This window comes from Camellia sinensis, chromosome 2, assembly GCF_055761805.1.
Source record: "Camellia sinensis isolate YWXY chromosome 2, ASM5576180v1, whole genome shotgun sequence".
Lineage (NCBI taxonomy): Eukaryota > Viridiplantae > Streptophyta > Magnoliopsida > Ericales > Theaceae > Camellia > Camellia sinensis.
In genome coordinates, this window is record NC_138962.1 from 68,183,757 (window position 1) to 68,327,935 (window position 144,179).

General features: G+C 33.2%; 4 protein-coding genes, 3 long non-coding RNA genes, 1 other non-coding gene and 2 pseudogenes across 11 annotated transcripts; 5 read left to right on the top strand and 5 right to left on the bottom strand.

Annotated features, from left to right (window-relative positions):
• The first annotated feature begins 1,992 nt into the window (after window positions 1-1,992).
• Window positions 1,993-5,849, top strand: LOC114307537 (uncharacterized). Its single transcript, XM_028252929.2, has 2 exons — window positions 1,993-2,577; window positions 3,666-5,849. Exons 1-2 carry the CDS (start codon window positions 2,527-2,529, stop codon window positions 5,517-5,519), a joined length of 1,905 nt encoding a protein of 634 aa, XP_028108730.2. The 5' UTR covers window positions 1,993-2,526; the 3' UTR covers window positions 5,520-5,849.
• A 748-nt stretch (window positions 5,850-6,597) lies between these two features.
• Window positions 6,598-12,422, bottom strand: LOC114307536 (transcription factor PIF3). Of its 2 annotated transcripts, XM_028252928.2 has the most exons (10): window positions 12,138-12,422; window positions 11,030-11,298; window positions 10,743-10,864; window positions 9,682-10,658; window positions 9,495-9,599; window positions 9,306-9,371; window positions 8,739-8,804; window positions 8,109-8,633; window positions 7,035-7,152; window positions 6,598-6,923 (listed from the first exon to the last, which is right to left on the bottom strand). In XM_028252928.2, exons 2-10 carry the CDS (start codon window positions 11,119-11,121, stop codon window positions 6,913-6,915), a joined length of 2,082 nt encoding a protein of 693 aa, XP_028108729.2. In that variant the 5' UTR covers window positions 11,122-11,298; window positions 12,138-12,422; the 3' UTR covers window positions 6,598-6,912. The 2 variants fall into 2 exon arrangements, with proteins under 2 accessions (XP_028108729.2, XP_028108728.2); XM_028252927.2 differs by having other exon boundaries at window positions 9,682-10,864.
• A 23,615-nt stretch (window positions 12,423-36,037) lies between these two features.
• Window positions 36,038-39,501, bottom strand: LOC114307538 (uncharacterized). Its single transcript, XR_003645150.2, has 2 exons — window positions 39,358-39,501; window positions 36,038-37,427 (listed from the first exon to the last, which is right to left on the bottom strand). It is a non-coding gene; the product is annotated as an uncharacterized LOC114307538 (long non-coding RNA).
• A 2,115-nt stretch (window positions 39,502-41,616) lies between these two features.
• Window positions 41,617-43,955, bottom strand: LOC114307539 (putative pentatricopeptide repeat-containing protein At5g52630). The gene has a single exon (XM_028252931.2). It carries the CDS (start codon window positions 43,866-43,868, stop codon window positions 41,697-41,699), a length of 2,172 nt encoding a protein of 723 aa, XP_028108732.1. The 5' UTR covers window positions 43,869-43,955; the 3' UTR covers window positions 41,617-41,696.
• A 4,976-nt stretch (window positions 43,956-48,931) lies between these two features.
• Window positions 48,932-49,801, top strand: LOC145814094 (protein FAR1-RELATED SEQUENCE 5-like). Its single transcript, XM_082910621.1, has 2 exons — window positions 48,932-49,090; window positions 49,466-49,801. Exons 1-2 carry the CDS (start codon window positions 48,932-48,934, stop codon window positions 49,799-49,801), a joined length of 495 nt encoding a protein of 164 aa, XP_082766747.1.
• A 2,694-nt stretch (window positions 49,802-52,495) lies between these two features.
• On the bottom strand, window positions 52,496-54,520 carry LOC114307540 (uncharacterized). Of its 2 annotated transcripts, XR_014361050.1 has the most exons (4): window positions 54,359-54,520; window positions 54,155-54,240; window positions 53,012-53,166; window positions 52,496-52,929 (listed from the first exon to the last, which is right to left on the bottom strand). It is a non-coding gene; the product is annotated as an uncharacterized LOC114307540 (long non-coding RNA). The 2 variants fall into 2 exon arrangements; XR_014361051.1 differs by lacking the exon at window positions 54,155-54,240 and having other exon boundaries at window positions 54,359-54,502.
• Window positions 54,521-77,092: 22,572 nt separating this feature from the next.
• Window positions 77,093-78,755, top strand: LOC145820098 (uncharacterized). The gene is made up of 2 exons (XR_014361052.1): window positions 77,093-77,436; window positions 78,545-78,755. It is a non-coding gene; the product is annotated as an uncharacterized LOC145820098 (long non-coding RNA).
• An 8,705-nt stretch (window positions 78,756-87,460) lies between these two features.
• On the bottom strand, window positions 87,461-94,450 carry LOC114307506 (uncharacterized). Of its 2 annotated transcripts, none has more exons than XR_014361053.1 (5): window positions 94,312-94,450; window positions 91,450-91,478; window positions 90,499-90,548; window positions 89,871-89,989; window positions 87,461-87,481 (listed from the first exon to the last, which is right to left on the bottom strand). It is a non-coding gene; the product is annotated as an uncharacterized LOC114307506 (transcript). The 2 variants fall into 2 exon arrangements; XR_014361054.1 differs by lacking the exon at window positions 87,461-87,481 and adding an exon at window positions 89,510-89,689.
• Window positions 94,451-99,274: 4,824 nt separating this feature from the next.
• On the top strand, window positions 99,275-99,976 carry LOC114307543 (agamous-like MADS-box protein AGL80 pseudogene; annotated as a pseudogene).
• A 10,642-nt stretch (window positions 99,977-110,618) lies between these two features.
• LOC114307518 (agamous-like MADS-box protein AGL80 pseudogene) lies at window positions 110,619-111,320 on the top strand (annotated as a pseudogene).
• The last annotated feature ends 32,859 nt before the right edge of the window (window positions 111,321-144,179 follow it).

Sequence of the window (144,179 nt, forward strand, 5' to 3'; positions counted from 1 at the left end):
CATCTTCACATGGCTTGGAGTGTGTCATACCACATCAAGTTGCAAATATATGTCAAAACCAATCAAACTCTTAGTTATTTATCAATGAGGACTGTGAGGATGATAAAGTTGTTATGCTATCCTCCACTTGAATTGAAAGAGCCAAGTGGAAATTTTTTTGACAAATTGCAAATCAGTGAAAGAATGAAAAAGTAACTGTAATTTTATAAAAATCTTTTTGTTTAAGTTTTTCATGATTTTGTTCCACATGTTATTTGCGAAATTGTCCAAATAACACTTGAATGGGCACCTGCACAAAAAAAGGTATTTTTAAAATAGCAATTATTTTGCCAAAGTCCCATTTTTTTGCAATTCTGCGCCAAAAAAAGAAAAATTCAAGGACAACACAATATGTATGCACATTCAAAAATTTTCTTATACTATATTGTATATGCCTACCCTTTAATGTTCATAATATGTTCACACTTTTAACACCACCCTACTAAATTATTCCTGCAGCTTAAAAAAAAAAAAAATCTACCTTTATTATACTAGCCATATTAGTTTGGGAAAAATATCATTCAATGGTTACTTCAAGAAAATTATTACAGATTTATGATAAAAGTTTGAAATAATGTAAAATTTACGATTGATTTGTAATTATTTTTTAAAATTTACACCAAATTGAAATTTTCTATTATGTCAGGCAAAATACAAAGAAAAAGAAGTGGGAGTTATTTTCTTGAAGCTAACATATTATTGCTTTCATTGTGGCAGAGTGACAATTACTTGTAGGCGGATATGAGTCACCTGAGCCATAAATTGACAGCTCCATATGTGTAGCATATAGATGGATATGAAATCCCAAGAATGTGATATATATACCTACATAAAATTTATGTAGATATATATATATATATACACATGTAATTTTTAGTTGTGAATTTATCATTCTGAAAGTAAAAAAACTCATCAACGTATTATTTTATTACAAAAATCCATATGCTTCTTGTGAGTGGATTAAGATTGAATTTGTTGGGTCATATTTGTTTATTGAATTAAATTGAATGAAATCATAAGTACGGTGAGATTGATTGGGGAGATTGATATTAGGTTGTAGATGTAAATGAATTTTGTATATTTGTGTACTTGTGTGATAATATTAATTGGTTAGGATTAAATTTATGAAATTACATAAATGTTCTCGTTGTATGAAATATGACTTTGTTATTTTTATAAAATGGGATAATGAAGTCAACCCAAAACTGCCAAGGGATTGTTAATCCTCACTTCAAAGGAATTTCATAATCTCATATAATTTTTAGTTTATAATAATTTTTTTAAACTAAACATATATATTTGTGAGATTCTCGGATTAACAATCTAATCCTTCCACTTCCAACTTTTAAACAAACTAGGTTTGACAATCTTGTGAGTCCTACATCATCTCCAATTGGTTTCTAGATCTCTTACAATTAATGGATTAAACCATTTAGCTTATCGGAGAAAAGTTGAACACTATAAAAAATTTAACCATCACATCATTGTAAAAAAATTATTTTAAAAAAATCAAATAACAACATTTAAAAAAAATATATATTTGGCTAATATCTACATATTCAAACTGATTATGCAGTCCTTTTGAATTGACTCAAAACTACTGGTCCCTCAGACTAAAGTTGCTTTGTGGGGAAGTTTGTGATCGCCATATATTGCCATAAAAGTTAAACTAGTTGAGGTTAGCCTATTTAGTTTTTTAATTTTTTTTTAATGTTTAACTTTTTTTTTTAAAACACAAAAATTTGTTTGACAAATTGTTTCTAAATACTATTTTTGAATATATATACATATAAAATAAAATCCTTTTAGGAAACACCAAAAAATTATTTTCAAATTATCAAAAATTACTTGTACACAAAAAATAAAAACTAAGGATTTTTTCAAATTTTCATTTTTTTATTTAAGAAAAAAAAAAGGGCCCTAATATACTCGCATGAAATCACTAATGATTGTATTGTGGCATTAATGCAGCTTAATTACAGCTAAGAATGAATAAATGAGGACATAATGTTGATTTTGTGACAGAGGATCTCTATCTTAACAATGTGCTATCCAAAACCAGACAAGTTAGACAACTGTAGCCAAACATAAAATTATGCCGTTAAAATTCCATGGTCCCCCTCTAAAGCTTGTCACTTTTTGAATGACAAATGTTCATCATTAAATTTTATTTCTATTTTTTTTGGTTTTTTTGGTTTTTTTTTTTTTTTTTCATTGTTTTTTCTTTTATTGCTTTAGCTAGAAAGCATTCCCACTCACTCCTTTGACAGATCATCCATCATGTGAGCATTGGTCACCACTGTTTTTGCCTTTTTTTGTGTGTTGTGGTTCTGCTTTTCTCTCATTTTCCTTTTGAACTTTTCTTGGTTCCTAACCGTATCATTCTTTCCCTTTCTTCACCTTTCTCATCTTCTCTTTATTTGGTTTTGAACCTGTAAATCACTCTCACAAAACTCTCTCTATCTCTCTTCTCTCTTGAATTCAGTCATGGAAAGTGAGACTACTGTTGTTTCAGATCATTCTTCTGCTCCAGCCGAGGTAATCTTTTGTGTTTTCTCTGTTTTTATTTCAGTTCTAGATTTGTTTTTAAATTTAGTGATGAAAACTATCTGGGATTTATTTTTGTGTTAATAAGTGATTAAACTTTGTGAGTATATTTCACTTTAAATGGATTAAAGCTATGATTATGGATCAACTGAGAATGACCCACTTTGATATGCTTTGTTTTTCTCATTAATCAATCTTAGTACATGATACTTTGGTCATGATTGTGAATTTTTGGGACCAAGGCCCACATAGAAAACCTCCCAATCTAGATTTGTTTATGTTTTTTGATTGGCTTAGATTTGTTAATTGTTTATGCTGCTGGCAAATCAGCTTGTTGAACATCTCTACCATGAAGATATTCAAAAGCAGCTAATTTTGGTACCAATATGAATAATAAAGCAGTTTCTTGTATAAAAATTGAAAAATCTTCAAGATTTTCTAGGCTGTTCTCATTACAATTCATGATTTGTCTTCTCCTGGAAAATACTGCCCTTGGAAAAATCAGACCTGGATTATAGGATGGTAGAGGAAAGGTTCTCTCTCTCTCTCTCTCTCCTACATATATATGTCTACTTTATATTTTTATTCCTTTCTATATTTCTGTTTTTGAAATATCATAGTCATATGTTAGATCAATATGAAAATCTTGTATCTATGATAGTTGAATGTTTTCTATAATTGTTAAATTCTCAGAGTCCTCTCACAAATATGATTTCAGTATTATAATGATTTCAGTACTTTTTAAATTCTACCAAAGAAACCATTGTTGTGTGATCAATCAGTTCCATTTTTTTTCAGAAAAGAGCAAGTAAATTAGATACCACTATATTATATATGTTCATCACTAATCAATCACTATTAGATGGAAAAGCAATACCATTTTGTGATCGTGGTTTAGTACTGCCTAGTTGCTTGTATTTGGTTCACTTTTAAATTTGATTTCTCCTTTTTCTTTTCATGAATCTTTGTTTTGTTCCTGGCTTTAACTTTGATCTAGATGGCGACTTTTACAAAATACAGATACTTTCCTTCTTCTTTACTCCTTAGTTTGATACCAATCAATTTTGCTATCAATGCAGCAAATCGAGAAGGTGAATGAAGAGGTTAAAAAAATCGAACAGGAGGGTTTGCCTCCATCCAAGGGAAGTGAAGAGGAAGAAAAGCCGAAATCTGAGGAATTGCCAAGTCAGCCTGCCCCTTTGTCTGAATCGGAAGAAAAAATTGAAGATAAGCAGATTGAGCCTCCTCTAGCTGAAGAGGTAAAGAAAATTGATGGAACTCCCGTTTTGGATGTTTCAGTTGAAGATAAAGCAGACACCTTTATTGTTTCCGAATCAATAGCAGCCGAAAAACAGCCACAAGAGGAACCAGAAGTTGAGAAACAACTGGAAGAGGCACCAAAGATGGAAGATGTCACTAAGCCATCAGTTGTCGATGACAGCACTAAAAGCCAACCACAGGAGGAACCGGTAAGGGAATCTGTTGAAAAGGAAGCGCAAGAGCCCCAGCCAGTGGAGGTTGTTGAGAAGGAACTCGAGGTGGAGCCAAAAATAGGTGATAACCCCAAACCATCAGTTGAAGTAATTGAGGAAACAGCAAAAGTGGAGGTTTTACCTGTCAAGGAATCAGAAACAGTAGTTGTGAAAAATACAGATATTTCCGAAGTGGAGGCTAAGAAGGAAGAAATTCCAGCAACAGTAGTAGCGAAAGATATTGATATTTCAGAAGCGGAACCTAAGAAGGAAGAAATTCAGGAACCAGTGCCGGATGTGGATGATAAGCCACAAGAACAATCCGAAGTTTCTGAACAAGTTGAGAAAGAATGTGCAGAGGTTGAGACTAAAGAAAGTGTCATAGAAAAAGAGGAAGAGACTTCACAAGAGCAACCGCCAAAAGAGGTGGTTGAGAAGCAAGCCGAGGAGGAGCCAAAAATAGCTGATACCCCTGAACCGCCAGTTGAAGTTGTTGAGAAAACAGAAGAAGCAGAGGTTCTACCTGTCAAGGAATCAGAAACAGTAGTCGCGAAAGATATTGAAATTTCAGAACTGGAGCCTAAGAAGGAAGAAATTCGGGAATCAATGCCAGAAGTAGAGGATAAACCACAAGAACAGTCTGAAGCTGTTGAACAAGTTGAGAAAGAATGTGCAGAGGTTGAACCCAAGGAGAGTGTGAAGGTTGAAATAGTGAAAGAGGAAGAGACTTTGGCTGATAAGATTGAGCAAATCACTAAAGAGGAACCTATTGTGACAGAAAGTTCAGATCAAATTACATCAACCAATGTGGAAGCTCAAGTTGATACAAATGTTGTAGAAAAAGAAATAGTAGGTGAGAAAGAGAAAGAACTGAATGGAACCGAGGTGGTTGAAGGTGTATCAAAACAGGAAGTTGTGGAACCAGGAAAGGTTGAATTAGAGAGTGAAGGAAAGAATGTTGAAACTGAAGAGAACAAAGAGAAAGAAGGCATGACTGAGGAATTAGACAAGCCTAAAGTAGACAAAGTTGAGAATGTCGTTACTTCAAGAGACATTGAACTTGTTGCTGAAAATGGAAAAGAAAGCATAAAAGATGAGACTGTCGCTTCAGTTGAAACACAGAAAAATGGAGAGGTGGAGGGAGAGGAAGTCACACCTACTACTGTCAAAGAACCAGTTGAAGAGCCCAAGAAACCAGAGTCAGAAGTGAAAGGAGAGGAAAATGTACAAACCAGTGAAACCAACCTGGAGAAAGTAAAAGAAACTAGTGAGATAGCAAAACCTGATGTTCCAGATCCTCCCAAAGAAGAGGTTTCGACAAAGCCTACTTCGAAACAATCAAATAACCTTATAGCAAAGGTGAAGCAATCGCTAGTGAAGGCAAAGAAAGCCATCATCGGAAAATCACCCAACTCAAAAACAGTCTCTTCTGAAACCAAAGGTGACGTTAAAGACAAATAATTGGGCGAAAATGCAAGGATTTCCTAAAGCCCGGTATCTTTAATTGTTTTGTGTATAGTGAATTTGTTTGGTTGTGCAATGTTTGTCGATTTCTGTTGGTCATTTGGCTTGTTTGTGTGACTAGCTAGTGTGTTTATAGACATTATACAGAGTGGTTTATTGGTTTATTCAACATTGTGAAGTTTTAGGCAGAGAATTTTTTTTTTTGGTATTTTTTTTTCCTTCTTTCTGTCCATTCTTTTCAAGGCCTGTATGTAATAGTCTGTGTGCTGGTTTTCAGTTGTTTGAGAATTGGAGATGATATATAGAATTCTGTTACAGTTGTGATTATTGCTTTCATTATAGTTATATAACTATTTTGAATTTTATATTTAATTTGACGGGAGAATTTTTTGTTTTCCATTGAACTGCTAGTTTATAACATACCTTGAGCCTTAGATGGGATCTCTTCACCAACTTTATACATGCAGTTTTTTTTCTGTGTTTTACTAATGTCCAAACAGGTCCTCCCTCAACTCAACACCTCATACCTCATCTCAGTCACTTGGTATCAAAGCAAAGTGGAATGTAATGACATGGTTTGAGTTCAATAACCTTCATGGAGTGCAGTAAATGGTTTTTGCTTGATTGCTGCATTGACATAAGTTGCATATAATTCTGGAAAACCTTTGACCAAAACGTGGAGTCACAGCCGATCATTCAAAGGAAAGTGTAAGAGATTATAACGTATATTGTAATGCAATTATAGCCATATATAGATCCATGGACATAGAGGGCCGGTTTTGCTAATCTTGAGCAAATGAAGAAAGCAATTATAACCACATGAAACTTTATGACTTCAATGCATTCATGAAATTGAATAAGATGTTATCTGCATAAATAGCTTTATTTATTTTGCGCGAGTATGAAATGTCCAAAGAGTCATCTGATTAGCTCAAAATGAAGAGATTTATGGCTCTAATGCAATTGTGACATCAAGAACATATGGCAGATGGAAATCCACATATTGAGTTAATCCAGAATCTCCAAATAAACTAATTTAAAGATTTTTTAACTCAACTTTTAGATACAAAACATGTATTGTAAGATAGCTACTGTTTCATTAATTCAAAGAATGGTTCCAGAATACTGTTCTAAATACATATACTACGAAAATCAATTCTTCTGATTGCACCAAATGCACGGGAGAGACGTATATTAATGTACACAACAGAGAGATTTCGAGTCTCTTGAACATACCAAAACCTGTGCAACTTGTAGCATTACAGTCCAACTAGAACTCAGATGGTGGTTACAAACTACACCCGTACAAACATGAAATGAACATAAAGTTCAAATCCAATAGACTCAAAAATGATTCTGCCTTCTCTGATGACGAGTTTAGCACTGGATGTCAGTCACCACCTGCATAAAAAAGTGCAAATTCAGGTTTTCATTTTACAAATCACTTCCTTGAATTTATCACATCAATGGAAGATTAACTAAAAGGAATTGCCAATCATCTCCACTTAGAACCTGGTACAATGTCATTTTCCTTGGTCAAGTTAACATCTTCACTGCTGCCGACATCTTGAGGTTGATCATTTTTAAGCACTACAGAACACTGTTCAAAACCCTCGTTTTTTGCCTGACACTGGCATTGAAAACCACACAAGTTTAATGAACACCAGCCAAAGAGAACAAAATGTTTAAAATGACAATGATTGGAATTTTGCACAGTTAGGAGATTCTAAGTAGGTTTTGATTTGCAATATTCTAATACAAAAGGTTGAAATGACTGGTTCATCTTCGACTGATTACATGTTATCAGTAGTGAGAGAATTGTCAATTAATACACAAATTTAAGAGTTCCTCTTTTTCAGGCACCCAAAAACCTTAAAGAAAACCAAACACGAAATGCTACAAGGAAGTTGAGGGATGAATAAAGATAGCTCATCAAAATTCTAGTTTTTCTTCACATGACCCGAAAGAATTTCACAACCATCAAGAGAATTATGTCCTATGAACATCATCGTCATAGTTTTTCATCAGTACAATATGCCCCTATAAAATGTAATGTATATGTGCATCTCTCAATTCCCTTGCAACAAGGACCAAGTAATAGGAGTTTGAAAATTAAACTCTAAATATAATGCTGGATATTGTGCCCAACCACTTCCTTGACAATTCTCACCTAACAGACTTAGTCCCTGCATACTCAAGAGATGATGAACAATGACACGCTAAGTCTCTTTAGACACAAAGAAAGAAAAATATAGCAACAACCCTTTGCCTTAGTTTACTAATACCTTTCCAACTTCCTCATACCCAAAACAATAATAATAAACATAAATAAAAAAAATCTGGAAAAAGAAAAATAAAGAAAGACATAAAGAGGAGACAAATGACAGTATTGGTTAGATTTGATTATACCCATATGGTATATCTCAATTCATCCCTGTTGTCGAATTTTCAAAAGTGCTAAATGTGCAATTGGATATATAGTGTGCTTTAATCCTCATGCGACACATAACTCACTATACATATAGTTCAAAATTCACTTAATGAGACTTCTTGGTGAAAATATAACCACGTGAAGAAAGCACAAACCTGACCAGATGTCTGGTTCATTGGGCAACTGGCATCTGTATTGTTAGTGTGCTCTCTCAAGTCTTTTGAGTTTGAGGATGGAGCTGAATTTGGAACTTCCACAGGAGCAGCCACCCCAGAGGCATTCAGTTCCACAGCTGAATTTATAGGAGGCCCTCCTGAGAAAGGAACCAAGGGTGCACGTGGTGCTGACATGGCAAGTCCTTGACCCAGATGCCCAAAAGCCTGAAGGTTAGGCCCCACCATCCCATGGAAACTAGCTGGCCCCGAAATGGGCGGTGGACGCGGAGCCGGGAAATGACCTTGCATGTGGGGCATCTGAATCATAGGGCACATAGTAGATCCACCATTCATGTCCATCATACCCATCCCAAAACCCATGCCCATGCCCATACCCATTCCCATTCCCATTCCCATTCCAACACTCATGGGTGAGAAATGTGCCATATGAGCTGGATGTACATGTTGCATTCCAGGTGGTAACATCATCGGTGGCATATATAACCCAGCTCCCATAGACATAATCTGTAGATATATAAGAAACGGCAAGGACATAATTATAGTTGATTATACAAATTCTCAAAAGAAATAACATACCAAATAAATTAGTTAAAAGATGAGAAATTTCACCTGTACTTGGAGTTGAAGTGTCTTCAAATACTCTATTGCTTCATCAAGCATTGAAGCTTTGTCCACCTTATTATAATGCCAAAATGTGAAAGTTAGTCATTAAGAAAAAGTAATAATTATAAAAGACAATATAACCGTAATGTTTTTAGGGGGCATTGCATGGTACAGTGGTAAAAAATCAGACCACCAAAAATGAGAATATGGGTTTGATTCTGATGCTGACACTTTGTGTAAAATATACTTATATGTTTAAATTTGTACCCAGTCCAAGCTTGCAAAACCTTCAATTAACAGGGAACGCCACCGAAAAGACCTTTTAAATCAGTAGTACTTCCTAAATTCACGACCATATACTTCTAGTAATATAAATCCAATTTCAGCAATCAGATCCACATTTTAGGAACCAAAGTACAGAATGGAAGTGGAGGTAGAATGTCATGCAAATTAAATCTTCTATCCATGAGGTCAGAAGTTATTATTTTAAAACTCTGGTTTAAGTGCATCAATTATACAATTGCATAGCTTACCAAGCAAAGATAGCATGGATTTTAAGAAAATATTGTTTACCTTGTTGCAGTTGGGTATGAGTTCTTGTAATGCACGCATCTTTTCATTAATCCTATCTCTTCGTCTCTGTTTGTAAAAAACAAAAATTAAGTACTAACAAAGGTTTAAAAATACGTTACCAACAAATGAAAATAAAAATAAACTCTAACATCAATATTATTATGAGTCTTTTGGGGTGGATTTGCTCACCCTTTCAGATAAATTGTGCACTTCTGCAGCTCGGCTTCTTTTGGACCCTGCACCTCCTCGAGCAGGAGCTGCTTTTCTTATACCTACTGATTCTTCTTCAACATCCTGCACATAAGTTTATCCTTGTGAAATGAAATGAATGAAAAGATCTGAAAATGGAAGAGTAGAACCCAATATTTCAACTTACTTCACTTCTGCCTTCAGAGTCGTCAGTCTCATGGCATTTTCTCTTCAAATTATGCGTTGGATTCGGATCATTAGAAGCTCTCTCTGCACTATTGCCAGAACATACAGATGAAGAAGCAACTACGGGCTCTACAGTCTTTGCAGTTGAACCAAGAATTTGTTTTGGTGACTTGTCATTCTTAACAACATCTTCTCGACAAACAGCTTCAGATTGTCCAGTGGTATGTGAATCCTCAAGTGCAGCTGCCACTGATTTTGAATCTACCTTAGGTGGCACCAAATTACGTTGATTAAGGGAACCCATTTCATTTCTTAATCCACTACTCAAATCGAGAAGAGCGGAATCAGCAAGATTGCCAGTACTTGGAGCTGTACCCTTATTCTTACCCGCCATCACTTCTGTGCCCGATGTACCCGGAGTGGCCATAGCACCAACATTTTGAAGATTAGCTCGAACAAGAGCTGCGGGCCTGGAAAAATGAGAGAAGTTCATAATGCTAGCGTTAGTGTTTGGCAGTCCCGAATCTTGCTTCTGAGTCTTTATGTTAGGAAGTCCTGAAGCTTGAGCCTGAATCGAATCCCCACAAACACCGTGCTTGGTATTGCTGGCATTATTGCTAATTATACTCGAAACTCCTGATGTAAGAGATGGATCCAATGTTTGACTTTCATGGAATGACCATGGATTGAACTGGCCACTCCTCGATCTCAAAGACTCGCCAACTTCTAAAGAAGAAACCTTTGGTGCATTTGCTTGCTCTAAACTTAAATGTGAACCCCTAATTGTCTGGTTACCACTGTTTCTCTTATCCATCGATGCAAAACTATTCTGGGAAGAGAGCTCATTAACAGTTACACCAGATAATTCGGGCAATAATTCAGAGCAGTAATCGTGTTGTAGAGAATCATCAATGGGATAGCTCAACCAAGGCACCATGTCATCGTCTTGTTCCAATCCCATTTCCCCTAACTGAACCTCTGTTGCAAAATCATCCAAAACAGAATCCATTACCCCAAATCGTCCCATCTTTAAATTGTTAGCGTTGTTCCCTAGATCTTTACCTCGATGTTTTGGAGTCTGAGATTGAAAATTGTTAGTAGAGTTTCTCCTAGCTCTACTAGATTGTCCTTGCATCATGATCTGTCCGTTTTCCCATACTAGCTCCACAAGCTCATTATCGGGTCTGTATTTTCAAACCCACCAAACAACTCTCAAAAACACAGTAACACAGTAACACAACAACAAATCAAGAAAGAACAAGAATAAAAAGCAGTGATGGGTCTCAAATTAGAGAAACGATAACAGTATAGACCTAAACTACACTAAAATTAAATGAAATAAAACTTACCCATGAGATCGATCAGTTGAAAGAGCCATTGTCTTCGGTTGAGCAGATTCAAGGCTCCCTCTCGCCATTCTATAGAACTCCGATAAAGGCATGATGAGGAGCCGACAAAACTACTACTGAGAAAAAGCCCCTAATTTCAGCACTTGGTTGGAGTAAAAGATGTCAACAAGAGTGTTCTGGTGAATTGTAGGTTCTTATTCAAGACTTGTATCATTTGATGATGCCATGTGAACCATTATTAGTGGAATTCATTGCCAGAAAACACAAAACTGCCAAAGCAGTGTAACATCGTCAGCAAAAGCCCAAACCAACTTTAAAGAAACATCTAGCGCTAAATTTCATGACATCAAAGAGAAACATCAGGTCCCAACCAATTTGCTGTGTAAGGACAACTTCACCCAAAGATATGTATACTCATACTGACATACATGTAAAGCATAAATACAAAAATTGTGGAATTCATTTCCAAATTAACCAAAAACAGCCAAAGCACAAACCAACTTTAAAGAAACATCTAGCACAAAATTTCATGACATGAAAGAGTGACTTGAAGCCCCAAATCAACTACTGTGCAAGACAACTTCACCCAAAGATATATATACACACATACAGACATACATAAACAGCATATATGCATAATTTATACAGGGGAAAAAAAAATATATTTTACCTATGTCCTAATCAGAAGCAATATAAAATTAGCGCAAGTGATAAATAAAAAAAAATATATAGTTTACAGTCAAAACCAATTCTTTAATACTAAAGGAAATGATCAATTTGAGTTTAAAATGAATATTTTTTATTGCAAATTCAATCATTAGAATAAGAACTCAGTTAAACCTACATGAGATTTTCCTAAATCAGCCAATAATCTCGAAGAACCCCCAAATTTTTTTATCAATTAATTTGTTTGTCAGCTTCTCAATCATCCCAATTCAAAGGAAATTGATTAAAAAAAAAAAACCACCTCTTCAAAACTAAATTAAAACTCTAACCCAAGAACCTCCAAGATCAGCTCGCACTAACACCCACACACACAAAAAAAAAAAAACCATCAAAATCATCACAAAAGATTCAGTTTTTTCTGTGAAAATCAGAGTCCTCCAACCTTTACGTTTCTGGGCAATGATAATTCCTCGAACCCACCAACATAACGCTAATCCATATGTATTCACATAGCTTTATCAAAGCTATGATCTTCACCAACCAGTTGTCTTTGAGCTTGAAGAAAAAGAACTAAAGTTCTCCAACTTTAATACAGAGAGAGAGAGAGGATCTAGGCAGTCGTAGAAGGCGGCGAAAAGCTAGCGATTTGCAGGGGTGACCCAGAGAAGAAGGCACATACGATGCCAGACTCTGTGAATGTGAAGTATATGGGTCTTAAACCATGGTTAAAATGGGACTTAACCAGAGTTTATTTTTGAAGTACTGTGTGCTCTCTTTGTACCATGTCTGGTTTGGGAACAAATTATTTTAGTAATTTTTGATTTTTTTGATTAAAATATAAAATTTAAAAAAAATAGTATATTTTGGGTGATTTTTTAATTTTTTACGAAAAAATATACAAAAAATAAAGAAAAAAATAAATCTTTGATATTTTGATATAAATTATAGACTTTTTGACTTTTTTAATAACTTTTTAATTAAAATATTAATTTGCCAAACGAGATCTTAATAATGATATCTACGTTTTAACTTTTATGTAGATTATTTATGAATTTGATTATTACAAATAATATAATTTAATATTAATTAAAAAAATTAAATTATAATCAAATATTATGTTAGATATAATCAAATAACTTTTTAGATTAAAATTAAAATAATATTATAATGTGAAGTAACTAACAAAATAATAAACCATAACAAAAGCATAAAATTCATGGCCCATAAATCATAATCAAGCATGCATATATATGCCATAAAATCTCCCCTTGCTTATGCAGAACAAACATGTTTATCATATGCATTCATATTAGGGGTGAGCAGCGGATATATCGATCTGTCAAAATCGACTGAACCGAGCCGATCCGCCGTATTTTGGACGAATGCGTGATGACAAGCGGATGGTTACGGATTAATTTTCTTCAATTTGCCAATTTGGCAGACGGATGGCGGATTTGAGGTTCCTTTGGTCGCAACCGAACCGCCAAACCGCGAGTACCCTTAGTAATTTATAAGATTTTGTGTTTTCAATTTGTTTAAATATTTTGTTTGTGTTTCAATTGAAAAAGAGTTTAAATATTCTGTTGAAAAAAAAAATTCAACTTGAATATATTTTTTGAATTGAAAAAAATAAACGTATTATTTATCTATATTTTTTTATTTTTAAATCTAACTCTAAAAGTAATAAATAGAAAATATGATATATGCTGGTTGGTTTTTGTTTTCAAAAACATATATAAATGTAACAATACAGAGACATATAATCTCTACTACTGCTCTGTTCATGGTTTTGGTGGCTTGAATTATTTTTATATTTTAAAAATGTAATACTTTATGTGGATAAGGCATGTTGTAATTGTAATATGTGGACGAAGCATGCAGTGATGGTGAAATTCTAAAATTTCAAACTTTCTTTATTTAGATGAGGCATGCAGTAATTGTAATACTTTTTTAAGTCATTGACTGTAATACTTTTTTTTTTTTAAGGAAGTACACAAGTTGAACTATGTTGAAATTTATAAAACAAACCGCCAAACCGATTCGCATCCATCCGCCAAACCACCAATCCGCTCAATCCACATCTGCCGGATTGGCGGACGGATGCGAATTGATTTTTTCCAATTTACCAATCTAACAGACGAATGACGGATTAAAAATTCCGTGACCACAACCGATCCGTGTCCACTCCTCATTCATATATGTGGTTGCTCTTCTTCACTTGCATCTCCATCACACAAACCTGTACTTTTGACAAAATAACATAGAAACCAAAATGAATATTAAATAAATAAATAAATAAAATAATAAAACTTTATAAGATTTCAAAAAAAATTCATCAACTCATTTGTGTTTTTTTTTGCTCTTCTCGTTCTATGTTTAATTTCTATATATTGTTACACAACTTAATGAAACAAGTCTAGTTGAGTAATAAATTATTCTTGACAAATTGCTGGTAATTTTTTTAGTTTGCATTTTGTGTTGATTTAGTTTTAATTCTAATTATATAATTTTTATTCTAGTATATTGTGTTGAATTTGTCCAATTCATAAAGTTTATAAAAATTGTACTCAAATTTAGAGCAAATAAGTTATTCACTCACCTTAAAATGATTCAATGGTTGATATCTAATTTGAAATTATCAGATTTTATTCTTGATTTTGTCTAATTTTAAAACGGCCTCGTTTGAAAATATATTATATTAACAATTTTTTAATTTTTTATGAAAAGATATGTAAAAAAAAAAAATGATGTGACAATTTTTTTTTAACTTTTTAACTAAAATATTTAGCCTCCAAACGAGAGTTGATTATGTGGCAATTTGAGAAGTTGGTAAAAGGACAATTTTTTGACTTTTTAGTTTTTTTATACAAAAAAAGTCAATTTTTTTAGCCAAAAAAAACAACCAAAAATTCAAAAAATTAATTTTTTATCAACTTCCCAAAACACTAATATATAAAATACTCGAGTTGATTTTAATCTAATTTGTGCCTTTGATTATTGGGTGTGTATAGTGCACGCGCTTGGTAAGAGAGTGAACATTTTAAAAATATTGTACTAATTTATAGTTGTTAGAAAAGGTATTACGTCAATATCCTATTCTATTCTACATAAGTATTGAAAAATGTATAAATATATATTCTGATGTGCCAAAAAATATAAACATATATATATATATATATGAATGAATTGAACACACAATTTAAATATATTATCCAGTTAGATTTGACCATAGCATATTTAGTATTTATGGGTTTATTGATTTGATCATCACATATTTAATATTTAATATTTGGTTTATTGTATTTTTATGTTGTAAAAAGCTAAATTATATAATATATTGTGATTAAGTCACTATATTAAATACGTGAAAGGATTGGTAGCCACTTTCTTTGTTTTGTACCATTATGCAAAGGAGTTTGAAAATTGGGGGCGCACAGGATTAATGAAGTCTTTGACTTCAACCCAAAGGGTGGCATTATGGTTAAGGCTTGAGGTTGAAGTCACAATGTCACATGTTCAATTCTTTTTTTTCTTGGGTCAATCTTCTGAGCGAAACATAGTTGGTTAGGAAGTTAAATTTCAAGTTGTCTAATCAGTACTTGGCGTAGATTCAATACTCCCCCGCTGTGCGAGTCCTGACTTAAGCGAAATTTGTCTTGGGAGGTCGGGGTAAGTTTCCAAAACGGCTAAGAGGACACCCTGGTGATCTCTGTAATATGAGGTATAAAATTAGTATGTTTAGAATGACCTTTTGTTTTTTTATGAAAAGATGTATAAAAAATAAAGAGAAAATAAAATTTTTGACTTTTTAGTTAATTGTTAATTATTTAATTTTTTTAGTAACTTTTTGACTTTTAGGTTAAAAAGTCATACTGTCAAATGAGGCCTAAGTCATTATTTGGTATAAACTAAATAAGTACATTTACTAAGGCTCCGTTTGGGAAGATAGGTTGTTGACTTTTTTGGCTATTTTAGTCATAAAAGACAAAATAATCCAACCCATAATTATTACACTCTTCTCTCATAAAAAAAATCAAAAAAGTCAAAAAGTCCTTCCCAAACCAAGCTTTTTAGCCCAGGCTAAAATAGCTAAAAAAGTCAAAAAATTAAAAAGCCAACTCACTTCCCAAACCAACTCTTAGATAAGTACACTTATTTAGGTCACATCATCTTTCTCTTTTTTTTTTCATCTTTTTGTAAAAAGTCAAATAATATACTTATTTAGATAATCTCAAACAAATGTTCCTTTCGATTAGCTTTATTGATTTTTTTTTTTTTTTTACTTTTGTAAGAGAAAAAATAAAATAATTATAATTTAAATATAATAATTTATCTTATTAAATTTTTAAAATATTTTGTCTGTTAATAACTGGAGTAAATTTTGTAAGAGAATTTCTAAGTGGATTGTTTGAATTTGTCCCATGATTATCTTTTGATATTGCTAGATTTTGCTTCTAATGATTGCATATCTTTTGTTCTTTATTTTCTATATGTATATAATTAAAGATACAATCATAAAAAAATTAAAACAAAGAAAATCTTGATTAAAGGTGAATAAACGGTCATAACTACCCATTAAGAAAGCAACACATAACTTTATTTAATTAGGATTGCACTTTTATGAACATCTTAATTTTATACTTAATAAAGTGGAGACACCCAAATCACTGTCTTTATCTTAACATCTTCAGCGGTACTACATATATCAATTAATGAATACACTAGTGTATCAATTAGTGTTATGATATCATTAATGACCCTATTTATTATACAAATTATAAATACTTAAAATTTCTAAAATTATGTCACATCATTTGTTAGCACACTAATATGTACATTAATTAGTATATATAACATTATTCTAATATCTTAGTAAGATGGATGTAGGATACACTAAATTCGTATTAAACATGTTGCCGTAAATAATTAAAAATAAAAATTTTGTTAACCAGAGATACTTGTTAGAAAATTTAAAATATTTATACATGTAACAAAAAATATATAATTATTTTAAATTTTATTAATCAATACTTTAAGATACTTATTAATCAAACCCTTAGATATATTAAAACACAATAGGTCAATTCAATTAGAGCATATTGGAATTATATTTGGGCCAATGAGGGACACTTAAGGGAATGAAAGCCTGTCTGCTTGTTTATATATATATATATATATATATATATATATGTACGAGTACGAAATAATTCTTTTCGTATGATCCTGTTGATCAAGTTTGCACTCCTCTAAACAACGTTGCTTTGCCACCTGAAAACACAAATGTGAGCTAATCGGCAAGTGTATGCCAGAAACCCCTCTGATGCCTAAGTCAGCAACTAGACAATAGATAATAAGCTCTGTATATTCTAGAGTAAGAATTGGGATACCTGTCCACAGGTCTGGTCATGAGCTTTTATAGATTTTACTTTGGCACTATCCTAGTAGGATTCCAACTCTCCCTACGAGAGTCCTCCTAGGAATCACACACCCTACTCACTACCAACCAAGTGAGATGGTTTTGCACAATCCTAGTAGGACTCTACTCTTTTTAGCAGAGTCCTCCTAGAAGTCATACTCCTACTCACTACTAACCAAGTGAGATGGTTTGCACAATCCCAGTAAGACTCTAACTCTCCTTAGCAAAGTCCTACTAGAAGTCTCATCACTACAAGCTAAGTGAGATGGCTGAACCCTTTACCTCAGTTATACATTTCTGACCGAATTGCCTTATCTCGGTCCCTTGTATTCGGACCGTGTGATCGAAAGCCAATCTATCGAATGCCACCCTGCCGAGCTATACACAACTTGGCCCTCGCCATTGATGTTACCTCATTTACCTCGGCTGACATTGCGGTCAACCAGGTTATTTCGGCTCGGTGATACTTTAAGCACCACTGTCAGTCTTGACTCTGAGATGACGTCCTGCAAAGCTATCCTTTAGCTCGGTTCTCCCCCCCAGTGATACCTCAGTTTTGTCTGTTTAGACCAAGCTAACTACAGCAGTCTCCGACCGAACTAATAAAGACGAGGTCCAACTTGCGAAGCCTAAACACCTCGGCCCATAGTTCGGCCCAAATTCGTAATATGAGATGTCTTCTTGGCCTAAGACCGAGCTACACCAGCCCTTATCTCGGCCCATTGCGCGGCCCAACTTCCAAAGAAGACTTTCCTAGCTCAGTCCAATTTGCTTACAAATTACCCTCTCAATATATATACCAGCCACAAAGGCCGTATATCACAATATATTTAAATCTTGTATTTTAATAATTTTTAGAAATAAGAATATTATTTTATAAAATTAAATAAAATAAATCATTAGATATATGATAGAATTATGTAAATTGTATTTAAATAATAGCAATTAGAAAAAAATATAATAAGTGCTATCGTTTTAACATAATTATATTATTTTCCTTTTCAGTAAGACTAATGTGGAGACATAAAGATAAACAAAATAAAATATAGATTTTAGTATAAAAGAGATAAGATAATTCCCTATCTAAAAAAAAAAACTGAACTAATAAAAAAGCAGAAGAGAATACATATATATACAAATGACCAATTTTATTAATAAATAAATTATACTCGCATAACAAATGATCAATTTTATTAATAAATAAATCCTTAAGTCAATTAATAATTTTAAATGATATGAAAAATATCTTTCAGTTAACTATTTTGTTAATAAATAAAGTATTAAGTTAATTAACAGTTTTTAATGATATGAGAAATATTTCTCAATAAACAATTTTGATAATTTATTATTGGTTAAGAGAGTAGTTATTGATTTTTTTCTTCTGATTATTAGGTTAAATTAAAATTTATAACAAACAATAGTTGTAATTTGTATTATTATAGGACTCATTCATATTTTAAACAAACATTATGGATGTATTTGTAATTTGTTAAAAAAATAAAAGATTTATGTTTTACAATTGACCACAATGTTTGCATATTTATGAGAAAACTTTCATTCAAATTGTTATACCATTAGTAAATTATACAAAATAAAAGGGCAAAGTAGGAAATTTCCAAACAAGCTAAGGGCAAAAATAGGAGAGCCTTTATTTCCACACATCACTTTTCCTCTTTCCACGCACTTAATGATATTTTTTTATTACATTTTTGTTCTAAAATAAAATTACCAAAATATCCCTTTCTTCTTCAACCAAAACTCTAACCCTAACCCTAACTATCCCCATCTTTGGCCGCCACCCCCTCTGGTCGTCCCCTTCCTCAACACAGTCTCTCCCTCCGTCGCCTTCCCTCCCCCAGCCTCCTTTTTTCTCAAATTGAAACCCCTCCTTCACCCCACCATCTATAACTTTCTCTTTGTCTCTACAGATTGAGGATCGCAAATGGGCGAAAGTTGCTGCAGCGGTGGTGTTGCGTCGCGAAGTGGGGGGTTACAAGGGTGGTGTTGTGTCACCACCACCCCATCCGCGTGAGAAGACGATCGACACTACCCCTTTCTCTTGAGAAGACGATTAACGCCACCCCCTTCCGTCGTTCATTAAACTAGGGTTGAAAATACACACATCAATTCAACCATCAACATCCGAACAAAACATATTGGTTCAACCTTCAACATCCGAACATAACATATTGGTTCGACTTTCAACATTCGAACATGTTGGTTCAACACTGTACTTCCGAATCAATGTGTTTGGTTCAAAACTATACTTTCGAACCTTACATATTAGTTCGATATTGTACTTTTGAATGAACCAATAGAGGTCTTCTATAGAGGTTGAAAGCAGGTTAGTTCTCTCTATGTAGGAGACTGCAATGGAACTCCCTGGCTCTCAATCGTGACTACAATGAAGGTTGGAACCGATTGGCTTTTCCTAACAAGGCGTAGCTGTGTGGATGCTGATCCTATGCGGATTGAGAGTGTTGGAAAGTTGTGTGTGTATGCTTTAGATATCTGGGTATAATTAGAATTAAAGTGTGTGTAATGAGTAAATTTTTTTTTTTTAGGTGTGTGAACTAAAAAGGATGTGCATAGAGAGAAATAGGGGGTGTGGAAATAGAAGCTTCCCAAAACAACTTTGCTACAGACCCCCAGTGAGGTGGCAGCCCCCCATTCGTCCAAATCACAAAAAAAAAAAAAAAACAGTTTTTTTTTTTTACCAATGGGAAACCTCCATTCATGACCCCCATTGGGGGTCTGAGGCATTTTTCCTTCCCAAAAATAGGCAACCCAAAACAAATATTCCCAAACAAAGCAACCAAAATGTCTAACATAATTTACAAAATACCACAACTCAAATTATTTCACCAATCAACTAAAGGGTAAAATAGTAATTTCAAAACAAGCTAAGGGCAAAATTGGAAAAAAATGATAAGCCATGGGCAAAAAGAGGGTGACTCTATTTACACACCTCAATTACTCTTAGTTTACACCATTATTCATAATTTTTTTATTACAATTTTATCCTTCAATTAAATATCCAAATTGGCCCTCATCTCTATTCCATCTCCTTCATCTACAAACCCTAACCTAACTTATTGACAACCACTGCAAGCTGCTGCCACCACCGTCGCCACCGCAGCCCCTTGCCTCCGATCGCCATCGCCATCAACCCTCGCCACTACAACTACCACCAACCTCTCTCCCTAGGCCTGTTGCGCCTTCCCCAGCTCCATCGTCCACCCTTCCGCCGTTGTACGTCCTTATCTCGCTATTGTAAACAACCCCGCTCCCCATTTTTTCATTATGAACAACTCTATCACCTACCTCTACTATCACAATCTATCTCCCTTACCTCTCCATCGCAACTCAACCCTCTTTCATCTTGGTTCCTCCACCGCAGGGAGAGAGAGAGAGAGAAAGAGAGCCCTAGGGTTTCCAGATCTAGACAATGAAAAAAAAGATGAAGATAGAAGATGGGCCAGATAGGGGTAACAGAGGGGGATGGGTGGAGGTCAACAACTGATGGTTGGCGATAGGTAAGGGTTTGGATTTGGGTTAGGGTTAGGGTTAATTGGAGAAGAAGAGGGTAATTTGGTATTATTTAAAAAATAGTGGTGTGTATTGAGATAAAATTAAAAATTTTAATTTGTCTATGGTGTGAATTGAGCAAGTGGTGTGTATTGAAAGGATTTGTGGTGTGTAAATAGAGGCACCCGCAAAAAGAGCTTCTTATATATGTAAATATCGGCAGTGCTAGGGGTCTCGAATTGTCGAGGCCCGAATGTCTCGACAATTTCTCTCTCTTATTTATTTATTTATTTATTTGTTAGGTTGTGGTTTTTTTTTAAAAAAAAAATATTTGTTGGGTTGTGTTGATTTGATTGTGTTTTTTTTTTTTTTGGAAAGGTGGACATCATCCCGTATCAACTCAGCCTAGGTTGGATTCACTACAAAAAATTAAGATTTTAGAAACAAAAAAATTAAGATTTTAGAGACAAAAATTTAGGGACAAAATTATTTTTTAGGGACCAAATAATTTTGTTGCGAAAAGTGTCGTTATTATATTTTTAGTAACAAAAATTGGACATTAGTGATGAATTATTATCTTTTTGGGACCAAATTTTTTGTCTAAAAAAACAAATCATTTTGAGAGCAAATTATTTTGTTCCTAAAAGTCTATTTATTAGTGACATTTTCAAAATTTGGTCGCTAAATGCCTTGTTTTTGACATTTCGAGACAATCTTTTAGCGACTATCCTCATGACAATTGAAATTGGTTCCTAAATGTCTTTTACTACAAAATTTTCACTTTTAAATAAAAGTGGTCGCGGTTCGGTTTTAGACGGTTTGCAGATCGGTTTGGACCATCCCGTATGTATATGGTTTGGAAAAAAATTTATCCCGCAACCGTCCGCAATGTGGGTTGCGATTTGTGCGAATAAGGTTCACGGATGTGCGGGCAGTTGCAGACGGTTTGTGGATTGGACTTTTTTCTTTAAATATTTATTTTGGAGCCTCTTTTTTTTTTCTTCGCATTTTGTAAATATTTATTTCGGGCCATTTTCCCCTCATTTTCTAAAATGCTTCAACATTAATAATTAATGAATTAAAACTTATAAAATTAAAAACACAACAAAATCAATTCCTAATACAAACAAATTATTCAAAATCCTAAACTTTTAAATCAAATCATAAACTAACACAATCACATCTTTCAAAATCCTAAACTTGATCATCAATTTCATTCACTATCTACTACCCAACAATACAATTAAAGTAAAATTATTAAAAACCCTAAGCTTATCTAAAAGTAATTCTTCATGAATTTTTACATTCATCCAAAATGCAATAATAAAATAACAACGGTCTAGGTTAAAAAAAAAAAATTTAAAAATCTAAGTGCGAGCGGGTTCTGTCACGCCCCAAAATTTGGACAATTAAATATTAAATCAGGACTAAACCCCAATTAATATTCCATCATCCAAATCCTAGGAGTGAAACAAAAAAACTAAACGACAACCAAACCGTCCACCATAATTTCATAACTAACTAATACCTCAAACATTAAAGCAACAATACATAGTCAAAATAACTTAAATAATGTACGGTTACAAACCATGCCAAATTATCCCAATACTAAAGTCATAAAAAAATAATAAATACATAAACTAATATCAACCCTAAGCTCAAGAAAACAAAATAAATCCAAGAGACATGTCCAACAACTATAGTTATTTCACGTCACCACCGCAGCCCCAACTAATCTTGCAAAGGAAGCTCGGTTGCGCTTAAACAGAACGCACCTGAGTTCCAAGAGACAAAACGAGTTAGTGTACAGGTATACTGGTATGAGTACAAGATTTAACACCCACGTGCCCACCAGACACAAACAAAAATATATTTAATTCTTGTTACGGGACAAGACAAGTAGTTCCAACCGCATCGAGATGAATGGGTAGTTTCCCGAGATACGGTGGCATTTAGTTTCTTACCTGTACACAACGAAATATAAATTGAGTATAAAATAAACAAAATAGAAATAAAAATATTGTGGGTCAGCCTTGCATAAAAAAATTACTAAGACCCACCATCCTGCAAAAAATAAAGTTAGTATAATTTAATCACAAGTAACTTGCTGAAGAAGTATAAAAATGAACCGTTTTATACTTAAATAATTCGAATTGACCAAAACTTAAAGAACAAAAATTGTACATAATCAAATTTTTAAAAGACAACGTGAACGAATTTAATAGAAATTGAACAGGTTGAGAGAAAAACTTGATAGAAGAACCTAGACAGAATTTAACCAAAAAATCTGAAGCTGAAAACGAAAAGAAACTACCCTAAGATGATTTTTTTCGGAAAAGTTCAAAACACTAAAAATGTTCAGAATAATGTTTTACTTCAGTTTACGTGAAACCAATAAAAATAAGCTCATTCCGTGGGTCAAAACAACCTCTAAAATCTACATTGCTAAAATGAATCAAAACTACAATAACCAAGATCATCCGATTATTAGTTCTAATCAATCTTTTTAATAAAAAGTTAAAATAAAAAAATTGTCTAGAATCACGTATACATGTCTCTGCTCAAATTTCATAATTTATCGAGATCGTTTACTATTTTTCAAGATGTATAAATCAATATAATTCACACTATAACAATAAACTCATAATTAAATTCTTTGTACCTTAACTTCACCACTTCGGCCCTTCACTTCCGGCCTACACATATATTTCATGTGCCTCCCGTATACCTAACACTGCTTCGAAACCAAAACTTGCATGGGGATATCGTCCCGAGTTTTACCTACACTCCCCGGATGGTTAGCATATACATACGCGCGTAAATCAAAGTACTCGTCTACTCATAAGAACGAGGCAACAATATACATATATAAAACATCTCACTCATGAGGACAAACATAACAATGCCAAGCCTAAGGCATTCAAATAAATCTCATAATCCTCACTTTTTTTTATACACTTTTTTTTATCAACACTCAAATAAAACAACAATCCTTTGAGTCATGGTGGAGTATAATGAATTTATCTATGGGTTCCTAATTAATTTTAAGGGAAAACTGGTCTAAGGTCCCTCTCCCAATTTTAGTAATGGAAGAGATCCACAATATTATATTATGATGTCTAAGGTCTCTCAACTTCTACACCAATATATCACAGAGAAAATCCATTCAATCCAACATTCCATGACTTTTTCTAAGTCCACAATGAGTCTACCATACCATTAAATTTTCATACCTGAGTCGGCAAAGAACAATAACAACAACAAAATTAACAATGTCTGAAGTGGATCACTTACAGTCAAAGAAGGTCGCCGATCAGTACCTCAAGTGCGAAGTCCTCGACAAAGGACCCTATGGAGTTGTCTATAAAGCTATTGACACCAAGGTATGTCTAGGGTTTCTTTGATCTACGAACGATTGTTTTTTTGCTATTTTGAGGGTGTTTGGTTTCTCAGAAAATGGAGGAAAAAGCAAAAATTGGGTCTTCTTTCTATTTCATTTTTTCCTCTTGCTTTTGATTTTGTATTGCTTGGTGGAGTATTACTGAAACATGATTTTTTTATTGAAATTTTACTGAAAGCATTACTGAAATTAACAATTTTTTTGGAAAAGTTTGTCTGGGAATTTCTCTGGGTTGTAGAGTCTAGAGAAATTCTTTGGGTTGAGAGAATTTCTCTGAAAATATTTGTCTGGGAATTTTCTCTGGGTTGTGGAGTCCAGAAAAATTCTCTGGGTGAGATGATTCAAAGGAATTTGCATTGGAATTGTTCGATGCTCTGAGCAGACGACGAAGGTTGAATGTTGACAAGATCAACAGATGGAGAGACATGGCTGCTCTTCAAATTCTCAACTGTGGCAGACAGTTTCAGCTACAAGGAATAATATATAAATATATATATGAAATTAGGGGTTTTGGAGAAGTTTTGAATAGGCTTGAGCAGTACTGGGAGTGAGTGAATGAAGTATCGTTTGGATTACGCCCAAGTCCACTGCTCGTTTTAGAAAGGATTGAGACTCTCCACTTGGTGGAATCATCCCCACTGTTGGTTTTTATAAAGGCTGGTTCAAAAATATATTCATATAAAAAATACTCCATATAACTGGATTTTAAATTTATATTTATTATTTAGGAAAAATTGGTCTAATTCTTTCCTGGTCCAGAGAAATTCTCTGGATTTCTCTAATTTAAACTCAGTTTGTTTAATTTTCTCTGCTTTTAATTGAGTAAAATTGGTGAAGTCATATGTATGTATTTATACTATTTGTTTGTTTGTTTTGTTTGTTTGGTACACTTAGTGAAATTTACTGACACAACTCAGTGAAATTTCAATAAAACAAACTCAGAGAAATTTGTTCTATAGAGAGAAATTCTAGAGAGAAATTTCTCTAGATGAGAATTTCTGTGGAGAAAAATTTCTCTGGAGCAATTTTCTCTGTGACGTGAATTTTCTCTAGACTAATTTTTTTTAGACCAATTTTCTCTGGACCAACTTGAGGGACCTTAGACATTATGAAAATATTAGATGTCCTTTATGCTGTAAAATCTTAATATGAGGGACCTTAAAAAAAAACCCTAATTTTAATTTCAAATAACTATGAGTGTGATTATAACCATAAAATAAATCCATATAAAAACCCTAAACCTGGCATATACAATTAATTAAAATAATTAAAATCAATCAATCAATCAACTAAATATCCTAAACCTTACATAGACAACTAAACAATATAATTAAAATTAATTAATCATCTAAAAATCCTAAATCTTACATATACAACTAATCAAAATAATTAAAATCGATCAATCATCTACATGCAAATATGAAATCAATTTAACATCAAATAAATAAAAATAAATAAATAAAAACAACGAATTAAATATAAATCAAGAGAAGTGAGTTTTGTACTTACAATATTTTTTTAAAGATCAAATAATCACTTAGAGAATTAATAGAACTACCAAAATAAACCATAATCATTTTTCTCCCTTTTTCTCCATCTTCCGCCGTCTCTCTCTTACACGCACCCAGCCAAGAGCACTTTCTTTTTTTTCTTTGATTACTCTCTCTCTCTTTTGCTCTCTCTTTCAGTGGCTCTAGGGATGCAAGAATAACCGGAAGGACCGACCGAACCAACCGAACTGAACGGTTTTCGGTCGGTGTTTTCAGTTTTCAATCGTTCGGTTCGGTTCGGTTCGGTTTATGTTTTTCTGTACATTCGGTTCGGTTTACGATTTTTGGTTTTTTGAACCGAACTGCACCGAACCGAACCGACTTATATAATATTAATAGGCCCAAAATGTGAGGCCCCAAACCTATGTAGGAATTACATGGCCTGAGCCCAAATTTTATGCAAAATGGATAGAAATATAGGCCCAAAATGTGAGGCCCAACTAGGGAAAAAAAAAAGGCCAAAAAATCGAAAAACTGAAAAAACCGCACCGCAGCGTAATAAACTGAACCACGCCGGTTTATGTTATTTTTCTGGACAGTTCGGTTCACAAATATGAAAAACTGAAATGATCGGTTCGGTGCAAAACTAGTAAAAAAACCGACCGAACCGAACCGATTTCACCCCTAAGTGGCTCTCTCTTTGCTGCCGCACCCCCACAAACCCTCTCTTTCTTTCTTTGTTTTGATTGATTACCTAATCCTATCCTAACCTAATTCATATATTATATAATACAAATACAATATATATAAATATACTATATATGATCAACACATATATATACATATATATAAAACACTTTATATATATATATATAAAATATATATAAATATTCAAATTAATTATATATAATTAAATATCACATTAAATTAATTAAATACCATATTAAATTTTCATGTAATTACACAATTAATGAAGTCCCAAAATAAAATAAAGGTATAATAAATAAATTATGACTTACGAAAAAATCCGAGTCACTACAGGTTCTTGCGGGGTGCTAGTTAAACCCGCAATCCGTCCGGAACTTACAATCATGTCATATTCCAAATCGCATCTGCCTGCCTTGTGTTTGTGAAACAACCCATTTGTATGTGGATCGGTTCGGGTTAAGCGATTCGGATAACACTATACCGAGCCCTACTTTTAGAGACCAAAACATTTGGTTTCTAAAACTCTTATATGTTGTAGTGACTGATTGGGTGATAAAATTGACTGATCAGTTAGGCTGCTGGTTAAAATTTGTTAATTCCATATAATTTTGTACGAGTCCCTGCTAATTGAAATAAAAATATAGCAAGACTCGCACAAAATTATATGGAATTAACAAATTTTAACCAGCAATTTAACTAATCAGTTAATTTTATCATCCAACCAGACCAACACAACACATTCACCTTATCAAACCACACAGGCTGAGTAGGTGCGAGAGATCTAATTTTTTGGCACATCTTTACACATAACTACCCTTCCCCCTCAAAAAAAAAAACTACCAAACCAACACAACCCAACAAATAGAAACAAAAAAAAAATAAAAAACACACAAAAAAATAAAAAATAAATAAAAAAGAAGAAGAAGAGGAATTCGAGGCATTTAAGCCTCAACCATTCGAGGCGCCTAGATGAAAATGTTTGAGATTTCTAAAGAAAAGTTATAATTTAACTCAAAATAACATGATATATTGTGTTAATTTTTAATTTCTTATAAACTCAGTGGGTGTTTGGAGTTTATATATATATAGCTTTTTTAGGGTTATTTTGAGCTATTTTTCAGCTTTTAACATATTTTAAATCATATTATTTTTTTACTTTTTTATATATTTTTTCAAAAATTATAAATAGATAAAAAAAAATTAATTTTTAACAATCTTTTCAAATGTGCTTGGAAAGTTGTTAAACAAATTAATTATTTGTAAGTAAAATAGTTAATATGATATTTGACTTTTATAATTGATGACAAATAATTTAATAATTTTTTGACTCCTGCTTTTTTTTTTTTTTTTGGCTAGTCCTCAAACACCCCCCTCAATAATATAAAACTTACTTGTTACATGAGCATTTAAATTGCCTTTTTTAATAACTTTTTTATTTTTTTAACCTTTTTTTTTGAAAAATTCCTAAAAAATTTATTCTTTTATAAGTAAAAAAAAAGTAGATATGACATTTGATTTTTTAGATAAGAATAAATGACTTGATGACTTTTTAACTTTTCTAAATATTACCAAACACTCCCTAAATAAATTTGGAGATTGAAGTTAAAACTCTGACATTTTTCTAGTTAGATTTAAAATTGGTTTTGCTTTTTTTTTTTTTAATTTTTTTTTTTTGTGTGTTTGGTTAAACTGGGATAATAAATTAAAAGAGCTTGAGAGTACACAAATGTAGGGTATAAACCCCATTAGCATCATCATACAATTGGTTTACAATAGATAAAGGAACGTGATAAAAAAAATGTAAATTCATTATTATAGTGTATCTCATATTAGTTATAATTGTTAGCTTCACGGCAGATGTTATTAATGGTGTGTTTGGTTGGAAGATTTGGGGAGGGATTTAGAAAGGGAAAGGAAAAAAGTGTGTGAAACTATGTGAAATTTAGGCATGTTTTATTCATATTTCACCTATCTTTTCCATTTCCTTTTCCAAATCCCTCCTCAAATCCATCAACCAAACACAACATAATTGCTTGAATTCCCAACCTCCTCATGAGAGATCTGCAATAAAAGATGAGACTACTAAGATGGCGGTGCATAGTAAAATCTTATCTTTCATGAGTAATTTTTGTATATATCATTTGTAAATCAATTTCGACCCCAATATTTGCGAAATTTCTTTCCCAAGCTATTTTCAATCCATATCTTAGAGCCTACAACTCTGCTTCAAGACATGAAGTAGAGCCAATAAATCTTTAATATCCAGGATTTGTTTCATTCTTTGCTTTAGATTTGCAATAGCAACAAAGCGAATCTTACAATAGGTGTAGTTTGCCAATTGTCTTTTAGTTTTTCTTTTTTTAATTTAAAATAGTTAGGTGCCGTTTGGTAGCACTTACGTTTTCAGTTTTCTGTTTATATTTACAAAAATTTTAAAAACTCAAATAAAAACTTGTTTGGTAAAATTTTTAATTTATAAATCAGTGGTCTCAGTTTATAAATTTAGCCAAAAAATGAAAACACAAAAAATGTGTTTCCATTTTGAGTTTTCAGTTTTTTTTTTTTTTACCACCCAACACTAGTCACCACCTGCCACCATTTTCCACCATCGTTTTCCGCCACCACCACCCAGCACCCATTCCCCCACCACCACCACCACCTGCCACCACCACTCACCACCCACCTGCCACCACCACCCACCCTTCGTCACCCATCTGCCATCCACCCGCCACCACCCACCACCTGCCACTACCATCCACCGCCCGCCACCTACTTGCCACCACCACTCACCACCCACCTACTACCACCATCCACCACTAGCCACCCACCACCACCACCCACCTGCCACCCACCCGCCACCACTACCCACCACCCACCACCCACTCGCTACTACTTACCACCCGCCATCGTTACCCACCCACCCACCCACCACCATCACCCACTCGCTACCACCCGCCACTGTCACCTACCCACCCACCAACCACCACCACCACCACCACCCTCACCTGCCATCCGCCACCCACCTGCCACCACCACCCGCCGCCGCCACCACCACCACCACCACCCACTCGCTACCACCCACTCACCCACCACCACCCAACACCACCAGCTACCCACCACCCACCGTCACCACTTTCCACCACCGTCTTCTGCCGCCACTTTCCATTTCTCACTCTTTTTTATATTTTAAATTTTTTTTAAATATTTTGTCAATTACCAAACGCGTTTGTAGTTTATATTTTTCAAAAAATAAACAAAAATCAGTTTATAAAATTTTTGTAAATATAAATTGAAAACATAAACGTTACCAAACATACCCTTAATGTATCTGGTAATTGATAAAAAAATATACTTTTGAATGAGAAAGTTACTTTTTCATTTTTTTTAGTTACTTTTTCAATGTTTTCAGAATATGAACACTTAATATTTCATAAGGTTTTGATTGGTAGAAAGGGATAGGAACTTACGATTTATGTTGGGGATTCAGAAATAACATGGGGTTAAGGAGTGTTTTGGATACATCGTAAAAAGTCAATTTTTTTACTTTTTAACTTTTTTACTCCAAAAAAATACATAAAAGCTAGCTTTTTTAGCACAAAAAATTCAAAAAGTCACAAAAAAGTAAAAAAAGTCAAGTTTTTACCAATTCTCAAAACACTACTAAGGCCTCGTTTGGGAACAGACTAATTTAGTAACTTTTGACTATTTGACTAAAATATGAGCTAAAAAAAACTAGTATGTTTGGAATGACTTTTTGACTTTTTACGAAAAGATGTACAAAAGTAGAGAGAAAAGAGAATCTTTGACTTTTTAGTGTGGGTTGTTAGCTTTTTAACTAATTTAATAATTTTTTGACTTTTTAACTAAAAAGGAGGATTCCCAAATGAGGCCTAAGTATAGTGATTGGCTTAGAATATGACAATGTAATATTTCGAGATTATTAAATAATTCCTCATTCTAAAGCATCAATTCTATCTTCTAACGCGTTGAATTCTTTATTCTCAATCACTCTTTTTCCTTATCTTAATGACGTTGTCATATTTTTAGCTAATTATTAATTATCATGCTTTTTACTATTTTTTAATTACTTAATATAAAATTATAAATTTTATTTTTTCAATCAATTATAATGCACTTGATACATCAAGTGATATTGTTCAAGGAGTACCAAATAACATCTCCACAATATGAGACCAAAATTGCCGGTAGATTTCACTCAAATAGTGGACTCTCCACTGACTCAATAAAGAGAAATGGGTGCATTCCACGTGGACCCTTCCATGACCCAGCAAGGGATTTGCTTGTTTGTGGTTGTGGAGGGTGTTATCCAAATCCCACCTCTCTCTCTCTCTCTCTCTCTCTCTCTCTCTCTCTCTCTCCTTTTCTTTTTCTTTGTTTTGTGCATGCACCATTTGACAAATGACAAGTCACATGAGTACTCATGAGAGAGGACAAGTTTGACAATGGTTTCATTTCATGTGTGTAATTTACCCAACTGCCCACGAGTTTGGAAATTTTTTTGGGAAAAGCATGGCAGTTCGAATTGAAGGCGACTCAAATAATCTGAATGGGTGTTGACCGATCGTCTGTCCAGATGATCAGTCGGATGTCTATCCGGACGATCGGGTGGAAGATTGTCTATCATGGTTGTCACTTTTGTCGATCGCAGCTGTCAACCTTCTCGACGGACGACCGCCCGCTCGAATGTTCATCCGAACATCTGCACGGACGACCGACAAGGTGAATTTCGAGCCATTCAAGCCAATTTCATATTCGAGCTACCAAGCATTGCTCAATTTTTTTTTTAGGAGACTTATTGGTCAAAATAGTAATACTATATAAACTTAAAAATTTTATTCAAATTTAGAAACATCAAAACGTAAGTCGGAATCATTCTGCAAGTAAATTTTTTGACACATACTTTTAATCTCCATTACACATTTTAATTTTTGTCACAAATCTTAAAATATAAATTTAAAAAAAAGCTAGTTTAGTAACTTTTTAATCTTTAAAAAAAAAATATGTAAAAATATATAAAGATGAGTGAACTTTTTAGAACATTTCTATCAAATTAGTTATTTTCTTTTTTTAGTTAAAATAGTGAGTAAATCATTTCACCTCTATGAAACTAGCTATCAAGTTAGTCATTTTAGTTTTACTAGTTTTGGCTCAATAAATGTAACTAGGTTTCACCTAATCAAAATATTAAAAAATATATTACTTTTCATATTTTAAAATTAACTGTGTTGAGTTTATAAAATATAATTTTAAATTAAAATTAATAAAATAATATTCAAATAATATTAAAAGAGAATAAAGAATTTGTTAAACAACATAATTTAAAAAGGTGTACAGCTAAACTAACTTTTAAGTCAAAACATAATAAAATTTTAAGAGAATTTTATTATATACACTTTCATATCATATGTACTTTTAGTTACGTTATTTTTTTAATTATGACATTATTTTGAGATATTTAGTTATGATTTTTTTGTATTTTGTTATGATTTCTTTTTTTTAGTTAAGACTCAAAAAGTACAAAATTATATATATTTTTTTATAATTATAAAGTGGATATGATACATACCCTTTGAAATGAGTGTGTCATAATTTGTTTAAGAATTTTAATAAATTTGATGAAAATGTTCTTATATTGATTTTTTAAGTTTTTAATTTTTTTTTTTTTTTTTTGGGGTCAATTGTCGCCTTAATCTTTGCTAAAAATGACTGATGACGATGAATAATTAGAGGTGTGGAGTTTACTTGCAAGCGTGCGCTTCACGTGACACTGTGTTTCTTTCTGTGTCTTCTTGTTCATTGTCAATTGGGCATCTAAAAATGTTTAAGATCTTTTTTCTATGATTGCACCGACAACAATGATATAATATTATATTAAAAATATTAAAGATCTTAAAAATTTTACGAAAATTTTTATTAAATATATCACATAGATATGGGATCCATATAGACCCACATTGTGTGGGTTCCATGAATATATGACATTTGATAGAATTTTTAAAATCTCTAATATTATTCTTATTATATTTGTCAATTTTTTATTTGTTATATATTTAATGAAATAGCTCCACGCTCTTATCATATCAATTTAGGTAGATTTATGAATTTAAAGTGTGAATATATAACATTAACTCTATAAATATATATATATATATATATATATATGTATGTATAATTTTTATTTATTATTAGAGTAAATTGTAAATATATTTCTTGAGAATTTATTTAATGTACAGATTACTCTCTGTGGTTTGAAAAATTACAAATATTTCCTTATGAAAAAAATTTATTTGACAGAATTAACTAAAAAAATAAAATTCATAATTTATTTCTTATACAATAATAAAATTACCTAAATTATTAATTGAAACCTATTTTTAACATTATTAAAAACTGTTAATTAATTTAATGATTTATTAATAAAAGAGATGATTTATTGTGACATTAGAAATCTCAAGGAGTATAATGTAATTTTTAAAATTACAGGGACGATTTGTATTTTAATCAAATTTTAAGGATGTATTTGTAATTTATCTTTATTTTTATTATTATTATTTTGACTATATGAGGGTCTGAGCCCACTTGGGTGGGTGTGTTGCATGACAAGGACTCTATTCCAAACATGTCATGTAATTTGATGGCCTATTATTAGTGAGTAGTAGTGTACCCTACATTTCAATTTTCAACCTTATTGGCAAAATATTTTCAAATGAAAAGCATTTTTTACGGAAAACATTTGATGGCCTATTATTAGTGAGTAGTAGTGTACCCTACAAACACCCATTCAATTGTTATTAAAATGTTGTGGCATTGACAATTTTTATAATTTGGTATTAATAAAGTTGTGTTTGAATTATAAATTTATGTTATGTTTATTTAGGTGGAAAATATTTTCAAATGAAAAATATTTCTTACGGAAAACTTTTGTCAAAATATATTTTCTATGTATTGTGGTGGTAGTGGTGGTGAAATGAAGGTGGAGTAGAGGTAAAGGCATGGTGGTGGGGCTTCGGAGGCGATGATAATGATGGTAGTGGTGCCAATGGTGGTGGAGGTAAATGATGGGAATAGTGTAGTGATATTAATAAGATTTTAGTCCAGAAACTGTTTTTCGCCGTTTAAAAGTAAAAATATTTTTTGTCTATAAAGGCTTGTTTTCTGTTATTATGAAAAATATTTTATGTTGACTTTCATTTTTTATTGTACCAAACACTAGAAGATAAAACTTTAGGTAAGCATTTATAAAGGAAAAAGAAATAGAGAAAAAATTTACCCTATATTTTTTTCATATTGTCCTTACATTTTTTATTTTTCTTTTTAAATATTTACTCAAATTTATAATTTAAAATTTAAATATATCGTAAATTGATATCTAGCTTGATAACTAGCATTTGTCAGTATAATTAATAGGTAGTTTGAGTGTATATTTCATAACTACCATTTCTCTTTAGTTTGGTAATATTGTTGGAACTTTGTGGTCAAACCCTAAACCTATTTCGGTAATTTGCATTATTCATCTGGTAACATTTGTTAAGAAAATTATTTATGTAAAAATTTTAATTGCTTGGACATTAATATCCATATATCACTCATATTTATCTTACAAAATGGATGATAAATATTATTTTAATAATAGACTGTCTATTTTTAAATAAGAATTGTGATATGATCATGTGTCTAATAATATTTGATGAACTTCATTTATTGTATAAATGATATTCTCAACAAATCTTACAATATGAACTCTTACAATATGAACTGTTAAATTATTGAATTAGATATAGAGTGGGAACTCGAGGAAATCCAAGAGCAACTGTCTAGTAAATAAACGAATTAAAAGAAACCCAGCTCTTTTAAAGATGATAGAGAAAGACCGAGGTATATTCTCTGAAAAATTATTTGATAATGAAGTACGACAAATTAAAAAATTATACAAATTATTTATACATAATAATATGATAAATTTGTGGCATTTTTTAAATTACGATTCATAGTTACTCTTGTGATTGAGTATATATTAGAATTTCCTTCACAACAAATGTTAAAGTCAAACCTTTATTAATGTCATTTGAGTTGTGAAACTTGGCTTAGAAAATATTGTTTTCTTGATAAAATTGACCCTACATATACATATAAATTTTGTTGCGTGGATTCACTAATAGAGTTGTTAATCGAACCAAGATACTCAAATTCAAGATTGATTCGTTATGTAATCAAGTCAAATTTAAATATCTTTTGAAGCTTATTATGTTTTCAAATGAAACTTGAACAATCTACTATTCGGTTCAATAAACTTGTATGCATTATAAAAAATTAAACTACTCACGTTTGACTCGTATTCGGCTCTTTAAAAATTCATTTGAGATTGACTTATTATATAAACATACTATACTTGAACAAATTTTAAAACTTGTTAAGTTTTTTAAATTAAAGTTGAACAACTTACAACTCTGCTCGACTCGGCTCATTTTTCAACCCCGTGAAAAAAATTAACGAAATTCATTTTATGATAACATCATTTTCCCGTAGGAAATATTAACCCAAGGTTTTTTTCTTGTTTTTTTTAGGGTACTAGTTGTCCTTGGATGTGCAAATTCTAAGTTAGCGTATCATAAATTTCTTAAACAACTGTAATCTTTCCGAAAAATTATTTAATGTCTCCCACGGTGCCACGTGGCCACCTCACAAGTAATGGTGTAAGCGGTACAATTCGACTAGGGTTGAGACAAAAAATTTAACATCCAACCTCACCATTCAATTTTATAAATTGAGACACCAAAACCAATTGCATAATATGATTTGATTTTGTCCATTTTTCGATTTAACGTTAATGATGAATTATAAGATATTTCAAAATCAAAACAGGTTGTACAATATGAAAACACAACTAAAATCAGAAGTTCAGTTAGGTGCAAAAGTTAGTTCGGTTTTGTTAATTTTTCTTATAACTCTAGTCACGTTGTCATCCAATCACCAATACATTATATTTTCACCAATCCCAATTCTCGAGAGGCACCACCCGGCCATTCCCATGAAACATGGAATGACTTCTAGCTTTTGCTTAACGCTGTGTTTGGTTAGGGGATTTGGGAAGGGAAATGGAAAGGGAAATGGAAATGAAAGGAAAAGGAGAAGGAATTAATAGAATTCCAAATCCCAACTATGTTTGGTTGTGTTGGTTATAAAATAGAATTGATGTCCTAAAAGGTCTCCTATTTCTTTATTTATTTCCCACCCCCTTTCTTTTCCCATATATTTTTTATTATAACCAAACATAAATAGGATTACATTTCTCATTCCTTTTCCAAATCCCACCCCAAAAACCCCAACCAAACATAGCATAACAGACTCTGCAGTACCACAGAGACCATTCATCTTAGTGACTCCATTATTATTATTATTATTATTATTATTATTATTTTTTTTTTTTAACAATGTTAGTTTTTGTTGGTAAAGTTAGATTATAACTAAAGGAGTTATCGCTGTTCCATTAATTTGAACACTGATCTTCCCCTCATCACACTCTTAGGTTAGGTGTGACTACAAGACTAGTGGCCAAATCCAAAGTCCTGGCGACTCCATTTTTTGGCATAAAAATCATTGTAAGCACTGATCGTCCCCTCACCACACTCTTAGGTGTGACTACAAGACTACTGGGCCAAATCCAAAGTCCTGGTGACTCCATTTTTTGGCATAAAAATCATTGTAAACAATCTGAAAATAAAAGTTATGGAACACACATTATTATCTGAAAACAGCACACAAAGAAACAATTGAATACATACACAAACCATGGTTTTCATACCAAATTTGTATTAATAAATAACACGGCATACAATCGATCTGAAGATTCCATACGACAGATATTAGACTGAGAGGTTATTCAAAAGCCTGGTACGAAGATATGGGGAGGAACAGAGGATATATTAAATAATTGCAGGTGAGCCCCCATTGTTGATGGAGGTGGGACTATATTCACATAATTTAATCCCCTTCTTGGCTGCAGAGCCAAATGTAAATGGACAAAACCATGAATGAGTGCTCTCTCAGTGCAATATATCTGCACAACCATTGTCTCTGCTTCCCTGCAATCTGCACATGATCACTACAAACCATCTAACCTGGACAAACATTTATATATATATATATATATGAATATATCAATCTTAAATTGATGGGTAAGAAGTGCAGGAGCACAGGGCCAGGGCTCTGTAGACCCACAACCAACCTGTATCTAACGCTTTTGCTCATCTTTAGGTGCTATCCGGTACCTTAATATACATATATGTACCTTTCATTACAGTACATCATATTGGATACTATCAGATACTTTATCATGTGAAATTAGAATAGGATAAATTTGAATTATTGTGTCGACCCAAATGTCGGTAACCTTTGTCTAAGTTCTGTAAATAAAAAAATAATCATTTGGGCAAACAAAACAATCTAAGTGAAGTGAAATCAATCAAAAGTGAAGAAATTTCATGGTCATACATAGTGGAAGCCACCACCTGATTTTAGTGAATTAGCACTCACCAACTTTCTAAAGTTCAGGATTTTAAGATTTACAGTTTTTCTACTTGCACAAAATAAAACCCACAAAAAGGTGGGCTTACCTCAGGTAAGAAGGTCGTGTGCGATACTCTGATCAAATTATGTGTTTCTAGACTTGTTCTTGATTCATTCAAAATGACAGAGATCATATGGAGACAAATATAGAAACACTAAGAAGCACATGAAAAGTAAAACATCACCTGGACATCATTTCAGCAGTAAAACTGGTCATTTTGGGAAAAGTAAGACAAAAAAGAACTGCGACTATTGAGGTTTCAATAATTCAATTTCAGGTTGTTCTTGGCAGGTATATCATACCTACTCTGTATGACAGAAAATTAAAGCCAAAATTATTATTTCCCTTAGGTTAAATCCATTATTTTCAGGCTGGAAAATGCTTTCCAATATATATTTTAAAAGCAAATCTGTTCAACAGATTAAGAGGCACGTGCACGTGTACAAGTGCATGCAAGTGTGTGTACAGTTGAATGTCATAAAAGTAGGTAGTCGGTGACCTTCGTTCACGGGCAATTTGTCTTCAAAACTCTCAGCAACCTATCTTCGGCATCTGTTTTTTGAAACGGGCAGTGTTTCCCCTGGGGGTGACACATCAGCTCCCTGGCATCCAAAACAATCATTACTAAAAACCACAAACAATTAACGATTCAGAATGTTCAATATGGCTATAAGAACTAAGTTTAATAATGAACACAATCAGAATCCTACAGACATCTTCTAATGAGAATCCTACAGACATCTTCTAATAAGAATCCTACAGACATTCTAATTTTTAAATTTAAAAAATAAAAATGTGTGATAGGAAAAAATATATATCATCATGAGGACTCTGCTCATTGAGTCAATGGGAAATGCATTCTAGGTCTTAGAATGTGGGAACCTTCTGTGCTCACACTATCTTTCTTAAAAGCATAACACACTTTCTAATCATTCCACATCCTTATAAAAGCTTAAATCTTTATTGGTCTCTACTCTTTGGATAGTGGAAAATAATAATTACCCCTATCTAAAAGTGCCATTCCATTTAAATCTACTAGGAACCAGAAAAGACTCTGAAAAAATGAATGGCTGATGTAGAATCAGGGTCAATCATAATTTTCTCGCCTTCCCGATAGAGATACCAAGACTTCAACAATCGATTAACAGATTTAAAGCAGAGACCATGACAAACATATGAGCATGTAGCACCATTGATAATAGAGTGAATTCTTTAACTTTCAATTTAACATCTGGGACTAGGAAAAATTCAGATGATATTAAAAAGTTCAGTATACATCTGCATATATTGTATTAGGATAAGTTTAAGCTGATAATTTTGATTTATCCTTTGTAACATGCATGTATTTCTCTCTATTTTGTAGTCCTTGATGTTATGTTATTCATATTCCAACATCAAGCAATCACAAATTAGGCCAACAACAAAGTCTTGTAAAGAAGTGACCGAATAGTAACTTTTATTACCATCCAATGGCTTGAAATTCTGATAGATTCACATCGTAAAAATTAAATTTAACAAAAATAATAAATTCAACAAGTTTATGGGACTAGTAAATTTGTTTCAATAGTAGTATATTAAAAATAGGATTGAAACCAAAATTTAAAAAGGAAAATACTTAACCCTCAATATTGAGACAAAAACATCTCACCCTCAATTCTACAACAAAAATCAACATCCCAAACATTCAGAAAGGCTCAGGGCTTAGAAAATTACAAATGATTTACTCCAGCTGCCAAATATAATACAATACGGGCCAGGTATGGGCCCATTACTCTATCATGAACTCGCTGGGCCAATGACTCTTCAACAGTAAAACTAACCTTCTTTTTTTTTTCTTAAACAAACTATAGAAATAAATAATCAAAGAGATAAAGGAAACAGAAATAAGTTCAACTAGTGATAATAATGCAGACCCCACCCATGTCAAGCCAAAAGCACCCATGTGCTTGAGGTTTGAAAAGAACTACTCATATGTCACTTAAGACCAAGTGTTTCAGACCTTCAAAGTAATTAATAATTAACACATGTAACAATATATAATAATGAAGCAAATATCTTCACAATTTGACATAAAGCAGTTCAATTTGGAAATTTTTCTTAATCGTTTGAGTCCTGTCTGTCAGTTTCCATTCACACAACTTGAGTAGACCAATCAGAAAGAAAATGATAAAAGCAACAAGCACCATCAATTTACCACTGTGGGTGGGAAAGACAACCCAAAACAAACAATATTGGGCCCTTGATTACTTTGTAGTTATCACAAAGAATCATAGAAGATATTTTGTAACTTCTTATGTTATTGTCCTAATTTCATTGAAACACTGATTCAAAATATCCAGAGTTTTACAATAATAGGTCTTATTTAATGATTGCTACCAAATTCGAATTTGCAGGAACTTATAATTAATTATATTACTAATAGCATCAGATATATACAGAATTCTGTTCTCAATTTTTTAATAAACATGTATACTAAAATTAATTCTTAGCGGAGAGAACCAACGGAAACATATCAAAAGAAAGATTGGGTACCTGAAGACGCAAAGCAAGCAGATGATGTAATCATTTCAGTGCTGAAGGCTTTTCATGGGATTCAATTCTTATTGAAGAATTTGCTGCATAAGCCTTTACTGAACTGCCCCAGCAAAGAGATTACCATACAACACCATGATTGTTAGAAAAAGTTCACATGTTATGTTGGCTTTAATACAAAAAAACATAAAAAATGACGCAACAAAAGTTCTTTTTTTGGTAACTTAAGTAAAATTAATTTTTATTACCAAAAATATAGATTGCAATAAAGCTCAAAACACTTACCCAAAGGTAAACCTCAAAACAACTCAGTATACAGAGAAAATTTTATGAACCAACACATGATAAACTTCTCTAAAGAGAAAGCTCACCTAGTAAAGAAAAGAGATGATACAAGTACAACATAAAACTCAAAACTGCGCAACACTAAGGCACAACCCATTTAGGAACAACTTAAGAGGCTAAAACAAATTTTTTTTTTAAAAAATACTAGAGTCTTGTTTCTCTCTTCAAGGGAACACTAAAAATTTGTTTTTTCCCCTGAAAAAACTATGGTCAACAAGCCCATAGCCTTGTCAGAACATTCATCCATAGCAGCATGAGCTACATATAAGAAGAGTATCGTCAACTAGGCAACACCCTGTTTCTACACCCAATTGAGTCAAAATCTATGGACACCTCCATGCAAAAGCTGAACACTATAGCTAGGGTTGTAAAACAAACTAAGCTACTTGAGCACGACTCATGTTCAACTCGTTAAAAAGTTGTTCAAGATTGGCTTGTTATGTAAACAAGTCAAACTTGAAACACAATTTAAAGCTCGTTAGTTTTTCAAGTCTAGCTTGAACAAACTATTACTCGGCTTGATAAACTTATATGCATTATAAATAATAAAAAAACCAAACTACTCAAGCTCAATTTGTTATTGGTTCAATCAAAGCTTGCTTGAGATCAACTCGAAAGGAAAACAAGCAAACTTTAAACATATTTTGAAGCTCATTAAGATAAACAAGCCAAGCTTAGACAGCCTACTACTACTCGGCTCAACTCAACTCATTTACAGCCCTAACTATAGCCATAGTAAGACAAGCTTTCACTTGTAGAGTCGTAGTCCAAACCCGTCTCCAGCCACACAACTGAAAAGGACCCACTCATTACTAGCCACGCCCACTGTAGCCGAAACTCACACCGCCAAGACCAAGACTCCACCAATTGGGCGATAGAATCTACTACTTCAAAAGAATAAGGTCCAGATCACATCTTAGCAAAACCCTAGCCATTATGTGGAGACTAATCTCCAATCACCCTCAGCAAAACTCCTTCGCAATTGAAGATCAACACCCCAACTAACACTGTGTTTGGGAATCTAGGAGAGAAAAGAAAAGATTACTTAAGTAATAAGAGAAAAGAAAAGAAAAGAAATGATTGTGATTTCTCTCATTTTTGTTTGGATAAGGAAGAAATAAAAGAAAAGAAATGATTATGATTTCTCTCATTCTTGTTTGGTTAGATTTCATTAAGAGAAAAGAAAAGAAATTATTTTATGTTATATTACCAAAATAACCTTTTTATATTTTCAATCATTTTGTTTCTTTTATTTTTATAGGGACAAAATTGGTATTATAAAAATAGTGGTTTCTGGTCTCTCCCAATCTCTCCACTTTTGGGAAGATTCAAAATGAGGCTTATAAGAGAAATGAGTTTCTCTCCATTTCTCTTAATTTCTTTCCATTTCTCTCCACTTAGATTATCCAAACAAATAAGAGAAATGCATATCTCTCCATTTCTTTTCTTTTCTCTCCAAATCACTCAATCCAAACAAAGCGTAAAATTCATTTGAAGCTTAGCCACCCAACTAAAAGGAGAACCTTCCTTCAGTTGAACCAGTAAATTACACAATCTACACTTCCACTGAAGCCCTTCAAATAAGTTCCCAACAAAAGATAGGGATTCCTTAGAAGAAGATTACAATAGTCTCTCTCAAAGTCATAATGAAGACATGGATAATGAGAAAAGCTTGCATGGTTGTTTATAATGCGTATTTTGTTTCTGGCTGATCAAAACTTCATATACTTTAAGTGCCCACTAAGAGAGAGAAAAAGAGACTTGAATTGCTTAGTGATTATAATTTATAAATGTTAGAATGCACATGGGTATAATCAATCCGACAAAAGCCAAAGGTGAGTTAAATTATAGAACTTTAGGGTTTGATAAAATATGTAACAGAAGAAATATTTGATCATATCAGTAGTAGGTGAATGACGACAAACTGAGATGGTTTTCCATTTATAATCATGTTAAACAGTAAAAAAGAAGAAGAAAAATTATGTAAATCTCAGTCACCAGTAATCTCTGCAAGAACACAAACCATCAGCAAATCGATGAAACCTATTGATATCCCTCACAACAATCTCTCTCTCAAAAATCTCTGAAGCAAGCTTCATCACGGTATGACAATCACCACAAGTCCTAAGGTTCTTTTTAATCCTAATAGGAGCTCCAATAGGAATGGTCAGAAGTCCAAATGCAAGGGCTAGTTTCTCACTATGATACCACAAGCTCTGCTCTTTATACTCTTCTGCATTGTTAACTGCATATTGGGTCTCAGCCACATAACCTTTCTTCTTCAACAACTCCTCCAACTTGCCCAGAATCTCATAAATCTCACTGGTCCTAGAATGTGATCTGTCATGTACTGTAAAAACAAAAGTCTTGTTCTTGACATCAATCCAGCTGCACCCAGGCTCTTTTCTTACCCCATTGACCCCCATTAATCTCCTAATTTCATTAGCTTCTGCTAACCTTCCACTGCGTGAATACATGTTAGAAAGCAACACATAGTTTCCGGGGTTATAGGGTTCAATTTCAAAAAGCCTCTCTGCAACTTCTCTACCCATTTCAAGATCCCCATGGTTCCTACAAGCCCCAAGCAAAGCTCCCCAAACTGAAGCGTCCGGTTTAATTGGCATTGAATCTGCAAACTTCTTAGCTTCATGCAATCGACCAGCACGACCAAGCAAGTCAACTATGCAAGCGTAGTGTTCTAGCCCCGGGCTCATATTATGTATTTCAGTCATGGAATTGAAGTAAGCAAATCCTTCTTTAATACGCCCAGTGTGACCGCATGCTGATAAAACAGAAACAAAGGTTATGTAATCAGGCTTAATCCCATCTTGCAGCATTTCCTCAAACAATTCTATCACTCGGTTTGCATGCCCATGTTGTTGGTAGGCTGAAATCATGGCTGTCCATGAAACCACATTTTGATCATCCCTCTCTTCAAATACTCGATGAGCATCAACCAAACTCCCACATTTTGCATACATTGTGATCAATGGGCTTGTGACACACGCATTCATTCCAAATCCAGTTTTTATTATCTGATCATGGATCAAAGTGCCCTGATCCAATGCCGCAAGATTAGCAGCAGCATGAAGAACAGTGGAGAAGGATACGTCATCCGGTGAAACCCCTTCCCTTCTCATGACCCAAAAATAACTGCAAGCTTCTTCGGAGTTGTCATTTTGGACACACCCCATTACCATAACATTCCATGTAACAACATCTCTATTGCCAATGGACTGGAACAACTTAACAGAATCTTTAAAAATCCCACATTTACAATACATGTCCATAAGTGAATTTTTCACATAAGCTAAATTAATCAGGCCATGCTTAACTACAACCCCATGAACTTGCTTTCCATTGTCAGCAATACCCATGTTAGCACAAGCACTCAACACACTAGAAAAGGTAACTTGGTCTGGACTTAATGCCTCTCTAATAATTTTCTTAAAAAGCCCAACCGCTTTATCGTACAACTTATTTTGCAAGAACCCAACTACCATAGAATTCCAGGAAACAAGATTTCTCTTAGGCATTTCATCAAACACATTTTCTGCAGAGCTCATGTTACAACATTTAGCATACATATCAACCAATGCACTAGCAACAAACATATCAAATTCAAACCCATGTTTACAAATCAAAGAATGCATTTGCTCACCATGAGCTACAATCACAGTGTCGGCACAAGCCGGTAGGATAGCAGAGAAGGTGAATTGGTTTGGGTAGACACCAGTTCTCCTCATTTGGTTAAAGAATTTCAAGGCTTGAATGGGTTTGTTGTAATGAGACAACTGGGAAATGAGAGAGGTCCAAGTGACAACATTCTTGGACTCATCATGAGTAGTTGAGAACAATGTGAGACTGTGATTAATACGCCCAGATTTGGAGTACAAGTTGATGAGGCTGTTGAAGAGGAAAGGGAGGGATGTGTAGTTGTTGGTAATGATTTGGGTGTGAATTTGGGTGGCATGTTTGATGTTCTTGGTTTGGATGGCAATGTTGAGGAGGGAATTGAGATGGGTAGGAGAGATATATGTTGGTGATGAAGATAATGATGAGGTTTGGGTGCACAAGCTGTGAACTAGTTTGAGTGAAGATGGATTTGGATAGATGAGTATTGTGTGAAGTTTGTGTGTGTATTTTGGAGAGGAGAGGGTTCTCATAATAATTCAAGTTGAAATTGGGTAAAGTTTCATCACATGCTGTCAAGTATTTTTTTTTTTGGGGGTATGGATTTTATGTAGGGCTTTCGAGTTGGGTTACAATTTAGCTTTGGGTTGTTTTATAGGTAGATCCATGTCGTGCCTCTACCTTTTTATTTTTCCTTATTTTTTGTTTTTGTTTTTAGAGCTTGATTTTTTTTTGTTATTGGTTGAAATAGTAAGTTTTACTATTTTTATGTTAGGTTTTTTTTTTTTTTTTTTAAGAGAAGGGAATTATCACAATGTGAATGATGTTGAGAAATATTCCAAGACCATTAGGTCTCGTTTGAATATATGTTATTTTAACAATTTTTTGATTTTTTTAGTTAAAATAAGAGATAACAAATTAGTATATTTTGGATTTTTTTTATTTTTTATTCTTTAGAAAAAAAAAGGTGTAAAAAAAAAGGAGAGAGAATCTAACCCTTTTTTTAATATAATTTTTTAATTTTTTTAATGATTTTTTAATTTTAAAGTTAAAATTCAAACTTTCCAAACCTGCCGTAAATATCCTCTCCATTTTCAGAGAGGGCAAATTGGTGGAGTTCGGATCCCCTCCTTGATCCCTCTCCTTTATTTCCTACTAACAATGGCTTGTAGATCCAACACTTATAAAAAAAAATTTTTTAAACAAATTCAATTTTTGTATTCTCGCCCAAACGTATATACAAGTTATACAGCTATCATTCTCACTTACCCCCTTCGAGCTCAGCCCCTTTCTTCTCTATTGATCCTCTCTTTCATCGGCAATGTCACGATCCAAACCTGCGCCCTATGGGTTTAGCGTCGTAATCGGCCAGTAATCCTTGGATTACCAAAGGCCTCTCAACAGAGTAACATATAATTAGGGGCTGCGGAAGCAAATAACAATTATACAACATCCATTGAGCTGTGCAAACTCATATGAGACAGAAAATTTTTGAACTTTATATACATACATTTACACATCATCATATACATATAGAGACTAGACAAAAAGGGACTTGGCCCTAAATACAAAATAAACAGAAACAAGAAATCAAAACTTGAACTCTATGCACATAGTCATAACCACTTGACATTTCGGAACCTCTACGGGAGGCTTATAGGTTGGTTGACAAAACAAAGTCCAGGCAGAAGCTCTAGGCCTGGTCACGCGCCAGATCACCTACATACATAAATAATACAGTAAGCTGGAGCCCAGTGAATAATAACAAAGGAAAGATTTTAATGAATGATGCCCGGAACAGATTTCAAATCTCATAGCAAATCAGAATCATAATCAGGTAGCAGAAACAGAGTCATGGTCTTATTCATATTCAAATCATGTGTGGTACATCCATTAGCATAAACATATCTCTTTGGTCAAGCATATCAAGTTCCATATTGGAACCTCCGGTACCGGGTAACATATCTCATATATCGGCTACGGTATTGTTTCTCCCGGGCGAGGGCCTGGGCCACAGTATTATCCCCGGGCTAGGGCCTCATGACCATAAGCCACAGTATTATGTCCCCTGGGCGAGGGCCTCTGCTTAGGATACCACAATTACGTTTCAAAGAAAATTTGGACAATCATTCATTCATACAAAACATAGCATTTTAGAAAATTGAGCATTTCATATCATCAGAAAATAATTAAAGTCAAACATAATTTTACAGAGTTATTACGCACAGTGGGTTAAGTCGATATAAGGCCTTCGATGCCCACCTATATAAATCACATAACAAAAGCATAATAGAAGACCCATTCAATATTCATTTCATTTCAATTCAACTCTCTTTATGTGTTTCTAGTTTATTCCATGACTACGTGAGTCTAATTGGTGTTTAAGAATACTTAGAATGTCAAGAGGATGCAAATATGCATTTAAAAGAGTTAGTCAAAAATTGCTGAAAATAGGGTCTCCGTTCCAGCGTCACTTTGGTCGCTCGAGCGGACTGTAAAATTTTGCAAAACTTCTGGGAGCTCAATTATCACTTTTGAGCGAGACTTTCCTCGCTCGAGCGGACAGTGTGAATTCTTGAATTTCCAGAATTGTGTTTGAAGTTCAAATTTGATATTCAAAGTCTTAAAACTTGTATTTTTGGTATAAAATTATGGAGAATCATTGTATAATTTAGTAAACACTCCCAATTAGAAATCATTTATTCAAAATCATGCTCCAATTGTCTAAATTTAGATTTAATTCATTTTTTTTTATATCAAACCCACAAATTTTAAAATATGAATTAAACTTCCCAAACTCTTGAAAATTCCATGATGTATGTAAAAATAGAACCCAATTTCATTATTAATAACAAAAAAACCAAACTTAACTAATGAATTACAAAATCAATTTCTTAGAATATCAACCTAACTCAATCTTTAACCAAAAACTTAATTTATAATCATAGATGTTCTAAAATGTGTTTAAATTGAAAAAAACTTTTAAATAAAATTACATGCATGGATTAAAGATCAAATCACACAAATTCCTAATTTTCAAAGTTTTTCCTTTTTCTCTTCAAAATATGAGATTGAATTAGTTCAAATTCTTCAAAATCCATGATTCATGTACAATTAGAGTATTAAAACTTGCAAAATTTGTTCATGCATGTAGAAATGGAACTCAAACTCATGCAAGAGTACAAAAATCAAACTCAACATAATTAATTTCTAAATTAATTTCCATAATTATGAATCTAATTTAATTTTATCATCTTCTTGCTAATTTTCTTCTAATTGTATGAAATTGAAGCACCAAAACCCTTGGAAAATAATGATGCATGTAAAATTAGAACTCAAATTCATCAAAGGTGACTAAAATCATACTCAAAAGATGAGTTTCTAAATCAATTCCTTAATTCTTGAACTTAACTTAATTTTCTTCATTCTTTTTCTTGATTCCCCCATATTATATGTATTTAAACTCAATTACCTCATAAATTTAGGTGTTGAAGAGATTGTCTATAAACATTGGGTTAGAATTTCTTACCTATTAGTCTTCAAGATCTTCCTTTATCTTTAATTCTTAGCTTTCCATCAAATTCCTTCCAGCAAAAAAAAATTAAATAGGCTTCATCTCTCTCTCTCTCTCTCTCTCTCGGAATTTTTTTTCCAGCCGAACAGATTGATGAATAGCTTTAAGACTCTAACTCTTCTTGATTTCATTTATCCCATTCTTTTTTTTTTTTTTATTATTATTATATTAAAAAAATGGTGGGACACTTGTCCACCTTAAATTAATCCATGTGGTGATGTATGTTAGGATTAGTTTAGCACATTAATTGTACTTAATTAATCATAACTAATTACAATTCTCACATAATTTAATTAGTTTAATTTGATTTCCATTAAGGCCCAATTAATTATATTTAATCTTTACCATTCTGAATATGATTTTTAATCAAACTCTCAAAAGGCTCCAAATATTAAATTAATTTTATTATCATTATCAATTTTGATTTCTCAAATCATTTAGGCCTTCAATTTCTGGTCAGACTCAAATTTCCATCAATAAATTACATATTCAAATTGGACATCTCATACTTAAATTTAATTTATAATAATCACAATTCCCAAGCTTCATAACTTGATCAGCTCTAATTCGAACCCAATTAATAAAACCTCAATTTCACTAAACTGAATCGAATATTTAATTAAACTCCCAAATAAGTCCGTAATTAAAATTAAATTGATTCAACTACTTAATTTCACATCCTTAAGCCATTTGGACCCTTAATTTCTAATTCCAAAAATAAATCTTTAATAGAATCATATACGAACTAGTCTCCATAGTTTTCATAAATTTCGGATTAAATTGGAATAATTGATAATTCAAATTCAAATCTCCTCAATTAATTAAGTGCTAATTACTATACGTGGTAGGGTCGTCACAGGCAACCACCATCACCGGTGACCTACCCTCATCGGCGACCTACTCCCGACGACGGCAAGAAGCTGCCTTTCCTTGGCTCTCCTTACATAGGCAAGCTCTCTCTCTCTCTCTCTCTCTCTCTCTCTCTCTCTCTCTCTCTGTTTCAAGAATGAGTTTTTGATTATGCAATGCTTCATGATCTGAATCTGGTTCAACCTGTTTTTGATTTTGTATTTGATTGCATAAACACAAAAATTAGGGCTTTGATTTGGGTTTTATTGACTTGGTTTAGGTTCAACCTGGTTTTTTTTTTGTTGAAATTGGTGTATGTATGGAAATATGGAAGGGAAAAAACCTATGAGATTGGAATATCTGATTCAAGTAATTTTGATTCTGTTTTTTGTGGTATTTCTGGGGAGTCTTTGTTTGCCAAACTTTGTTCCAATCTCTGTTTCAGGTGTTAGTGTTCTGGGAAGTCTTTCTTGTATACCTCACTATCTCTCTGCTTGATATGTCTTATGTTGTGCATGTGATCTGTCATTTTATTAGTTCTGATTCCTTTCATAGTGTGACTCTCTTGAACATTGTTCATTATCTTTGTAGTCATTGAATTGTGCATTGCTTTTGTCTTCTTCTCTGCTTTATCTTTGTTATTTTAATGCTTGTTAGGCTATTGATGTTCCTGACTACCATTATATTGGCTTTTAATTTTGCTCCAAGACTCTCATTTCTTGGAAGAGCAAGAAGCAAGATTTTATTGCTTGATTATGTCCACAAGTAGCAGAGATTTTCTGCCTTTCACTACTTAGCATTGGATTTGTTATATCTATACTTGCACCTCTTCTTGCAATAAGTAGAGTGGCATCCAGATTGCCAATAACCTGGTATTTGAGAAGCTAGCCATGCTCATAACTCTGATTTTTTCACTTTGTTTGTATATCAGTAATCATTCCTAGATTATAAGTGGATTGATTTTGCTTTTCTTTAAAAATTTGATTTTATTTTCAAACAACCATATAACCTATATGACTTATCTATAGCTAAGATTTGATTTATATGGCTTTTCAGTTTCATTTTGATATGGATATGGAAGTTGAGAATGATTGTGCTTGGAAGCCAAAACAGGGAATGACATTTGATTTAGAATAAGGTGCGTATGATTTTTATAATGCATATAGAGGAAGAATGGGGTTTAGCATAAGTTGGGATTATTCTAGGAAGAACAAGTTCACTAACCAACTTATTTGTAGACTTTTGGTTTGCAACAAGGAGGGATTTCGGAAGGTTGACAAGCAAGATCCATTGTCAAAAAACCCTAGAGCTGAAACTAGGACTGGTTGTAAGGTTCAACTTTATGTTAAATTAGATGAGTGTACTGGGAAAAATTTGTTGTGACTGATTTCAAAGAAAAACACGACAATGATCTTTTATCACCGAAAGTGTGCCCACATGTTGCCGTCATAAAGAAAGATATCGGCTACCCAAGCAATTGAGTTAGAATTGGCAGCACAATTTGGTCTTCGTTTAGACAAGTCTTTTGAACGCATAGGTAAGGAAGCTGGTGGGAGGCAAGGTCTTGAGTTTACGAAATTATATCAAAAAAATTATTTGAGAACCAAAAGACAATAAAGTTTCGCATATGGGGAAGTAGGCAATGTGTTGCAATACTTCAAAGAAAAATCTTTGCAGAATTTTTTTTTTTTTTTTAATGTTTTCCAGTTAGATAATGAGGAGCAAATTACGAATATGTTTTGGGCCGATGCACAAATGATCATGGATTATGCCCAATTTGGTGATGTTGTTACATTTGATACGACTTACAAGTTAAACAAAGAATATAGACTATTTGCATCTTTTGTGGGATTCAACTATCATAGGGAAACAGTTATATTTGGTGCAGCTCTGTTGTATGATGAGACTGCCAAATCGTTTGTATGGTTGTTTCAAACTTTTCTAGAGGCTATGTTAAGAAAGGCACCAAAAACTTTGTTCACCGATCAAGATGTTGCAATGGCTAAAGCCATACCCATTGTTATGCCTGACACAAGTCACTGATTGTGTACTTGGCATTTGATGCAAAATGCATTAAAACCTGTTAATTGTCTCTTCCAAGATAAGGGCTTAAATGGTGTACTAAATAAATTTATGTTTAACTTTGAAGATGAAAATCAATGGAAGTTAGAGTGGGCTGAAATGCTTGATAAATATGATACGCATAATAACCATTGGTTGAAAGTGACTTTTGCGGTGAAACAAATGGGGCTGGCCATATGTTAGATCAATATGGGCTGTGGAAATGAGTACCACACAACTTAGTGAATCTTTTAATACTTTTTTGAAGGATTACATTCATTCTGATTTTAATTTAAACGAATTCTTCATGCATTTTGAAAGGGTACTTTATGAGAAGTGATACAAGGAGTTAGAAGCAGGATATGCTTTGTGCCAAAGGTTGCCAAAGGTAAAAGCGACTATAAGAATGTTAATTCAAATGGGTAATGTGTACACAAAAAAGATTTTTGAGGAATTCCAAAATGAGTACTTTCAATCCATTGAATCGAACATAGAAGAAATTGAATATGGCGAGGCTAGTACCATTTTCACAATTGTTGATGTTGGTATGAAACATGCAAGAAAATTGAAGATGGAAAGGGATGACTCTTTGGGTTGTAGTTGTACAAAGTACGAAAAGGAATGAATTTTGTGTTCTCACTCTTTGAAAGTTATGAGAGACATATTGAATATGAAAGAGGTTCCTTCATAATACATTGTAAAGAGGTGGACCAAACAAGTAAGAGTTGAAACTATGAAGGACATTACGGGGAATGACATTCAAGTTGATGTAAAATTCCAACAAGTCTCGTGGTATAAGACATTGATGACCGCTTTTAGAGCAATAGCATGTAGAGCTGCTGAAACTGAAGAAACTTATGATTTTGCAATTGCACAAGTCACTACATTAGGTGCAAATGTTGAATGCAAGTTAAGTGCTCATTTTGTTGTTGAAAATGAAGTACATAATGAGGATGAAACCCAAAGCTTTGTAGTGGATTGCGAAGATGACAATCATGTTGTGCAACCAAGAGGCTTGAAGCAAAAAGTGGCTACTAGTAAGGGCAAAAGGAGAGTAAAAAGTGGATTCAAAGTGGCGTTGGTAGCGAACTCGAAAAAAAAAATCCCGTGCTAATACCTTGGCTTCTTCACAATCTATTGCAGGTCCAATAGTTAGACCTTTATCATTATCTGTTAGAGAAGATGTCTATATTTATCAACATGTTCCTCTTCTTCATCCTCTTAATCCATCTGTTGCAATTGGTGGTAATTCAATTCCTTCTTCATTGATGTATCTCACATATCATGTGAGTGTTAGTTTAAGCTTTTATTACTTTGTTGTGGGTATAATATGACACCCTATGACTTATTGTCAACCCTAATATAATGTCGTCCTTGTTGTAGGCAAACAATTTGCAAAATATGTATCTAGTGCCAAATTGTGTGCCAAATTCAATACCTCAGCGCTATTATGCTCAACCAACATTCCAGTCAGTAGGTGAAGGTTCATCTGGATATGACATTGGGTTTCGATATTCTGAAGAATCAAATAGTCCAATGTGTAGTCAGGTTATTTCATTAACTTTGGCAATTGATTTTACGTTTTTTGTACATTGTTTGGCCCTTTGCTGCTGTGTTTTGTTAATGTTATTTACTTTATTTTTTTTTTTTGTTGTCTTAGGCTATCAACATGCACAAATAGGTGGAACGCACTGCAAATTTTGGCAATAGCAGCTCATACATTTCATTGTTTCTTCCTTGAAGTTGTTGAAAATGTTACTGAAATGTTGCTCAAACTGCTGTCCCTGTGTTGCTGATTTTGCTGATTTTGTTGCTGAAAATGCTACTTAATTTTGTTGATTTTTTTCTCCTACAAATGCTGCTAAAACTGCTGATTTTTCTGAAACTGCTGTTGAAACTACTGAATTTTGCTGTTGATTTTGCTAATTTTGTTGCTAATACTGTTGATTTTGTTGTTGAAATTGTTAGTGTGTGTGTGTGTGTGTGTGCTGAAATTTAGTGTGTGTGTGTGTGTGTGTGTGTGTGTGTTGAAATTTTGTTGGTTTTATTGATAATATTAGGAGAAAGTTGCTGAAATTGTTATGGCTTGTATTTACACTGGAAATATTCCACATGTTGTTAATTTTGTTATGTTGTTCATGTTGTTAACTGCACTGGAAATGTGTGTTGTTATGGCTGAAATGAGATCAAATAGTTTCTGCCCAAATGCACAGATCAAATACAATTTTTTACTGGTGCTATTTTGGACTCTATGCTATGGTACATGCTATTTTGGACTCTTTAAAAAAAAATTTCTGCCCAGATGCATTCCAGGCTGTTTTGGAGAGTTAAGGTGGTTGAAAGTTTGTTGGTTTGGCATTTGAAAATGAAAACAAATGGAGAAAGCAATAACATTATTGCTGAAATTCAGTTTGTTATGTGGCTTAACAGTTTCTCATTTTGCTGATTTTTTATTTTTATGGTTGTAATGGAAAGTTCATCCATTTCCTTTTTATTCAGTTTCAGTGTATCCTATCAATTAGTAGTTACTTACAATCAATCTCCTTCTAGAGATCTAACACCGTTAAATACTATCTCTACACCCAAACCAAACCATGGTAACACTGATGCAAACAAGACCAAATGCTATAATTTACAAGCTCTATAATCAGCAAATCCATAACTATATTCATCAAATTTCCATTTATAAAAACCATCTAAAATCATTGCATCTATTCATTAAAGCCAAAATGCTACAAATGCCGACAATACATCCGTTAAGTTTTATAAAATCCATAATAACTTTAGTCAAATTTTCCGAAGCCAACCAAACAATAAGTTACATCATAAAGTACAAAATCATAAAAATTACAATGACATACACCATCTCCTTCAAATGATTTTCAATCCTTTCAAGCCTTCGACCATAGTCATCATTTTCATTTTCGATCATTTCAAGTCTTCGACGATATTCATCATTTTCATTTTCTATCTCATGAAGGCTCGCCCTTAGATCGTTAAAGTCTTCTATTGTTATAGCATCACAAGCTCTAGTGATGGAACGGATTGTGGACGTAACGTCTTCATTATCTTCATCCACGAACTTGAAGTAATTACAATGGCCACTGTTACTCTACAATGCATAACAATCAATTAGTCGAATAAGACAAATTAATTTGTAACTACTAAAGGATTAATTTTTACAATACATACATATTTTGATGGGCATACAAAGAACAAATGCCCTTGATTTCCATGATCATTGGTTCTTACAATACATATGGCAGCTGTTCTTCCACAATTGCACAGCCTCGGTTTTAATCTTATGTTGCTATTGTTAGTAGTAGAAGAAGAAGCCATTTTTTAATCTGCATACACACAAACAATCTCACAACTAAGGTTCACAACCCCATTTTTTGAAAATTGATAAAGACATGTATAGCATATCACAAACATCCTCATATTATAGCATATGATTCTTTAATTTAAGTGCAAGTTTAAGAATCCTAACATTCCAGTTTAAGAAAAAATGAATAAAAAATAAAATCTAAAGGGGAAAAGAATGAGAGAAGAAGAATAACAAGAGCTCAATGTTATTGTTACCTAAATTTGTTTTGGTTGCTATGTCAAAACACTTAGCACCAACTCTCATGTTTCTTTGTCCAAGTTACATTAAAAACCAATAAGGATTTTTAATCCAAAGGGGCTAGAAAAGGTGAGGTTTTGCTTAAAAAACAAAATCAAAATAAAAGAACAAAATACAGCAAAAACAGAATGGAAAAAAAAATAAATAAAAATGGTAATGGCACACAAACCAAAACTTTTATACAACATTTTCAGACAAAATGATGTCGCTCCTTGTGATCATTTAATTTCCAGTTAAAACACCCACCATTGCCTTTGTAGTTTTCTAATGCAAATCTTTTAAATATATATATATATAGTTGGTTCAATCAATATAGTTGGTTTAATCTAGTGTGCAATTGGTTCAATCTAGTATGCAATGGACAAATCAAACCCACTTCATAAAATTTCAAAGCTATTTCTTACAGATATTTCAGAGCTATTTCATAAAATTTCATAAGCCCTTTAATTTCAGAGCTATTCCCTCAAAGACCTTCAAAAATCAGATGAAACAAATCAAACCCACTTCATAAAATTTCTCACAAATAACGTCAAAGCCTTTTTCAACCACCTCCTTGCACAACCCAACAAACAAAAGATCTCCCAAATAGTCCTTTTTCGCTTGCAGAGACAAAATAAAAATAAAAATAAAAATGCTCAAAAACCCACCAAAAATCAGACAAAATAGCAGAGACCCAATTGAAAAAATCAAGCAAAGATCACATTACATACTTGGCAAAAAGCTAAAAGATTCGAATCACATGCTTGGCCTTCACAAAACAACTTGAAGAAACTTTGTTCAAAGCAAACAGTACAAGCTGTATCAGATAATCTCAGTTCAAAAGCAACCCCAGAAATGTCTGCTACCTTAAAGATTACTGAAATCTGAACAAAGGACTGGAATAGGAAGACTAGTTGAAGGAGAAAGAAGATTACCAGATTACCAAAATCTGAGAGAAAGAAGTGATTTTAACAAAGGACTGGAAGAGGAAGAGGAAGAGGAAGAGGAAGAGGAAGACTAGTTGAAGAAGATTACCGAAATCTGAGAACTTCTCGCCGTCGTCGGGAGTGGGTTGTCGGTGGGAATGGGTTTTGTAACAATCCGAAAATGTAAGTTGTCTCTTAAATTTTATACTAGTATTATAGTTGTATGTGATAATATATTATTAAATAAATAATAATAAATACAGAATCTAATTTGACATTGAATTATCAAATATATGATTAATTAGAGATTATTATTTGGGGCCAAATTAACAGAAATATAGAATTATAATACTAGTTGGGCCAAATTAAAGTTAAAGATAGTAAATAAATAAATATAAAATTAAGAGTAAATAAATAATAATAATAATAATAATAATAATAATAATAATGGGTGTGGTAGTAAAATAAATAATTAATTTTCTGTTGGTATACGATAGAGTGTAATTTAATTAGAGATTAATTTATTTATATATTTATATTAGAAAACTGGGTCAAAGTGTAATTATCTTAAATATTTATTAAAGATAAGTATAAATTCATATAATTTATGATCAAATTTGTGGGAGGATTCGCGCCTGGCCACGTGTTGGCCTGATAACGTTCTTACCTCCCTATAAATAGGGAGGAGGTGATCAACCGTGGGAAAGACAAGGAAAAAAAGAGAGGAATGAGAAGGGAAAGAAATGAAGAAAAGGAAGAAAAAAAATAATGGAAGCCGAGAGGGTCTTTGATAGTGGAAAGAAAGAGTGAGACATTAAAGTTAAGGTGAGTTATATTATACCTTGAGTCACCATAATATATTTTACGTATGTTTTGACTTACCATAAATTATTACATACAAGTTTATGTTTTATAAATTATATTAATATTCCAATTGCGTAGATTATTTTCTGAACTCTATTTGTTTAAAATGAAACCAATGGATATGTTTGTTTAACTTTTAATGATTATTTAACAATGACCTTATAAACAATTATGTTTTGTAAGTAACCCGCGCAGAGTCCCACGCCTTGGGGGATTTAAATAACCATCGGCTTCTGTTTGGTCACTTTGTGGCACTCTAGTGTCATGGATCTATTGACCTCTGTTCTGTGCGGAGATAAGTGCTACACTATTGTGGGAGCCAGCTCTATAATCCGTACGAGCCACTTATTGAATCCGTATCTTTGTTCTGACTGTCACTCCTGTGACTTCTGCTCTGTTCTGTTTGGTACCGTGGTTATAGTTATTTATTTACATAATCTCAGTTTTGCTACTTAAATGATTATTTGTTCAGACTAAGTTATTTTAACTATTTTAGTTATATAACTATCCATGGTTATTTTGTATTTCTTATACTCTTGGCATAATATTTCTCACTTTGCCATTTGCTTATAGCTGTTTATCAATTTTCTGGAAACAATGCAATTCAAAAATAGCTTTTGGAAAGTCTTAGACGCGGGGCTGCGGAATAGATACACACAACACTTTTTATATGTAAATATCGGTCTTTTTGGTCAACAAATTTTGTAATAAAAATAGAAACTCCAATGATTATTTTGGTACCCTCACTTAAATATTATTTCCGCTCGCGTTTATTAATTTGTTCAAGAATTGGCCGAAGGTAACTTCAGTTACTGGCCATCACGATACTTAACCCTTGGGTACGGGGAACGGGTCGTGACAGGTTTAGTGGAGGAGAAGCGGGCTGAGTGAGAGTGAATGTATACTCTGTATAAGCTGTAATGTTTTGGGCAGCACCGGTGAAGGTGGGTCGCCGGTGCGGGTGGGTTCAGTAGAGAAGAAGCGGGCTGAGTGAGAGTGAGTGTATACTATGTATAAGCTGTAATGCTTTGGACAGGAAAATGAAAGTTCCAATTTTGATTTATTTATTTTTATAGCCGTTGGATCTGCTACGTTAAATCTCAGCCGTTGCACGGAAGAAATAAAGAAAGGAGTTAAGGAGAGGATCTGAACTCAAATTAGTGTGGCATTTGGGGTTCATTATATACCCTATGCAGATTATAATCTTATTATTAAAAGGAATATGGTTGCAAATAAATCAAGTAAAGTCAAATTTTTGAGTGTTTAAATTTGATTTTTTAAGAATTAGTTGAGATCGAGATCAAGTTGAACTAAATTCAAGCTTTAAAAAATGAGCTTAAGTTCTACTTCAATGAACTCAATTACATAAATTAATTGAATTTAAACTCCAACGTGAAAGGAAAAATTAAATTAAAATTAGTTTGTGTATTAAGAGTAATAAAGAAAATTATGAGTAAAATATATATATATAAAATACTTATAAAATAATAAGAGAAATTTTATTTGGAATGTGTATCACATGCCTTAATTACGATTTATAATTTATTGTGGTGTTAGTTATGACTTGATTATAATCCAAAAGGTCCTTGTTATTCCTTATGTGGTGTTTGGTTATATGACCTTTTTTTTTATTTTATTTTTTATAGTTATAATTCTAAAAGGATTCAGTTATGACATTTGTAATAATCCACCCCACAAATATCATACCTTGTATATGTTATACATGGCATGACCCTAACAATAAATTTCATCATACAAATATATAAATTTACACACATAAATAGAAAATAAAATAAAATAATAAAAAATTATTTGATAAATTAAATATTAACTTATATATATATATATATATATTCTCAAGACTTATTGAGTTGAACTTGAATCTACTCATGCTCGGCTCGATTACTAAATAAGTCTAAAAATTGAGATCAAGTTCAAGTTCAAACTCATTCATTTAATAAATTAACCAATCTCAAATAACTCTTAAATAAACTCAACTTGAGTTATTTATGATCAATTCAATTTATTTGTAGATAATGGAATAAGATCTGGTCTTAATCCTTGACTCGTGGTATGAAACTAAGCTATTGGCTGTGCTGATTGTTTGGTCCGTGAAGTAGTTTGCCCATGCCTACCTTGCTTTGGACTTCATGGATTGAGCTTTCCCAGATGGATCTCTAGTTAGCTTGGCTTAATTAGGCCTCTCTTTTACCCAAAATAAATATATAAAAAATAAAATAATTTCTCGACGGTTCATTGAATTTTTTTTTCCCCACAAGATAGAATTAATGTATTAGTAATTAAATTATAACGCAGACTAACGTTTTTTTATAAAGTCAAATCTAAAATCTTACTTACCTTAACACCCTCTCCATGACTATTTAGACAACTGCCCAAGTCGACAATCCATTGATTTGAGATGCCAAACTTAATGTATATTAGGTAATATTAAACTTTTTTAAAGTCATGATTCAACTAAATGTGACATGATTTTACTATTATTTAGTCAAATCCCACACTCCTTCGCAAACCAAACGTGGTCTAAAAGTCTAGACTGCAAAATAGAAATAAATGCACCAATTGACAAATTGGGTGCAAAATTTGTCAAAATTTTCACAATTAAAGTATAGTTTGATTACTAATATAGTTTTTTTTTTTTTTTTTTTTTTTGACATTGTTAGTGAGAGGGTAATTTGTAGCCAAATTAGGCCGAGTTAGGTGGAAGTGAATTTGAGGCTTGGGTCCCGGAATAGGCCGAATTATGTCTGGGAAGGGCTTAGTGAGGGCCGAGCAATGGATTGAACCGATCAAAGAAGTTTGACTAAACTACCAGAAGATCCATATTCTTGAACCTAGCAACCTCCTAATGGCGGTCAACGCTTTGACAAAGCTATAAGGAAGACGATCAAACGGACTGAGTAGAGGTTTGACCGAGCTAGGAGATGAGCCGCGCTATATTAGCATGGTGGCAGGGCGAGCAAGCTGTGCACGACGCGCTGCATGTTGCAGGGCTCGACCAGTGGCGGATAGAGCAAAAGTCGTCTGGCCCCTCTGAACGTCTTCTTAGTCTATTTGCTGACCTAGACATTAGAGGGGTTTCTGGCACACACCCACCGGCTAGTTCTCGTTTGTGTTTTCAGGTGATACGACGACGTTCGGAGGAGTACAAGTTTGATCAATAAGATTATACGAGTAAAATTTATTTCATACTCGTATAGTTAGGATTAATAAAACTATGGGATTAAAGTCGAGATTATATATTATTTATAATCATGGTAGAATATAGGGGTGGGTGTTCATCGGGTCAGGCTGACACTACTTGATAAGGAATTTTGTATCTGTCCAAACCTAGACCGACTCTAACTTCGGGTCTCTACATTTGCCGAAACCCGTCCCAAAAAATAATTATAAATTCTAAGTCTACCCATGGGGTATTATGTTAATTTTTTTTAAAAATATTTCATAATTAAATTCAATCACACATTATATTTCTTAAATAAATATACTAACAACATTATAAATTGAAGAATTTTATTTGTAAATTGAAAGATTTCTTAAATAAATTTAATCAAATATCACCATAAATGTGAGTTTTAATCAAATTAACAAAAATAAAGTTTAGATGAGACAAAAAATATATATTTTAATATATTATAATTAATTAATTTAATACATGACCACAGGCTGGGTCATACTGGGCCAAAAATATAAATCTCAAGCCCAATTCATTAACGTATCGAGTAGACTGGACTGGCCAACGGGTCGATGCCACCTCTAATAGAATGTAGCATAGAAAATAAATAAAACAAACAAAACAAAATACCGGTGTGTATGGCCTGGGAACGTGCCCAGCCCATCCTTTGGGCCCTTAAGTAAGCCCATATAAACATTCCAGTCCCCTTAGGTTGTGTCTGCCCATTTAGAACCCATATTACTTGAACTCCTTATAGGAAATGAGTAATATTACACAAATAAAAAATATATACGTAATGATGTAATTTATTAGAAATCTTTCACTTTAAAATAAAATATTAATAAAGATGAATTTATTTATAATAACGATATTGACACATTATTCTTGTTAAGTTTTATATATAAATTTTATGTAAAAATATAATTTTCCATGATGAGACACTTGAAATATGTATCCAAATCATACTTAGTAATTTGATTTTACCATAAAACCTTCCTATTATCCATGAAAATGCACTATGACATTTTGTGACTACTATTTAATCCTTAAAAAAAAAAAGAAAATTAAAAAATGTATTAAAATTTTTGAATAAAAATTGAGTAAAGTGTTGCAACCCAATTTGACAACTTTGCTCTCTCTCTCTTGCTCCGCTAATGATAGCATGGGGCACATGATTTTTTGTCTTTAAATTATATACATTCTTTTTTTCTAAAATGTTAGTTCATTATTTTATTTTTTATTGTCTCAAAATATTAATTCATTTTCAAAAATAAATGACTAAATGCCCATTTTGAGAATTAGATTAAAAGTCAATTTTTTTACTTTTTTTTTAAAAAATGTGTAAAAAAGTAAAAGGTAATGTGATCCAAAAAAACCAAAAAGTCAGCTTTTAGCTTTTAACCCAATTGCCAAAATTTTGGTCCTTCATTTAAATTCATTAACATTATTTGAAATGTAATAATTGTACTACCATGGTAATTTTAAAATTTTAATATTTTTAAAGTGTAATAATTATACTACCAAAAAAAATTATATTTTCCAAAATGGATTAATATTTTGAGATGGAAGGAGAATATATATGAAGAGTTGGGGTTCCTATTGTGCCATAAGACACAACAAACTACTGTGGGCCCGATTGAGGGTATGTCCCAAGTCTTTTTCGATAATCCGAACCGTTTATATTGTAAGGTTCGTCGTCTAAATCATCTATGCAAAAAATCAAATCACTTGGACATATGTGATTCCGTAATAAGAGTGCATTTATTTTTTAAAAGATAAACGATTAATATGATTTTAATAATTTTTTAAAAATAATTAGGATCTGATCATAGAGTTACCGATATCATATTAACTTAATTTTTTTGCATAAATGATATATTTAACAAATCTTACAATCTGAATAATTTGAATTATCAAAATAAATTCAGAAAAAACCCGTAAAGATCCTCACCGCAGTGCTGTTGTGCCGTAAGGCACAACAACAACAACCATCATTCCATATATATTAGGATGTGTGCCCACACAATAAGTGTGAGCCAAGGTTCTCTCCTTGCAGTTTCGTACTTGTGCTTGTCCTTGCAGGTTTTTGGGTTTACTTTTAGGCCCAATTTTAATAATCCGAACCGTTCATATTTTATGATTTATTCAGTATATTATACCTGTAAAAAATCAAGTTGATCGGATATCAGAAAGCATATGTTCGGAAAACTGTTTATTAAATTCTTTAAAAAATAGTTTTTAGTTCAATTTTTCGAACACATACTTTCTGATATCCGATCAACTTGATTTTTTACAGGTATGATATACTGAATAAATCATAAAATATGAACGGTTCGGATTATCAAAATTGGGCCTAAAAGTAGACCCGAAGGCCTGCAAGGACGGGCACAAGTACAAGAACTGCAAGGAGAGGATCCTCATTTTAAAATATAAATTTTAATTTTGATTTAAAATGAGTTATGTATTATTAAAATGGTAAAGGTATTTTTTAGATTCAACCTTATGGATTCAAGTCCATAAGGTTATATTTAAAATATAAATTTTTAATATCAAATTAAATTTGCAAATCTGATAATTTGGATTAACACACTATAATATTACCATCTTAGATATGTACTGAAATTTGTATCCTTTAAAAAAAAAAAATTCCTCCCATCTGCGTACCAGTGGAGCTATGAACAATGGCCACATGGTACCAAGTGATTTGTAGGCTGCAATGTCGGTTGATGCACAATGGGACAAGGACACGTGGAGCGACCCCATTTCATAGCACATTCCAACACGGTTGCCACCTTGATTGACGCAACACTTTTCAATGCAAGACACGTGCTTAGCGTTCCATTAGTTACCTTATAATCATTTAACGGTCAAATTTTAATTTGATAACGTTATAATAATCGGATCTTAACACAACAATTTGAATACTACAATCATCCTAGTTCGGCTTATTTTGGTCCCACTTTAACGTATTTTCTTTTAATTACCAACTTAAAATTACTAACGTAATGTGTGTAGAATATTTCATTGATTTGATGAACCAACTAGATGGGCAAGCTCATGAAAAGAGTCGTGAGCCACCAACTTTCTCTGATTTTATGGGTGGACAAATTTTTTATTTAAATAAATATATTTTTTAATTTTTTATTAAAAAAAATAAAAAAGTTATATGATTTAAAAAAAAACGTGAATAGATGGTTATTTTAGTCTATTTCAAGTAAGAACCAAATCAATTTTAATTTAGGTTGTGTTTAGTTAGATGATTGAAAAATACTAAGAATCTCAAAAAAATTATCAATAAAATTATCAAATGTCTTACATTAGTGTGAGACTCACACTTATAGAATCCACACCCATACGAGACATTTAGTAATTTTGTTAGTAAATCTATTGATATCTCTAGCATCACTCTAGAAGATTTTGATGAGAGAAATGAAATGGAAAAAAATGCAATCCTACATTTTATTTTGTTTCGTTATAATGAAAAACATATAGGAAAAGAAAGGGAAAGGTAAATATAATTATATTTTTTTGAATTTTGAGTTCACTTAAACTCTTTTCTTTCTCTATTTTCAACTCAAATAAATATAGTTTGAAATTTGAATTCTATTAATTATTTTCTCATTTTATTTCTATTTTACTTTTCCCTTTTATTTCCCTCATCAAATTTTCTAAATCAAACAAAACTTTAATAAATTGGTATGATTCGATTCTGGAAGGATGGTCCCTTGATTCGATTCTTATTAAATTCCATAGGTTATGGGCTTCCTTCCACCATGTTATATGCCTCCAATATGATAAGAAATTCAATAAAGTATTCGCAACCAAAGTATCATTTGGATGTGTCAGTAGACTAAATTTATTGAGCAAAATCTTCCATACAGCTAATAAAAATTGCTTAACCAATTTGCCATCCACTGCATACATATATAATACATGGATTTGGAGGGGTTGCCATGCGAGGTGTGTACCATAATTATTATTATGCTGTTAAATGAGCTTATTTTGGAGCTCATTTTGGGGGCCATTTAAATTTTTCGAATTATTTACATTTTAGAATATATTAAATAGAACATATATGTAAAAAATCAAATTAATTGAATATCGTTTATTCTTTCATCCACTTACATTTATATTTATTTTAATATTTTAAATCACAATTATTATTTATTTATTTTATTAAAAGAAAAATGTTTGGGACCCCCTTTTGGGGAGACCCCCACCACCCTCAAAGTGATGTGGACCAATGATGTGTTTGTATTATTTATTTATGGACGAATTACACTAACAGTCCCTATAGTTTGGGGTTTGTATCAGTTTGATCATTGACTTTTCAATTGTGACATATTTGATCCTAAATTTTGAATCTTTTTCCAAATAAAGACAATTGAAGATACCATTACTTAATTTTAAGGGCAAAATCGTCAATCTAACAAAATATAAACTAATTTGATAAAAATAAATGTCAAAAAAATATTTTTAAATTTTTAAAAATTATTTCCACCCATCAAAAATAAAATCATGTAAAATTGATAATTTTTTTACACATTTATTTATTTATTTATTTTACAAAATTAATTTTTATTATGTGTTTAAATGATGACCATATAATGGTTGATTGTTAGGATTATAATGTGTAATTGATATATTTAATATATTACATGTTTTTAGTTTTGAAATTTTGATTTAATAGATTGGTTTAATAATGATATTAAAGTTGTCGCCATATTTAACTTTTGAACAAATAGAAATTAATTTAATTAAAATAAAAATTACCCATTACATGATCATCATCCAAACACATAGTAAAAATTAATTTGATATAAATAAATAAATAAATATATAAATGTCTAAAAAATTTCTCAATTTTACATAATTTTATCTTTAGTAGGTAGAAATAATTTTTAAATATTCAAAAATATTTTTTTGGCATTTATTTTTATCAAATTAGTTTATATTTTATCAAATTGACGATTTTGTCGTTGAAATTAAGTAATAATATATTTAATTGTCCTTATTTGGAACAAGATTTAAAATTTTAGGTCAAATATGTCACAATTGAAAAGTCAATGACCAATGTGACACAAGCCCCAAACTATAAGGACCGTTAGTGTAATTTGCCCTTTATTTATTTATTTTTTCTTTCTTACTTAGACCAATCACAAGTGAGTGGGGATTGTGGGAGTCTAAATCATTACTGTTATTAAAACAAAAGAAGTTATAAATTTTTATAACAAAAGAAGTTACAAATTTTTATATGAATTTGATTGGAGAAGTTATTTGAGCCAATAAAATAATGCGTAGATTTTATATAATAACGGAAAATGCTTGAGACTTAGTATTTTTAAGGAGCGTTTGATAATATGATTCAATATTTAAAATTGAATTAATTAAGTGATGATTAATTAAGTTCATGTAATAACTATAATTGATATCACTTAAAAATTTAAGTGTCTTTTAAAATGTAGGCTAAAACTTAATTTTTTTTAAATAATATAAAATTTACTTAATTTTGATTCAATTTATAAATGGAATTTTTATTGATAAATTTCATTTAAAAGTGTTCTAACCCAAAAAGTTTATGAAGAAATTTTTAACCCATTTAGTCCCATATATTTATTTCATAAAGTCTTTTTTCTTGATTTACACAATTTTATTAGACTCTTATGCCCTTATATTTAACATTGATATTTAATATTGGGGGAGGAGAGAGAAGGGAAAGGACCAAAGCATAGGAAATTTAACATACAAATTAAATAGTATTGATATTATTATTTTATATTATTATATAATGTGAATATATTTTTAATTGGTGATGCTACATGCACCAATTAGTGTACCAGCTAGTGTACCAACACTAGTTATGACATTATGATTGATCACACTCATTACATAAATTACAAATATCAAAAATCTTTTAAATTATACCACATCATCAATTGATACACTAATTGGTGCATATAACATTATTCATTTTTAATTGACAACACATCAAAAATAATGTGAACATTCTCTCTCATTTGATGTGAATATATTTTTGATTAACAACACATTAAAAATAATGGGAACATTCTCTCTCATCTGATATAAATGTTCACAACACCTTTCCGAAAAATTCTTTGTCATCTAACGTAGTGATGTGATCGTTCATAATATGTGAACCTTCTTATTTTTAATTGACAACACATTCTTATTCATAACATGTAATGATTCTCTCATCTAATGTAGTGATGTGAACGTTCACATTCGTATGTTTTAGTATGAATATTCACATCATGTAATTGACAACACAATGACAAAAATTCATTTCAAATTAATGTGAATATAATGATGTGAATATTCATTTCAATTACATAATGTGAATATTCACATCATTTAATTGACAATATAATGACAAAAATTCATTTCAAATTAATATGAATATAATGACAGTCAGCATCCTGATGCATGGGAACTACCAAAACATAATGACAATCAACATTAAATATCAACATTAATAGGGGGCATGAGAGATTGAGAGTATTTTGGTCTTCTTACCTCAAATAAGATCTAATGGAATAGTAAAAAAAAATATAAGTTGGATGAAATAAAACTCTTAGAAAGAGGATTTATCAAAAAAACTCCATTTTATAAATATTAAGTATAAATATAGATATATACAATTATAAGCTCACTACCACCGCTACTACTACCATTATCACCACAACTATCATGTCACCGTTACCACTACCACCATGCCATTGCCACCGCCACCACCATCGCTATCACCATCGCTACCACTACCACCACTACCACTATAATCACCACCATCATGTCACTACCACTACTACCACCATCACCACCACTACCACCACCACCGCCGCCACCATTATCATGTTGTCGCCACTACCACTACTACCATCACATTCATCACTATTGTCATTATTGCCATGAATATCACTATCATTTTACTATGACTATCATCGTTGCCACCACTACTACGCTACTGCTATCACCACTATTATTACTACCACCACCACCACTATGTCACGCCGCCACCATCATCACAATATAAAAATTAAAATATATAACGTGAAAATAATAAATTTCAATTTTTATCTTACATAAATCAAACAACTTATTTTTAATTCAGTACTTAAATTTTTATCAAACAGTTTTTCAAGTTAAAAAATTTAACATTTAGTTTTCAATACTTAACTTTCAATTTTCTGTTTTCAATTTTATCAAACACCACCTAATTCACTTTTTTTTTTTATATATTTTTTTGTAAAAAGTTAAATAATTCTTTCTATAACCTTGTTTGATTCCATTTTTTTAACTCAAATTTTCTAGAAATTGAGTATTTTATTTTTCATGTTTTAGTGAATTTTTTTAATATTTTAAGCAAATTGTTTACTTTTTTGATGCACCTAACCTAAATGTACCTAAAAAGTAAAATATTTATAAAAAAAATCAATATATATACAATAATACGAAAATGTACTCAATTTTTATATTATTTTTATATTTTTGGTATTTCTTCGTTTGGGAAGATAGGTTGTGGGCTTTTTTGGTTATTTTAGCCATAAAAGACAAAATAGGTTATTTTAGCCACAACAAACAAAACATCACATCCAACCCATAATCATTACACTCTTCTCTTACAAAAAAAGTCAAAAAAGTCAAAAAGCCCTTCCTAAACCAAACTTTTTAGCCCAGGCTAAAATAGCCCAAAAAGCCAACCCACTTTCCAAACCAACCCCTTAATATTTTTGGTATTTAATAAATTTTCGTATTATACTTTTTAAGTGTATTTATATTAGGTGTATTTAAAAACTAAAAAGTTTGTTTCAAATATTAACAAAATTCAATAAAAAGTAAAAAACTTAATTTTTTAAAAAGTGGATTCAAAGTTGTGAAACTAAACAAGATAATTGATTTTTTTCAGTTTATATTTTAACTATATATTTTAATCTAATAAGTCACTAGAAAAGTAATTTCTCAAATTTGCTCTTATTTCCACTCCATTTTCACATCATTATAAATAAATTTGGAAGATTAAAATTATGAATTTATAAAAAAAAATTATAATAATAATAGATAAATGTTAACAAATGCCCTTTAGATATTGTTTAATGTTAAAAAGTGTGTAAAAAAATATCTTGAAAATATGTGAAAATATTAAAAAACTTATTGATTTCAATAAAAATATATTGAATTTAATAAAAAAAAATGTATTACATTTTTTTATTTTTTTTTATGTTTTACTTATATCCTGGAAGTACTTGTTAGCCAAACCAATAATAATATAGATAAGCAAATCTATGTGTATGCACCCATTAGCATAAATTGGAAAATATTTGTGACTCCTAAATTATTTATATAATTTTACTTATAATGATGTGTTAGAATAAGTGTAAATTTTTAATTTGTTACATATCTAATTATTGAATGCTTATTTTTTTATAAATAAGATAATGTTAAATAAATGACCAAATCTCTCACATGCTATGAGTCCACACTTTTATAATCTCCACACTCATATAAAACATTTAATTATTAAGGCCAAGTTTGGGAAGTCCCAAATAATCCATCTTTTTATCTTTTTTCCATCACATCACCTCTCTACTTTTCTGCACATCTTTTCATAAAAAGACAAAAAGTACACTTATTTAGATCATCCCAAACAACCCCTAATTTAATAAAAAATTTAAAACTTATAATATTTTCCTTATAAATAAATTTATGAATCAATTGTATGGGTCACAAAACATTACTCGTATAAATTGTGGGATTGGATTGGACACATGATTCAAATGTACAGATCGGATGTGTATCTGGCACACATGGGAGGTCGGTCCCATAGATGCGAACTTTCGTTTTCCTTGATTGATTTCTAGTTTTACAGACTTTAAAGATACGATTGCATCACGTGCATAACGCGAGAGATTATCTGGTGATTGAGCAATACACGTGCTATTTCATGATTTTGGAATAATACATTTTTATTATTTATCACTTTACATTTGTTAATTATTTATAAAAAAAAAATTAAGATTTTTTTTTTAAAATTTTACTGTTTTAATTAATAAATATCAAAGTTCAAACACCACATGAATTTTTCAAAACTATCAAATAATTTCCGTACAATAAATTATTACTTAATGTTATTGTTTCAAATAATTTATCCCTTTACACTTATTAAGAGTTCATTTGCAAAGTGGATTGACTTTTTAATTTTTTTGCTATTTTAACTTAGGGTTAAAAAATCTCGTTTGAGATAGGCTTCTTGGTTTTTTTGACTTTTATAAGAAAAAAAAAATTAATTATGAGTTATATGTGATGTTTTGTCTTATTGAATTAAAAAATATATTTTATCTTTTTGTGACTAAAATAGTTTCAAACCCAATCCAACCATTCTTTCCAAACGAGTGCTAAGTTGTTTTTTAAAATTCTAACAAAAAAAATATTGATTCCCACAATTTTAGTTTTAAAATCAAATACCACTATGTGAATTTGTCCAAAACCAGCACATAATTTTTTTGGATAAATTTCAGGGCAATGTATGTCTTAAAAAATAATTATAAGTAAATAAATAAATTTGATAAATATTATTGTAATAATTAAAATTATAATTTTTTTATGAATTTATAATACTATCTGAAAATGGTAATTTCCCTTATTTATTTATTTTTTGGCAGGAGAACTTGGAAGTGTATTCGATTGGGAGAGCTCCTCTCCAGTTGAGTATCACATTTAGAGGTGCTATTGGGTCTTTGTGGGTCTACTACGGAACCCGTATCGATAATCTAAATAGTTCAGTATATAGATCTTGTGGACTATTACATCTCTAAAAAAAATCACGTTAATCAGATATCGATAATCACTTGATCAATTCACATTTATATAAATAATTTATTTTAAAAATCATCCTTGCTGTTGACACAAATATGTTCTGATCAATGACTATATCCGATCAACATAATTTTTTTCAAGTACAAAATAATCAACAATTCCTATATATTTAATGGTTCAGATTATTGATGCGGGCTCCATAGTGAGTTTACGAAAACTCAACAATATCATTCAATTTGATTTGGATCGGAGAGAAGCTATGACCTACTTATTATGGGCTCTTTTGAAAAGATGGCTTAAAAGCGAATTTGATTTTTAACTTAGAGCCATATCATTTTTTTATTTTTTTAAACATCTTTTAAAAAAAATTCAAAAAAAAACCTTAATTTTTAATCAACTTTCCAAAATAACCCTATATCCACATCTGGTCCGTCAAATGGGGTAACGCGGCAATCTGCAAGCCGTCAGATTCTGACAGTGTGGATAGTCAGGAGAGCTATACGCGCTTTGATGGCTGTGGTCCACGCCCCATCCTTTACTTGTTATATTTGTTTGTGATGTGAGTTATTTTTTAACTTTTTAACTATTTTAATTTGGAACTAAATTTTTTTGTTTGGGATAATTTTTTTTAATTTTTATGAAAGAAAAAATAAAATAATTATGATTTAGATATTACATTTTATCTTATTAACTTTTTAAGTTATTTTGTTTTTTTGTGGTTAAATAGTCAAAAAAATTAAAAAGTTTGGCATGCCAAACGAAGGCTAAGTCATTTAGGCTAGATTTGTTTGGTGAATTAGATTGGATGAAATTATTAATGAGAGGATAATTAATGAGGAGATTATTAATATAAGAATTGTGAGTGAGAGGATTAAATAAAGATGTGTTTGTTTTAATGATAGTATTAGAGATAATTAGTAATGAGATTGTTAAATTATTTTTATATAAAATAAAAATAAAATATTTATATATTAAAAAAATTCTAAAACAAATATAGACAGATTTTACATATAACATGTTGTACTTGGATTAAAAAAAAAAAAAAAAAAAAAAAAAAAAAAAAATCCCCTCGCTAGTTTTTTAATCCCAACCTATATGAGTGAAAGTTAATCCTCATAGGAGTAATATTTTACTTGGAGTAGCAATCCCCTCAATAAAGAAGCTACCAAATAAGTTATAGTGGGACCTATCTTCTTACCACTCTAATTCCACCTCCTAACTTGTAAAACATACTTGATCTTAGGGTGTATTTGTTTAGACGGACTGAATAATAAGAGATTCTAATTCATCAAATTATTAGTTTTGAGATACATTGTTCCCGGACTATTTAGTTAGATTGGATTTGTATCCTATGTTTATTTACTTATGGGATTAGATATTTGAATTTGACTATTCTATTGAATTCTATGTTTATTTGAAATATTCTGGAGAATGATAAATGCTCAAAAAATTATTTTATCCTTTTGAATTGTTTACTAAATAATAGAAAATCTAAGTTATAAATTTTATTTAATTTTTTTACTATAACTTTTAAAAAAAATTAAATAAATAGAATATTAATAAAAATTAGATAAATTTATTTTAATTTGTAGTTGAGATTTTTAAATTTTATTTTACTTTACTAAGTATAATTAATACCATATGATTATTAAAATAAAATAAATAATTATTTACACTTTACTAAGTATAAATAATTTAATAAATAAAATTTATTTTTATATAGATATTAAATAATAAAAGGTTAAAAATGTAATTTTACTATTTAATGTCATGGGATGAGTTATTATGGGATTTGTGTCCCCCCATGAGATAGAACAATCCAATATATTGGAATTAATATTCTGAATGGAATATTAATTTTGTACAAAAATTTTGAATCAAACAACGGACTATTCCATCCACCAGATATATGAATCTTATCCTATAGCTCAATCCTCCAAACAAACATGTTCTTATAGTAAAAATTATATACCTTGTTTTGTTTTAAAAAATTGAACCCACGTTTTAGAAAATTAAATTTTTTATTTTTCATATATATTTTTTAATTTTTTAATCAAAAAATTTAATATATATTTTTTTATTTTTTAAATGCACCTAACCTAGATACACTTAAAAAGTATAATATTTATGGAGAACTTTTTTGAAAAAAATTCATCAAATACAAAAAAAGTATTTAAAAAATATAAAAAAATTAGTATGTTTTCTTTTTCTTGTGTATTTATTGAATTTTTAATATATTTTTTCACAAATATTTTACTTTTTAGGTACATCTAAGTTCAGTGATGGAGCTAGTAAACTAAATTAGAAGGGGTACTTATTGATTACAACTTTAATTTTTTTTTTCCATAACTAACAATAAGAAGATAATAATAATTTTTGAATTAATATTAAGTACAAAAACTTAAATAAATTATTACAAAAATATTTCACATAAAATTTTACAATTAACTTTGAGTATAATCGAAAAGAAAGTATTGCGTGTAATTAGTGTATCATGAACAATGAAAAAAATCATATATTTAAGTCTTAAAATAAATTATATAATGGTAAGATAAATCAATTTTTTACAAAATTTGAGTAAAAATTTCATATAATAGTGATATTACGCGATTATTAATATTTAATATCACAAACCAATAATAAAATAACATATGAATGGTAATCTCCACATGTAAATATAACTAACACTGTAATTTTTACATATATATAGTGAGATTAATTATATTTGCATATCAATAATAATGGATATTATCTTTATATTGAGATTTTTTCACAAAATTTTCATACATAAAAATATAATTTGTTATAGTCACTTCATTTCAATAAAATAATCACTATTATTTTCATAAATTTAAAAATACTCTTGACATTTTATTCTAAATATTATTTTTGTTTAAAATTTTATTTATATACATATGCAAAAAAAAAAAAAAAAATCCAGGGGCACATGACTTCCTTGGTCACCATGTGGCGCCGCTACAGTCTAAGTTATATGCATATAGAAAGTAAAAAATTTATTTAAAATATGAAAATAAATCACTAAAAACAATCAGTGTGTTTGGTTTGAGTTTTTTGAATTAAGTTTTTTGAAAACTGAGTTTTTTAGTTTTCATATTTTTTTATTTTTTGTAAATATTTTTAAAATTTTAAATATTTTTTTTTTACCTTTTTAGATGCACCTTACTCAGATGTATCTAAAAAGTAAAAAATTTGTGAAAAAATATTTTTAAAAATTAATAAATACATAAAAATACAAAAAATGTACTGAATTCTAGTATTTTTTTTTTTATATTTTTGGTATTTAATGAATATTTAAAAGGTTTTTTTCAATTTTTTTTTTTACTTTTTAGGTATATTTATATTAGGTATGTCTAAAAATTAAAAAAATTACTCAAAATATTAAAAAAATATAGTAAAAATAAAAAAATACGGAAAATAAGAAAGTACAATTTTCTAAAAAATATTTTTAAAAAATAATTACCAAGCAAGGTGAATAATTTTAAAAAATCAATCAAAACCAAATATAGTGATAAATATTTCAAAAGCATTACGTGTCTATGTACCTAACTAATTATATTTTGTCATTTTTTCTCATTGTTCTTATTTTTTGGCCATATAAATACATCATTGATTAGTAGATGGGCACATTGTCACCTCAAAATTTTTAGAAGACCAGACACATTTTTTCATCTGCCCTTGGGGGATGTTTGTTTCATGGAATTGAATATCCAATATATTTACTAATTGGAATAATAGCTAAATACGCATTATTTTCAATTAAATAATTTAAAGATTATTTATTTTACTACTAACAGTCTATTATTGCAATGTCCCTTACTTAGTCAATCGAAACAAAAACCCTCCTAAATCAAAAACACCAAATGACCAACCCTTTGATATAAATTATAAGGAAAATGTTTGAAACTTCTAAAAAAGTTCCTTTAATTTGACCCACAACAATATGACATGATATGTGTCAATTTTTAATTTGTCATAAACTCAACTATATAGAGCTTCGCTATATTGCCATATCATTGTAAGTGAATTTAGGACTCTAAATTGTGGGTCGCATTATTGTGTATTAGGTAGCTGACAGTCAACACGTCAAAAAAGTCACTCGGATCTCTTATGACAATAAATCCTACTTTGGTGGTTTGGTAAATTGTAAGTCTTTAGCATTTCACGAGTTATAAATTGTCTTTTATGATTATAATTTTCTTTTAAATTATTAGCTTAAAAAAAATTATTAATTTGTTTGAAGTTGATTTTTTGTAAAAAAAAGTTAACTACAAAAAAAGCCAACTACCAACTTCCCAAACACAATTTTTTACCCAGACTAAAATAACTAAGGGGTATTTTGGGAAGTTGGTAAAAAGCTGGCTTTTAACTTTTTATCAAGTTTTTTGGCTTTTTTGGAGGTGATTTGGGAAGTTAGTAAAAAGCTGGTTTTTTTGATTTTTGATTTAATATTTATTTATGACATCAAATCAAAATAAAATGACCAACATACCCTTGCCAAACTTTGGAATTTTAAGTAATTTGTTAACATGGAGGGTATTTAGGTAATTTCACAACGTAGCTTTTTTGTCACTTCCCAAATGCAAGTCCCGGCGTTTTCGGCTGCTGGCGTTTTGCTTCATAAGCCAAAAACGTAGCGTTTTTGGTGTCTTCCCAAAATGGCACTAAAAACCAAAAAGCCAACTAAAATAATCAATTTCTGAAACCAGGCCTATGTATCTATACACTTAGGAGAATTCTATTATACACACCTCCATACCATATGTACTCTCAGTTATATCATTTTTTTTTAATTATAACCAATTTTTTTTTTTAGTTAGATATTATTTTGAGATATTTTGATATGACTTTTTTGTGTTTGGTTATGAATTTTTTTTTAAAGTTATGATTAAGAAAGTATAAAATTATGTTATTTTTTCTGCAGTTATAAGGTGTATAGCATACGCCCTTTGAAAAATATGCATCATAATCTTTATCGTAAACTTATATTGGAGGTATTTGGAAAGATGGTTGGGTTAAAATAGCCTACTAAAAGATATAATATGCTAAAATAAGCAATAAAACAAAATGCCATATCTAACTAATAATTATTTCACTTTTTCTTTTACAATCATCAAATCAACTATCAAAAATAAATAAATAAATAATCAATTTCACAAATACAACTATTTTAATCAAATTAAAATAACTAAAAAAAATTAAATAACTAACTAAAATAATCAACTTTTTAAACAAGCACATTGTTTCTAAAATTGTGTCCATGTTATGAGAATTTTGTCACCACTTCCACTCGTATGAGGGCGGAGGGAAAGGGGGGTTGGGTGGTTGTGGCCCAGCAAGAATTGTAAGAACTCTATGTATATGTGTATGTGATATAGTGATGCGTAACCGTTTGTTGATGTTTGGCCCTTGCAAAAATTCTGACCCTAACAATACATATCTATCTCGTAGAAGATAAAGGCAGCCCAAACATTACTAGTTCGTTTGGAAAGAGCTTTTTCAAGTTTTTTTGGCTATTTTAGTCACAAAAGATAAAATAAGCTATTTTAACCATAAAAAACAAAACATCACATCAAATCCATAATCATTACACTATTCTCTCACAAAAAAAGTTAAAAAAGTTAAAAAGTCAAAAAGTCATTCCCAAACCAAGCTTTTTAGCCCAGGTTAAAATAACTAAAAAAGCCAAAAGCTAAAAAGCCAACCCGCTTCCCAAACGGAGAATTTTGTTAATCTGTTACTTATATTGTATTTGATTTATGAATTTGGATAGAAATTTGAAAAGAGAAAGAAAAAATGTGTATGAAATGTAGGTGAAATATAATTCTATTTCATTTACATTTTATGCACCTTTTTTTTTTTTTAATCTAAATTCATGAACCAAACATAAGATTAGAATACATATTTAAAGGTACAAGAGATGTATATTCTCAATAAAATCCATATAATAAAAAATAATTCAAAATTGTCTAAAGCTTGTTGGCAAGTTGAATTTGTTTTAGTAAACACAATGAAATAATCAAACATTTTAACCATGATAGTTTCAAATTTATAATACTTCACTTGCTCAATATCTTAATAAATTTATACATTATTAATTTAAACACACAAATTATAAAACAAGTAGTAAATTTTAAGTAATTTTTAATTATTTTTATTTAAATAATTCAAAATTTTATTAAAACCGATTTAATTAAAATTTTCATATACTAACAAGATTTATCTGATTTATATTTGACTTTTGCAATACTAAGGGGTGGTTTGGCATAATCTATTTTAATCAATCTTTTTATCTTTTTATTTTTTCAAATTACATTAATCAACATCTTCTCTCTACTTTTCTACAAAAATGCTAGAGGCTCCAAAAATTCTACCAAAAGTTTTACCAAATGTCTCACATGGGTGTGGGACCCACATGGGACCCACATTATGTGGGTCCCACACCCATGTGAGACATTTAGTAAAACTTTTAGTAGAATTTTTAAGATCTCTACCATTACTCTTTTATAAAAAATTAAAAAATACACTTATTTAATACCTCCCAAACCATCTCTAACTCTACTCCAGCCGTCCAGCCGTATGACCTAAGTTATTGAGGAGGCTAAGAAAACGAGTATTTGCGGGGCGGTTGGGAAAGTGAGTGTATACATTCATCGAATCTGATGCGTACACGTGGTGGTCTCTATCTTCTATAAATGCGCAGTAACCTCCATTCAACTTTCACATAACCCCTGTTTTCGTCTTTACAACACACAACACTCTCTCTTTCTCTCTCTCTCTCTCCTAATTTGTGTAGGTAGTTCTCTCACAGATTGGTTTCCTCTCTCTCTCTCTCTCTCTCTCTCTCTCTGTGTCCAGTTAGTTGTTTGTGAGTGAAAATGTCAGACGAATCAACAGCAACCTGCATCGATATCCTCTTGGCCATCATCTTGCCTCCCCTTGGGGTCTTCCTCAAATATGGTTGCCAGGTCTCTCTCTCTCTCTGTAGATCTGATTCTGATGTTGTTTTTTGTTGTTTGGTTGGCTGCAAAGCATTTTAGGGACAAAGATGTAGAGTATTGATTATTGGTGTTTGTTGTTTGGGCAGGTAGAGTTCTGGATTTGTGTGTTGCTGACCTTGTTTGGATGGTTACCTGGAATCATCTATGCTGTTTATGCCATCACCAAGTGATTTATCTATCATCCCCTCCCATATCCTCATCTACTCTGTTTAGGTAAATCCACTAACCACCTCTCTCTCTCTCTCTCTCTCTCTCTCTCTCTATTGAAGCTTGTGTTGTGACACATCAAATCCATGCCTATGATTAATTTTATTTAGATCAATAGTATTTTAGTACATTAGTGTATTTGAGTGATAACTATTTTATTTATTTAAATTGTATCTTTTTAAACTTTATTCATATTTTATATTTTTTTTTTATAAAAAATAAAAAAATATACTTATTTAAATCCTCCTAAATGCTCCATAAATTTTATATTTATGGAAGTAAAGAGTGAATTGTAATTTTTTTTCCCTTTCTACTCTATGAAAATTAAATATGTTTTAGTCAGCACCATATATGCCAGTTGGGAAAATTTATTGGGAGAATTAAGCATCTGAAAAATAATATTTATAATTTTTTTTTTCCACTAATCCCCTTAATGGTAATTTTTCCAATTTTTTTTTTTAGTAAATCCGGATTATATAGGGTGTGGCTCTTCGCATTGGATTGAGTCATGAAACTATTTTATTTTTATATTTTAGACTAAATAATTATGTATTTTATTACTATAAAGTGGACATATAATTGCATGATATATTAAACTTATCCTATACTAACTTTTTGTTAGTGGGCGACAATTATAAATCAAAATTCTTCTCTTGGTAATTTTGTTGGGTGGTACTCTTAGACTTTATTTATTTATTATTATTATTTTTTGAAATATATTTATTTATTTATAAGGATACATATATGAACATTAATTTGTAAAAAGTAATCTTCCTTCTTAAAATAATAAACTACTTGGATAGATCTTTTATTTTAAAATAAATTTGATTTATCATTTTGCATAAATTCTATTTCTAATTGTTTTCTGTTTATCCTAATTGTAAAAATAAAGTTGTAAAATCAGCATTAAATTATTGGCAGAAAATTTTAATTGTTTGTCCATTTATATTTTTGTCATTTCTTAGTTGGGTGGGTATTTGTCATTTCTTAGTTGGGTGGGTATCCAAAGGAGGTTGTTACATGTGGTTCACATATCTTTGTGAGGGTAGGTCCTCATCAATAATTAATCAAATGGGGCAAAACCATCATATTCTTGATTGTCATAAACAACATTCATGATATAACACATGCATGTATGAAAATATAGATAATAATAGTATATTATTAGAAGTGTCACATAGGTTCTAAAAATGCTATATTTTGGTAGTGTTTTAAGAATATGGTTAAAAATTATTTTTTTAACTGATTTATATAAGAGATGATGTGATTTAAAATGAATTAAAAATTAACTTTTGACTTTTAACTGATATTCTCAAAAGAAGCGTTTATATATTTAATTTAGATTAATGCTTCCTATCCCCACTGGGGGTATTGGCCCAAAAAACAAACTTTTTTTTTTTTTTTTTTTTTTTTTTTGAGTCTTCGGCCAGCGCGACCCCCACTGGGGGTATGCAGCGGGGCTGTTTAATTTAACACAGATATATAACCTTATTTTTTAATGGCAGGTGGAGATGTGAGGGTCATATTGAAAGGCCTTTTCATATCTGCTAATGGAGGAGATGGGTATCTAAGGGGCTTGATGGACAGTGCATATTTGGTGTTTTCAAATTATTTCATTCTGTTTTTGGGAATTTTTGTTTTTAAATTAATGGGTTAGGGGTGGGTTGGGAATGGTGGTTGGTTTTGTGATTATGGTACTGTTGGTTTGTCAATGTTAGTTTATATATAGTGTTTGTCTTCAAATCATAAAATTGGTTTTCAGGTGTTTTTTGGATTCTTGTGTATGTACGGATTTGTGGCTTAATTGTCATGTTTGTGTTGTGTAACAATATTATTAGTAGCTTTCGTGTTCAAATTCCTATCTTCATAAACAAATTAAAATAAAATTGAAGTGGACAAAATCAAATGGGAATTGAACAAAGGACAAAAAGGGGACATAAAATGTATTTGAAGGCACCATATTTGTTTCCTAGGTCCTGTTTGGTAACATTTACGTTTTCAGTTTTCTGTTTATATTTACAAAAATTTTAAAAATTCAAATAAAAACTTGTTTGGTAAAATTTTTGATTTATAAATCAGTGGTCTCAGTTTATAAATTTGGCCAAAAAATGAAAACACAAAAAATGTGTTTCCGTTTTGAGTTTTGAGTTTTTTTTTTTTTTACCACCCAATACTAGCCACCACCAGCCACCATTTTCCACCACCGTCATCCGCCACTACCGCCCACCCCCCACCACCACCTGTCATCCACCCGTCACCACCCACCACCGCCCGCCACCACCACCCGCCACTTACTTGCCACCACCACCCACCACCCATCCGCCACCCACCTGCCGCCACCACCCACTACCCACCACCACCACACACTCGCTACCACCTACCACCCACCACCGTTACTCAGTCACCCACCACCACCACCACCCGCCACCTACCCGCCATCACCCATCATCCGCCACCCACCTGCCACCACCACCCACTCATTACCACCCGCCACCGACCCGCCACCACCCTCCCCTTGCCACCACCACCTACCAGCCATCCACCCGTTATCACCCACCACCCGCCACTACCATTCACCACCCGCCACCACCACACGCCACCTACTTGCCACCACCATTGACCACCCACCACCCGCCACCCACCTGCCGCCACCACCCGCCACTCGCTACCACTTACCAGTCGCCACCGTCACCCACCCACCCACCACCACCACCACCCGCCACCACCCACCACCACCCACCATCCGCCACCCACCTGACACCACCACCACTCGCCACCACCACCCACTCGCTACCACCCACCACCCGCCATCGTCACCCACCCACCCACCACCACCACCACCACCGTCCACCCGCCACCACCCACCACTCACCGTCACCACTTTCCACCACTGTCTTCCGCCGCCACTTGCCACCAGTTGCTATTTCTCACTCTTTTTTATATTTTAAATTTTTTTTAAACATTTTGTCAATTACCAAACGCGTTTGTAGTTTATGTTTTTCTAAAAATAAACAAAAACCAGTTTATAAAATTTTTGTAAATATAAACTGAAAACGTAAACGTTACCAAACACACCCCTAGTGTTCGGTCCTCACAATGCTACTCTGACTACTGTGTATATAATAATTTCAAATTGGATAGGAAATGAAATGGTTTATCAGAAAATTTCATTTTCCTGTTCGGCTCCTTGAGGAATTTGGGATGGGAAAACAGAATTGTAACAATGATGCCCCTATTGTATTGATAATTAAAAAAGGAAGTTAAATAAAAGAAAATAGGGTAAATTATACTATGGGTTCGTTTAGGAAGTGGGTTGGATGTTTGGTTTTTTTGACTATTTTAATTTGAGGCTAAAAAGCTTAATTTGGAAAATGCTTTAAGCTTTTTTGGCTTTTTGAATTTTTTTGTGAAAGAATAAATGTAACGATTATAAGTTGGATGTGATGTTTTATTTTATTAGACTACAAAGTCTATTTTGTTTTTTTTTGCTAAAATAGCCAAAAATAGTCCCAACTTTTGCTTCCCAAACGAAGCCTATAACCTCCTCTGCAGTTTAAAAAAAATGTACGGCCTTATTTGGTTTAACTCTCAAAACATAATTTTTGAAAAAAAATTTCAAAATTTTATTTGGTTGGAAATTTTTTGAAATTGTTTTTTAAAATTACTTTCTCTCTCTTATACATCAATGAATCACTTTTTCTCTTTCATCTTTATTTTTCAATTACTTTTTTTTCTCTCACACATCTACTCAACTATAATAAAATATCAAATTCCATACTCCAAAATTATTTCCAAAATAAAAAATGCTTAAGACCACTAATTAGTGGTGGCACTAATGATGTGGCAGTGGCCCCCACCCATTGCCATAGTGTTGCCGTGCCTTGTTTTTTTTTTTTTTGGTTGATTTTCCACCTCATTAGTGGTGGTTTAGTGGTACCAATCACTACTGTTCGAAAATAAACAACCAAATAAACTAAAAAAATTTTTAAACTCTTTTTCCAAGATATTTTTTTGAAAATTTATCTTCGAAAACCAACCAAACACACCAGTAGTAATCCTCATAATTTCGACATAATTATACTGATCTCATTTTTAGTAAAATTAAATAGACTGAAACTAATGTAAATGATATGGAAATATAAAAATAAATAACATAAAATATACATTTTTATATAAAAGATATTATATCATTTTTTCATTCAAATACTTAACAAATTATTAATAAAAAAGGGCTAAATATTATATAAATTAAATTATTAAAAAAACTCAATATAATTATGTCAAAATTATAAGACTAACCGTAATTATTGAAAATAAGTTCCGTATCAATGACAACAATGAAATTGAAAGGGTGAAGAGAGGGGCACACTACAGACTAGCTCGATTTTATTCGCACAATATCAAAATATGTGAACAATAGGCAGAGTTAATACACTTTTTCAATATAAGACTCACAATTTTAAATTAAGATTGATAATTAAGTGCCCATAAGAAGATACATTGCCTAAATTAAGATTGATAATTGCCCATAAGAAGATACATTGCCTCTGTTTGGGAAGTGAGTTGGCTTTTTGACTATTTTAGCCTCAGTTAAAAAGTTTAGTTTGGGAAAGACTTTTTGACTTTTTAATTTTTTTGACTTTTTTTGTGAGAGAAGAGTGTAATGATTATGAATTGGATATGATGTTTTATTTGTTGTGGCTAAAAAAACTTATTTTGACTTTTGTGACTAAAATAGTCAAAAAAAAACTCTTGCCAAACGGAGCCATTAATTAAATTATTAAGTAACTAACAGGTGTAGTTAGTTTGGTCAGAAAACTTTTGTACTTAACCAGGAGATTAGTGTAGAGTCAGCCCCGACCCAAAGCAAGCAAGGCGGAAGTCGTGGACTCCCAAATTTTGACAAATTTTAAGGGCTCTCGAATAATTTTAATTTTTATGGTGTTAGTAGGTTTAAAAATAAAGGTTCAAACCAATTCATGTAATTTCACAATCTAAATTAAAGATTTTTAGAGCATCTCTAACTTTTTTTTTTTTTCGATTTAATTGGATTATAGATTTGAGTAAAAAATTGAGAGGTTTATTTATAAATTCAACTTTGTCATCAAATTTTCATAAAAAGCTTTCTAAAACTTCTCTCCATATTCCAGAATTTTCTTTTCATCAAATTTAATGAAAGAAAAATTATCTTCAATATCTTTTTCAATTTAGGGATAAGCTCCCCTCCATATGTTTATCCCTTCATAAATCTCCATACCCTCTTGTAGGTCTTAATTTGGACCCGCACTGATATCCGAACCGTCTATCTAGTAAGTTTCGTAATAAAGATTATCTATATAAAAAATAAGTTTCATCAAAAAATTATAAACTTGGGGAAAAAAATCACAATTTGTTTTATAAAATAAACAACAAATCTTATTGTAAACTTAAACCATCCACATTTTATAAAATAAAATATTTTTTGTTTACGTGTTTATAATTTTCTAATGAAATTCATTTTTTTTTGTATGGATTACCTTTATTAACAAACTTATAAGTATGGCTGCAAATGAACCAAGCTGTTCATGAACAGTTCGTGCTCAGCTCGTTTAAAACTCGTTTGAGCTCGGCTCGTTTACTAAATGAACAAGCTCGATCTCAATTTTTAGGTTCATTTATTAATCAAATTGAGTTCGAGTAGCCCTAAGCTCGCCTCAGTAAGGCTCATGAATATAAAAATAAATAAATAAATATCTATTTTTAATAATATATTAAATAAATTTTCAATAATCTATTTTATTTTTTATTTATGTTTGGTGTTTGTGTAAGTTTACAAATTTGATTGATAAAATTTGTTATTAATATAAGTATTATTATATATTTTACTCATAATTTTGTATTTTTTTAATCTTAATAAGTAAATTAATTTAAATTTAATTTTTTTCTTCAAGCTCGAGCTGAAACTTGGCTCGTTTATATAATCGAACGAGCTCAAGCTCGATTTTTGAAACTTGACTAGAGCTCAGCTCGAGCTCGAGTTTGACTAATTCTTAATAAACGAATTTAAACATTCAAAAGCTTGACTTGGCTCGTTTGTAGCCCTACTTACACGATAGATAGTTTGAATCATTGGTGTAAGTCTAAATTGGACCTAGAGAGGGGTATGGAGAGGTATGAAGGGGAGCAGTGACCGAGACAAATAAGGATAAGGCGTACGTGCTCTCCTTAACTTTTGAAAAATTACACTTTTGCTTCTAGTTTAAAAAAAAAAAAAAGTTTCAATTTGACCCATTCTAGTATGATATTAAATTTTTAAATCACTATTTTCATTACATTTTTCCTTCAAAAATACTTGTTTAATATATTACTATATGTCATCAATTTTGTATATTAGAGAAATATTATATGTTACTAAGTTTTTTATTATATCACCTCTTATATGAACACTTAAAATTAGTTCATTTGTTTAGAGATACTTATTACACAATTAACAACAATTAATAATATATTACTATGTAATTTAAGGATTCAAAATTGTAAAAAAAAAAGTGATATATAGCACTATCTTTGTATTATTTATTCACCTTCTCCCTCATTTTTTATTTTTATTTTTATTATTCATATCTACATCTATTTTGTGTGTGCAACTTAATATAATTTCGTTTTCATATTTTATGGAATATGTGATTATTTGATTATCATAGATAAAATCAAATTTAAAAAAAAATGATTAAGATCAGTTAACTCAAGCTTATACTTAAATATAACATTTGCCTTGTAATGCTTTTTATTCCTACCATCAAATAAAAATTAAGTTAAGTTTAATTGTGATTTTTGTTAAGATTTCAACTTAATGTTGCCCCTTCTGAGCTAAAATTATAGCTTCGCCATTAGAGAGAAGCCTTTTCCAATAAAAAAATATATATTTATAGATCTTATTCATTATAAGTATGACTCATATTACATTAATTTTGATTTTACATTATCCACATTTAGAGTAAAAATTTAAATTAATGATTTTTTTATTATTTATACATGAAAGACCCCAATTTTAAGACTATGGTTTGAATATTTTCACTTACATATGAATTTTATTCTCGTATTTATTGGGATTTTTTTCTTCCACTTTTGACAGTTTCTTTGTATAATTATGTATCTTATCTTCATTATCAAAGTTTTTTTTTTACAATTTTGAATTATATAAATTAAATGTGAATTACACTAACGATCCCTATAATTTGAAATTTGTGTTCACTTTGATTCTTGACCGGTCAATTGTGATATATTTAGGGCTAGTTTGGCATGTACTAAATAAGCCAAAAAGTCAAAAAGTCACTATCTTATTTAAATCACATCATCTTATTTAAATCACATCACCTCTCTAACACATCACATCAAACCCAACCCAAACCCAACCCAAACCCACCAATAAGTCAAAAAGTGTACTTTTTTAGGACATCCCAAACCAACCCTTAATCTTAAATTTTGAATCTCGTTTCAAATGAGAACAATTGAAATATCCTTTTCAAGGGTAAAGTCATTAATTTAATAAAATATAAACTAATTTGATAAAAATAAATGTGAAAAAATTATTTTTAAATTTTAAAAAATTATTTCTACCCACTAAAAATAAATTATATAAAAATAAATAAATCTTTTACATTTTTATTTTTTTACCAAATTAATTTTTAGTATGCATTGGATGATGATCATATAATGGGTGATTTTTGTTGATATTTTTGGATGGTTATTATATAATAGATGGTTGCATTTGTTGTTGACAAATATTTTTTTGATAGTACAACACCAGTTATGGTATTATTATTGACCTTACTCATTATACAAATTACAAAAACATAATAAATTATGTCATATCATCAATTGATATACTAGTTAATACACCAGTTGGTGCATATAGCATTATTCTTTTTCGGGTTATGCTAGAGACCCCAAATGAATTATTAAATTTTTTACCAAATCTCTGACATTGGTTTGGGACCCACACACATGTAGATTTGTGTGAGTCCCTCACCTATTTGAGAGATTTGATAAAAAATTTGGTAAATCATTTGAGATCCATAACATTATTCATATCTTTTTGATGATTATCATGTAATGAATGGTTATTAATATTAGGCTTTTATATTGTAATCGATATGTTTAATTGTTTGGGGATTTGTTTTTTTAGTTTAAAAGTTAAAAAGTTACTAAAAAAATCAAAAAATCAATAATCTATACAAAAAAGTCAAAGATTATTTTTTCCCACATTTTTTCCGTAAAAAACCAAAAAATCATTCCAAATATACTAATTTTTTTTTACATCATATTTAGCCAAAAAGTTAAAAAATTGCTAAAAAAATCTGTTCCCAAATGAGGCTGAAATGTTTTTAGTTTTGAAGTTTTTGATTTAATAGATTGGTTTAATATTTGACATCAAAATTGTTGCCATATTTGACTTTTGAAAAAATAGAAAATAATTTAACAAAAATGAATATAAAAAAAAACTATTTTAAAATATTATTTCTACAATCCTAAAAGATAAAATTATATAAAAATAATACATTTTTAATTTTTTTTTTCATCAATTTAAATTTTAGTTTCTTAGAAATTTTTTCTAAAAATAGAATATGAAAACCAAACCAAATAAAACTTTATAACCAATAAGGTGCAAGCTTTATTTATTAAAAGAAAGACTATTATATTTCAAACAACATATAAGTTAACTAACATCGTATGATAACTTTACCCTTCAAATAAAAGGCAAATTACCAACACCCCCTCAAAGTTTGACTAAAATACAAATTTCTCCTGAGATTTGGGAAATTACAAATTGTCCCATAAAATTTATATTTGCATAACAAATGAGAGGACAATTTATTATGCAAATATAATCTCATGGGACAATTTGTTACGCAAATATAAATCTTAAGGAGCAATTTGTAATTTTTCGAATCTCAAGAAGAATCTGTATTTTAGTCAAAGCTTGAGAGGGTGTTAGCAATTTGCCCTAAAATAAACCATTTACAGAGAAAATATTTTTGATTGTCCTGATTTAAAATAAGATTCAAAATTTAAAATTAAATATTTTATAATTAAAAAATAAAAAATAAAAGTAACATATTAATATAACTCGCCTTAAATAATTCGCCTTAAATTAAAATTGTGTAGAAACTTCCCATGTCCATATCCATACCATATCTGGAACATGACTCTAAAACTTGTACGAAGTGACAAACGGAATAATAAATTAAAAGGCAAATTACCTACACCTTTCTTAATATTTCAAAAATTACATCTCGTTTCTTGAAGTTTATATTCACATAATAATTTAACTCTTACTGTTAACTAAACGTGAAGAATGATTAACTGACATCAACAAAATATAAATTGATAGACAATATTACTCCTGCTGAAATCCCTTTAATAAATCAACAAAATTTACAAAAGAATTACATTAAATAGAAAAATTAAAATTTTAGAACCATGTTTGATTTGTTGTTTAGAAAAAAATTTCATATGAATCAAAAAAAAAAAAAATATGAATAAAAAAAAAAAAGAAAAAAATTTCAGAATTAAAAAAAAAACTAATTTAATAAAAATAAATAAGAAAAAATATATTTAATTTATAAAAATTATTTCTAACCACTCAAAAGATAAAATTATATAAAAATAATAATTATTTTTTATTTCTCAACCAAATTAATTTTCAAAAATCAAACCAAACGTCTTTTAAGAATTTTTTGACAAGCCATTTCTTGTGTTTTTAGCTTATTTAATTATTTGTTAATTTTATGATATTTTTACCATCTGACACTACAACATATAAGTGTTTTAAAGACTAATTTTCTTGATTTCTAAAAGTAAAAATTTTGTTGCAAAAAACATTTATGAACTAATTTCTACCGTCGTAAAGATAATCGCTAAAAGGTTACTCTGAAAAATAAAAAATAAGACTTTTAGCGATATAATTTTAAAAATGTCAATAATAAATAAATTTTTAGGGACAAAATAATTTGATCTCAAAATGATTTATTTTTTTGAAACAAAAAATTTGATACCAAAAAGATATTAATTAATCAATAATATTCAATTTTCGTTGCTAAAAATATAATGACACTTTTCGCAACAAAAATATTTAGTTCCATAAAAATAATTGTCCCTAAATTTTGATCTAAAAAACCATATTTTTTTTGAAGTGTGATAAGTATTTTTCCATTTTAATTTTACATTTCATAATTTATTTAAAAATGATAATTTAGTTAAATCTTAGAGAAATATTTATAATTTAACTACACCTCAGGGAGAATCTGTAATTTATCTAAATCTTAAGGTGGTGTAGGTAAGAATAAAGCTTGAGACCCCAGTGGGAGTACTGGGGTCCTCTCTGATTGGCCAAAAAAATAGTTTTTTTTTTTTTTTTTTTTTTTTTTCCCACGTGGAGGTGGGGTGCTGGGAGTCGTCCCCCATTGGGGTCCCCAACATTGCCGGTATAGGTAATTTGCCCTTATATGTCAAAAGGATATTTTAATCAATTTATGATATCCGTTAACGACGTTAATTGCAATAGGACGGAATGTAATTTTTAAAATTTCAAGAAAAAATTTGTAATTTTGTTAAACCTCATGGGAGGTGTAAGGTTATTTGCCATAAATTAATTAGATATGAAAGTGGAAGATGACTCGCAAAGCATATCTTGATTGCCAACATTAACAAACCACTCAACATCATCACTCAATAGAAAAAACAAACATATACTATTAAGAAACTACACATCATCAATTAATGAAAAAAACAAATATATATAAATAATAAAACTAGAGATGAAGGACTTGTATGGTTTGTTTTTGAGAAATAAATTTTGAATTTTTTTTTTAAAAATTTTGTTTGGTTTAGTGATTTTGGAAACTTTTCATCTCCTACCCATCAATCAATTATTTTTTTTTCTCTTTCTTTTTTTTTTCTCATCACTTTTTCTCTAACACACATCTACTCAATTACAACAAAATATCAAATCATCCCAAACTCTCACACTCCAAAACTATTTCCAAAATATATAACCAAACAAACCAAAAAAATTTCTACACTCTTTTTCCAAGATTTTTTTTAAAAATTTATCTCCCAAAACCAAACCAAACAAACCCTAAGGCTCTGTTTGGTTTGATTTGTAGAATTTGTTTTTAGAAAAAATTTCAAAAAATAAAATAAAAACTAATTTGGTGAAAAAATAAAAAATATTTATTATTTTTATATAATTTTAACTTTTGAGGACACATAAATAAATTTTAAAATTTTTATTTGATATTTATTTTAGTCAAACTGGTTTCTATTTTTTCAGAAAATTAAAAAATTAAAAAAAAAATAATTGAAAATAATTTCAGAAGCACAAATCAAACATGGCCTAAGACATCCACAAACGAGTTATTGGCTGAGAACATTGCATACTACAAGAGCTTTTTATTACTATAATGTTGTGTTTGGTTTGGGAATTTATGGAGAAATTTGGAAAAGAAAAAGAAAAAAGTGTGTGAAATTAAGTGAAATGTAGATATATTTTATTCACATTTCACCTAATTTCACCCACCATTTCCTTTCATTTTCTAAATTCCTCTCCAAATTTCCCAACCAAACACAACATAAATGATTTTCTAATCGCTATATTTATTTACTGTAATTATTATTATTTTTTTTTACCACCACAACCCGTTCTCGAATATCAATATTTTCTTTTTCAAAATCTGGTACAAAAAAAATATGAACTAAACCTACAAGTAAATGATTGCTTGCACTGAAATAAGTAGAGAACTGATGAGGAACCTGAAACCTTGGGGGAAGAAAGCATTTTACTCCGGTGAATACACTTCTAAAACATGATCTGTAAAGAGAAGAAGTAACTAACCATAAAACTCCCTTGAGCAATTTCATCTCATCCTTTATACTGCCATTCTCCACGGCACATGGGGCAATGTGCTTGAGGCGTCTGCGAATTCACCCATTTTAAGATGCAATGAAGATGAAAAGCATGGTTGCACGCGCCCCATACTGCAAGATAAAACGTATGAATTGATGTGTTAGTTTTACCAACAAACTTTACTAATATTACCCCACAAATAATAATAATTAGGTATGATGAAACTACAAAATACTAACAATAACCCACTTGACACTATCCATCAAGTAAAGAGATTAAGAAGAGAAAATGTCAATTTCAAATCAGAGTAATTACTGCTAGTTCAGCAGACTCACAAATAATTAGCGTAAGAGTTGTATTGGTTTCAGTTCTTTATAAGTGAAGGTTTCATCTTAATAATGAAGTATAATTTGTTACAGAGATCCGCTTTAAGGTTCATCTCGTGGTTGATTGCACAAGTTAAACAAAAGTTATAACCTTCATTTTGCTGCAACCTACTCAACAAAGTATAAAACTTGTGATAACTAAAAAAATCCCAGTCGGATGACAGAATGTGACTCATCAATTGTCTCCCTCTATTCTAGGGTGTGAGCCCCAACATCTATGATGTCAACACATGAAGTCTGCTAATGATGAAGAAAATTGTTCAGTTACAGGAAAAAAAATCTAATAACAATAAGCTGCTAATGATTAAATTAGGGGGAATTACAATTCAGTGTAATAGACCAAAAGTAATTATAGGGGGTGGAGGGTGCAACTCTTTCTGTGGGTTTCTTGCACAGGGAGAGTTGTACCCCCCATGTTTGTGTGGTATAAATCCCAGTTTTTAAAATTTAAAATTCCAAGAGGGCAATTTTTATTAAATGCTGCTGGCCAAGAGAGTCCTAATTAATTCCATTACCTGTGTTTGAGGCATTTCTATCCAAACTAGTTGAAAAACAAAAGACGATAATTTTTTAAGTTGGGTCAAAATGCAATAATGGAGCAGAAATTAGTGGTGAGGTGCTTCAATAAAAGGCTAACAAGCATAGTTGTCAAATCGGGATTCGTATCGTGAATCGAAATGGTCTCGTACCGAATCGTGAATCGAATCGAATCGTGAATCGTAAAGATTCGGTCACTTCTTCTAAATTATTTAAAAACATATATTTACACATTTAGATGTTAAATATATCTTATGAATATAAAATATTTAGACTTAAGTTAATAAAAATGTTATTTTGAATGATAATCACATAGTTTAATAAGTAAGAAGTTAACAAACGTTCCTATGTAAGATCACCATCTTACCTTTTTTTTCTTTTTTAGATATTTCTTATCAACTATTCTTAATAAAAATAATAACCAAATGGACAAATTATCAATTTCTAAAGTAGCAATAATTAACAAGGATATTGATATTTGGATAATAAGCATACATACTTTTCTAAGTAACAGTGAGCAAATAATAAAAAAAAATCTTTTAAAATCTTTTTTTTTAAAGCTTAAAATATTTTAAAAAGTATAACTGACCTCATACATATAATATTTAATTTAATAAAATAGCAATAGATAATTCATAGTATAATTTTAATCTTAAACATCTTTAGAAGGTATATTACGATTTTTTAAAGGAAAAAAAAAATGAGAAGAAAGGTTAAAAATATGTTAGGTCTGATTAAATCTAATTGGATTCTATTGAAAACTTCATGATCACTAAAATAACACCAAATCATGTATATATGCTGGTTATTTTGATATTAAATGCTATTAGAAGTTGCATTATGCCATTTTTACTAAAAAGATGGAGAAAAAATAGAGTCGAAAATATGTCGAACACAATAATTTTAAAAATTGCATGAATCGTAAAAAGTGAATCGAATCGTGAATCGATTGTGAATCGTGCGATTCACTAGAGATTCACTTCCAAAATAGATTCACCCTTAGATTCGTATCGATTTTGCAAAAATTGCGAATCGAATCGTGAATCGAATCGCGAATAGTAAGATTCTGACAACAGAGCTAACAAGGTAGTGGGGTGAGATAAAAATCATGAAAGGTGAACTAGCATACAAAATAGTGAGGGGCCCCTCTTCTCCTTTCTTTTTTGTTCTGTCCATACATGCCATGACCCTCTCCAAATTGTGGGGTCACCCATGTGGTTCAAGAAATCACAATTGACGAATCATGATCTAACATGTAAATCATTGTAAGGACATCTATTGAAGTGTGGCCAACCAAAATTGAATCTCAAAATCGTTTCTTATGCCTCACACAACATTGAGGAAATGGAATTAACTACACAGTGGCAAAGTTCAAGCAAAGCATGCAAAAGGCCTGGATCAGATGCAGTCTACACTCTGCAAAGAAAAATAGCTTAAATGCGCTACTGTTTGATGCACAAAATGACAGACATATCGAAACCCATCAGAGGAGTTAGTAAACTTTGACGAATCAATTACATAAATGATAAATTAGGTACAAACAATGAAAAAGAAAAATATGAAGTCAAGGCATGATATAACTAAAGGAGTGACTTACTTAGTGGGCAATCATCCCCAGGGAATTTACAGTCAGGACAGCAACCATCAAAGGCCGTTCTACATATTCCACATGTTTCATCTTGCGCACCCCAAGTCCATGATGCAACAGAATGCCACCTACAATTAGTAGAGAGGTAAAACTATAACAACCTTACCATATTAACGCTTTGTTGTTTTGATAGAAAGCATTTTCCAAAGGAAAACGTTTTCTTCTTTTTTTTCTCCCAGAAATTTTTTCCTCTAAAAAATGGTTTCCTTTGTCTAGCTGCGACCTTCAAACTAATATGCTAGTGGTTGTATTAGTGGTGGTTGAGGTGAAGGTAGAGGTGGTGGTGGTGGTGGTGGTGGTGGTGGTGGTGGTGGTGGTGGAGAGGTGGTAGTGTGATGACATTGGTAAGACATTAGTTCAAAAAATGATTTCCACCTTTCAAAAGTGGAAAACATTTTTTTGCTCAAATAAGCATGTTTTCCATTGATCAAGAAAATATTTTTTTGTTGACTTTTGTTTTCCATCGTATTAAATGCCAGAAAATGTGAAAAAGTTTTCCAAAAAATGTTTTTCACCAAAACAAATGGAATATAAGTCCAAACAACCACCAAAATGAAACAGTTAAAAGAGATCTTACTCTGGTCATGAGCCCAACGGTGTTTAATAAAGGTCAAGAGAAAACTGAATCTACAAATAGTTAAAAATATGTGATGGTGACAATAAATGGTTTCAAAAAGCTCTAATCTATGAATAAAAACAAAATTTCAAAGAATTGATGCCAACATTACAGAATGAGATTCCCTATGCAAATTATACTAAATACTAAAGTAATTGAAAAGTTATGGAGAAAAGACTGATTGCTACCAAATAATTTGTATACATTCAAAATCAACAACAAAACAAGCATCCATATCATGCATTGGAATTTCTAAAGGAATATTTTCCATCCTAATGACATGATAGAATGTCTCTGAAAAATCAAGAGGCCTATAATTAATTTAAAATTATTTGAAACACTTGAAGACTCAAGAGGCCCATCGTTTAGTTCAAACTATTATGTCTTGGGAAGTTAAAGCTTAGAAAGGTTTCAATCTCCACACTTAAATTTAGTTATTACTTAGGTGTAAGTTGTTGGGTGATGACTTTTTTACTAATTCATAATTTCCAAAATGAAAAAACACTGAAGTGTTATAATAACCACTACCAAAAGCCTAATTGTGATCAACACTCATCGATTTCATAAGAACCTGCAGATGCAACATGTGTAATGCTCGTGGAAGTTCGAGTACCCACGAGCAGTTGCTAGTCCCCACAATTCCGTAGAACCCATTTTTCTATACCCTCTTGATTTAAACAGGAAGCCCAGAATTGAAATTTATGAATAAAACAAAGTGAAGGAAGTATTTTTTGGCAATGGTCCTTCATAATTATCTATCACACCTAAGGTATCTAATTTATGCATATAATTGTATTTCTATATAATTCACAAGAGATTATTAGTTATACACCCACAACAGAAGAACATTCAAAGAAGGTACACATCAATTGTTTGATAAAGGATAAAAGAAATCATCATTAAGAAGGATACGTAAGAGATTAACTTTCATTTTCTTCCCCCTGTAAACAAACATCGCATGATGCGGAAAGTCAGACCATGAATAAAATACATTTTCTTTGTTACAATTATAAGTGACAAAGAAAGTAAACCACACCACATTACAATAACTCATCATGCACATAAGTAAAAGAAAACATGAAGAGTGACTTTTCAAGCTCGATTTGGTTGTTGGGAAAAATGTGAGAACAAAAACAGAATCCAAAAAAACAAAGCTTCCTTCCGAAGGTTTTTTTTGTGTTCTTTTCGTCCCCTCATTTTCTTGAGAACCAGACAGAATGAACTAGGGAACAAGAGGAAAGGAATTAACAAAAATGGAAATGACAGACCTATTAAATCCTGGATCAACAACAAGAGTTGATTTCTGGCAGATTATTTGATTGTTTTGGTGTATATTTAACGACAATGTCTGTATATAAAACATTTTCGGGTGAGTTTTGATTATGGATGTAGAATTGAATTGAGATTATATAAATCCATGCAAATGTAATTCAACAAATTGTAATTCCTTAAAATTAGAATTCTACAGTTTGGTATAGCATTCGAATTCACTTATAATTTGAAATGCGTTGTTTAAATGTGTAATTAATCATTTGGGAGTGCATGCTTGTTATAATGAATTGCCCCACTAGTCCCATTTTGACCTGTATATATATGTGCTCATGTGTTGTTATGTGGCAAATGGAGGGAAGACAAACTTGAGGTATAGTGAGCTGCAATTAGTTAAGTATGAATTGTTGTGTGAGTAAAAAAATCTGCTCTAAAATAGGGAGTGTGGGAGAAACAACAAAAATCAAGCAATGTAAAATTTGAATTTGTGATGTATTGATTCTGTGGAGGATAATAATTCTCTCTCTTCTTTGAAGCTCTATTTCTATTGTTTTTCTTTACTTGCTCTGTTTATACACATTTCTCTATTCAATCATTCCTTCTTTGTTTCCCAACAAATTCTCATTGTTCCATATTGGAGAATGCATCGAGTGGTATCAAAGTTGGCAATCCTCAGCAACGATGTCACCACGAGAAATATTGGAGTCAATGCGTAAAGATTTCAAAAGCTTGATGCAATGATCTTGACGACAATTGAGACCACCTGTGAAAGTTTTAATCACATTGAGGAAATTTTCAATAACTGATGCAACCAATAAACAAAGATTGGGGACGAAACAGAAGTGGTGAAAAATTGAAGTGGAGAATTTGTAGTGTTCGGAGTGTGAGAAGAATACCAAAATGGAATTTGGCCACTCAATAAGCAACAAGGAGAGCTTGACGAGTGGGTTGGTGCTGGAGACCCACTTCAATGGTGAAACCACTGAGTGGCAGAACTTTGCCAACGAATCGGACAAAAGGAAATGAAAACGAAAGAAAAATTTGTGTGCACTATCCATGGAGTGGCGTGAAGCCACAAGAAAAAATTGGAGCAGCAGCTTAAGGCCAAGAACTTCAAATACCAAGTCTACCACAAGGAACTCCCTACAACTGGAGGCATGGTCATTCGTGCCCTCCAGACTCACAAAGATACAATACAACCAACAAAAACCAACTTTCCAAGGTGTTGGGTTCATTAACAGATTTTCTAAGAGCAGAAAAAAAATTGGAAAATTTGAAGTTTTTACTCATATTTTCGGATTCACAAAAAGACATCCACCAAAAAAAGCATATTGATTTTAACAATCCCAATACCAATTGCATCATGGACAGTTGTTGGAGTAGTAGGAAGTGTGATTATAAGTATTATGAATTTTGTTTAATGGAGACATTTTGTGCTAATAGTAAGGAAGATGGTTCATTTCCAATAAAGCCAATCAAATGCTTCACAATGGTACTTTGAGCAATATTTGGGGAAGCCGCTGCCATTGTTCACGATTTTTCACACTTTCATGGATGGGTTGCTTGATATTGTTCACATGGGATATCGATAATGTACTGCTGTTACTGTTGTTCTTCATTTCTTCTTTCTTTTTAGTCTTTCATCCCGTAGTGAAGCAATTGATCTTCTGGTTTTAGTTTCAGCCTTGAGAACAAGGCCTTTGAAGGGGGATGGAATGATAAATACACGGCCAAGAAGAGTTGGTTGTTGGGTTGTTACATGACATGGCAAATGGAGAGAACACAAACTAGAGGTATTTATCAACCGAAAAAAAAAAAAAAAAAAAAACCTACCAGAAGTATAACCAACTGGCATTTAATTAGCTATGAATTGTAATGTGAGACAAAATCTGCTATAAAAAGGGGAGTGAGAGAGATGAGAAAATCAAGAAATATATTATGTGAAGTTGTGATATATTGAATCTGCAGAAAATAAGAATTATTTCCCATCTTCTTCTTTGAAGTTCTGTTTTCTTTCTTTTTCTTCACTTGATCTGCTCATATATACACATTCCTCTACCCAACCATTTCTTCTTCATTTCTCAGCAACTTCTCATTGTTACATAATACACAGTGTGCATCAGTTTCAAGTCCAACAAATTATATAAATTTCACTTTGGCATTTTATCAAACACTTTGTGTGAAAGAAAGAGACAATGAGGAAAAACAAATAATCACATAGAAAGATATAAAGAACTAGATGATCACCAAATTACAAGTTGAAGAACAAACACTGAAAATTCACCAATTTGTGTCTATACAAAAAAAAAAAAACGAAAAAAAGAAAGAAAGAAGAAGAACCCACATATATACATATACACATAATTAACGAACACAAATTCAAATGTGGAAATCATCAGTAACACATAATCAACAAATACATACATGGACATATCTAAGTAGAGAGAGAGAGAGAGAGAGAGAGAGAGAGAGATAGAGAGAGAGAGAGAGAGAGAGAGGACTCACCGAAAGTGTATCGAGTCGAGCGGCTTGGGAAAGGAAGAATTGGGTCGAAATGTGCAGGTCAGATCGTCAATAATAGTTTGCTTTGTACTCTGCCTAGTTCAGCTTGGACTTGGACCGTGGTGTTCGGTCCGTGGGCCATCACGGTTTCATTGATATAAAAAAATTATTTTTAAACACTTACCGGTAGGTTGCACATATATATATATATATATATATATAAAATTAATTAGTTTTTATATATTTTTAATTATTATTTAAAATTCTTATTTTTTTATTTTAAAAAATTTAAAAATATTGTTATATTTTATCACTATTAAACTTTTGTCAAACGGTCACTGGAAACTTATCGAGAAGTCGTTGAAATATTACTAGAATGTTATAAATATCACTAGAAGTTGTCGGAACGTCCAAAACATCGCTAGGCATCAAGAATATCGCCCGAGACTCATCGAAATGTCAAGAATATTGTCAGGAAAAAAAAAGAATAAATGAAGAAATTAGAGCAAAAAAAATTACAAAATGTGTTAATTAATGATAAACTGAAAGAAAAAAAAAAACGTAACAATAAAAAATAACAACAATGGAAACTATAAAATTAATTATTTTTTAATTTTTATAGAGTTTAAACAAAAAATCTCGTATATTAATTAAACTGAAAAACATGTTTAACTATAAAATTATTATAGTCAAAGTATGATTTTATTAAGCAATTCTCCTTATTAATTAAATTAAAAAAAATGTTATAAAACTGTAAAATTTTGTAGAAAAAGTATGTTATGAAATTACAAAATTTTACAATATTTTAAAGTATGTTATGAAACTACACAAATTTTACAGTTTTCACTGTCTATAACTAAAACTCGAAAAAAATTGTTCAGAATTTAAAATTTTTCTTCATTAAAACAAGAAAAAAGAAATATATAGTAGAGAAAAAATAGAAAAACTAAAAGATTGAAGGAGAGAGACAGATATAGAGAGACGATTGTACTCTTACAACAATTTTTTTGTTTAGATGTAGTCGGATCTAATATATATCTACTCAAATCTGAGTAGATCTACTCATCTCCTTCACTAGAAACTTAGATATGAGTAAATACGAGTAGATTAAAGGAATCATCAAGCTCATCAGAATTCTTTATCGTTTACTTCTAAGAGTAGATTACTTTAACATATCATAGGAGTAGTTTATTATTTTTAAGAATGGTTTTAATTTAATGGTTCTGTAATTGTTTTCTGGTTCTTGTAATTAGTAAAAAAAAATCTGATTATTATGTATTTTTGTTTTTGTTCTTGTTCAAATTTTTACAACAAGTAACAATTTCAACAATACAATATTAGTATTTAGTTTGTTTCTCTCTGTCGATAATCTCTAAAGAAGTTCTTAAATCTGTCAAGACATAAGACACCAACTACATCGCTTGATGTGTTTGTTGTTTGTGAAATTAGTTTTGTCTGATGACTTTTCTTTATTGATTTACTCCAAACCAAATTTTTGCTAACAACGAGATACAATCTGCACTCGGCAAGGGAACACCTTTTTTAAAAAAAATATTTTTTTAATATATTTTTTAAAGAGTTAATTACACTTTTCATTCCTATATTTTAATCCAAATTTCACTATAGTCACTAAATTTTTAATTTGAACAATTTGGTCCTAACACTTTTCTAATTTAAATGGAGTGACTAAATTGAAACTAAACTTAAAGTGTAGAAACAAATTGTTCAAATTAAAACTATAGGAACTGAAATAAAATTTGAGTCAAATGACATGAGTAAAAAGTGTAATTAATTAATTTTTTTTTTTTTTTTTTTAAATGTTATTGCTCAATTTTTGTGTGGGCAAATACCCTCTTAATTTTTTTTTGGTTTTGTTTTTTCCAATTCAATTCAATAGTTAACTATCGTTCAATTTTATACGAAAAATGTTATGTGAGTGACATAATATTTCATTATTATAATCTAATTTTGAATAAATTACATTTTGCTCTCCTTAAGTTACACTATATTTTTCGTTTTCAACCTTGAACTTTCTCTGCCACCACCTGACATTATTTATCATAGTCTAATTCTATATCAACTAAAGAAGAATTGTTTTAGTGCAATTTCGTCTCTCACATCACATACATGAATCAGACAAATTCAATGAATTTCATATCAAAATAATAACGCTATATATATAGTTTGGCAAGTTGAAAAAAAAGTTAAAAAGTCAAAAAGTTATTTAAAAAGTTAAAAAGTTATCACTATTCACAAAATGTCAAAAAGTACGACTGTACAACTCTCAATCTTAATTTTTCCCTACACACTAATTTATACAATTTTTTAATACAAATTTTTTCATAAAAAGTCAAAAAGTTAATCCAAACAATCATATTTTTTTCCTCAACTTTTTAGTCCGAAAATTCAAAAAATACATTTATTTAAGACATCCCAAACAACCATCTAAATTCGGATACCAAAAATTAAATATTATTTAATGTGTCACTAATATATTTGTTTATTTTGAACCCACTTTGCATACATCTTACTAACGCATTAATACTTATATATTCAATATTTGGTACTCAAATTTTTTTTTTGAACGAAATTTGGTACTCAAATTTGATTACCATAAAATTATTTATAAAAAAAGTTAAAAATAAAAATGTAAAGATTAATTTATAAACTTTATTGTATGAATGATAAGCTTCAGGCAAGCAATTATGTCACAAAACCAAACAATATACTTGATATTTAATCATATCATTCTATCATCAAAACATTAATGGGACTGTCCAAAAATAGAAAACAAGATATACTCTACATAACTCACACATTAATCGTTATACTTGATATTTAAATTATTGGATTAATTTAATTTTTTTATATCAATAAAATATACAAAATATTAAACAAAATAAAGTATTCGAATTATTAAAATGAAGCCTGTAAATGGCCTCAAGGGCCCAAATAACTCCCTTCAAAATCTGACTCCTTAATTCACATTATTCTATCATCAAAACATTAACAGGACTGTTACAAAATAGAAAACAAAATACACTTTACACAACTCAAGACATTAAATTGTCTCAATTGGACCAAAGACAATATCTCCAATCCAAGATATCATATTCCATATTAAATATGGTTTGAGTATTTCATTTCTAGACAAATGAGAAATCCTACCAAGTGTAACTGTGTTTCTCTATATTTGAATCTCCCATTCCTTTCCACCACGCGATTATATTAGAGATGTCCATCATGTAATAGAGAAGTGACTTGGAACAAGGAGATAGGAGAGGATCACCACATGATTAAATCAGAGATACTCATTATATGATAGAGAGATAATTTAGAATATAAGGAGATAGGAGAAGATTTGGACAAAGAATCTTACCTTCTATTAATCGCAGTTTTTATAATATAAAATCATGTTCATCAATGACAATATATAACCCTTAAGCAACAAAATTTGCAATGAAAATAAAATTTATAGTGCTCCTTTTGGCATTAAGATTATTATTTGGTCGTAACTTCCTACCAAAATCTCCCAAGTCATCACTATCTCCAACAAGGACACACAAACTAAAAATCTTGCAATACTAATTGTGGTGTCTAAATTCGGATACCAAAAGTTAAATATCATTTAATGTGTCACTAATATATTTGTTGATTTTGATCCCACCTTACATATATCTATTTTTTTTTTTTTTTTTTTTTTTTTTTTTTTTTTTTTTTTTGAACGGCAAAGAAGCTTTATTAATACTAATGCATATATCTTACTAATGCATTAATACTTATTTATTCAATATTTGGTACTCAATTTTTTATTTTTATTTTTTGGAACGAAATTTGGTACTCAAATTTGATTACCATAAAATTATTTATTAAAAAAAAATTAAAATTAAAAATGTAAAGATTAATTCATAAATTTTATTGTATGAATGATAAGCTAGGCAAACAATTATGTCACAAAACCAACCAATATACTTGATATTTAATCATATTATTCTATCATCAAAACACTAATGGGGCTGTCCAAAAATAGAAAACAAACTATACTCTACATAACTCACACATTAATCGTTATACTTGATATTTAAATTATTGGATTAATTTAAATTTTTTATATAAATAAAATATACAAAATATTTAATAAAATAAATTATTCGAATTATCAAAACGAAACCTGTAAATGGCCTCACGGGCCCAAATATCTCCCTCCAAAATCTGGCTCCTTAATTCACATTATTCTATCATCAAAACATAAATGAGATTGTTACAAAATAGAAAACATATACTTTACACAACTCACACATTAAATTGTCTCAATTGCGCCAAGGACAATATCTCCGATCCGAGATATCATATCCAAAATTAAATATGGTTTGAGTACTCCATTTCTAGACAAATGAGAAATCCTACCAAGTGTAACTGCGTTTCTCTATATTTGAATTTCCCATGTTCCTTTTTGTAAAGTTCCTCTCCACCGCTCGATTATATTAGAGATATCATGTGATAGAGAAGTGACTTGGAATAAAGAGATAGGAGAGAATCACCACATGATTAAATCAGAGATACTCATTATGTGATAGAGAGATAATGTAGAATAAGGAGATAGGAGAAGATTTGGACAGAGAATCCTACCTTCTACTAATCGCAGTTTTTATAATATAAAATCATGTTCAACAATGACAATATATAGCCCTTAATAAGCAACAAAATTTGCAATGAAAATAAACTTTATAGTGCTTCTTTTGGCATTAAGATTATTATTTGGTCATAACTTCCTACCAAAATCTCTCAAGTCATCGCTATCTCCAACAAGGACACAAAAACTGCAAATCTTGCAATATTAATTTTGGCATCTCCATTAAGTGTATATATACCATTGGTCATTTGGACTAAGGGAAACCACACAAGATTTGTTTTGCAAACTACCATATCATTCCAATTGTTTGCCTCTTTGGTCTTAGCTTTAGCGATGACTAGAAAGAAGTTGAAGCTTGCATTCATCACGAATGATTCAGCAAGAAAAGCAACATACAAGAAAAGGAAGAAGGGTCTGATGAAGAAGGTGAGTGAACTAAGCACTCTTTGTGGTATAGATACATGTGCGATTATATACGGTCCCTACGAGTCCCAACCTGAGGTTTGGCCAAACACCTTGGGAGTCCAACGCGTCCTTGCGCAGTTCAAGAGGATGCCTGAGATGGAACAAAGCAAGAAGATGGTGAACCAAGAAATTTTCATTAGGCAAAGGATAGTGAAAGAAAACGAACATCTCAAGAAACAACACAAGGACAACCGGAAGAAGGAGATGACAGAAGTCATGTACAAATGTTTGAGTGGGAGAGGGCTTCAAAACTTGGTGATAGCGGACTTGCATGATCTTGGGTGGTTGATTGATCAAAAGGTGGAGGAAATCGACAAGAAAATTGAGTCGATTAAAAAAACGCCATCCTCTGATTTGTCAATGGTGCCAATGACATCAAGGAGTACTAATGAAATGAGACAGGATCAAAAGCCAAATTTAGATTTGTCCATGGAAGCTATGCAAAGGCCTCAATGGTTCAATGAGTGGATGAATCATCCAAATGAGCATATGGGTTTTGTTGGGGATGAGATGGTGATGCCATTTGGGGACAACCACAATGCTATGTGGTCTAGTGTTTTCTTCCCATGAGAGAGACCTTAATTTTCTTGCATTGCATGAACACTTTTAATTTTTAGTCCTTTATTTTGCTAGTGCTTAGTGTTTATTGTTTATCTATCTCACTTGAATTTCATTTGCATTAATGATATTGAGAAAACTTTTTTACTTGTTAATGATCTTTTTGTAGAGAAAGAAGAAATCCGTTAACTCCTTTCGGAAGTGTCCTATAAGAAAAGAACACCTTGACACAAAATTTTATTACTAGGAATAAAAAGATTTAAGGAATGATATGATATCCTATAACAATTCAATAGACTTGAAAGTGTTGTAGCGAAAACACCAAAAATGATTAAATTTGGCAAGAATCAGAATAGATTTGTTTTATTGAATTCGTGAGTATTGATATTCTGAAGTGTGCATGAATGAAATCTTCTCAAATTTTAGGTCACTTGTTGATCTAAACCATTCACTAGTAGGATCTACAATCTAGCAGATCAATCATGTAAATAATAAGAATGATCAGATACTAATAGTTATTTAATTGAATCGTACTTGTTTTAAGAAAATGAACAGTTTACTCGTAAAATTATATTTATTATTTATTTTTTAAAAATAAATGTGATTTGATCACATGGACACGTGACAATCAATTTAATTTATTTATTTATTTTTGCATTATTGATCCTCTTGATGGACCCTACAAAATAAACCGTTTCCATCATGAATATTTGACCCAAAATTAGGCCCCACCCGTAGGGATATTACTAGTGATTCCAAATCCGATCTTTTAACATAGATGCCACCAAATCTCACATGATAAGCTCATTTTAAAATAGAGAAAAAAAATTATGTTTGAAATAATTTTTTGACTTTTTATAAAAAGATATGTAATAAAATATTATAATAAAATCAAAATGATTATTCTACCTTTGTTAACTTTTCGAATTTTAACTTTTTGACTTTTAGATAGTTGAATTGAAAGGTTTGCCCTCTAGGCTTCCCCAATAAGCTTTCCTCAAATAGTATAGACTTTTTGACTTTTTAATTGTTGTAGGTTATATCAAACTAAGCCTAAATGATAGTATTTGATTTAGTTATGTCCTAACTCATTATAACATATAAAGGTTTTAGGAATTAAATTTTTTTGTTTTTAAAAGTAAAAATTTTGTTGTAAAAAATATTTGGAGACCAATTCTTCTCGTCGCGAGAGTCATTATTAAAAAGTTATCTCAAAAAGTCAAAAAAGGACTTTTAGAGATAATTTCGAAAATGTTGCTAGTAAATGTATGTTTTGGGACAAAAAAAATTTGGTGCAAAATTTTTTTTTACTTTTTGAGATAAAAATTTTGATCCAAAAGATAGTAATCCATCATTAAATGTCTAATTTTGTTGCTGAGAATATACAAAAATGACACTTTTGATAATTAAAATATATAGTCTCTAAAAAGTAATTTTATCCTTAAATTTTTATTTCTAAAATTTTAATTTGTTATAGTGACTTAGAACGTGTAAAAACTATAAAATAGTATTTGCTTCGCTGTTTCCTAATCATCAACAGATAATATCATTAAATAGCTAATTTAATTTCCTTCCTCTTGTCATGTGCAAACGGTTTGAGATCTTTTATTTATCAATAATGATAGAGATCTCCACAAAACACAACCCCCACAACCGCTAAAATGATCTAAACCATTATGTTACTGTTAGACACAACTCCTAAAAAAAATTCAAACACAGCTATGATCAATACATTAGTAAAGTCATGGGGCCGCCCTTTGTGGGGTCCAAACATTTTCCTTTATTTATTCCCTACGAGTCCCAACTAGAGATTTGGCCAAACACCTTGGGAGTCCAACGTGTCCTAGCGCAGTTCAGGAGGATACCCAAGATGGAACAAAGTAAGAAGATGGAGAAGCAAGAAAGTTCCATTAGGCAAAGGATAATGGAAGCAAATGAACAACTCAAGAAACAACAAAAGGATAATCGGGAGAAGGAGATGACTGAACTCATGTACCGGGGGTTGGCCGGGGCAGGGCTTGAAAACTTGGAGATGGCAGACTTGCATGATCTTGGGCGGTTGATTGATCAAAAGTTGAAGCAAATTGACAAACAGATTAAATCAATGGAAACACAGACACCTTCTGGTGTTTCACTGGCACCTGGGACATCAAAGAGTACTAATAAGAAGAAACAAGATCAAAGCCAAATTTAGATTTGGTGACAACAACCACAATGCTATGTGGTCTAGTGCTTTCTTCTCATGAGATGAACCTTAGTTTACTTTTGCATGTTTTGTGTGAACCCACCCTTTCAATTTAGTTCTTTGTTTTGGTAATGCCTAGTGTTGATTGTTTACTTTTCTCTCCTGGGTTGGTCCTTTGTTTTGGTAATGCCTAGTGTTGGTTGTTTACTTTTCTCTCTTGAATTTCATGTACTTTAATGATTTTGAGAAATCTTTTTTACTTGTTAATGATCTTTTTCTAGAGCAAAAAAACAATCAATTTACTCCAAGTGTCTTGCAAAAGAAAACACCTTGACACATATACAATTTTATTATTAGGAATAAAAGGATTAGGGTCTATAATCTCACGGAAGAATCATACAAAAAATAAAAGTAATTAGATATCAATAGTTACCTAATCAAATCATACTTGTTTTAAGAAAATATATGATTTACTCTTAAAATTATATTTGTTATTCATTTTGTTTTTAAAAAAATGTGATTTGATCACGTAGACGTGATTACTGATATTCAATTAATTTGATTTTTTTATTTTATTTTCTTGCTTGGTTGATTTTCTCAATCAACCCTACAAACCTCGATCATGAAGATTGGGCCCAAAATTAGGCCCCACTGAGAGGGATATAAGTAACACCTAATCTTCTCCTCAAAATGACAGCATTTGATTTAATTATTTTCTAACTCTGAACATGTAAGAAGTGTAACAGATATAACCATTAAAGAGTTTGGCAACCAACCAAATAAGTTAATTATTGGTTTATTCCTGTCATCATTTCTCTATGGTTTTTTTTTTTTTTTTTTTTTTTTTTTTTTTTTTTTTGGTGTGTGTGTGTGTGTAATGAGTCATACCCAAACTCACCAGCTAGGTTAATTTTCTTCCCCTTGTCATATGCAAAACATTTGGAATATTATGAGTTTGGATATGACTTATTTTTTAGTTTTTTGATTTTTTATGAAAATATGTAAAAAAAAACACCGAAGTAATATGACATAAATAAGCTAATAAATAATTTATTTCGCTTATTGCCAAACTAACATTAAGGACTATTTTAGGATGATGGTTAAAAGTTATTTTCTAATTTTACTTATTTTATGTCACATCATCTCTTATATTTTTTACACATTTTTTAAAAAAAATCAAAAAATTAACTTTTAACCACCTTTTCAAAACAATCAATTGTAAAGGAGTTGTCCTATTGGTCCACACATCACCGTCTCTACCACCTAATTTCTGTTACTTTTTTTAGATTCTGATCCTTTTTATTATATCATCCAACGTAAAGATATTACGAATCATTTGTGTAATAAAAGTTACAAATTATTTTGATAAAGAATTTATATATTTAAATGTTTGTTATGAAACATTATAATTGTTGGGGAGGTAAAAAAAATTTTAAAAAATTGATCAAATCGATATTTGGTATTTTTTTTAAAATAAGAATCGGTTTGTCTGATTTTTTAATTTGATTTTTTTCGATTTTCAATTCGATATTGGTTCAAGCACCATGTATACCGAACTAAATCCGAAACCAACTATTTCAACATATATTGTATTTAGTATATATATAATTTAATAATATAATGATATTAATAAGTACAATAAATTATTATCCTTAATTAATTAATCTTATCATCTCTATAACTTAAATTTGTAAACTCTTATTATATATAATCTTAATTGTAACTTATTATTCTTGAAATCTTAATCACTCTATTTAGTTTCAGTTCTCAGAATTTTTCAGAAAAGTCTACTTTTTTGTTTTTTGTATTTTTTTGTTTTCACTGAATTTTTTAATATTTTAACCATTTTTTTTAATTTCTAAATACACCTAACATAAATACACTTAAAAAGTATAATATTTATGATTTTTTTTTAAAAAAAATTCACTAAATACCAAAAATTCAAAAATATTTATATATATGAAAATTTAGTATATATATATTTTTTAATATTTTGTGTATTTATTAATTTTTTAAAATATTTTTTCACAAATATTTTACTATTTAGATACATCTAAGTAAGGTGCATATAAAAAAGTAAAAAAAAAATGCTTAAAATTTTAAAAATATTCACTAAAAATAAAAAAAAAACACAAAGAAACAAAAACTCAATTTTCAAAAACTAAATTCAGAAAACTAAAATCAAACAATTTTTTTAACTATTTTTATGTTTGTATTTTGGTTAATTTTGGAATTGCAAAGTATTATTAAATAGATGGATTGGATATGTTTGAAGTGGTGTTCAATGTTTTTATATAAATTAATGACTATACTAAAAAGTGACTCAAGTTTGAAAAGTCTTAAACCGATTAAATTGAACCGAATCAAACCATTTCAATCGGTTCGGTTCGGTGCAATTTGATAGGAAAAATAGTCTGCATCCATACTCAAAATAATAAAACCGGTATTGTCAATTCGATAAATTTTTTTGCTTAAATACCGTTTATATCGAATTGATTCCATCCCTAATCATTATGGTACACATGAGTTATGAAAGAGTGCACATGATTGCGTCTTTTAAGAGCAATAACCCTAAAAAATGTATGACAAGTTTTATTCAATTCCACCAAAACAGAAATAGGGGGAAAAAAATCTTCAACTCTCCTGTTGAAGAAAAGGGAAATCAAGTCAATTATTTCATTACACAAACTCAAAACCAAAAATGAAATTGAAGGGAATGAAGATGTTTGGTTAATTAAAAAAATATGAAAATATATTATAGATAAAATTATCTTTCATTATCATAAATAAATAACTATTCTATAAAAAATAAATATTATTTACTTGTATTTTATTAAACTCAACATAATGATTAAACGATTAAATAGTGTCACCTGAACCCACCGTAGGAAAGAATATTTTTTTTTATTATCATATAAATATTGGGGTTTTCAAAAAAAAAAAAAAAAATTAAGCACAATTTGTTTTTCTTTCCTTTTCTTCACCATCCTGACCACTATCGTTTTTTTCATCTCCATTCATGACTTGACAAGGCTAAGATCTGACTCACCTTCCATAAATTATAAATATTCCCTGTTATAATATTTTTTATAATTGATCTAATAGGAAAAAAAAAAAAATACTTAAATAATCACTAATACCAAAATAAAATTACTATATTACTCTCATTTTCATTCACTCACCCCTCAAATTCCTCTCCAAGGTTGGGCAAAGTCATATTACTAGAAAATGAAATTAAGGAAGGTAAGATAGGAAAAAAGAAAAAGAGAAAGTGTTTAACTCCATAAATGTTAATATAGGTATTTTTAAAGTTTTATTTTTCTTTGATTGTGTGTCATACATTTTATTAGTTTGACTTAACGGTTGATTAATGAAAGGAACCATTTATTATGTAATTATTAGAAACTTCAAAGAATGGGATATAATTTCTCAAATATAAAGGAGGAATTTGTATTTTTAATAAATTTTAAGAATGTATTTGTAATTTATTCAAAAATTAATTAAAAGAATATGATAAAATTATATATTTGCGCTTTTTATAAATCTGCCTTTGCCCCTCTCCTTCCTTCTCCCTTTCTGTCCTCACCCTTCCCAATTGTTGCCAGCGTCAACCCCACCCACATATATACATATACACATATATATACACATAATTAAGGAACACAAATTCAAATGTGGAAATCATAGTAACCCATTAACATCTCATATTCTACATGGTAAGTTGTAAAGACTAAAGATAAACATAATCAACAAATACATATACATGGACATATGTAAGCAGAGAGAGAGAAAGGACTCACCGAAAGTGTATCGAGTCGAGCGGCTTGGGAAAGGAAGAATTGGGTCGAAATGTGCAGGTTAGATCGTCAATAATAGTTTGCTTTGGACTCCGCCTAGTTCAGTTTGGACCGTACTGTTAAGCCCGTGGCCCATCACGATTTCGTAGATATGAGACGTTTATTTTTAAACACTTACCGGTACGTCGCATATATATATATATATATAATTAATTAGTTTTATATATTTTTAATTATTATTTAAAAATCTTATTTTTTTATTTTAAAAAATTAAAAAATATTGCTGTATTTTATCACTGCTGAACTTTCGTCAGACGGTCACTGGAGGCTCATCGAGAAATCGTCGAAATATTACTAGAATGTTCTGAATATAACTGGAAGTTGTCGGAATGTCCAAAACATCACTAGGCGTCAAGAATATTGCCGGGAACTCACCGGAATATTAAGAATATTGTCAGGAAAAAAAAAAATGAAGAAATTAAAACAAAAACACATAGTAAAATGTGCTAACTATTGATAAACTGAAAGGAAAAAAAAAATTGTAACAATAAAAAACAATAATGGAAAAATACATAAGTTATTTTTTAATTTTTGTAGAGTTTAAACAAAAAAATCTCTTATATTGATCAAAGTGAAAAACATGTTTTGGAAACTATAAAATTATTATAGTCAAAGTATGATTTTATTAAGCAATTCTCCTTATTAATTAAACTAAAAAATATTTACAAAACTATAAAATTTCGTAGTAAAAGTATGTTATGAAATTACAAAATTTTACAATGTTTTAAAGCATGTTCTGAAACTGCACAAATTTTACAGTTTTCACTGTTTATAAGTAAAACTCGAAAAAAATTGTTTAAAATTTGAAAATTTTCTCTATTAAAACAAGAAAAGAGAAATATGTAGCAAAGAAAAAATAAAAAAACTGAATCATTGAAGGAGAGAGACAGACATAAAGAGACGATTGTACTCTTATAACTATTTTTTTGTTTAGATTTAGTCGGATCTGATATATATCTACTCAGATCTAAGTAGATCTATTCATCTCCTTAGCCAGAAACTCAGATATGAGTAAATATGAGTAGATCGAAGAAAACATCAAATTCATCAAAATTCTTTATCTAGGAATCGTTTATTTTAATCTAAGAGTAGATTACTTTAACATATCATAAGAATAGTTTATTATCTTTAAGAGTAGTTTTATTTAATGGTTCTGTAATTGTTTTCTAGTTCTTGCAATTAGTAAAAAAAATTCTGATTGTTATGTATTTTTGTTCTTATTCAAGTTTTGTAACAAGTAACAATTTCAACAATACAATATTAGTAGTTAGTTTGTTTTTCTCTGTCGATAATCTCCAAAGAAGTCCTTAAATCTGTCAAGGCATAAGATATCAACTATATCGCTTGATTTGTTTGTTTTGTCTGTCGACTTTTCTCTATCGATTTGCTTCAAACCAAATTTTTGCTAACAACAAGATATAATATGCACTCGGCAAGGGAACACTTTATTTATTTATTTATTTTTATTTTTTAATACATTTTTTAAATAGTTAATTACACTTTTCATTCCTATATTTTAATCCAAATTTCACCATAGTCACTAAATTTTCAATTTGAACAATTTGATCTTGACACTTTAAGTATAGTTTCAATTTGATCATTTCGTCTAAATTTTTATTAATTTTGTCTACGTATACACTTTAAAAAATTGACATGTATATCAAAATTATTAATTTTACCTCCAATTTGAATGGAGTAACTAAATTGAAACTAAATTTAAAGTGTATAAATAAATTATTCAAATTAAAACTATAAGAACTGAAATAAAATTTGAGTCAAGTGACATGAGTAAAAAGTGAAATTATTATTATTATTATTATTTTTTAAATGTCATTGCTCAATTTTTGTGTGGGCAAATTATAATTTACCCTCTTAATTTTTTTTTTTTTTTGGTTTTGTTTTTTCCAATTAAATTCAATAGTTAACTTTCGTTCAATTTTATACAAAAAAATGTTATGTGAGTGACATAATATTTCATTATTATTATTATCTAATTTTGAATAAATTACATTTTGCTCTCCTTAAGTTTCACTATATTTTTTGTTTTCAACCTTAAACTCTCTCTCCCACCACCTGACATTATTTATCATAATCTAATTCTATATCACCTAAAGAAGAGTTGTTTATACATGAATCAGATACATGAATCAGACAAATCCAATGGATTTCATATCAAAATATTAACGCTATATATATATATATATATAGTATCTAAATTCGGATACCAAATTTAAATATTATTTAATGTGTCACTAATATATTTGTTTGTTTTGATCCCACCTTACATACATCTTACTAATGCATTAATACTTATTTATTCAATATTTGGTACTCAAATTTTTTTTTTGAACGAAATTTGGTATTCAAATTTGATTAGCATAAAATTATTTATAAAAAAAAAATTAAAATTAAAAATGTAAAGATTAATTCATAAACTTTGTTGTATGAATGATAAGCTTCAGGCAAGCAACTATGTCACAAAAACAACCAATATACTTGATATTCAATCATATTATTCTATCATCAAAACATTAATGGGGCTGTCCAAAAATAGAAAACAAAATATAATCTACATAACTCACACATTAATCGCTATACTTGATATTTAAATTATTGCATTAATTTAATTTTTTATATAAATAAAATATACAAAATATTCAACAAAATAAATTATTCGAATTATCAAAATGGAACTTGTAAATGGCCTCACGGGCCCAAATAACTCCCTTCAAAATCTGGCTCCTTAATTCACATTATTCTATCATTAATACATTAATGGGACTATTACAAAATAGAAAACAAAATATACTTTACACAACTCACACATTAAGTTGTCTCAATTGCACCAAAGACAATATCTCCAATCCAAGATATCATTTCCCAGATGGTTTGAGTACTTCATTTCTAGAGAAATGAGAAATCCTACCAAGTTTAACTGTGTTTCTCTATATTTGAATCTCCCATGTTTCTTTTTTATGAAGTTCCTCTCCACCACACGATTATATTAGAAATGTCCATCATGTGATAGAGAAGTGATAGAGAGATAATTTAGAATAAGAAGATAGGAGAAGATTTAGACATAGAATCCTACCTTCTATTAATCGCAGTTTTTATAATATAAAATCAGGTTCAACAATGACGATATATAGCCCTTAAGCAACAAAATTTGCAACCAAAATAAAATTTATAGTGCTCCTTTTGGCATTAAGATTATTATTTGGTCATAACTTCCTGCCAAAATCTCCCAAGTCATCACTATCTCCAGCAAGGACACAAACTAAAAATCTTGTAATATTTAATTTTGGTATCTAAATTCGGATACCAAAAGTTAAATATTATTTTATGTGTCACTAATATATTTGTTTATTTTGATCCCACCTTACATACATCTTATTAATGCATTAATACTTATATATTCTACTTATATATTCAATATTTGGTACTCAATTTTTTTTTTTTGGAACGAAATTTGGTACTCAAATTTGATTACCATAAAATTATTTATAAAAAGAAAAATTAAAATTAAAAGCGTAAAGATTAATTCATAAACTTTACTGTATGAATGATAAGCATCAGGCAAGCAATTATGTCACAAAACCAACCAATATACTTGATATTTAATCATATTATTCTATCATCAAAACATTAATGGGGCTGTCTAAAAATAGAAAACAAAATATAATCTACATAATTCACACATTAATCGTTATACTTGATATTTAAATTATTGGATTAATTTAATTTTTTTTATATAAACAAGATATACAAAATATTTAACAAAATAAATTATTCGAATTATCAAAACGAAACCTGTAAATGACCTCACGGGCCCAAATAACTCCCTCCAAAATCTGGCTCCTTAATTCACATTATTCTATCATCAAAACATTAATGGGACTGTTACAAAATAGAAAACAAAATATACTTTACACAACTCACACATTAAATTGTCACAATTGCACCAAGGACAATATCTCCAATCCAAGATATCATATCCCAGATTAAATATGGTTTGAGTACTTCATTTCTAGAGAAATGAGAAATCCTACCAAGTGTAAATGTGTTTCCCTATATTTGAATCTGCCATGTTTCATTTTTGTGAAGTTCCTCTCCACCACACGATTATATTAGAGATGTTTATCATGTGATAGAGAAGTAACTTGAAACAAGTAGATAGGAGAAGATCATCACATGATAATTAAATCAAAGATACTCATTATGTGATAGAGAGATAATTTAGAATACAGAGATAGGAGAAGATTTGGACAGAAAATCCTACCTTCTATTAATTGCAATTTTTATAATATAAAATCATGTTCAACAATGACAATATATAGCCCTTAAGCAACAAAATTTGCAATGAAAAAAAAATTTATGGTGCTGCTTTTGGCATTAAGATTATTATTTGGTCATAACTTCCTGCCAAAATCTCCCAGTCATCACTATCTCCAACAAGGACACAAAAACTGAAAATCTTGGGATATTAATTTTGGTGTCTCCATTAAGTGTATATATACCATTGGTCATTTGGACTAAGAGAAACCACACAAGGTTTGTTTTGCAGACTACCATACTGTTCCAATTGTTTGCCTCTTTGGTCTTGGCTTTGGCCATGACTAGAAAGAAGGTGAAGCTTGCATTCATCACTAATGATTCTGCAAGAAAAGCGACATTCAAGAAAAGGAAGAAGGGTCTGATGAAGAAGGTGAGTGAGCTAAGTACTCTTTGTGGTATAGATGCATGTGCGATTCTATATAGTCCCTACGAGTCCCAACCTGAGGTTTGGCCAAACACCTTGGGAGTCCAACGCGTCCTTGCGCAGTTCAAGAGGATGCCTGAGATGGAACAAAGCAAGAAGATGGTGAACCAAGAAATTTTCATTAGGCAAAGGATAGTGAAAGAAAACGAACATCTCAAGAAACAACACAAGGACAACCGGGAGAAGGAGATGACAGAAGTCATGTACCAATGTTTGACTGGGAGAGGGCTTCAGAACTTGGTGACAGCGGACTTGCATGATCTTGGGTGGCTGATTGATCAAAAGTTGGAGGAAATCGACAAGAAAATTGAGTCGATTAAAAAAAAGCCGTCGTCTGATTTGTCAATGGTGCCAATGACAGCAAGAAGTACTAATGAAATGAGACAGGATCAAAAGCCAAATTTAGATTTGGCCATGGAAGCTATGCAAAGGCCTCAATGGTTCAATGAGTGGATGAATCATCCAAATGAGCATATGGGTTTTGGTGGGGATGAGATGGTGATGCCATTTGGGGACAACCACAATGCTATGTGGTCTAGTGTTTTCTTCCCATGAGAGAGACCTTAATTTTCTTGCATTGCATGAACACTTCTAAATTTTAGTCCTTTATTTTGCTAATGCTTAGTGTTTATTGTTTATCTAGCTCTCTTGAATTTCATTTGCATTAATGATATTGAGAAAACTTTTTTTACTTGTTAATGATCTTTTTGTAGAGAAAGAAGAAATCCGTTTACTCCATTCGGAAGTGTCCTACAAGAAAAGAACACCTTGACACAAAAATTTATTACTAGGAATAAAAAGATTTAAGGAATGATTTGATGTCCTATAACAATTCAATAGACTTGCAAGTGTTGTAGCGAAAGCACCAAAAATGTTTAATTTTGGCAAGAGTTGGAATAGATTTGTTTTATTGAATTCTTGAGTATTGATATTCTGAAGTGTGTGCATGAATCAAATCTTCTCAAATTTTGGGTCACTTGTTGATCTAAACCATTCATTAGTAGGATTTACAATCTAAGCAGATCAATCATATAAATAATAAGAATGATCAGATACTAATAGTTATTTGATCGAATTGTACTTGTTTTAAGAAAATGAACGGTTTACTCTTAAAATCATATTTGTCATTTATTTTTTAAAGATAAATGTGATTTGATCACATGGACATGTGACAATCAATTTAATTAATTTATTTATTTTTGCATTATTGATCCTCTTGATGGAACCTACAAAATAAACCGTTTCCATCATGAATATTTGACCCAAAATTTGGCCCCACCGGTAGGAATATATGTGACTCCAAATCCAATCTTCTCATATAGATGCCACCAAATCTCACATGATAAGCTCATTTTAAATGCCTCTAAATGATAGTATTCTATTTAGTTATGTCCTAATTCACTATAACATATAAAGGTTTTAGGAACTAATTTTTTTTACTTTTAAAAGTAAAAATATTTGGAAATCAATTTCTCTCGTCGCAAGAGTCGTTACTAAAAAGTTATGTGGAAAAGTTAAAAAAGGACTTTTAGAGATAACTTTGAAAATGTCACTAGTAAATGCATGTTTTGGGACAAAAAAAATTTGGTGCAACAAAAAATTTATTTTTTGAGATAAAAATTTTGATCCAAAAGAAAGTAATCCATCATTAAATGTCTAATTTTGTTGCTGAGAGTATACAAAAATGACACTTGTGATAATTAAAATATATCGTCTCTAAAAAGTAATTTATCCTTAAATTTTTGTTTTTAAATTCTAATTTGTTATAGTCACTTAGAACGTGTAAAAACTGTAAAAAAATATTTGCTTGGCTGTTTCCTAATCATCAACAGATAATATCATTAAATAGCCAATTTAATTTCCTCCCTCTTGTCATGTGCAAACGGTTTGAGATCTTTTATTTATCAATAATGAAAAAGATTCCCACAAAACACAACCCCCAAAATGATTTCAACTATTCATGTTACTGTGAGACACAACTCCCTAAAAAAATTTAAATACATCAATAATCAATATATTAGTAAAGTTGTGGGGTCCTCCTTGGTGGGATCCCAAACATTTTCATTTATTTATTCCCTACGAGTCCCAACTAGAGATTTGGCCAAACACCTTGGGAGTCCAACCTGTCCTCACGCAATTCAGAAGGATACCCATGATGGAACAAAGTTAGAAGATGGAGAAGCAAGAAAGTTTCATTAGGCAAAGGATAGTGGAAGCAAATGAACAACTCAAGGAACAACAAAAGGATAATCGGAAGAAGGAATTGACAGAAGTCATGTACCGGGGGTTGGCCGAGGCAGGGCCTGAGTACTTGGAGATGGCAGACTTGCATGATCTTGGGCGGTTGATTGATCAAAAGTTGAAGCAAATTGACAAACAGATTGAATCAATGGAAACACAGACACTTTCTGGTGTTTCACTGGCACCTGGGACATCAAAGAGTACTGATGAGAAGAGACAGGATCAAAGCCAAATTTAGATTTGGTGACAACAACCACAATGTTGTGTGGTCTAGTGCTTTCTTCTCATGAGATGGACCTTAATTTACTTTTGCATGTTTTGTGTGAACCCACCCTTTCAATTTAGTTCTTTGTTTTGGTAATGCCTAGTGTTGGTTGTTTACTTTTCTCTCTTGAATTTCATGTACTTTAATGTTTTTGAGAAATCTTTTTTACTTGTTAATGATCTTTTCTAGAGAAAAAAAACAATGAATTTACTCCCTTCAGAAGTGTCCTGCAAAAGAAAACACCTTGACACATAAAATTTTATTATTAGGAATAAAAGAATTAGGGTCTATAATCTCGCAGATGAATCATACAAAAAAATAAGGATGGTTAGATATCAATAGTTACCTAATCGAATCATACTTATTTTAAGAAAATAGATGGTTTACTCTTAATTAATTTGATTTTTTATTTTATTTTTTTGGCTTGGTTGATTTTCTCAATGAACCCCATTTAGGCCCCACTGAGAGGGATATAAGTGACTCCTAATCTTCTTCTCAAAATGACAGTATTTGATTTAATTATTTCCTAAATTTGAACATGTAAGAACTGTAAAAAAAAGCAGTGTTTTGGAAAGTTAGTAAAAAGTTGACTTTTTAATTTTTTTGACTTTTTTGGTGGCTTTTTTAGCAAAAAACTGGATTATTTTGGATAAAAAAGTTAACTTTTTTTACTAAAAAAATTAAAAACCCAAAAAATTGACTTTTTACTATTGTTGCCAAAATGCTTAACAATCAGTAAAGGGTTTGGCAACAAGCCAAATAAGTTAATTATTGATTTATTTTTGTCATATTATCTTTTTTTTTTTTTTTGGTTGTAATAAGTCATGCCCAAACTCACCAGCTAGGTTAATTTCCTTCCTCCTGTTATATGCAAAACATTTGGAATCTTATGAGCTGGATATGACTTATTTTTTAATTTTTTACGAAAAAATATATAAAAAAATAGAAAGATAATATGACATAAATGAGACAATAAGTAATTTATTTGGCTTATTACCAAACTAATTTTAAGTCTGCAATGATTCAAAATACTAATTTTGGTACTCTAATGAAGTACTAATGGCATAAAAAAGAGAAAAAAAAAAAATCAAGACTAAAACATCACATCACAATAGGTACAACCCACTTTCAGTTCATTAGAACTGACTTTGAAACTCAAGAATTACAACACCAAAACATTTTTCAACTTTAAGTGTAATCAATTGTAAAGTAGTTGTCATATTGGTCCACGTCACCGTCTCCACCACCTAATTTCTGTTAATTTTTTTGGATTCTGATATTTTTATTATATCATCCAACGATAGAGGTAAATATTCCGAATTATTTGTGGTAATAAAAGTTACAAATTATTTTGATAAAAAACTCATATATTTTAAAGTTTGTTATGAAACATTATAATTATTAGAGAGGTAAAAAAATAGAAAAAATTGACTAAATCGATTGAATCGACCAAATTGGCTATATTTTGTCTTTTTTTTTTTTAATAAAAAACAGTCTGTGTGATTTTTTAATTTAATTTTTTTCGATTTTCGATTCGGTATCGATTCAAGCACATTGTACACCGAACTAAATTCAAAACCAACTGCTTCAACATATCTTATATATATATATATAATTTAATAATATAATGATATTAATAAGTATAATAAATTATTATCCTTAATTAATTAATCTTATTATCTCTATAACCTTAGTTTGTAAACTATTATTATATATAATCTTAACTCTAACTTATTATTCTTGAATATTTTTTTAACTTTTTTTATGTTTGTATTTTTGTTAATTTAGGAATTAAAATATATTTATTAAATAGATAAATTAGATATGTTTGAAGTGGTGTTCAATGTTCTTATATAAATTAATGACTATACTAAAAAGTGATTCCAGTTTAAAAGGTCCTAAATAATTAAAAATTGAACCGAACCAAAATCATTTCAATTGGTTCAATTTGGTGCAATTTGATAGGAAAAATAGTCTGTGTCAGTATTCAAACTAATAAAATCAATATTATTAATTCGGTAATTTTTTTTACCTAAATATCAATCATATCAAATCGATTACCTCCCTAATAATTATGGTACACAGGTGTTATGAAAGAGTGCACATGATTAGGGGTGTAAAAATGGCCCAAGGCCTGTAGGCGGCCTGAAGCTTGCCCGAAGCCGGAGGTGGGCCCAGCCTTTTTCGGCCCTGTTAAGCCCGGGCCTGAGCCCAGCCCGGTACCTTGAACCTGGACCTTCCATTTTGGGCCTGTTGGCCAAAAAAATTCGGGCCCTGTAGGCGGCGTGGCCCGGCCCAGCCCAGCCCACAAACCCTCTCTCTACCAATGATTAAATTTAAAAAATAAAAATAAAAAACAACTTACAATAGTTAAATAATTAAAAAAATAAAAAATAAAATAAATAAAAAGATTAATCTTATAAAAATAAAATAATTAAATAAATAAAAAGATTGATCTTATAAAAATAAAAAAGGTTGATCTTATAAAAATAAAAAAATAAAAAAGATTGATCTTATAAAAATAAAAAAATAAAAAAGATAAAATAATTAAATAAATAAAAAGATTCATCCTATAAAAATAATTAAATAAATAAAAAGATTGATTTTATAAAAATAATTAAATAAAAATTAATATAATTAAATAAATAACATTAATAATTCAAAAATAAAACAAAAACTAATAATAATTTATTAAATTAAAATCAAATTAATAATTGTTTGATGGGAAAGTATGATGTATCACGCCACCACCACGCCCTGCCACACTTTGGCTGGCAGTGGCAGTGCACAGTCTGTGGCTGGCCTTCATTTTTTTTTTCTTTAATTTTTTACATCATTGTTTGATGGAAAAGTACATACTGTGAAAAAAAAAAAATTTACATATATATATACATTTACTAAATTGGACGGTAATATTTGGCTTGTGGGGCCTCATCACGAGTCCCGTTTAATGTGTAGAACTCGTCCATTACTATATGTCTATAGAAAATCACATTAATCGGATATTTCTAACTACATGATCAAATCGGTTTTGTATAAAAATGCATGGTGTTATAGTTAATGGTTGACAAAAAAAACTAATCCAATCAGATAGTTATAGATATCCGATTAATATGATTTTTTATAAATATATAATATTTGACGAGTTGTACACATTGAACAGTTCTGATTAGCAAAACGGGACTCGTGATGGCTTCCACTGGCCAAAGAGCACCATCTAAATGGTTGCCCGAAAAGGAGGCAACCGTTTCCTAAAACTTTGCTGCCACTATCAGCCCACCTACCTACTAGAGTACTGGCCTAGCCTAATCAAAATTGAGCCGTTGCATTGCATTGCATCTCCTACTTAAATGCAACTTAAACGGATATATAAATATACAAACGGTCATAATTCAAACGGTTATAATTCAAACTATTATAAATATATTTCAATTTTCAAAATAAAATTCACAACAAATCATTCTCTCTCTCTCTCTCTCTTAAACTCTCTAAATCTCTCTTAAACTCTCTATCTCTCTCAACTCTCAATTAATTTTGAAGTGTTATCCCTGAGTGGCAATTGCAATTGTGCAACAAGAAACTTTTAGCAGAATAAGAAAATTTCTATATCGCATTCGCCAGTCGGTAACATTAATTAGTTTAATTAAATTTATTAACTACTCATTTTTTTTCATTAATTATTTATGCACATATATTAATTATTATTTTTTACTGATTGAATTTACACATTATTTAAATTAATTGTTAATTCTTATATATTGTTTTACTTGCATTACTATGGATCTTAATATGCTTAATGTTTATGTTGATGTTGATACATATGCTACACCACATGAATCTGTTGATTCTCCTTCTAATGTCCCTCATCCAACAGTTGGATCTGTTAGCATATTATATTATGATATTATTATCTGAGTTCTTAGTTTGTAATTATTCTATGCCTTAGGGCTCCCTTGTAATTTTTACAAACTTTAATCGTCATTAATATAAATAAGGGATGATATCCTATTAAATCCTAAGCTGGTTACTCTCTACAAACATCATGGTATCAGAGCAAAACCCTAATACCTAACCCTAGGTACCTATACTGTTCCTATTACAAATCGGCACCACCAACCACCATCGGAAGGGCTACGGCTCACGCCGACAAAGACCCACGTAATTTTGGGTAGATTGATGCCTGCCTAGGGTTTTGGCTCACTCTTGTGGGTCAAAATTAGCACCAACGATTACTCTAGGGTTTGAAACTTACCTGGGTTGGTCCTCTGCCTTAGTCGACTCCTCCGATGCCATCATCTCTTTTCGCAGCTTCAGTCGTCGCTCATCGTCAATTGATCTCCTCTGCTTGGTCAGTTCGTCGATCTCCTTTGTCTTCGTCGATCTTCTCAGTTCGTCGATCTCCTTCGTTGATCTCCTCAGTTCGCCACTTCGGTCTTCGTCAATCCCCTCAGTTCGTCGATCTTCTTCGTCAATCTCCTCTGTCGCCTCCTCTTCTCTGGTATAACCTCTGTTTGGTCTTACCTCTACTATGTCGTGTATAGGCTCTGTTTGATCTTCAACACAGACTCTTCAAAAAAAAAAAAAAAAAAAACTTTATAGTTTCTTAATTTTGTTATGCTTTTATAGTGATCATTGTGCCTGTTCTTTCACCACCACTTTCCGGGTTTGTGATTGCCTCTAGTTTTGTTGCGGGTTCAGTAGTACAGTATCCATAGCAGATTCCACCAGTGTGTCCCCTACTTCTCAAACACCTAGGAGTGAGAGTCCCATTATACCTATTACCATGCCTGAGAACCCCAACCCTAGTCTGAAAATCACTACCTCTCTATTTAATGGTAAGAACTATCTAGCATAGTCTCAGAGGGATTACCAACTCTTTGATTATGGGTTGGCTTATTTATTCGATGGTTCCAGAAATTAGTGAGGGCTACTTGTCTATGGAGATTGCCTAGGATGTTTGGGATGCTGTGGCTGCCACCTATTCCCGCAAAGGGAATTTCTCACAGGCATTTGAGTTGCGCCGCTCTGTTGAGAGCTCACTTTAGGGGGAGCAGACTGTTCTTTTGTATTTCACCATCCTCACCAACGGTTGGAAACGCCTTGATCACCTACAAGACTATAAGCCTGTTTGCCTTGCTGATTCTGTCGGGTACAAGAAGTTTATCGCACAGGAACGGGTCTTAAATTTCTGGCAGGCCTAAATGTGGAGTATGATCCAGTTAGGGGTTAAGTTCTGGGTATGGACGCTCTTCCTTCACTTTAGGAGGCATTTGCCTATGTACAAAAATGAAGAGAGTCACCGATCTGCTATGATGTCCCCTGTCTCTACTGACTACTTAGCATTACTGTCTACTCCTCGAGATGGCCTCAGCCTGACTCCCATCCCTCCGTCTGCTGCTAAGGAGTCTGTATTCTGTGATTATTGTAAGAAGCCGTGGCATACTCGTGAGACGTGTTGGAAGCTTCATGGGACTCCATCCGAGGGTCGAGCTGATCGGTCTGGTTCTAGAGGAGGTCAGTCAGGCCAGTCTAGAGGACGTGGCTCCTATTCCCGGGCTAATCAGTCTAGTGTCGTTGATACACTTGATTCTAATTCCGCTTCCGTTGGCCAAGCTTCTTATGCTAAGCTTAAGGATGCTCTGCGCCAATTGCTGGACCGCCGGTCTTCTACTGCTCTTAGTACATTTTCCTCGTCATTTGCCTGCTCAGGTAACTTAGCCTCTTTTCCTTGTGTTTTCCTGTGTCATAAGTCTTTGCCTTGGATTATTGATTCTGGTGCCTCACATCATATGTTTGGCTCCTCTGATCTTTTCTTTGCCTATAAGCCCTCTTCAGGTCAGGACAAAGTTAGGATTGCAGATGGTACTATTTCTTCCATTTCTGGGAAAGGTTTAGTCCAAGTCACTCTTATCATACCTCTATCTTCTGTTCTTATGTTCCCAATTTTTCTGTTAATCTGTTATCCTTGAGTCGTCTTACCTAAGATTTGAATTGTAATGTGACGTTTTTTCCTGATCATTGTCTTTTTTAGGACCTTGTCACGAGGAGGACGATTGGCAGTGGTAGTGTAGAAAATGGTCTCTACTTCTTGGATCAACCGGACAAGCTTACTTATTTTTCCACCACGCATTCTACTACCCTCGCTGATTTATGGCTGTGGCATCGGCGTCTTGGGCAGCTTTCTTTTTATTTACTTAAGCATTTATTTCCATCTAGTTTCGCAAGTCATCATGTGTTTGAATTTCTTTGTGAGTCTTGTCAACTTAGAAAACAACACAGAGCTTCTTTTGCTCCCTGTTTTAATAAAAGTTTAGTTCAATTTTCATTAATACATTCTGATATTTGGGGTCCCTCTCGTGTTATGCCTGTGAAAGGCCATCAATGGTTTGTTACATTTATTGATGATTGTTCTCGTACTACCTAGATGTATCTCATGAAAGATAAAAGTGAGGTTTTCTCCGTGTTTCACAATTTTCATAAGATGATTTGTACTCAGTTTGGGGTCACTATCAAACTATTTCATTCTGATAATGGCATGGAATACATAGATTCTGGGTTAGGATAATATTTTTCTACTCATGGCATTATCCATCAAACCTCTTGCACCATTACCCCTCAACAAAATGGGGTGGCGGAACGCAAGAATCGCCATCTTCTTGACATGGCTCGGTGCATATGTTTTTCTATGAGTGTGTCTCGGCCCTATTGGGGTGACGCTATTCTCACAGCTGCATATCTTATTAATCGTTTTCCTACACAGGTCTTGCAAAAACAAGCTCCTCTTCACATCCTCCTTGGTTCGTAGTCCTTGTTTTATATTCCTTCCAAAATCTTTGGTTATGTTTGTTTTGTTCATAATCACTCTCCTACTCATGGTAAATTGGACCCCCCCTCCCTCAAGTGTGTTTTCCTTGGTTACTCTTCTACTCAAAAGGGATATAAGTGTTACCACCCTTCTTCTCGTAAGTGGTTTGTGTCCATGGATGTTACTTTCTTTGAGTCTCAGTCCTATTTCTTGTCCTCTCCGGTGTCACAGTCCTTATTTCTGGGGGAGCCTTGGTGTGAAGTGAGTCCTGTGATTCCTATGGTGGAACCAGTTGTTGCACCACCCTTTTCTACTGGGTCTATAGAACCCAATGCCACCAAGGATAGAGAAGGACAAGTTTATATAGAACCTAATGTCACCACAGATAGGGAAGGGCATGTTTATGTTCGGGACATAGACAGACATAAAGTTAACTGGATTCAAGGGAGGACTTCTGCTCCTCCACCGCCATCTCCTGCTTTTGATGAGAGTCTAGGTAATTTTGAATCTCTTGAGTCTATTGATCTTGATGTTCCTATTGCCAAGAGGAAGGGTGTGAGATCTTGTACTCAGTATCTTATCTCACATTTTGTGTACTACTCTCATTTGTCATCCTCATATAGAGCGTTTGCGTCAAATATTTCCTCTGTTAGCATTCCTAACCATTTTCAAGATGCTCTTGCTATCTCTGAGTGGAAACTAACCATGATTGAGGAAATGAAAGCACTTAGGAAGAATGGCACTTGGGAATTGACTGAGTTACCTATGGGCAAATGACCTGTGGGATGTAAATGGGTGTATACTGTGAAACACAAAGCAGATGGTTCTATTGAGCATTACAAGGCAAGACTTGTGGCAAAAGGGTTCACTCAGACATATGGCATTGATTATCAGGAGACCTTCGCACCCGTGACTAAGATGAATTCAGTCAGAGTACTTCTATCTCTAGCAGCTAATCTAGATTGGCCGCTTTATCAGTTTGATGTCAAGAATGCCTTTCTCCATGGTGACCTCGAAGAAGAGGTATATATGGACATTCCTCCTGGTTTTGAGGATCATCAGACAGAAGACAAAGTATGCAAGCTTCGAAAGTCATTATATGGTCTCAAACAGTCTCCAAGGGCTTGGTTTGAGAGATTCACTCAGGCATTGCTTAAATATTGCTTCAAACAGAGTCAGACAGATCACACATTGTTTGTGAAACATTCCTCACATGGTAAGACTACAACACTTATTGTTTATATAGATGACATAGTTCTTACGGGCAGTGATAGTGGGGAAATACCTCTGTTGAAGAAATATTTAGCTAGTGAGTTTGAAATCAAAGACTTGGGATGCTTGAAGTATTTTCTGGGAATTGAAGTTGCTTGCTCCAAGGATGGGATATTTATGTCATAGAGAAAATATGTGCTTGACCTGTTGAAGGAAACTGGGATGCTTGGCTGCAAGGCATGTGACACTCCACTGGACTCCAATCAGAAATTGGGGATGATGAAGGATGAGAAGCTGTTGATAGGGGGAGCTATCAGCGATTAATGGGTAAGCTCATTTACTTATCTCACTCCCGTCCTGATATTGCTGTTGCTGTTAGTGTGGTTAGTCAGTTTATGCATGCTCCTCATCAGATTAACTTTGAGGCTGTCATGAGAATCTTGAGGTACTTGAAGTCTGCTCCTGGTAAGGGTCTTTATTTTTCAAAGTATGATTATCTTCGTATGGAAGCCTATACAGATGTTGACTAGGTTGGATCAATAACTGATAGGAGATCGACTTTAGGGTATTGCACCTTTGTTGAAGGCAACCTAGTTACTTAGAGGAGTAAGAAACAGAATGTGGTTGCCAGATCAAGTGCAGAAGCTGAGTTTAGAGCTATGGCATAAGGGGTGTGTGAGCTTTTATGGATCAAGTTATTGTTGAGTGATCTAGGTATTGATCAAACGGACTTCATGAGGTTATACTGTGATAATAAGGCCGCTATCAACATCGCTCACAATCCGGTTCAACATGACAAGACAAAACATGTTGAGATTGATTGCTACTTCATTAAGGAGAAACTCACTAGTGGTACCATTTGTACTCTTTTTGTCTAGTCTGGTGAACAACTTGCTGATATTCTCACCAAGGGGGTTGGGAATAAGTCATTTCATGACATATTAGGCAAGTTGGGCATGAGAGATATCTTCGCACCAATTTGAGGGGGAGTGTTAGCATATTATATTATGATATTATTATCTGAGTTCTTAGTTTGTAATTATTCTATGCCTTAGGGCTCCCTTGTAATTTTTACAAACTTTAATCGTCATTAATATAAATAGGAGATGATATCCTATCAAACCCTAAGCTAGTTACTCTCTATAATCATCGAGATCATCATCTAGGAACAGAAGTAGTAGTATTTGGGAACATTTTGAAAAAATATCTATAAATAATTTTGATGGCACAATTACATTTAAAGCAAAATGTAAATATTGTGCACGTTTGCTTAGTGCTGCATCTGCAAGGGGTACTAGTCATTTAAAAAGGCATTCCGACAAACATTTACAAATTAAACAACCTGATATTCGAAGTCAAATACAATTAGGGGCTTCATCAACTGGTAATTTGTAAACATTTTCATATGATCCTATATGTGCACAAAATTCTGTAGTTGATTATATTATTAAAAAAGAACAACCTTTTAGTACTTGTTGTGGGGAAGTGGTTTTGGAAATACTCTTTTGATCCATGGGGATGCTCGAGATCCTCAGCTACCAACCTAAAAAGGAATAAACACTTCGGTCAGGGGTGCCGGAATTAGCACTCCGACGGATAAGTCAGTATATACTCTCTTGATTGCTTGTATCTTAAGTTCAGTGTACTAATTCTCACCTATCTTTCTTTGACTGATGATCCTGTATTTATATTATTCTCTTTGGACCTTAGGGCCAGGCCCATCCTCGATCCATTGCATGTACTTCTACTCGGCCTTTATTCTACTAGTTGGAATGCCGATTATTTCATTTGGCTCTTTAATTGACTAGGATCAATGCTGAACAAAGGTTATGCTCCGGATTGGACTCGTCCATTTGTCCCTATTGACCCATTATTATTCGACTCCCACAATTGCTCCCCAAACACCCCACTAGCATCAGTTAGTCGGCGTGTTTGGTTTCGAACTTGGAAAGTCAAAAATCCGACGGTTAATCCTCGTCCCAATGCGTGTCAGAACGCACACACGTTTTTCGGTCATTATAGCGATTTCCCGCCCCTTCGTACATTGTCTCCATTTAATGTGATTTAAAATTGTCTCTTCGAATGTATGTTTTGAATACTCAAAAATATCTGGTTCGCCTTCTAGTGTAACTCCTTCACTTCGCGGCTTCTGCAACTCCTTGTTTCTCGTTTTCCCCTTCGCTTCCTGTAAGTTTTCTTCTCCTTCACTTCCAATCCCATTTCCTTGTTTGCTTTTAGTTTTCCATAATCCTTAGGCTGGCCAGGATGGCAAAACATTTGAAGGAGCTTTTTTCAGCGGATCGAATCTCCGGCGTTCGATGCCATTTTTCCATTCCTGATGACGTCCATCTGTCATTTTTGGCAGACCGCACCACTGATACGGAGAGGGCTGACAAGAGCACAATCGTCTTTCCTCTCCTATCAATTGCTGAGTGCGGAGTCCACTTTCCTCTTCACCCGTTTTGAGGGCTGTTCTTCGACACTGGGGTCTAATCCCTTCCTAGTCCAACGTGAATTTTTTTCGAATCATAATAGGGATTATAGAACTAAACCGGCGTCTTAGGATTAATCTAGGTATACCTGTCATTCGGCATTGTTATGTTCTAGCCAAACCTACTGGCCGGCTAGGACGCTACTTTCTTAGAGCCAAGGATACCGATCATCACTTAGTGACTAGGCTTGCCAGCTCTGGCAAGCGTGTTGATGATGTGATAGTCGTTATCCGGGGTAATTGGGAATTCGGCGAGGGTGAAGATGACCTAGACCCTGTGCCAAGGCGAAAAGGCGAACCAGGTGGCCGATTAGCTCAGTTTTGTTTCTGTTATTACCATATCTGTATTCAGCTCTCCATACATCTAATCGCTTTGTTTATGCAGGCAGCGACTTGAAGAGAGTGTTGGTTTCAGACGATGACGCTATACTTGCAAAAATTAAAATCGCACTACAGTTCGTCGGCCGTTCGAACCTTCAAAAACAAGGGAGGGCGGCTCACATTCTCCTGCGGTATGAGTCGACTTACACGACATTTTCGGTGGTAGACAACATTCCAATCCCGAGAGGCGACGATCATCTTACAACCCTTATCTTCCCCAGCTTCAAAAACTTAAGACAGATTGGTTTAGAAACATCCGATTCGGAACACATAGAAGAACAAGCGGCCGAACCAATCGCCGAGGACCCGAACCAGTTGGTAGCCGAGGTAGACGAAGCTCTTAACTCGGCCTTTGAGGAAGCTAGACTCAACTCGTCCGACCCTCCATCCACATCAGGCCGAGGGGGTGTCTCCTTCGAAGATATATTTACAAACTTGGGAGACCTTCCCGACGCTTATCCTGAGGGTACGGCTAGGGAAACGCTCACGCAAATGGCACGAAATAAAAGCACCGAACGTATGGCCGCCCGGTAGAGAGCCGAGGCCATCCGTTCTGAACCTGCCCTGACTAAATCTTTCGAACCTATTATTGTAGAAGAAACGGCTCAAATTGATGTGGCCGAGACGGAGAAGGAAGCCAAACGGCCGATTCCAAAAGATCGGGGAGAGAAACGTACCGTCGAGAGCGAGGACGGCTTTGAGGAGAACCCCGTTGATAAACGACCACGCTTAGAGGAGTCGGATGTGGTTGCTCATTGTGGATCCGCCCCGAATGTCCTCGGCGCTTCGTGCGCGAAAATGGCCCGAGATTCCGTTTTGTCCATTGGGCTTACTACAGTTCGGACTCAAATGTCATGGTTTTGAATCTAATCTCACAAGGTGCGATGTGAGACTGATAAATCACCAAAGAGTCCAAATCTGGAAAATCGTTTTGGAAAACTGATTTTTATAAAGAAGTGCCAAACATGGACTGCTTTACCAAATACAGAGTCACCATCTAAATATTTTATTTTGGGGAAATTTAGGAAACCCTGACTCATGTCTAAGGCCACGTGTCTGTCATCACCAAAGTTGCCTCGGCTCGGGAACTTGGGTACGATTGGGGAAGGTCATTTAATGAGCACCCCCACTCGCCCGATCAAAGATTGGCCTGTACTAAGCATGATATCTTGTTTTTGAAAACACATGTGTTCTTATTCCGGTTAATTAGCTAATCTTACTATGTGATGCGCACAACAAACAAGTATAGACTGGATCGCCTAATTTGGAACAAAACATTGCATATTCATTTGAAAACGGTTTGAAGTTTGCTACTCGCAAGTAGGCTAAAATGCGGATTTCAATGAATTGTTCCAATTCAAGTAATCCAACCTTCACCCACAAGCATTCAAGCAGTTAATCAGCTAAGCAGTTTGCCTCATGGTAAGCATGCTTTCATGGCAACATTTAACACACATGCAATATGCTAAAGCGTAAACACTTACAGTGTACTCCGAGCCAAAACAAAGAAATAGTTAGAAATCAATGCATGATCCTAGTTCATGTTAAGATGGCTAATGCAACACATGTGAGAATACAAGTAAAATAGGTTCAGCTATTCTAGAATGTCATGTGAAATGTAACTTGGTACATGTATTCAAATTGGAATTGAAATACAATGTAGTTAGTATGATGCGCTGAGCCCAGTGCATGCAAGACAGATGAATGGATGCACGCATGCGAACATAAGGTATGCTAAATGAAACATGCCCTAAAACTAACCATCATAAGCGGTTAAGTAAAAGGGAGAAAGAAATGGAGGTTAGAAGACATGCATCACACACGCACACGCTTATTACAATAATACGCCCTCTCGAGGAAGGGACCAAATAAGAAGCTACCTAGCTAATCTAAGCTAATTACACTAATTATTACAAACAAATTAATTAACTAATCCTAGTTAACTAATTATTACAGAATGAATTGAATAGCTAACGCATTAACTAATTAAAGTACAAACCAAAGCAAAAACTAGCTATCTAAGCATGGCGGCTAAGGAAAGCAGTAAATCAGGAGCCTCAGAGGGAGAGGAATGCATGCAAGCCCGGTCACCTCGTTTGGAAATCCAATGCGATGCCTCGATTTGCCTTTGTTTTCATTTGTCCTCAGAACTCTGCACCAAGCTCCAGAAAGATAAAACTCTACCTAGGGAAACCTGTGGGAGGGTGGCCAACCACTTTTGGTCTCTCCAGACACCTGCCGACCACTTTTGGTTATTAAAAAACTAGAAAAATGGTCGGCCAGCTAGTTTTTCTGGCTGGCCGTCCAGTTGTTGCTGTTGAATTACAATTTGCTGCAACAGAGAGCAAGAAAGGACATGGCAATGTATTTGCAAGATATGTGTGCACAACTACCCTCCCTATCATGTCATGAACTCAAGAAGTGTGGTTCTTGACCCTCGGGCCACCAATTGCGCATTTCAATGCATGATGGCCGAGAGATGAAGTTGCACAATTCAATGTAAAATAAATGCACAAGTAAACACATAAAGCCTAGAACTCTATCATGTATGATCAAGAGTGTCGGCGACCGAGAATTAAGGCACATTTCATCACTTGAAGTATGAAACCTCCCTTGTTCCTCGTGTTTGGATTAACACCTATTCTAAACAACAATGCAACACATAACATGGCATACACAATGCGACTCAAGCATACAAACATGGGCGGGATAAGCATGCAAACATGCAATTAACATACTTGCATACATAATGCGAATGAACTATATGGCATACACAATGCAATAACTAACATGGCATACTCAATGCAATATGATCAGGGCATACACAATGCGAATCAAGAGCATGGCATGCGCAATGCAAACAACATAACATGCACGATGTGATGTGACATGGCATACACAATGCTCAATGGGCTTAAACCGAATGTGGGTAGACCTCAGCCATGCCAAAACAGAGGCCATAATGCTAAAACGAAGACACCGAAAACACATACAAGCATGCATGCCAATTGGCTCACCAATTAAGGCACTAAGGTGTAACTCTCAAGAACACTTAAAGAGTGAAAAACATGGAAGTGTAGCAACACTAAGTGCACTGAAATGAGGTAAGAAATGATGCCAAATCATTCAAACAATACAAGTATGGCATGCTAGGGTCCTTAAAGCATGAAGCTAGTAAAGAGGACTACAAAAGAGGCATGCAATACATGGCACAAATGTATGAACTAAGCATGGACAGAGCTTAAATAGGTCAAAATAAGGACCTAAACATGCTGAGACGAGGGGCCAAAGACCTAGGCATGCAAGCACACAAGCTAAGGCATAAACTAGGCAACAATACATAACACTCAAAGGCACTTAAAGCATGATTAAGGTAGGAACATGGTGATGCTATAAGCTTTGAAATGTCATGTTAAATGATGCCAAATCATGTACACAACACAAATGAAGCATGCAATGGTGCTCAAAGCTTGAGGCAAGCAAGAGCATTTGTACTACAAGTATACAAAACATGAAGCATGTGGCCAAGGCAACCCAAAACAGTCCTAGAACATGTCAAAATGAGTCTAAAGCATGCATGGGAGGAAGCCAAAACAAGCTAGCATGGAAGGCATAAGGCATGATGCATACAAGGCAAATAAGGTGGATTACACTACACCTATTAAGACCAAGCATGGGATGAATTAATCAATAAAAATTAGAGTTGTATCATGGCGAAATAACCCCAAAAACACATTGAAATGATGGCTCGCGAGCTAAGGCATGAAGGCATACGCAATGATTCATGTTAAGGCATAAAGGGGTGTAGACTCCCCATTTTTGACCGACCTTGAGACTCAGACGTCACCAGTTGAGCACTTGGTGATATTTCATAATGTGCTCGTTCAGAAGTTTCAGAGTCTTGGCTGCGAGCCCTGCCTCCGAACTTCCGAACCCTCTTCTGTGCCTTGCCTCGGTTTGCGAACCAGACTCGATTTTCTCAGTTTCTTTTCCTGAGGGGAGGGAGAGGTCCAGTAGACCATCTCTCAGTGGCCATGGGCTACATTTTGTGGCCGCAGGCCATTTTGCCCATTTCGGAGTCCGGTTTCCGTTTTTTCGGGACCGTTGGCCGTGTGCCTCGGTTCGGGACCGCCTAACCATCTCCGTTTGTTCTGATTTTTGGCATACTTCCTTTTTACTCCCTTTTGAGGGACACTGGGGTCTGAGAAACCCACTTCGTGGCCGAACGCCACTTTCGGTGCTTAAACAGGCAATTTTCGGGACCCCGAACTGCTTGTTTCGGCCCCCGAGCATTCGTTTTGCATTGGTTTTCGTTCATTTTTGGCAGGTGCCTCTATTTCATCACCAGGAAGGTCACTGGAGGGTGGGAGGCCAGCAATTATCTTGGCAACCAGTTATATTCCATTTTCGCCCTCCGACACCCGTTTTTCCCACTTCCGAGCCAATGTTGAACACCTTGGAGCCATTTTCTTCAACACCAAACCACATATTTGTGATGTACACACATGGGAGGACCCTAAAAGTTCATGGCCGGCCAGAAAATCCAATTGAACCTTTTGAACCCCTCCTTCCGAGCCAATGTTGAACACCCTTGGGCCACTTTCTTGAACTTTGAACCACATATTTGTGATGTACACACATGGGAGGACCCTAAAAGTTTATGGCCGGCCATTAATTCCATTTGAACCTTTTGAACCCCTCCTCAAAATGGCTTGTTCTCTCTCCTGTTTTAGAGTTTCCAAATTCGAACCACAGGGTTGTGAAGAGGAGACCTAGGAGGCCACCTTTTTGTGGTGGCCGGCCACTAAATCAAGTTGACCCTTTTGACCCCTAGCTGGCCGGCCACCTGCAAGCCCAAAAGGTGGCCGGCCATGATCCTCTCAAAAGGGACTTTACAGCTGTATAGCTGTTTCCCCCAGAAAATATCTCAATCCGGGGGACATTTTGTGGGGGAAAGCCTTGGTCCTTTTCCCCACCCTTTCCTTCCATGCTCCCCCTCCTTTTGGTCCTTATAACCAGCTGCAAGCATTGGTTTTAGAGGTTGGAAAAATTGGTCTTCAAGCTTGCATACAAAAATCCCTTTCTATCTCTCTCATTTCCTTGGAAAACCTCCAAGTCCAACACCACCATTTCTTCTACACCATCAACCTCCACCCTTCCATCTTCCATTCCAAAAGTTTTAAGGTGTTCTCCAAGGCCTAAGGGGCCACAAAATCAAGCCAAGAGGCAACCAAAGTCAAGCCTTCAAGGGTAAGTAGTATTTTTCTCTTTTTAAGCTTATTTTGGTATCTTTTCTTAGCCATACATGCTTATTGTTTTGAGCTCCGGCCCTAACTGAAAGTAGCCTTCTTTTGAGCTCATTTTCTTGTTTCATTAAGGGCTCAACCCTGTTTGAGCCCCCCATCTTGCACTTGCTTCAATATCTCCCTTGAATGCCATTTTCTTGCATGCTTTGGAAGCCCATTACGCTTCCATTTTTGGGCGTTTTACAGAACTAAAAGTAGGCTTATTTTGAGCCCATATTCAACATTGAAGAAGGGCTCAACACTTTTTGGGACCTCCACGCTATACTTGCTTTTATATCCCTCTTTGGTCCCCATTTCTTGCATGTTTTGGTAGGCTATTATGCTTCGGTTTTTGGCCTTTTTACAGAGCTAGAAAAAGTCTTATTTTGACCTTCTTAACATGTTTTATTAAGGGTCTTTACTTGTTTGGTGAATGCTTTGTATACCTCATGTTATAGCCACTTTTGAGCCTCATTTTGCATTGCATTTGTAGCATGTTTGTATACTGTTTTGGGGTTTTTACAGTTCTGTAAATATGCTTATTTTTCGTCCCTCTTAAATGTTGTAGAAGAGAATTTTTCAGTCTGGGCTTTGCATATACCACTTGCCTCTTTGGCCACCTTTTGACCCTTTTCCTTGCATAAGAGCTTAGCTATACCTATGTTTGTTTTTGGGGTTTTTACAGTTCTGTAAATGTGCTTATTTTGGGCCCCTCTTCAATGTTGTTGAAGGGCCCTAACCTGTTTGAGGTCAGCAGCTGTGAGTTGCTTCATAACCTCATATTTAGGGCCATTTTTGCATGCCATTGTTGTCCTATCTGTATTTTCTGTTCGGCCATACTTTGAACTGGAAAAATACTTATTTTGGGGCTGCCTTGCTACTGTCTATTCATTTCATATCCATATTGTGCATGTTTGGTATAGCTATAGGCCATTTCGGGTCCCAAAATTCATGTTTCGGGACTATTCCATGCATCGGGTGTGTTTTTGCCTCATTTTGGGGCTGTTTTCCCCCACTTTTCAGTGCTGAAATCCCATTAGCATGTTTGCATATCATTTTCCATGCTATTGCATTGCGTATGCCATTACCTCGATTTGCGTGCCCGTGTGCACGCGTTTCGAGGCACTTCATTTTCATCCATCGGCCTCTTATGTGAGTGTGGCTGAGGCTCTCTCATGTTAGTGTAAGTCCATGTTGCATTCTATATGCCATTTTAGCCATATTGCATTGCGTATGCCATTACCTCGGTTTGCGTGCCCGTGTGCATGCATTTCGAGGCACTTCATTTTCATTCATCGGCCTCTTATGTGAGTGTGGCTGAGGCTCTCTCATGTTAGTGTAAGCCCATATCCTATTTCCATGTCATTTGCATTGCGTCTGTCATTTTCTCGGTTTGCGTGCCCGTGTGCACGCATTTTGAGGCATCTCATTTTTACAGCATAGTGCATACTAGGTTGTATCTTAGATTGCATTCTGTCATTTTCTCGGTTTGCGTGCCCGTGTGCACGCATTTTGAGGCATCTCATTTTCATAGCATTGTGTATGTTAGGATTGTATCTTAGTTGCATTTCATGCATGCCATGCATATTGCATCGTGTTCGGAATAGGAGTTAGCCCGGGCACGGGAAACGAGGTGCGTTTCGTACTCCGAGTGACGGAACGTGTCTCAATTCCCTAGTCACCGACACTCCGGATCATCCATGATGGAGTTAGGTTCTTGTTGTGTTTATACGTGTATTTATTCTATATTGAGTTGTGCAATTCGACTCCTCGGCCATTATGCCTCGGTATGCGTGATTGGTGGCACGAGGATCGAGGCATGCATATATTTGTGAAATACATTGCTATGCCCCTTTCCTGCTCTCTGATGCAGCAAAAATCAAGAATCAGCAGTCTTCCAAGGCTTGGCGCGCATTTCAAGAACAAGTGCAAAACAAAGGCTAATTGGGGCATCTCGGTGGATTTCTGCGCAAGACAACCCGGACATGCATCATCCATCAGAAGCAAGGCAGTCCCTGGCTTGCATGCCAGTTTTATTTATTTTCTTAGTTGATTTGTTAATTAATTAGGAATTTGTACATTATTTGGACTGTAATATTTATTTGGGCTGTACTATTCTTTCATTCGGGACTGTATATTTATTCGGACCCTCTGCGCGAGGGCACAACTGTAATAAGTGTGCGTGTGTGTGTTGTATGTCTTCCAACCCCACGTCTTTCTCCCTTTTATTTATCCGCTTATGATGGTTAGATTAGGGCATGTTTAAATTAGCATACAGTATGACAGCATGTTTGCATCATTCATCTGTATTGCATGCACCGGGCTCGGCGCATCATACTAACTGCATTGTATTTCAATTCTAAAGTTGAATACTTGTTAGCTGTAGCATTCCATATGCCATGTTTAGAATAGCCGAGCCTGCTATAGTTTGCATTTTTGCGTGTGTTGCATTAGGCATTTCTGTATACTTAGGATCATGCATGATTTCTAATGTAAATTCTGTTTTGGCTTGGAGTACCCGGTGAGTTTTATGCTTTAGCATCCTTGTATGCGTGTGAGTGATTGCCATGAATAGCATGCTTACCATGAGGCTAATTACTTATGTGATATATCTGCCTGAATGCCTGTGGGTGAAGGTGGGGTTACTTGAATTGGAATAAATCATCAACTATTTGTTTTAAGCCCACTAGATAGTGGCAAAACCATCTTTTCTAAGCCCACCCGAGGGTGGCAAAATCTGCATTTTTAGCCTACTTGCGAGTAGCAAACCATCTTTCAAAAATAAACATGAAATGTTTTGTTCCAATTCAGGCGATCCAGTCTATACTTGTATGCTGTGCGCATCACATAGTAACCTAGGCTAATAACCGGAATAAGAACATACAATGTTTTCAAAAATAGATATCATGGTTAGTAGAGGCCGGTCTCTGACCGGGCGAGCGGGGGTGCTCACGAAGTGACCTTCCCCAATCGTACCCAAGTTCCCGAGCCGAGGCAACTTTGGTGATGACGGACACGTGGCCTTAGGCAACGAGTCAGGGTTTCCTAAATTTCCCAAAATAAAATATTTAGGTGGCGACTCTGTATCTGGCAAAGCAGTCCATGTTTGGCACTTCTTTCAAAAATCTGTTTTCTCAAAACGATTTGCCGGATTTGGACTCTTTGGTTCAGATTTAGAACCGTGACACAAATCGAGTCCGAACTGTAGCACGGGAGCCCACGGGCTTGTCTACAGTTTCTGGCGACTCTGCTGGGGATTTAGAGAACTTGACTCGAACTCGTGATATCTGTTTTTGACTACACTTGTGTGATTCTTTGCATTGCATTTGCATTGGTGAGCCTAGGACACCGTGTTTGCCATCTGCTATTCCTGAACGGTTTGCCGGAGGCTTGTCTTGTTAAGGCATGACCATAAGGCTGACCGGTTGTGGGCTCTGCCAGCATGGGAACACAAACCCCGGTTTTACCGGGGCACCCTTTTTTGACCATTCGACCTAGTGCATATTCGGATCCATAGTGACCATTCCAAACTAGGACAGGTTGCTTACCCGTTTATAGGTTGTTTGAAACCGCTGTGTGGGTAGTGAAACCCTAGCTCCTGACAAAATAGGACAGGGAAACCCTACCCCAACATAGGGGTGTTTTGGCTCTCACTTATCTGTTATGTGCTTTAGAGTGCGCCTCTACATGAATGCATGTATCAGTTTACAAGTTTGGGCATCAGGCCTGCGGGCATTACTATCAGTATTTGGGAGTCAGCTTTACCTGTGGGTATCAGACTCAGATTTGGGGCAGAATTTTGGGACAGAATTCAGTAGAGGGCACACTCATTCAACTATGCTCGTATCTGTTCAGATGGAATCAGGCTGAGGTGCTGTCTGTTTTCTTTTTTGCTAGGTAGTCTTGGAACTATAGCTTCAGAAGGCTCCGATATCCCCTAAGGTTCATCGGACTTGTGCTGATAGACTTTGTTAGGTCAGAGATTCAGTTCAAGGGCAAATCAGTGTTCCTTTACCAGAGGCAGGGTAAAAAGGGCTAGTCGGGCACAAATCACCAGTTCAGCAGTTACCAGATCAGTGGCCCTTATCCACCCCACCAGTGAACAGTCAGGCTGAGGTCTCAGTTTCTACTGCAGGGATAGATACCAACCAGTCAAATGGATCAGCAGAACACATCAGAGATGGAGGCAATGATGCGCCAGATGTAAGAGAGTATGAAACTCATGCAGCAGGATGCTGCCCGTCAGGAGGAATTTGCCAAACGGCAGGCTGCGATCATGGCCCAGCAGGCCGAGCTCATCATCAAGCTGCAACAGCAAAGCGGTGCGTCCGCTTCACAACAAGTTCCTCCCCCAGCAGGAGCTCCAGCACCTGGGGAGACGCCAAACGTCCAGGATGATGCGGACATTCCAGGCGGGCCAGCTCCGCCCCCAATTTTACCTCAACTATCCAAAACACCTACCAATCTACTGGACTCTCCCTCCGAGTTCGAGGTTGACCCCACAGTGTTGAAGTTGAGCAAGCTCGAAAAGCTGTTCAAGAAATCCCAGGGGGTAAAGTCCATCCCGGGCATTGAGGACGGGTACACCGACGCAGCTGTAACTCTGCCGGACAGGTTCAAGATGCCTCACATCGACCGTTTTGACGGGTCAGGAGATCCCATGGTCCACTTGAACTTGTTTTCAGATGTTTTGCGCCCGATGGGCTTGACAAGATTACAGAAGCTCTCCCTTTTTGGCAGGACCCTGTCGGGTATTGCAGTCACCTGGTATGCCAAATTGGAAGATTCAGTGAAACAAAGCTGGGAGGAGATGGCCGAGGCCTTCGTCGCACAATATTCATACAATACCCAAATCGAGATTACGACCCGTGATCTTGAGACGATGAGGCAGGAGCCGAAGGAGAGCTTCTCAGAATTCGTGACCCGCTGGAGAGCCAAAGCCTCAATGATGACCATTAGGCCAATGGATAAGGATCAAATACGGATGATTGTGCGCAATCTCCAGCCCAAGCTAATGCAGAAAATGATTGTGATCCCCTTCCCTACCTTTTCAGATTTGCATGAGATGGGAGTACAGATCGAGGACGCTATGAAGCAGGGCCTTTTTGACCAGGAGAAGGAGCAGCCCAGGAGGGCGTTTTCCCGCAGTTCGAATGCGACCACCAGTGGTGATGCAGCTGCAAGATCTTCTGATGTGGGCATGGTGGCTACCACCGTATCAAAAACAGCTACCCCATTCGCCGGTGCGTCCGGAAGTAGCTCGCAAGCAGCCAAACATCCACCCCAAGCCAAGAAGGTTTTCACCCCACTTTATATGCCTTTGTCAAAGGCTCTAGGGGCTTTGATCAAGAAAGGGCATCTGAAGCCCCTGGAACCGCAGCCATAACCAAAGAACCTCCCTCTCTCACACAACCCAACCGACTACTGTGCCTTCCATCAGCGAGCTGGCCATGACACTGACATGTGCTTTCGTCTCCGCCACGAAATACAAGATCTGATCGACAATGGGGTCATCCCCGCACCAGGTCCTGCAAAGTCTATCGGCATTTGATCAGTGAACTTGTAGGGGATAATGTGATGTGATCGAGGGATGAACCACCTGCAGGCGGCGCTCAATTTACTCCAGATATGGCGTATGGCACGCACCGTTTTGAGCAATTGGCGAATGCTACATTCTGACTTGGGTATTGAGTTAGTCTTGTCGTTTTATTTTGAGTCTGTCGTTTTGTTTTGAGTCAGTCTCTTTTGTTTTGGGTCTGTCTTGTTGTATCGAGTCAGTCCTGTTGTATAGGAGTCAGGTGATTCCAGGGGGTGTTGCCTCGGGCATCACCATTTTGTTTTGTGTTTGTCTTTTCATTTTGTTTTGAGTCTGTTTCTGCCAGGGAGCCAGTTGGGCCAACAGATTTTGAATGAAACAGCAGTGGTTTTTCATGCTCTTGTGTTTGCCTCGGCCGTGTGCCAATTGTGCCAGAAAGTTTGAATGAAACGGCGGTACTTTTCGCCTACTCTTCTGCACCCCAAAATCATTGCATTGACCTAAGTTTTTCAAAACTTTTTTTGAACACTGCGGTGAAAACAAAGAAGAAGGACTTCCTCGGGATTTGCAAAACTTTGATCATTTGACAGAAAGAGAGGCGTGCTAAGCCCTTAATGAATGAAATCATGCTTGTTAGCGTGAGTACTGAAAAGGACCTTGGCTTGATCCAGATTGGTTCTACATTATCTTTAGCGCGAGCGATTTGTCGCTTTCTTAAAAATTTTCAAAAACAAAATGTTTTGCGCGGTCCTGCGAACACCTGTGTGGAATCACTCTTGAGATTGTGCAGTTTAGGATCACTCTCAGTCTCAAGACTTAAGCCCTTGCTTTCAAACCTTGACCTTGGATTCAGAGTGTTCAACGGTCAACCGCGATGTGAGGCCTGTGCGGCCAGATTTGAAACAGCCCTCGAACGAGAGGCACCAAAGTCAGATCAAGAAGATCAGACCTCATCAGAAGAAGCTTGCGAAGTTAGAACAGAAACACCCCTCGAACTAGGGGCGAAAATGTCCGATGTGCTCGAAGAGCCGAAGATGGATCCTTCTGCAAATCGAAACAGCAGCCATTCTCCTGGATTCAGATGACTCTAGGATCTCAAAACCATTTGGCATGGACTTGTCACACTTTTACCCTTTGAGAGGCTCGCTAGGCCGAAAACCCGGAAGGGCGGTCCAGGCAAAAGTTAGAGCATGAAAAGAAGAAAAAAAAAACAAAAGAACAAAAAAGAAAGATGCAAAGAAAAGAGCAAAAAAAAAAAAAAAAAAGAAAATCAAAAAAGAGAAATGAAAAAGAATGAAAAGATACAAAAATTGAAAAAAAAAAGAAAAACAAAGCTTGCAAGGTCGAAAACCCGCGACGGGCGCCTTGGTAAAAGTTAGAGCCTAAAAAGGAGAGGTTAATACCCGAGCGTACCTTAACCCCGAACTGCGTAAGGCTTGATTCCCATCTTTGGGATACGTAGGCAACTTCATTCTGAAGTCCAGCCGTAAAACAAATCGACTGTGTCCATGCGATGGTTCTGGTCATCTTTGTCTTCTCTGTATCTGAGGATTTGGTTGTGTTTGTCGCTCTGAGGACTGCCTACAATGCGCTGCGGTGCCATCCAAACAAGGGGCAACTTTCCGTTGCCATTCAATGCGCTGAGGTGCTATTCAAACAAGGGGCAACTTTTCGTTGCCATTCAATGCGCCGCGGTGCCGTTCAAACAAGGGGCAACTTTCCGTTGCCATGCAGTTCCCCTCAAGCAAGGGGCAATCTTCCTTCGAATTCGAGGTTGTGCATCTCAAGAGTAGGTTCCGTGCTCGTTGAGCAGTGGCCGTTTGAAAAAATAGTTTTTGAGAATTTTTACTGAGGTTGACTAATCTTCTTGAAAAGTATTCCATTTTCAAAACTGGACCATTTCTTGGACCCAAAAGAGGAAAATTTTCAGTGCTCATGGCCTGACTTGCATGATTTTAAATTAGAAAATCGAACAAGCGCGTTAATCTAACTCTCATTTTGGTCAAAATTTTTTTTAAGAGAAAACTAAAACAAAAATGGTCAAAATGATGAACTAGGGGCACAGTTGAGTCAGGTGTTCTGTCTTTTCCCCTTTGTCAACATACTTGCCAAGAAGGGCACTCTACCTGCCAAAATAGGGCACAACTGAAGTTAACAACAAAGGGCAGAAGGCTCTCACATCCTCCAACCAACGAGGTATCAAGCCAAGTACGAAGCACAAACCGGAATGGATCAAGATATTCCACTCTTTCGTCTGGACAGATCTTATCACGTCCAAACTCCCCAGCAAAGCATCATCAACTGATGTTAGCTCCAGATTTGCTACACACCCAGTTGTAGCGCAACCTTTCCGTAGGAGGCATTCACTAGCTATGAGCGGAAGAAAGAGAATCTAGCAGAATGCTAGGGGCACGAGCCCACAATTTGCTGTTTATCCATCAACCACCCAGGGGAGGGATGAAAAATGAGAGGTTGAAGAATAGAGAGATGTGCGATGAGAGGAAAAGTGAGAAGAGGGCTTTTTCAGAAAAACAGAGCTTGAGGGCCGAGTGATGTGAGAACCACAAATAAGAAAGGGTGGGAAACAATACCCGGTGAAACAGGCTCCCTGTGCACGTCTGTGTGTCGTGTCTTTTGTTTTGTTTATCTCGATTCTTGCTTTGAGTCGTTCCGAGTGTGTCTCGATGTGTTTAGGTTGTTTTACTTTGTTTTTTCCTTTGTTGAGTGGTGTTTAGGTTGTGGGCCTTTTATTTTCGTGTTGAGTTGTCTTGCTGTGTTCAGTCGTAGGCTCGATACCCGGTCAAAAGCTCATCTCTGAATTTCAAAAATAAAATCGTTTTGCGCTCCGAGTGCCGTGCCATTCTCCACATTTGTACAAAACAAAATTTGTTCTTTCATAAAATCGCAGGATTCAACCCAGGTCATGTGAGAACAGTAGAACAAGGACCTATCTGAAGCTATATATGGTTCCGGACTGCAAAGCAAAAGCAAAAGAGGAAAATGTCGGGTATCTGAGTGTGTTTCAATTTTAGTAAATTCCGAGACTACATTCCGTGTATACCCCTTCAAGTCTTGCCAAAGCTCCGAAGTATGAGTGTGCCTCTACCTCAAGCTCAAGATCGAGTCTGCTTCAAGCCAAAATGGCAATCGAAGTGCTCCCTCAGAAAACCAGCCCCTGCCAGATGCATCTTGGCTGTGTTTGCAATGAGTTCCTAGGAGACCAACTGCGACGGTGGAAACTAGAGTTCGGACGGCTATTGCCTAGAACGCAAAGGTTCGGAATTTCCGAGACTAAAGTCTGGTTTAAATACCCAGGGGTCTATCCTCGGCTTGAAATCTGTATGGCAGCCCCATAGATTGAGATAGCATGTGAATGCGCCTCGATTCCGGATACTGAATCAACCTAGTCTGTCACCCCGTTGGAGAATAGGGAAAGTTGTGAACATGACCAGGAAGGAAAGGTAGTAACCGCGGTTTAGGAGTACAGTCAAGAAAGTGCAAGAAGAACCCACTCTTTTCAGCTCAAAAGGTTTCTGCGGAATTTTCAACTCATGACTTCGATGTATAGCTCGTCGTCGGTTGGTATGCACGAGGTGTATCCTTTTTGGAATGTATCATGACCCCTCCGAGAGGTAAATCGGAGGTTGCGTTTGGAAATTGGTCTACTTAAGGCTTGTATTCCCTTGTTCGGCATTTTGTTTCAAATATGCGTTGTCACGCACACTCCACTTGCATTGTTATGCATCATTCCACCCGCATTGTTATGCACTTCTCATGCTTGCATTGTGATGCACGTTCCAATTGCATTGTTATGCACCCACTTCACTAGCATTGTTATGCTCATTCGTTGCATTGTTATGCACATTTATCTAGCATTGTTATGCTCATTCGTTGCATTGTTATGCACATTTATCTAGCATTGTTATGCTCATTACTTGCATTGTTATGCACATCTATCTGGCATTGTTATGCTCATTACTTGCATTGTTATGTACACTTCACCAGCATCGTTATACACCTTTTCACTTACAATTGTCGTTTTTTTCTCCTCTCGCATGCGGTGTGTTAGGACATCTTCGGTTTCGAACATTCAGACGAGTTCCGGTGTTCATTCATACCTTTCCTCTCTTGCGTGTGATACGCTGAGAAATTTATCTTTTCTCTCTTGCATGTGATATGCTGAGAGGTTTTCTCTTGCGTGTGATACGCTGAGAAATTTCCCTTTTCTCTCTTGCATGTGATATGCTGAGAGGTTTTCTCTTGCGTGTGATACGCTAAGAAATTTATCTTTTCTCTCTTGCATGCGATATGCTGAGAGGTTTTCTCTTGCGTGTGATACGCTGAGAAATTTATCTTTTCTCTTTTGCATGTGATATGCTGAGAGGTTTTCTCTTGCGTGTGATACGCTGAGAAATTTCCTTTTTCTCTCTTGCATGTGATATGCTGAGAGGTTTTCTCTTGCGTGTGATACGCTGAGAAATTTATCTTTTCTCTCTTGCATGTGATATGCTGAGAGGTTTTCTCTTGCGTGTGATACGCTGAGAAATTTCCCTTTTCTCTCTTGCATGTGATATGCTGAGAGGTTTTCTCTTGCGTGTGATACGCTGAGAAATTTCCCTTTTCTCTCTTGCATGTGATATGCTGAGAGGTTTTCTCTTGCGTGTGATACGTTGAGAAATTTATCTTTCCCCCTTTGCATGTGATATGCTGAGAGGTTTTCTCTTGCGTGTGATACGCTGAGAAATTTATCTTTTCTCTCTTGCATGTGATATGCTGAGAGGTTTTCTCTTGCGTGTGATACGCTGAGAAATTTTCCTTTTCTCTCTTGCATGTGATATGCTGAGAGGTTTTCTCTTGCGTGTGATACGTTGAGAAATTTATCTTTCCCCCCTTGCATGTGATATGCTGAGAGGTTTTCTCTTGCGTGTGATACGCTGAGAAACTTCCCTTTTTTCTCTTGCATGTGATATGCTGAGAGGTTTTCTCTTGCGTATGATACGTTGAGAAATTTATCTTTCCTCCCTTGCATGTGATATGCTGAGAGGTTTTCTCTTGCGTGTGATACGCTGAGAGATTTTGCCTTTCCTCTTTTGCGTGTGATATGCTGAGAGGTTTACCTTCTTCCTCTCCTATGTGTGATACGCAGAGAGATGTTGCGTGTAAGACTCCGGGTTTTCTCAGTAGTCGCTTTTAGCCTTCTCCGCGTGAGACGCAGTGAGAATTGCATAATTTTCTTACATCCTTTCTGCATGAAATGTAGTTAGATTTGTATTCACTTGCTTAAAATTGTCGCATATTTGCTTCATTACAGCTCTCTTTGCATGATCATGAGTGATAACCGGCTTCGCGTAGCGTATAAGTCCAACTTTCAAAACCCGTTTCGCGTAGCGTATAAGTCCAACTTTCAAAACCGGCTTCGCGTAGCGTACAAGTCCAATCTTTAAAATCTTCTTGCATATCATTTGCATTTTGCCCCTGCCTGCGGGCATGCCTGCGGGCACATCTGTGTCTATCTTGTCTGCTTTGTCTAAGTCTTCGGCCTTGTCAAAAATGGGTCGTCTCTGGGCTTTGACATTCACTCCTGTTATTCTTATGACTTCCGAGTTCTGTCAAAGAGGGGCAACTGTAGACACCCCATTTTTGACCGACCTTGAGACTCAGACATCACCAGTTGAGCACTTGGTGATATTGCATAATGTGCTCGTTCAGAAGTTTCAGAGTCTTGGCTGCGAGCCCTGCCTCCGGACTTCCGAACCCTCTTCTGTGCCTTGCCTCGGTTTGCGAACCAGACTCGATTTTCTCTGTTTCTTTTCCTGAGGGGAGGGAGAGGTCTAGTAGACCATCTCTCAGTGGCCGTGGGCTACATTTTGTGGCCGCAGGCCATTTTGCCCATTTCGGAGTCCGGTTTCCGTTTTTTCGGGACCGTTGGCCGTGTGCCTCGGTTCGGGACCGCCAAACCATCTCCGTTTGTTCTGATTTTTGGCATACTTCCTTTTTACTCCCTTTTGAGGGATACTGGGGTCTGAGAAACACACTTCGTGGCCGAACGCCACTTTCGGTGCTTAAACAGGCAATTTTCGGGACCCCGAACTGCGTGTTTCGGCCCCCGAGCATTCGTTTTGCATCGGTTTTTGTTCATTTTTGGCAGGTGCCTCTGTTTCATCACCAGGAAGGTCACTGGAGGGTGGGAGGCCAGCAATTATCTTGGCAACCAGTTATATTCCATTTTCGCCCTCCGACACCCGTTTTTCCCACTTCCGAGCCAATGTTGAACACCTTGGAGCCATTTTCTTCAACCCCAAACCACATATTTGTGATGTACACACATGGGAGGACCCTAAAAGTTCATGGCCGGCCAGAAAATCCAATTGAACCTTTTGAACCCCTCCTTCCGAGCCAATGCTGAACACCCTTGGGCCACTTTCTTGAACTTTGAACCACATATTTGTGATGTACACACATGGGAGGACCCTAAAAGTTTATGGCCGGCCATTAATTCCATTTGAACCTTTTGAACCCCTCCTCAAAATGGCTTGTTCTCTCTCCTGTTTTACAGTTTCCAAATTCGAACCACAGGATTGTGAAGAGGAGACCTGGGAGGCCACCTTTTTGTGTTGGCCGGCCACTAAATCAAGTTGACCCTTTTGACCCCTAGCCGGCCGGCTAGGGGGGTGGCCGGCCGGCCACCTGCAAGCCCAAAAGGTGGCCGGCCATGATCCTCTCAAAAGGGACTTTACAGCTGTATAGCTGTTTCCCCCAGAAAATATCTCAATCCGGGAGATATTTTGTGGGGGAAAGCCTTGGTCCTTTTCCCCACCCTTTCCTTCCATGCTTCCCCTCCTTTTGGTCCTTATAACCAGCTGCAAGCATTGGTTTTAGAGGTTGGAAAAATTGGTCTTCAAGCTTGCATACAAAAATCCCTCTCTATCTCTCTCATTTCCTTGGAAAACCTCCAAGTCCAACACCACCATTTCTTCTACACCATCAACCTCCACCCTTCCATCTTCCATTCCAGAAGTTTGAAGGTGTTCTCCAAGGCCTAAGGGGCCACAAACTCAAGCCAAGAGGCAACCAAAGTCAAGCCTTCAAGGGTAAGTAGTATTTTTCTCTTTTCAAGCTTATTTTGGTATCTTTTCTTAGCCATACATGCTTATTGTTTTGAGCTCCGGCCCTAACTGAAAGTGGCCTTATTTTGAGCTTATTTTCTTGTTTCATTAAGGGCTTAACCCTGTTTGAGCCCCCCATCTTGCACTTGCTTCAATATCTCCCTTGAATGCCATTTTCTTGCATGCTTTGGCAGCCCATTACGCTTCCATTTTTGGGCATTTTACAGAACTAAAAATAGACTTATTTTGAGCCCCTATTCAACATTGAAGAAGGGCTCAACACTGTTTGGGATCTCCATGCTATACTTGCCTTTATATCCCTCTTTGGTCCCCATTTCTTGCATGTTTTGGTAGCCTATTATGCTTCGGTTTTTGGCCTTTTTACAGAGCTAGAAAAAGTCTTATTTTGACCTTCGTAACATGTTTTATTAAGGGTCTTTGCTTGTTTGGTGAATGCTTTGTATACCTCATGTTATAGCCACTTTTGAGCCTCATTTTGCATTGCATATGTAGCATGTTTGTATACTATTTTGGGGTTTTTATAGTTCTGTAAATATGCTTATTTTTGGTCCCTCTTCAATGTTGTAGAAGGGAATTTTTCAGTTTGGGCTTTGCATATACCACTTGCCTCTTTGGCCACCTTTTGACCCTTTTCCTTGCATAAGAGCTTAGCTATACCTATGTTTGTTTTTGGGATTTTTACAGTTCTGTAAATGTGCTTATTTTGGGCCCCTCTTCAATGTTGTTGAAGGGCCCTAACCTGTTTGAGGTCAGCAGCTATGAGTTGGTTCATAACCTCATATTTAGGGCCATTTTTGCATGCCATTGTTGCCCTATCTGTATTTGCTGTTCGGCCATACTTTGAACTGGAAAAATACTTATTTTGGGGCTGCCTTGCTACTGTCTATTCATTTCATATCCATATTGTGCATGTTTGGTATAGCTATAGGCCATTTCGGGTCCCAAAATTCATGTTTCGGGACTATTCCATGCATCGGGTGTGTTTTCGCCTCATTTCGGGGCTGTTTTCCCCCACTTTTCAGTGCTGAAATCCCATTAGCATGTTTGCATATCATTTTCCATGCTATTGCATTGCGTATGCCATTGCCTCGATTTGCGTGCCCGTGTGCACGCGTTTCGAGGCACTTCATTTTCATCTATCGGCCTCTTATGTGAGTGTGGCTGAAGCTCTCTCATGTTAGTGTAAGTCCATGTTGCATTCTATATGCCATTTTAGCCATATTGCATTGCGTATGCCATTACCTCGGTTTGCGTGCCCGTGTGCACGCATTTCGAGGCACTTCATTTTCATTCATCGGCCTCTTATTTGAGTGTGGCTGAGGCTCTCTCATGTTAGTGTAAGCCCATATCCTATTTCCATGTCATTTGCATTGCGTCTGTCATTTTCTCGGTTTACGTGCCTGTGTGCACGCATTTCGAGGCATCTCATTTTTACAGCATAGTGCATACTAGGTTGTATCTTAGATTGCATTCTGTCATTTTCTCGGTTTGCGTGCCCGTGTGCACGCATTTTGAGGCATCTCATTTTCATAGCATTGTGTATGTTAGGATTGTATCTTAGTTGCATTTCATGCATGCCATGCATATTGCATCGTGTTCGGAATAGGAGTTAGCCCGGGCACGGGAAACGAGGTGCGTTTCGTACTCCGAGTGACGGAACGTGTCTCAATTCCCTAGTCACCGACACTCCGGATCATCCATGATGGAGTTAGGTTCTTGTTGTGTTTATACGTGTATTTATTCTATATTGAGTTGTGCAATTCGACTCCTCAGCCATTATGCCTCGGTATGCGTGATTGGTGGCACGAGGATCGAGGCATGCATATATTTGTGAAATACATTGCTATGCCCCTTTCCTGCTCTCTGATGCAGCAAAAATCAAGAATCAGCAGTGTTCCGAGGCTTGGCGCGCATTTCAAGAACAAGTGCAAAACAGAAGCTAATTGGGGCATCTCGGTGGATTTCTGCGCAAGACAACCCGGACATGCATCATCCATCAGAAGCAAGGCAGTCCCTGGCTTGCATGCCAGTTTTATTTATTTTCTTAGTTGATTTGTTAATTAATTAGGAA

Bases quoted from the DNA above. Each gene is read 5' to 3' on its own strand.
- LOC114307536 (XM_028252927.2), bottom strand. From the start codon at position 11,121: ATGCCTTTATCGGAGTTCTATAGAATGGCGAGAGGGAGCCTTGAATCT. The intron at 10,865-11,029 runs GTAAGTTTTATT...TTGAAAATACAG, and splicing joins TCAACTGATCGATCTCATGG to ACCCGATAATGAGCTTGTGG. The intron at 8,634-8,738 runs GTGAAATTTCTC...ATATATCTACAG, and splicing joins CACTTCAACTCCAAGTACAG to ATTATGTCTATGGGAGCTGG.
- LOC114307539 (XM_028252931.2), bottom strand. From the start codon at position 43,868: ATGAGAACCCTCTCCTCTCCAAAATACACACACAAACTTCACACAATA.
- LOC145814094 (XM_082910621.1), top strand. From the start codon at position 48,932: ATGGGGTTTAGCATAAGTTGGGATTATTCTAGGAAGAACAAGTTCACT. The intron at 49,091-49,465 runs GTTCAACTTTAT...AATGTTTTCCAG, and splicing joins AAACTAGGACTGGTTGTAAG to TTAGATAATGAGGAGCAAAT.
- LOC114307537 (XM_028252929.2), top strand. From the start codon at position 2,527: ATGGAAAGTGAGACTACTGTTGTTTCAGATCATTCTTCTGCTCCAGCC. The intron at 2,578-3,665 runs GTAATCTTTTGT...CTATCAATGCAG, and splicing joins ATTCTTCTGCTCCAGCCGAG to CAAATCGAGAAGGTGAATGA.